General features: G+C 41.3%; 9 protein-coding genes across 18 annotated transcripts in view; 5 read left to right on the top strand and 4 right to left on the bottom strand.

Annotated features, from left to right (window-relative positions):
- Window positions 1–8,785, top strand: part of brwd1 (bromodomain and WD repeat domain containing 1) — a 33,158-nt gene extending 24,373 nt beyond the window's left edge. For both annotated transcript variants that reach the window (XM_061681102.1, XM_061681101.1), the window contains exons 28-44: window positions 6–88; window positions 300–411; window positions 488–549; window positions 847–1,002; window positions 1,192–1,312; window positions 1,412–1,537; window positions 1,669–1,735; window positions 2,114–2,164; window positions 2,322–2,447; window positions 2,543–2,695; window positions 2,822–2,979; window positions 3,489–3,661; window positions 3,915–4,034; window positions 4,140–4,331; window positions 4,403–4,711; window positions 6,100–6,231; window positions 6,302–8,785. In XM_061681102.1, the coding sequence (XP_061537086.1) occupies window positions 6–88; window positions 300–411; window positions 488–549; window positions 847–1,002; window positions 1,192–1,312; window positions 1,412–1,537; window positions 1,669–1,735; window positions 2,114–2,164; window positions 2,322–2,447; window positions 2,543–2,695; window positions 2,822–2,979; window positions 3,489–3,661; window positions 3,915–4,034; window positions 4,140–4,331; window positions 4,403–4,711; window positions 6,100–6,231; window positions 6,302–7,773 (3,613 nt within the window). In that variant the 3' untranslated portion in view covers window positions 7,774–8,785. The remainder of the gene's footprint in view (window positions 1–5; window positions 89–299; window positions 412–487; window positions 550–846; window positions 1,003–1,191; window positions 1,313–1,411; window positions 1,538–1,668; window positions 1,736–2,113; window positions 2,165–2,321; window positions 2,448–2,542; window positions 2,696–2,821; window positions 2,980–3,488; window positions 3,662–3,914; window positions 4,035–4,139; window positions 4,332–4,402; window positions 4,712–6,099; window positions 6,232–6,301) is intronic.
- Window positions 8,786–10,732: 1,947 nt separating this feature from the next.
- LOC133404737 (mitochondrial intermediate peptidase-like) lies at window positions 10,733–44,161 on the top strand. Its single transcript, XM_061680931.1, has 19 exons — window positions 10,733–11,126; window positions 11,970–12,140; window positions 13,597–13,685; window positions 13,768–13,854; window positions 14,343–14,406; window positions 14,504–14,686; window positions 17,090–17,246; window positions 17,472–17,520; window positions 17,985–18,045; window positions 18,130–18,182; window positions 23,453–23,606; window positions 23,683–23,760; window positions 24,469–24,676; window positions 25,008–25,117; window positions 25,226–25,300; window positions 25,557–25,673; window positions 32,827–32,948; window positions 33,023–33,096; window positions 43,541–44,161. Exons 1-19 carry the CDS (start codon window positions 10,980–10,982, stop codon window positions 43,639–43,641), a joined length of 2,100 nt encoding a protein of 699 aa, XP_061536915.1. The 5' UTR covers window positions 10,733–10,979; the 3' UTR covers window positions 43,642–44,161.
- A 3,329-nt stretch (window positions 44,162–47,490) lies between these two features.
- On the bottom strand, window positions 47,491–71,249 carry LOC133404736 (tumor necrosis factor receptor superfamily member 19-like). 3 transcript variants are annotated; one of them, XM_061680929.1, is made up of 11 exons: window positions 71,085–71,249; window positions 69,927–69,996; window positions 68,820–68,913; window positions 68,379–68,480; window positions 59,107–59,285; window positions 58,839–58,924; window positions 52,876–53,040; window positions 52,187–52,315; window positions 50,771–50,861; window positions 49,195–49,363; window positions 47,491–47,995 (listed from the first exon to the last, which is right to left on the bottom strand). In XM_061680929.1, the coding sequence occupies exons 3-11, from the start codon at window positions 68,883–68,885 to the stop codon at window positions 47,912–47,914; spliced, it is 1,071 nt and encodes a 356-aa protein (XP_061536913.1). In that variant the 5' UTR covers window positions 68,886–68,913; window positions 69,927–69,996; window positions 71,085–71,249; the 3' UTR covers window positions 47,491–47,911. The 3 variants fall into 3 exon arrangements, with proteins under 3 accessions (XP_061536913.1, XP_061536912.1, XP_061536914.1); XM_061680928.1 differs by lacking the exon at window positions 69,927–69,996; XM_061680930.1 differs by lacking the exon at window positions 69,927–69,996 and having other exon boundaries at window positions 47,906–47,995; window positions 49,200–49,363.
- A 2,406-nt stretch (window positions 71,250–73,655) lies between these two features.
- sacs (sacsin molecular chaperone) lies at window positions 73,656–103,199 on the top strand. 5 transcript variants are annotated; one of them, XM_061680991.1, is made up of 12 exons: window positions 73,905–74,012; window positions 74,986–75,229; window positions 75,463–75,575; window positions 78,533–78,683; window positions 81,979–82,069; window positions 82,157–82,242; window positions 82,329–82,440; window positions 85,585–85,731; window positions 85,940–87,416; window positions 89,474–89,565; window positions 89,728–89,754; window positions 90,067–103,199. In XM_061680991.1, the coding sequence occupies exons 3-12, from the start codon at window positions 75,553–75,555 to the stop codon at window positions 101,616–101,618; spliced, it is 13,758 nt and encodes a 4,585-aa protein (XP_061536975.1). In that variant the 5' UTR covers window positions 73,905–74,012; window positions 74,986–75,229; window positions 75,463–75,552; the 3' UTR covers window positions 101,619–103,199. The 5 variants fall into 5 exon arrangements, with proteins under 5 accessions (XP_061536976.1, XP_061536975.1, XP_061536977.1 ...); XM_061680992.1 differs by lacking the exons at window positions 73,905–74,012; window positions 74,986–75,229 and adding an exon at window positions 73,656–73,829; XM_061680993.1 differs by lacking the exon at window positions 74,986–75,229.
- sgcg (sarcoglycan, gamma) lies at window positions 102,859–119,487 on the bottom strand. 2 transcript variants are annotated; one of them, XM_061680996.1, is made up of 8 exons: window positions 119,309–119,487; window positions 114,338–114,539; window positions 112,331–112,435; window positions 108,572–108,662; window positions 108,075–108,194; window positions 105,183–105,255; window positions 104,956–105,079; window positions 102,859–104,088 (listed from the first exon to the last, which is right to left on the bottom strand). In XM_061680996.1, exons 2-8 carry the CDS (start codon window positions 114,530–114,532, stop codon window positions 103,921–103,923), a joined length of 876 nt encoding a protein of 291 aa, XP_061536980.1. In that variant the 5' UTR covers window positions 114,533–114,539; window positions 119,309–119,487; the 3' UTR covers window positions 102,859–103,920. The 2 variants fall into 2 exon arrangements, with proteins under 2 accessions (XP_061536980.1, XP_061536982.1); XM_061680998.1 differs by lacking the exon at window positions 119,309–119,487 and adding an exon at window positions 119,127–119,252.
- A 3,791-nt stretch (window positions 119,488–123,278) lies between these two features.
- On the bottom strand, window positions 123,279–126,098 carry rps25 (ribosomal protein S25). Its single transcript, XM_061681806.1, has 5 exons — window positions 126,059–126,098; window positions 125,379–125,468; window positions 125,116–125,299; window positions 123,422–123,523; window positions 123,279–123,343 (listed from the first exon to the last, which is right to left on the bottom strand). The coding sequence occupies exons 1-4, from the start codon at window positions 126,059–126,061 to the stop codon at window positions 123,426–123,428; spliced, it is 375 nt and encodes a 124-aa protein (XP_061537790.1). The 5' UTR covers window positions 126,062–126,098; the 3' UTR covers window positions 123,279–123,343; window positions 123,422–123,425.
- Window positions 126,099–126,343: 245 nt separating this feature from the next.
- trappc4 (trafficking protein particle complex subunit 4) lies at window positions 126,344–128,234 on the top strand. Of its 2 annotated transcripts, none has more exons than XM_061682492.1 (5): window positions 126,344–126,535; window positions 126,861–127,035; window positions 127,110–127,213; window positions 127,304–127,430; window positions 128,024–128,234. In XM_061682492.1, the coding sequence occupies exons 1-5, from the start codon at window positions 126,361–126,363 to the stop codon at window positions 128,100–128,102; spliced, it is 660 nt and encodes a 219-aa protein (XP_061538476.1). In that variant the 5' UTR covers window positions 126,344–126,360; the 3' UTR covers window positions 128,103–128,234. The 2 variants fall into 2 exon arrangements, with proteins under 2 accessions (XP_061538476.1, XP_061538477.1); XM_061682493.1 differs by having other exon boundaries at window positions 127,671–128,115.
- A 71-nt stretch (window positions 128,235–128,305) lies between these two features.
- On the bottom strand, window positions 128,306–135,344 carry slc37a4a (solute carrier family 37 member 4a). The gene is made up of 8 exons (XM_061682490.1): window positions 134,263–135,344; window positions 133,919–134,151; window positions 132,797–133,040; window positions 131,508–131,666; window positions 131,302–131,387; window positions 129,990–130,103; window positions 129,767–129,905; window positions 128,306–128,975 (listed from the first exon to the last, which is right to left on the bottom strand). Exons 1-8 carry the CDS (start codon window positions 134,408–134,410, stop codon window positions 128,809–128,811), a joined length of 1,290 nt encoding a protein of 429 aa, XP_061538474.1. The 5' UTR covers window positions 134,411–135,344; the 3' UTR covers window positions 128,306–128,808.
- A 268-nt stretch (window positions 135,345–135,612) lies between these two features.
- Window positions 135,613–141,731, top strand: cfap45 (cilia and flagella associated protein 45). The gene is given in 12 exon segments (XM_061682082.1): window positions 135,613–135,711; window positions 136,237–136,338; window positions 136,376–136,503; window positions 138,631–138,775; window positions 138,856–139,026; window positions 139,688–139,866; window positions 139,941–140,070; window positions 140,134–140,280; window positions 140,728–140,841; window positions 141,050–141,243; window positions 141,312–141,536; window positions 141,608–141,731. Coding segments are annotated over 12 exon segments (1,599 nt in total). The 5' UTR covers window positions 135,613–135,708; the 3' UTR covers window positions 141,669–141,731.
- Window positions 141,732–142,598: the final 867 nt, after the last annotated feature.

Raw genomic sequence — 142,598 nt, 5'->3', positions numbered from 1 at the left:
TATAGATATCATGATATGCCTGATGTAATAGATTTCCTGGTGCTAAGGCAAAGTTATGATGAGGCACTCCGTAGAAACTGGCAACCAGGTGAGTTGGGTCAACATGTTGCGTCAAGATAGAACTATTGCATGAAACCACACAGAGGACTTGCATGGCAGCACATTCATGCTATTCTCTTGTTATTCCCTGCAAACTGATAAGGATAGTTATGGGTGGCATACTTATGTTTCTCGAGGTCATTTTAAATATCAGCTTTGCTTGGCCATGTACACATGATCCTTTTCTGCTGTTTTTGCAGGTGATCGGTTTCGCTCAGTGATAGACGATGCTTGGTGGTTTGGCATCATTGTTTGTCAGGAGCCGTACCAGCCAGAATACCCTGACAGTCTCTTCCAGTGCTTTAAAGTCAGGTGGGTGATACACAAAACAGAATGAGTTGCCTGGTTAATTAACTTGATAGATACGATTTTTTTTCTGTTTCGTTAGATGGGACAATGGTGAAAATGAAAAGCTGAGTCCTTGGGATATGGAACCAATTCCCGATGATGGTAATGTTAGGCCATACATCCAGGGTGGCAGTTTCAGCTTTGGCTGTGAAATGACAAAGATAAAATAAATATTGGAGCTGTAATTTACTAACAATTATGATTATAGAGTAATGATTATGTTCTGCAATTGAACAGTTTGCAGAATTAGTTTGATCCTATTACATAATATACTACAATAACTGTCCTGCGGTAATGCTTTTGACATAATTTTAAAAATATGGAAATTCAGACAAATTGTTCTGGAAGTTAATTTCTATAGGTTGGCAGCTCTGCATTCAGTGTCTCTCTGCTTTGCAGCTGTGCTTCCAGAGATGGAAGGAGGCAGCATCCCTGTTACGGCAGAGGAGATGAACGAGCTGATGTACAAGCCTCTGAAGGGAGAGTGGGGGGACAGGAGCCGGGACCAAGAGTGTGAGCGAATCGTCGCTGGCATTGGCCAGCTTATCACTGTTGGTGTGTACATGATACACTTAAATAATTTCCGTCGTCTGCATCATGATTACCTTCTCAGTTGCGCAACATAACTCCGTTGAGAGAGAGAGAGATATTTTCAATCCAGTTAAATGCTATATGACTCTCAAAATATACTATTTCTCCATTGATTAAAAATCATCAAACTAATGCTCCGTTCTCACGTCTCAGAGATTGCTGCTCCTTTCTCTGGCCCTGTAGACCTGATCCAATATCCCACATACTGTACTGTGATTGCTTACCCTACTGATCTGGACACCATAAGATTTCGACTCATGAACAAATTCTACAGGTTAGTCCTCATACAATATGTAATTTTTGGAATTATTTCCATTCAACTCAGTTCAGACTTGTTTTAATGACTGTATGATACTCCTCTGTTGGTCCACAGGCGCCTCTCAGCATTAATTTGGGATATCAGATACATTGCACACAACGCCCGCACTTTCAACGAGCCAAGGAGCAAGATTGCTCATTCTGCAAAAATCATTACCAATGTCCTCCAGAAATTTGTCAAGTAGGATTATGACTTTCCTTTTATTGTTAAATTTTTTTTATTCTCTGACTATGGACAATTTGCAAATTAAAAGTGGCTTCTGACAAAGGATCATTTGCAAATTGAAAGTGGCTTTTTCCTCCTTTCTGCAGTGATCCAAGCTGCACAGACATCATGGAGATTTATAGTGTTATTGAAGAAATGGATGAGGATGATGAGGTACATAAAATACTACCTTTGACTGTTATACATGTCTGCCAGTTTCCAGGAATATTACTGTCATGTATCCTTTAATTATCTTGAAATATATAATATACAAATATGTGTACAGAATCATAATTTTAATGATTAGACTCGTATGTGGTAGAATATTTTTTTTTTTTCGTTTTTAATGTAAATTGTACCATAGCTAGACTTTCATTGATTTGTACTAATTTTTACAACATTGAATACATTTGAAAGAAAAATAAAAGGTTTGTGTGTAGGTTGAAATCCCATTTGTATCGTTGGCCCCCATAAATGAAATTATTTTGTAGTACAGTAAAGAAAAGCTGTTGGGGTTCACTCTTATGTTGAGAACTATTTTTTCCCCCACAGGAAGCAGATACAGAGGCACCAGGAACTTCCTCTGGACACAGGCTGCGTCAGGTAAACATCATTACTAGAGTCATCACTTGAAACAGTTTAATAGTTATTTTACTCTTTAGGAATATAAATGTGGATAGCGGGAAATATGGGAAGTCTGTGGTGAGAACTTCTGTTAATGACGGGAAAATGTTCTTCTCTCCTTCTCCGCTATTTACAGCGCTCTGTGGAGGTTCTGCCTGACAGAGATGCTTGGAAAGAGCAGTGCAAAAATCTGCTCAACTACATATTTGAGTGTGAGGACTCTGAGCCATTCAGACAGCCCGTGGATCCTGAGAACTATCCTGTGAGTAAATACTGCATCATAATGCTAAAATCGAAATACTGCAGAAGTTTCTTAGGTTCTGGTTTAATTCTAAACTGATTTCTTAATATCGCCAGGACTACCATGACATCATTGACACACCTATGGACTTTGGCACTGTGAAAAGGACCTTAGGGGAAGAACGCTATGAAAATCCTATAGAGCTTTGCAAAGACACGCGGTTAATATTTGCAAATGCTAAAGCCTACACACCCAATAAACGTTCTAAGGTAGGAAGGATGTTGTTGAAACTAGGATTATTAGAATCTAGTTGAAGTGATGTGAATAAGGTTTCCATGTGAGCTTTAAATTTTCTTTTTTAGGATGCTTGCCAGACTCATCATTTTTTCTTCTAGATTTACAGCATGACCTTGCGACTCTCTGCCTTCTTTGAAGAGCAAATCCGAACAATCACATCAGATTACAAAACAGCAGTGAAGAGCAGTGCCAGGCTCCGTCGTAGCCAACGGTTCAAAAAGAAAACACAGCACGATCCGTCCAGCACCACAACAAGGTGTGCTTGTTTTCCAGTTTTGTGTCGATCATGTGTAGTGGTGTGTCAAAACAATGAAATGGCATTCATGTATGAATAGCACCGCTTTGTTTGAAAAGAAGTACCCAAGTGACTCAGCTAATGCGCACACTTGGGGGGGAGTTTACACTCGCTGGACACTTCATGATATCCTATACAAGCACTATATCAAACAACTACTGTTACAAAGAGCTGTTTTTTTTTTTTTAAATCTGTTTTAGTTTTTAATGGTCTAGAACTGAATTACACATTTTGAGGGAATTAGTTGAGGTTAAAATGCTGAGAGAGACCTCTGTATGATGCAGCAATATAACTGTTATATTAATACCTCTCTTACAGCATCACTCAGAACTAAGCAGCATCTTTGCAAAGGCAGAATTTAGATAACAGCTCCATCTAAAAATGGTCCTGGGAGAGATTATGCAATTAATGCTTAAATATTTTATTTATGAATCAATGTCTGATGACAAGTTGTCTCTTACCTTCTTCAGTCAAAAGAGGGATTCTGTCAAAACTCAGGGAAAAGTGAAGTCCATTTCCTGGACCAAATCTACCTCAGCCATAACCTCACTTCCTGAGCGGGCCAGGAGGACTCGAAGAAGCAGCACCTGTCACAGCTCCTCAGAAGATGACTCTGCTTCCAAAGATGCTTCATCAACAGCAGGTGCCAAAGAAATGTTGTTTCCTCATATTGTAGATTGCTAAGCACATTAGTTGCTTCACTGTTTTGCAATGTTTAGATATTCAGATGGTTCCAAATCCCCCTTGCCCCCCCCCCCCTACTAATTAACCATTGGAGTCATCTCAGAGCTAAGAAGTGTGAAGTTTTAAACTCGCAATAGTTTACATTTTTTAGGGTTCGAGTGTGTGTCATACTGTCATTGTAAGGATTTGTTTTCCTTTTTTTTTTCCGACAGAGTCTGACAGTGAAGTCAGCGAGTCAGAGGAGGAGAAGCGTCCAGGTTCCTCCAAACATCATCAAGGAAAACAGAAGTCTCGAGTTACAAGAGGCAGCTCGTCCATGCAGCGTAAAAAAGGTCAGTTATGCCAAATTTTTCTCTTGTTGTGGAATCAGGGAAATTTATTTATTCAACAAGTTAGTACTTAATGCTTTGCACATGAATGGAAATATTGTTTGCTAGTTGCTGAGAGTGACAGTGATGAGAAGGAGGTTGAAGAAGAGGACGAAGAGCCATTTGACAGTGAAGGTGAAGGGCAAGAGAATGGAGAAATATCTTCCCATTCTTCAGGTCGTTGCTATCACAGTAGGGCAGCAAAGAGCAGGAGCACACGAGTGACCAGAAATCCTGCTGCAACGGATAGAAAAAAGACAGGTAAGGTTTATCCATCCTTTTATGATGCACCAAGCATTATGGTTGTCCATTATTGTGTATTGTGTATGCAGAGGGAAGAGCGGAGATAAACGGTCTCTCCAGCCGGTCCTCTCGCAGGGAGAGACGTCACCTCCAGGACTCTGACAGAGCTTCTTCCCAGGGTTCTGATGGAAAAGAGGACGACGAAATAACTATCCGCAGATCACTCAAGAGGAAAACAGCAAGGGCAGCTGTCAACAAGATAAAACTCCTTGAAGCATCAAATGAGGATTATGAAGAGGAGGAAGAGGAGGAGGAAGAGCCGATAAGAAGCCGGCTGCGTAACATTTCCCGCACCACAGTGCTAAAGAGCAGCTCTGATTCGGACGGAGAACAGCAGGGTGGGAAGCTATCTTTTTTTTATGTGCTGACAGCCCTTACAGGCATTGTTGTAGGCTCATTAAGTCACGTTCCTACAAAAGCAGTTATAGATCAGTAGGGGCCGATTGATGGATTTCTTTTTTTTTTAGGCCGATTCAGATATTTGGCAGAAATAAAATCTGATTAACTGTTCAATTAATTATAATAAATAATAATAATAATAAATACATGATGAATAGAAATAACTTATTTCTGGGTCCCCTAACGCACTTGACGAACAGGCAGAACATTTTACTGTTCAACAATACTTTGTCTGTTAGAATTTGTTTAACTTTATCACAGAGAGGAATTTTCAAGTCCAAAAACGTGCAAAAAAGCATTAACTGGTGACTTTATCTTTAGATTCAGGCCATAGATGTATGCTGGCTGTGAGCAACACACACTAATGTCTGACACTGTTACTCCATAACAACACACACAATAAGTTGCTGTTACAACCTGTGTCACATTATAGTATTTTCTTACAAAAGAATAAGAGTGACATGGTATGATGGTGGCCCAAGACGGACAATAATGTTAATCCTTTTAACTTTTTGGGCCCGCACTCTATAAACCCCCTTCCCTTTGTGTTCATATTGTTCCTCTTTAAATGTGCTAACACGCTGCTAATGCAGTGATGAACAGTCATTCTTTCTACTCTCAAATATTTTTTTCATTTATGTTATTCCTGCAGTTACTGACTGGCTTTTAAGCTGGTTGCTAATACTTTGGAAGGTTGGTATCACTACACCGATGGTACTGTTAACATAAACAGACAGCGAGTAAACGATAAGGTAGCACAACTTAAGTAATGCAATGGAAATGAAAAGTGTGGCCCATGCAATGAAACATGCGACGTCATGACACATGGCAAAGAGAGTTAAACTGAAATGGTAGATGTTGATTTTATAGTTTTTTTCACAACGTTGTTAGAAACTTACCTGTTGGAAAGATCCCCTCAGCCCAGTCCTGTAATGTTGCCTGAAATTTACTCCTTGATTAAATGGAATCAGAGCTCCATGTAGTAGACAAACGGCACATGGCCATCATTTTTCTCGACTCAGACACTGAACAGCGTTTACTGTTTTATTCGAAATAAAAAATAAATTGGTGTTAATTTTACAAAATTCTGGCCTACGTTGATTATTTTGAAAATTGGCCAACGAATCAAATGTGTGGGTCCTACAGATCAGTTCATCTCACCTGGGCACTGTTTTAATCTCTCAACCTTTCATTACAATCTTCTTGTTCAGTGATTGGCCGCTCAACGACTGTAGCATAGTACAAATTTTGCTGTACCACTTTGGTGAAAATATTGCTTGACAAAGCTTATTAATGCCAAATTTTAAATCTGATTCTTTTGCTATAGCGTCTGCAAATACAAAGGAATTGTCTGAAGAATCCCAGGATGATGAAAATGGCAATGGCAGCAGCTCTTCAAGCTTCTCTCCTAATAAACAGAACGGACATCCAAGAATGTCAACCAACACAAAGGGCAAAGGTGTGGTGTTTGATCTTCATATTTGAAAATCTAGAAATCATGTTTAATCAAATCACTCCTTCCCCTGCAGGAGCTTTGACTTGTGTGAACGGGCATGGCCCAAAAGATAAGTCTGACAGTAGCTCTGAGCAGGAGGAGGAAGCTGCAGATGTGAGTTCTGAAGATGTGGAGGAGGAAGATGATGATCAGGCAGCTGTGCGTCAGAAGCCTAGTAGAAACTCAGCCCGAAAGAGTAGGATTACCAGTGAGGAAGAGGCAGCAAAGGGGGTGGAAGAGCACACTAAACGAAGGACCACCCGACGCAAAGTTCCTATAAACTCAGATGATGACTATCCCCAGCGACAGCCACACCAAAATGGAAGAATTAAGGAGGAATCTCCCTTGAATGACTCTCAAAAGAGTAAAGTGTCTATGTCTAAAAGCCAAGATCAACAAAAACCTGCCTCAGTTCATAAACCAGATGCCAGTGATTCCAAGGTGCTCAGTCATACCCCGAAGAAATACTACAAAAAAAGATTGAAAAAAAATGAACATGGTGAAGCTGAAAGCAGTCACTCCAGTGATAACTTAGAGAGCAAGGACAGGAAGCCTGCAAGAAACAACAGCAAATCAAAACGACCTCGGAATGGCACTTCTGCTTCTGAGAGTTCTGAGCAGGAATTTAAACCCAAGAAGTCGAGGAGGAAACATCCCACTGGCTCATCGGACGAAGAGTCGGATGATTCGGACAATGCGTCCAACAAGCGGCTTAACCTCAGAGTGTTGCCTAAAAAGAAATACATAAGCGATAGTTCAGCTTCTGAGGAAGACTCTGCAAGCCAGAGCAACTTGAGAAATGGAAACAAATCGGGTTCAGTCCCGAGCGAGGACCGCTTTAATAAGAGCGTGTCGAAGAAAACCTCTCGGAATGGAAGCAGGATACAAACGTCTTCCAAGAGAAAACGAATTTACACCTCAGGATCTGAAGAAGAGAAACAGACGGTGGCCAAGAACAACAAGAATGGCAAGCGTCCCAAACTGGAATCTAAACAAGACAAGGAAGAGGATGCCTTTTCCCAGTCGAATTCCAGTGAGGAGGAAGATTATGTCGGCCACTCACGGAGAGGGAAAAACAAGAAGCGTCCTAAATTTGAATCAAAACAAAACAAGGACGAGGATGCCTTTTCCCAGTCAAATTCCAGTGAGGAGGAAGATCGTGTCGGCCATTCACGGAGAGGGAAGAACGAGAGGCAGCCCAAACACAGAACGCGGAAAGAAAGCTGCAGCACTAATCACATTTCAGACTCTGAAAGCGAGCAGTTCTCCACAGCCTGCGAAAACTCTTCTGCCAGCTCAGGTTCCCACAGCAGTCCAAAGAGGAGGAGTCCAAGACGGGCCAGGCATGGTAAAAGGACTGCCGGTCGCCAGTTAAGGCAGCGCCGACCACAAGTTGTCTCGGAGGAAGAAGACAGTGACGAGTCGTACAGCAAACCACAGAAAAAGAGCCGCGTGAACACCCGCAACCGGGGAAAGCGGACTGTCCTTTATCACGACAGTGAGTGAAGGCTGAAGAGGGATGACAACTGGAGACTGTAAAGACAATGTTATGGTAGCAGCACTGGTTTCCTCAAAAAATGCTGTGAAATTTATTTCAGGGATATTTATATTTTCTATGAAAAACACATTTATAGATGTAATAGAAATTCAAGCATTTGACTTGCTGGTCTTCACGAGGATACAGATCAAAACGCCATCTGCCAATACTGCTTGTTGTGATTGTGGCCAGCAGAGTAACATTGTGAGGAATCTTGGGTGCTATCTAATATACCTCTGTTAAATCTAAGCATATTGCTGGCTTGCACTAAGAAACACTGTAAGGAGGTATTTCATACACTAGTTTTGCATTAGAAACTCAGGGGTCAACTAAGTTTACTGTAGTCTCAGACATGCCGTTGTTGTTCTATTTTTTATTTTTATTTTATTTTTTTGAGCTATCAAATGGACAAGAAACAATTCCAGGTGGGCAAATGTCTAAGCACATGCAACTGAGGCAAAACCAATTCACATTGTCACTTAAGACTACAGCACTCCTTTGTAAATCCATAATACACATAATTGTTTTGACTATGAGTTATGAGCCAAATGAATGAAATGTTTCTGCATTCAGTTTTTTCCTTTAGATTTGTGTTGTACTCGTAAATAGGTGTTGTGATGGAGAATGAATGAATTGGCCATTAGTCAGTAGCATGTTTATTTAAAAAATATTTTTACATTTTGCTTTGAGCTTTGTCTTGCCGTATGTCACAAATTGGTACCTTTTTTGCCAAGTGCAAGCAACCAGCTGTACTTACTGCAAAATACTGTGATTTCTCATATTGGGAAGACATTTAATTGTCCTGTGTTATTTTCAGTGTTAAATTCTTTTTCAGCGTTGACTAAAACATGGTTTAGTTTGGCTTATGCGGGATTCCCTGAATGCAGTTGCTTTGACATTTTGTTCAGTGATTTTTGTACTACACCCTCAATAAACAGATTTCAATGGGAAATCAAATAACACAATGTGGTTTTGGGAGGCAAGCAGACTTATTCTCAGTAATGAAGATGTCAAGCTGTTAACGGGGTACTATACACTTATAGTTGCAAATGCGGAAACTGTTCCCACTCATCAAACGCCATAGGACGGTCATTATTTTTATTTAGCCTTTATCCAGGTAAGGCAATTGACAACATATTCTAATTTGCAACGCCGACCTGGCAGCTGAGCAGACAATAGTAAATCAAAATAAAACCAAATATAAATTAATGGACAACAAACTACTGTGCTATAGCGACATAATACAGCAGATGAAGTCTTAGCACATTGTGAATAAATGTTTTTAAGACTGGTGCAGCAATACAGCAGATGAAGTCTTAGCACGTTGTGAATAAATGTTTTTAAGACTGGTGCAGCGATCAAGTACAGTATCCTATGCAAACTTAAAATTACGTGTGCTATAGCGACATAATACAGCAGATGAAGTCTTAGCACATTGTGAATAAATGTTTTTAAGACTGGTGCAGCGATCAAGTACAGTATCCTATGCAAACTTAAAATTACGTTTGCATGTGTCAGAAGGAAACATGCGTGTCTTGTGGTAAAATTGAAAGCTAAAATGCCTAAATGATGGTGATGTTACGGTTGTGCCGAGTCTTCGAGGCGTGTGCCGCGTAATGGAGAGGGCGTGTCCGCATTTTGAGGAGGAGCCGGAAGTTATGACGTCTGAAGCCTCCCTGCCCGGCTGTACCAGGTGACCGATTAGGGAAGTGCTTCAGTTTGCCACGAGATTTGACAGTAACGTAACAGCACGCCCCGTTCAAAATGTGTATGTGTGTAGTCGTGTAGTTTTTTAATAGTGTTGCGGTCAGCTCAGCATTTGGACAAAAATTGTGTAGTTTGTGTAGGCTACTAGTTTGGATATAGCTTGGGCAGTAGATGGCGGCAGCGTCACCAGGATATAACCCGGCATCCTAGTGTAATAGCCCAGCCGTTGGTGCACTCAGACTCACAACTATGTTGGTCACCTGAGTTCGAACCGCAAACAACACCGTGCCGTATAAGTAACTGTTATTTAGGCTGATCAATTACATTTGTTTATTAAAAACGGCATTTCCCACAATTTCTTCTTTTATTCGAAGGGAATGTATTTCTTGTCTTCCAAGAAAGTAAGATAAAATAAAACCTCACTCAGAGAGGAAAAATTACTGTACACCAATTGATATAATTTCCCTCTTGAATGAATCACTTGGAAAAAAAGAAAAGATAAACTGTTATTTCTAAATAAGCACTTTCAAAATCCTCTTAAGCCCATGCCATTTTCCCAAAGTGACAGAAAAACATTATGCGACCTGCCATACCAGTGTTGAGGAACATTTAAAGCACACAGAATACGTTCAAAAATAATATATTTCACACATTATGTTGGGAAATTACTTGCACAAACATTGTTTTGTAATACGTAATTCACGAGAGCCAAAAAGACGCAAGAATGCAACGCAGAACATACTGTATGTGGTAAAAAATACAGCTGCCTGTGATTATGCTTATGGCCAGCAGGTGGTTTTGTGCGCAATGAAGCATCAAGAAATGAACCATTACTCGAAGCAATGGCTGAAGTGTTACAATGCTTCTTTGTCGCCATCACTACTAAATACAAAAGTTACCAATTATCCAATTAATTTACTACAAATTCAAATTGATACATCTAATAGTTGGATACATTTTGACAACTTTGTCTCGACCCCAAGTGTTCCTCTTGAAGCGTCGCATATGAATGACGACACCACGTTTTGGTTGACGCACTTTCGTCGCAATTTGGTTCTTGCATTAAATATATATAATTTCGTTACCTGGATGGAACATTAAAGGTCACAACACGTCAAGAGGCATGTATGACTCCTCTCAATATTTGTAAATGATAATATATCTATATTATGAATTTAATGAAAGTGCGCGTTTTAACACATTTGTATGGCGTCAAGTGAGCAGCATGTCATTGTGTTTATTGATATGTCCGCCGGTAATATCGCATGTGACAGTCTGCCCTTTCTGCTGATAATTATAAAATTTTAGGTTATATCGATTCTTATTAGGCATATTGTTAACGTCACACGACTTCGCTGAATTCGCCTGACTTTTTCAGCTGAAGCTAGGGCTAGCATGTCCTTTGTTGGTCTCAGTCTGCACAAGAAGAAGCATCAGTAACGGCAGTTCAACAACAGGGCAGACGACTATGTCGGCCAGTAAAAGTTTGCTTTATTGTGTGAAGCACCGAGGTCTGTGGACGTATTTTCGCAAGAATGTCACAACATGGTCACCTGTTGGGGCAGCATTCAATGTCAAACCGCAGAAGAGACTGGAAATGTTTGAGAAAAATGTGGTGAGGTTTGTTTGGAATTTTATTATTATTATTATTACTGTTTCACGATAGGGAAAGCCATAATATGTATTCAAATGTGTGTACATGTTCAGGTTCTGAATGTAAATCAAGTAAGTAGTAAGTGCGTCACATCGTCAAAACACAATCATACACACTGTAAAAAAAATAGAATCGGAACATTTTACAGTTAAAAAGAAAAAACGAATTAAATTAAAAAAATAAAAATCATCTTTCTTACGGAAATGCATTTCTAAACAAACGTTTGTTGAACTGCTTTTTAAAAATGACCACTGAAGAGAGCCTTTAGCTCAAAAGCAAGTGCATTTCAAAATTTAGGTGCAACGGACTGAAGGGCTATTTCACTTAGTTTTGTATCTCTTGTGAGAGACATTAAGTAAAAGACAGCAGACCACAGTAACCCAACAAGAGAATAAAATGACACCAAAACCACCAGGTAAGGAGGAGCCTGACTATTGAGGACTCTGTAAGTGACTACAAAAAAAAAGGTCTGAATCAGGCAGCCGGTGCAAAGACTCGAGCTCGGTAGTGTTTTGGCTGAGCGTATGGGATCCAAACAAAAGCCTAGCATTCAGAAGTTGCTAATAAAGTTGTGTTGTGACAGGTAAAGATAAGATTGCAATAGTCTAGATGTGAGGAGACAAAGGCATAAATGATCTTTTATAATTCAGAATAAGATAGCATGGAAGTACAGCACTGTGAGTTTAGAAATATTTCTGGGGAAAAAACAGGAATGGGTTTGCTGTTTTACTATGTTCATCAATGATCATGTTGAAAGATTTGAAATACAGTGTGACTAATTATGGTTTTAATGTGTGATTGTAGGGTTTGTTTGGTGTAACAGAGCTGAGTTCTCCTGCTGGATTCCAGGTGGCCACAAAGACAGCTCTAAAGAACACACAGCTGCTGGTTGAAAAAGCATGTTCTTCTCCAGGGTTCGAGACTGTCACAGCTTTTGACCAACTCTCTGATGGTCTTTGTAAAGTGGCAGACCTGGTAAGTACAGCACCAAGTGCCATCTAGGTAGGGCTGGACGATATGTCCTTAAATTGAACGAAAATCAGATTTTAATCAATTTTTTTTTCTTTTCCCCTCATTCGCTTTTAGAAAAAGCAGATGACAATGATATTATTTTAAAGAGGTTGTCATTCCCTGCTTTATTTCTATTTTATTAATATACACTCACACACTGGCGGCACGGTGGACGACTGGTTAGAGCGGCAGCCTCACAGTTCTGAGGACTGGGGTTCAATCCCTGGCCCCGCCTGTTTGGAGTTTGCATGTTCTCCCCGTGCCTGTGTGGGTTTTCTCCGGGCACTCTGGTTTCCTCCCACATCCCAAAAACATGCATTAATTGGAGACTCTAAATTGCCCGTAGGTGTGAATGTGCGTGTGAATGGTTGTTTTTTTTGTATGTGCCCTGCGATTGGCTGGCAACCAGTTCAGGGTGTACCCCGCCTCCTGCCCGATGACAGCTGGGATGATAGGCGCCAGCACGCCCGCGACCCCAGTGAGGAGAAGCGGTTCAGAAAATGGATGGATGGATACACTCTCTCTCTCTCTCTCTCTCTCTCTCTCTCTCTCTCTCTCTCTCTCTCTCTCTCTCTCTCTCTCTCTCTCTCTCTCTCTCTCTCTCTCTCTCTCTCTCTCTCTCTCTCTCACACACACACACACACACACACAGAGAAAACTGCGCAATAAACTCACATTAATTACCCTAGCATTTTAGCACTTATAACTGTCATACTTGTGTGAAAAGAAGTTAACCTCTATAATAAAAATAAAACTACTCATCCTTTGATGATACGTGATGAACACAGTATTATGGAGTGGGAGGGTTAAAGCCTGTCAAGTGTAAGTTCAACACCGTATAGTAAAAACTGCATTCAATAAATGACACAATAAATAAAACTCACCATGAACTCGGAACTAATATACAGAGGGGTTTACTTCTTATTGTAGTGAGTTGAGTCTTTTTACGTTTATACTTTAAATTGATTGACAGCTATGTGCATCCCATTGTTCTTTTATTATCAGTCTGCTACCACTATGTCAAAGAAACTTCCATTTGTGATTCGATGGCTATCGTCCCACTGTTTGTGGTTGCGATCCCTTTTACATTAATGTGGTGGCATCACACACACAAAAAACAATGCAAAACATGCTTAATCAGTTATATACTCACGGTTGTCATGGAGTCTTACATGATGTTATGGATGATGCCAGTTGAAGCTCTGGATTTTTGTGAAACGTCATAGGTGTATTCACAAAAACAAAAGTGGTTGCATTCCAAATTGTATGACTACTAGAGGTTCTATTGTCCTAAAACAACTTCAGAGAGAGGTTCATTCAGTCCATTTAGTTTTCATGTCAAGCTTCAGAATCCCATTGTATACATTATTCAGTATACATTATCATTTTATGTGAGGCGAATCTGTCCCTCCATTTCCAGGCGGATTTTGTCAAAGTGGCACATCCTGATCCAGCGTACCGTGAGGCCGCAGAGAAGACGTGTATTGAGATCGGCACAGTCGTGGAGAAGTAAAAGAGTTGAACACAAACTCATTCCATCAGTATTTGTCAGTAAGCTGACTATGAAATCATGCTGGCTTCTATGTTGCAGTTTGAACACCAATGTGGAGCTATGTAAAAGTTTGAAGAATTTCCTGGACAGGCCTGACCTTGTGGCTCAGCTGGACCCAGATACAAGGTGCACCCTCCCAATGTCTATTAACTCATTTGCCCCTTGAAGTTGCACAATTCAGAATTGGAAAAATAAAACGTATGCATCTCAAGTCACACTAAACTTTAAGTTCAGTGAGTATCAAAGTGTTAACTCTGGTCTTGTTTTGCCTTTTCTTTGGCTTTTTGCAGCACTTTTTCCTAAAAAGACCAGCCACATCCAAGGGTATTTAACATTTGTATGGCAAAGAATGTTTAAATTTTTCTTAAAACATTTGACAACAGTTAAAAAAGTTTTATGATGGTGATAATTTGTCCTTGGAACAGATCTTCATTATTTCTTATGGGGAAAACAGCTTATTGTGTTCAGCCTGAGAGGATTTACTGTACTAAGAATGCTCTCATTATGATTGATTATGCAACCCTATGCATTTGTTCTCCATTGTTAGGATGTGCTTTTGGTGCATGTCCTAATTTAATTCACATATGTAATAATGAAACTTCCTGTCTTTTCAGAAGAGTTGCAGAGTTATTCATGTTTGACTTTGAAATCAGCGGGATTCATCTGGATGAGAAACTGGTGAGAGACTTGTTGCATGTGGAGAAATCATCCCCTCTGTCACTAGACAGACATGACGGAATTTACAGACATTCGTCTTTGTTTTCCCATTTTACAGAGGAAAGAGGCAGTTGCTCTCCATGTGAAGCTCTTGGATTTAAACAGCAAATTCCTGGTTGGCTCTCACATGCCGAACAGAATCGCCAGGTCTGCCATTCCCGAACATCTCCACTTGCACTTTGCCAGCACAGGAAGTTTTGTGGAAGTTGGAGGATTACATGCAGACTCACCGGATGATTTGGTATGTCCCCATAACTAGGACATTACTCTCATTGCTCCGCAGGTGGCGCCTTTGCATCATAGGTGTATCAATAAGTGCCCTTAAGTGCCTGTGGGAATGCATATCATGCATGTTTTTTCATTAAATTTTTCTTTTTCACAATGGATATATATTGTTGATACTAAACACAAAATACTTTTGAGTTAAACGTCTCCAGAAAGATTCTCGCAAAATCATACAGCATTGAAATTTATATTCTCTACAAGATTAATTTTAAATTGCTCGCTGTGAAAGATTGTGTTCTGCCTTCAAGGCACTATGCAGACACAATAAAAATACTATGCCATTAATCTGTCATATTCGCGTGCGCTAACATGAAATACCTAATCCTCTTGGGGATAGTCTTTTTTTTTAACTGCCTTTGATTATTATTTTTCATGTAATTCACACATCCACAGACATGTTCTAATGCACGGATCTTGTCTGATGTGCGTCTTGCGTCCCAGACGGACAAAAATGATCAGGGACACAAAAAGCATGATGAATCTGCGTCAACTGACGCACAATATTGCTTACATAGGTATGTGTGCAAGGCACGAATTATGCTGTCTCACATCGCATTTTGCGCATCAAAAAACATTGAAAAGCAAAATTGCAAATCAGGTTTACTGCGGAAGAAGGCAGTTGGCGTATGTGACACAACGCGCTTACGTTACCGATGCGTGGACGTGGAATGAAGCATTTTGATTGAAGCGCGGGAAGATAGCGGCTGCAAAATTTGACGGCAAATTGAAAAGAGAGAGAGAAAAAGGACATGGCAAAAGTGTGGTAGCATTTCATAGTGGAATGCAAAGTGAGCACCCGTTGTAACACGGACCTTTCTCTCCGCCGAGTATGACGCCACATCGCAGAACCTGAGAGAGAGAGGTGAAGTTAACATAGCACAAATCAGTGAGTTTAGCGCTAGACTTCTTTACTAACATAACGTTAGCACTGCGGGCCGCGGGGTGTCTTTTAATTATGAGTACCGTCGGTTGTGTGGCTTTTTAAAAAAATTTATGACCAGGACAGTATAACGCAACCATAATGGTACACACAGTGTGCTTTTTGCTCAGTATAGTCACTGTGTGACATATGGCCAATCTGATGATCTGTAAGTGGCAAAATTTTGAGTCAAGTAGGTGAAAAACGTGGCAAATTTGGCCAGAGAGGAAAAAGAGTAAAATGGATCATTATGTACCCAAACAGAGGAGGGTTTTGGTGAAGAGAGATGAAAGAAATATTTTTCTCTTGAGATTTCTTCATTTTCGTTTGAACAAATGAACATTTCCAAAACTTGTAGTAGTGCAAAGAATATTTCTTTTTTGTAGTTAGCTTGGCTAACCTCATAAATGCACAGCCATGAACCTAATGTCACAAAATGCTAAAATGCTAGCTGTTGAAGTGAAGATGGACAAAGGCTGTTAATGCTTTAAAAAAGCCTTTTATTCACAATGTGAATTTAAGAAGTAAAAACTGTTGGTTATATAAAATAGGAAACCAATTATTCGTACATTATTAAGTGAAATGTCTTATTTTCTCTTTTGTATTCAGAATTGCCTTTTAAAAATATAGTTTATCCAAATAATCGATTGTTTGATAGAATTTTTAGTAGGATACTCGAGTTCTAAAATATTGTACTGGAATAAAAATCTGCAATATAGGGGGACCGTGAAGGAAGAACTGCGATTGATCGGAGGATTTCTCTATCTGTTTTCATGACATGTGCATCCCGGGACTCACATAGTCTCAAGTGTAAAATGATATATGCTAATGGTTCCACTGCACATCATGCGCTAAGAGATAGAGAGTGAACAGCAGATGTTCTCAAATTATCTTCCAAAATGGGCCTCAGACCTGTGGCTCCCTTGTTCTCAAACCCAATCTTTATATGAAGTATGGAAAAATAGTTAAGATAGAAAATAAAATAAGACAATATATTAGTGTGGGGACATCGAGTCCGAGTGGACCATGTTCCACGCCTCCATTGCTGAGGCGGCCGACCGGAGCTGTGGCCGTAAGGTGTGAGTAAGCTTACCAATTTAACAATGCAGATAAGAACTGTGGAACGTTGAGTAGCGCTAAAGTTTTACAATGGAGGTTTAAACCAGAATATTTGGGGGAAAATAGTACAGTACAGTATAGTACAGTACGAGCCAGCGTAATGCATTGTCCAAGACCTCAGTGTACTACCTCACAAGAACTGTGTGATTAGTTTTTATTATGGGTTTTTGTGTCTTTTGGGGGTTAATGATTCCAAATGAAGGATCTGTGATAACAGTTTAATATAAATGGGGCTTAATTCCTTTTTAGGGTATTGAAAAAGTTATTTGTGTGTCCAGACTTATCTTAATAATGAATCCTGTCAATATTGAATACTTGCAGGTACGAGAAATCGCCTACAGAATTTACTTGTATCCAAATGCAGATCTGATGGAGTGTTTGGAGGAACTCCTGAGATGCAGACATAAGCTGGCCACACTGGTGGGATATGAGTCCTACGGCCACAGAGCCTTGAAGGGAACGATGGCAACAACACCAGGTTGAGTCATATCCCAGTATTATTACAAGGAGATATGATCACGAGTTAATGCCTGCTGGAAGAGCCTGACGTTTTTTAATGTAGAGAGTATGGGAAAAGCCTTACAGTAAAGTGTCATTCTTTGTAACTATCTGCACACGTACAAGCTTCACTAGTATTTTTGGTTTTGGTTATGATGATTGTGTGGTCATATTTGTGTGCTGCATTTATTTTTGCATATTGCAGAATCGGTGATGAGGTTTCTTCAGCTCTTAACAGACAAGTTGTCAGACAGGTACAGAAAACTATAGAAACATTGTATGAGTTGTGTCCCTCTGTTGAGAAATGCTCAACAGACACTTAATTAGAACACACAAATCAAACAAGAGAAAACATTATTTAAACAGTTTTTCAAATGATAATAATGTGCCATTTACATTGAGGCTATCAAAGACACATTCAACAAAAATATGTTATAGAAACAGCTCTCAGTAACTGCAGTCTACATCACTGCAAACCACAACTAGACTATAAAATTAATGTTTTTTTTGTCAGTTACTAAAGCTACAGATGTACATTATTGAGGCTGGTGAGTGTAAGTTTCCCAGCCCATTTATAGTCATCTGTTAGTTATGCGTTTGCCAACTTTGATCCAATTGTATCCTGTGTTCTCCATCCATCCATCCATTTTCTTCCACTTATCCGAGGTCTGTATTCTAATGGCCTTTAATTTGGGGTATTTTCTTCCCAATGTCACAGAACAGCAAAAGACTTTAAGATGATGAGCGACATGAAGAAAAAACTCAACCCTCGGAATTCTGTGGGTGACATTCTGTTTCCATCACTGCTCTATTTCATGTTAAAATACTTGTCATCTACAAGAACTCACGTTGTTTTGATACAGGAGCTCATGCCATGGGATCACCCCTTCCTCAGCGGAGTCTTGCGTGCTGAAAGGTTAGGAAACAAATCGTCATGTAAATTGTAACTCCCACTCAATTTTCTCAAGCTAATTGATATGATGAGAGTTTTCTATGTCTCTGCTTGGATGCCATTCTATTGTACTGTACAACCCCAATTCCAATGAAGTTGGGACGTTGTGTTAAACATAAATAAAAACAGAATACAATAATTTGCAAATCATGTTCACCTAGATTTAATTGAATACACTACAAAGACAAAATATTTAATGTTCAAACTGATAAACTTTATTATTTTTAGCAAATAATCATTAATTTAGAAGTTTATGGCTGCAACACGTTCCAAAAAAGCTGGGACAGGGTCATGTTTACCACTGTGTTACATCACCTTTTCTTTTAACAACATTCAATAAACGTTTGGGAACCGAGGACACTAATTGTTGAAGCTTTATAGGTGGAATTCTTTCCCATTCTTGCTTGATGTACAGCTTCAGCTGTTCAACAGTCCGGGGTCTGCGTTGTCGTATTTTACGCTTCATAATGCGCCACACATTTTCAATGGGAGTCAGGTCTGGACTGCCGGCAGGCCAGTCTAGTACCCACGTTCTTTTACTATGAAGCCACGCTGTTGTAACACGTGCAGAATGTGGTTTGGCATTGTCATGATGAAATAAGCAGGGACGTCCATGAAAAAGACGTTGCTTGGATGGCAGCATATGTTTCTCCAAAACCTGTTTGTAGCTTTCAGCATTAATGGTGCCTTCACAGATGTGTAAGTTACCCATGCCATTGGCACTAACACAGCCCCATAACAGCCCAGATGCTGGCTTTTGAACTTTGCGTCCATAACAGCCCAGATGGTTCTTTTCCTCTTTGGCCCGGAGGACACGACGTCCACAATTTCCAAAAACAATTTGAAATGTGGACTCGTCAGACCACAGAACACTTTTCCACTTCGCATCAGTACATCTTGGATGAGCTCGGGCCAAGAGAAGCCGGTGGCGTTTCTGGGCGTTGTTGATGAATGGCTTTTGCTTTGTATAGTAGAGTTTTAAGTTGCACTGAGGGATGTAGCGCCAAACTGTATTTACTGACATTGGATTTCTGAAGTGTTCCTGAGCCCATGTGGTGATATCCTTTTCACATTGTTGGTTTTTGATGCAGTGCCGCCTGAGGGATCGAAGGTCACGGGGATTCAATGTTGGTTTGCGCCCTTGCCGCTTGTATGCAGTGATTTCTCCAGATTCTCTGAAGCTTTTGATGATATTATGGACCGTTGATGATGAAATCCCTAAATTCCTTGCAGTTGTACGTTGAGGAACATTGTCCTTAAACTGTTTGACTATTTTCTCATGCACTTGTTCACAAAGAGGTGAACCTCGCCCCATCTTTGCTTGTGAATGACTGAGCAATTCAGGGAAGCTCCTTTTATACCCAATCATGGCACCCACCTGTTCCCAATTAGCCTGTTCACCTGTGGGATGTTCCAAACAGGTGTTTGATGAGCATTCCTCAACTTTCTCAGTCTTTTTTTGCCACCTATCCCAGCTTTTTTGGAACGTGTTGCAGCCATAAAATTCTAAGTTAATGATTATTTTCTAAAACAATTAAGCTTATCAGTTTGAAGATTAAATATCTTGTCTTTGTAGAGTATTCAATTAAATATAGGTTGAACATGATTTGCAAATAATTGTATTCTGTTTTTATTTGTTTAACTCAACGTCCCAAATTCATTGGTATTGGGGTTGTAGAATAAGTCAGTATAATGTTAATTTGATCCAGATTTAGCTGCAAATACATTGTTGCAAGTAAAGTTTACTGTCTTAGTGTAAAATACTATTCTTTTTATTTATGGCCTAAGTATTAGGGTTGGGCATCGTTTGAATTTGAGCAATTCAGGTCCCAATTCCAGTTCCTTATTTCAATTCCAGTTCCCAACGATTCTTGATTCCGATTCTTTTGGCCGATTGAAAAGGTTTGCATGGTTTAAATAAAGGGTGTCCAAATTATGAACATCCATTTTCTTAGCAGCCGGCAGCATAGACTAAAATGAACATTTGACTCGGGGTTCTTTATAACCAGTATCACTAGCAAACCTATCAACTAAAAGGCAATGTGTGTGGAACTAACCCAATTGACTTAATATTCATTAATTAATGTTTCAGCTAAAAGTTAGATATAGCATTAAAATTATTTGGGACTGTTTTATCACGTCAAATGGTTTATATGTGCAAGTTTTAACTTGAATTCCTGTTTTAAGCTTGTAGCCTTTTATTTTGAAGGGTACACACCGGAACTCAGCATTTTGGCACGAAAAGTAACTCCTCGCGGCACCACTGATTTTTTTATTCATGGATGGAACCAAATGCTATAAAACGTTGATTCTTTTCCTTACCCACTGATGAGGCACAAGGTTAGTGTTTGTGATACTGTGAGACGTTTGTGAATTTTGTCCCAAATCATTGTGATGTAAAGTTGCCCCGGTAAAGTTTTAGCTAAATCTTAGGCTTTTTTTTTCTGTCATCGGCTCTTACCTTGGTTTGAAGACTAAAATAAATGCTAAAAAACATCAGTGCAAAAGTCCAACCAACCGTTTACCTTGTTAGCTGTCTCAATGTTGGCATAGAAGTATTTTATTGTTTCACTCACCCAATTGACTGAGAGTTGACTTCACTGAAGCTCCGCGCGATGTAGGCTGAGGCTTGGAGCCCGTCAGACACTACAGATCGTGAAAGCCTCCTTTGCACAATATGATCTTATTCCAAGTGTTACACTGAGGCGACTGGTCATTAATTTTAACAAAGTTAAGACACACTTTTGTTCGCCGCTACCACCGTTGGGCACAAGCACAAACCTGTCTTCATGTGCATTCTTCTTCGTTGGTTTTTGCCACTTCTTCGGGCTCGGCAGACTAGGCATCGAAACTGGGAACCGAAATTTTGAAATTTGAACGATTCCGGGAGAACCGGAACGTTAGTCCTAGTTCCAATCGGTTCTCGATGCCCAACCCTCCTAAGTATGTAGTAATAGTGGAAGCAACGAAGGGAAGCGTGCCAAAATACACTGGACCTTATAAAGTACAGTGAAATGTATTGGGCCCCCTTCTCAAATTGTTATATTTTTGCATAGTTTCCCAATTTAATGTTTAAGATCATCAAACAATGTAAATATCTGACAAATATAACCCAAGTGAACTTAAAATGCTGTTTTTTTTAAATGATTTCATTTATTAAGGAAATTAAAAACTATTAAAAGTTACCTGTCCCTGTGTGAAAAAGTAATTACCCTTCTTGTTAAATCATGAATTTATTGTGGGTAATCACAATCTTTGGTTAATTTTCACTGATCACAACCAAGCCTGATTACCTCCAGACCTGTTCAATCAAGATAACACTTAAACAGAATCTGTGCCAACAAAGTCAAGTCTAAAAAATCTGGAACAAAATGACACGAGTGGAGAAATAAAGTAATTGACATGTATCAGTCTGGAAAGGGTTACAAAACCCATTTCTAAAGCTTTAGGATTCCAGCGAACCACAGGGAGAGACATTATCCTCACATGGAGAAAACATGGAACAGTGGTGATCCTTCCCAGTAGTGGCCAGCCTACAAAGATTACCCCAAGAGAACAGCAATTACTCATCCAGGAGGCCACAAAGGAACTCAGGACAACTTCTAAAGAACTGCTAAGTTCTTTAGAAGTTCTCAGTTAAGGTCTGTGTTCATTAAAGAAGTTCTCAGTTAAGGTCTCAGTTAAGGTCTGTGTAAAAAGTTCTCAGTTAAGGTCTGTGTTCATTATACAACAATAAGGAAGAGAGAGAAAAATGCCATCCATAGCCGAGTTCCAAGGCCAAAACCATTGCTGAAGAACATAATTTTTTTTTGCGCAAAAGTAAAACATTTTAATGATTCCCAGGACTTTTTGAAGAATATTATATGGACTGAGAAGATGATAGTTGAGCTTTTTTGAAGGTGTGTATCTCGTTACATCTAGCGTAAATGTAGCACAGCCTTTCAGAAAAAGAACGTCATACCAGTAGTCAAACATGGTGGTGGTAGTGTGATGGTCTTGGGCTGCTTCGTCCTTCAGGACCTTGACAACTTGCTGTGATTGATAGAACCATGAATTCTGCTCTTTAACAGAAAATCCTCAAGGTGAATGTTCTGCGATGTGAGAGAGATGTGAAAGATTCACTGTCAGTTGTAGAAAACGCTGCTTGCTGCTGAGGATGGCCCAACCAGTTAGGTTTAGTGGGCCATTACTTTTTCACACAGGGCCAGGTAACTTTGAATTGGTTTTTTTTTTCTTAATAAATGAAATCACCATTTAAAAACAGAATTTTTAAGTTCACTTGGGTTATATTTGTCTGATATTTACATTTGTTTGATGATTGTAAATGTTAAAGTGGGGAAACTATGCAAAAATATAAGAATTTGAGAAGGGGGCCATTACTTTTTGACGGCACTTTATTTCTCACAAACTGGGAATAAAATGTTTTTCCTTGAATTCTCCCAAGTACATGAGTTCAGGTTATTTCTTTTCAAATAATTGTTATATCATAGTTAGGCCTGAAAAGCAGCATCATTCAGTTTGGATCCAGCCCTGGTCATTTTTGTAGTTTTAGAGCTGTTCTCCATCCTTTTATGTACAATCCTCTGTTGTTAATGACTTATCGTTTTTCTCCAGCACTCATCAGCAATATCACATTGAGAGAGAGTCTTGATAAAATTATTGCAGAAATTGTTGATCCTTTATGTGCACTTTGGATGGAAGTTAACAGGAAGTTGTTTGTGTCTTCTCAGTGCCATTATTTAATGGGGGAGAAATCTGGTCATCCCCTGTACATGGTTTTGGACCATGCTGTTTAGAAGGAAAAGTCTTAAAAATCTAGGTTCAGTTAAACTGGAAATATTTCCCCAGAGTTTACTTTTATTTTCCACCACACAGAAGCTTTTGTTACTACTTATTTCATTCGATCAGTGATGTTTTGAAGATGACAATTTTCAAGAACACACACAAAAACAAAATCTGTTCATAGATTAATTTATCTATTGTGCTTTCTTGGGAACGTGAATTTTGCATAATGGCTCATAGACAAACACGCTTTCCACTTCATTAACTACAGCAATGCAGGAAGAGCTGTATTTAAAAAAGTTAATAAAATGTAGTTTCAACTGGCTCTGAAAGAGAGCTGCTTATTTATGAAAGTATTTTCTTATATGGTTAAGTGGATAAAGTCCTACCTCACCAAGACTAACATCTTAGGTTGGTGTCTTACTTCTCTTGTGTTTTTGGTCATGGTTCAGGTACAACACCGAACCCAGCCTGTACAGTCCCTACTTTTCTCTGGGCAACTGCATGGAGGGTTTGAACATCCTCTTCTCTCAGCTCTACGGTGTCTCCCTCATGTCTGAACACCCCAGTGCTGGAGAGGTGTGGAGCGACGATGTGCGCAAATTGGTATGCTGTTGGCCGCGTATTAATGACGTGTGCCTGATGTGTTAATGAACCGCAAGTTTGATGGTTTCATTTCCAGGCTGTGGTTCATGAAACAGAGGGATTACTTGGCTATATCTACTGTGACTTCTTCCAGCGGCAAGACAAACCTCATCAGGTGAGCATACACACACTCACAGTCTTTTTGTTTCTTCCTCTTCTCGTACTGTCATTAGCTCCATCACTATGGAACCCTTCCCCCCACCTCAGAATTCAATTGGTAGAGTCCTGTCTGAAAAATCCTAACGGCTAACGTCTTTTATGGCAAGTTGCTAACTAACAAATGGACATGCAATTTTATTTTTGTTCGAGGAATTTATTTTCACTATTTGTGGAGTCATGATTGTTCCCCCAACCCCACCCCACCAATCCCAGAATCCAAAAAAGTGGTGCAATTCCATTATTTTGCCCTGTCCATTGTTAAGATGATTTGGTGATTTGCTTCTTGAGCGTTGAGTGGAGTTCACTGGATGACAGAATAACAGAGATCAGAGGTCTTTAGTTTGTGGCCATTCAGTTTCATCCGGTGTCTTGTTCTTGACAGAGCACATACTGCGGATTACAGTACTCATAATTGCTGCTTGTTACAATGTGGTCTGACAAATGAACAAATTAAAACACGTTTTGCACTCTACTGAGTGCTGAGCTCTACTGAGTGCTAATCTAGGTTTTTTTTTTCTTTTTTTTTCTTTTTTTTAATTTGGAGTTGTCACATTATATTGGACTCTACAAACGGGGGATATTTACATTTTTGAGGGTTGTGGGTTATGGAAAAAATAAACAAAACGAGAAGCATGGTTGCCCTCATTCTTCATCCTCCACACAGGACTGTCACTTCACCATCCGGGGTGGTCGCTGGTGCCATGAAACAGGTCAGTACCAGCTGCCCGTCGTCGTGCTGATGTTGAGCCTGCCTCACCCCACAAGAAGTGCCCCCACCCTGCTCTCTCCCGGCATGATGGAGAATCTCTTCCACGAGATGGGCCACGCCATGCATTCAATGCTAGGACGCACTCGTTACCAGCACGTTACAGGTTTGCAGCCGCAGCATTAGAAACACGGGCATAATCGAGTAAGATCCAAAAGCTGTAGGAAAGATTCTTTGTTTAAAAAGTTTTGACTAACACAAAGAGGTATTATTTAAAGAGTATGTTTATTGTGATTGTAGTTTGCAGTGTACTACCTTTTATAGAGTGTTTCTAATATTCATCTCTGACTGCAGCAATCAAAACTGGTCATTGATGTCTTAGTAAAGGCACAATTTTAGATACAGCTCTGCTCTTGTACTACTACGTAATGAATGATGTGTTCAAACACTTTTTGGAGCTTTCTTGGTTACCCCCCCTTCTTTTTTCTATCCTCAAGGAACTAGATGTGCAACAGATTTCGCAGAAGTGCCCTCCATCCTCATGGAGTACTTTGCCGCAGACTATCGGGTCGTCAGCCAGTTTGCACGTCATTATGATACTGGACAGGTACACTTCGAATGTGTGCACAAAATGCAAGCGCTCAAAAGTGTTAAAAAAATATGTATGGACACATGCGTTCAATATATGATGAACTACGTTTCAATGTCTTGTCAGCCTCTTCCTGAGAGTATGGTGACTCGTCTCTTTGAGTCCAAGAAGGTGTGCGGTGCTGCAGACATCCAACTGCAGGTACCGCCAAACACACAAACCAACTATTAAATGTGAACCTATACTGTGGTTATTGTATTCAGTCAGTCAAAGCCACCTTACAAGCTGGTAGTGAACATCTTTTTAACATCTTTCTTTGGCTCCAACTGTAACATAGTGTATTTTGGGTTTGTAACAGACAAACATTCTTCTGTATTTCATAATGGTCCAATATTTTGTTTCTGGTTTTTATGTTAAGCATGTTCAAGCAGTGATGGTATCGATTGTCCCTGGGCAGATTTTCTATGCTGCACTGGACCAGATTTACCATGGAAAACCCCAAAATCACTCGACCACTGAAATCCTGAAGGAGATGCAACAGAAATTCTACGGCTTGCCTTACATTCCCAATACGGTACATTTTCATTTGTTATTGTGCTATTTGGTGCTAATTATTTCAAGTGCCGTAATCAGTTATTCAAGTTATTCACTCTATACGGAACGTCACGGGACGAAACCTGATAAACAGGTTAGCTGGCTTCCTGTGAATGCTACGCTAACGAGCATGACTAAGGTTTGTTGACATGATTCATTGAAGACGAACTTGCTGAAATTTAGTTTTCTTTATGGCTGGTGTCCTCGGGCAAAAGTTAAATACATCATTTAATTATACAAATATGATATGACATGGGTGGAACGGTGAGCGACTGGTTAGCACATCTGCCTCACAGTTCTGAGGACCAGGGTTCAAAACTGGCCTCTCCTGTGTCAAGTTTGCATGTTCTCCCCATGCCTCTGGTTTCCTCCCACATCTCAAAAACATGCATGGTAGGTTAATTGAAGACTCTAAATTGCCCATAGGTGTGAATGTGAGTGCGAATGGTTGTTTGTTTATATGTTCCCTGCAATTGGCTGGCGACCAGTTCATGGTGTACCCCGCCTCTCGCCCAGAGTCAGCTGGTATAGGCTCCAGCACGCCAGCGACCCTAGTGAGGATAAGCGGTACGGAAAATCGATGGATGAATGATATGACATATGTAAATGAACGAAACCTAAACATTGAATATTGTCATCTTTGGTGGCTCTGTGGTTCCATCCATCCATTTTCCATACTGCTTATCCTTCTGTGTTAAAAATGACATTGTAGACATTTAAATTTCCTACGGGTGCCACTCACGGTCCCCTTCGCCATTCACCCCAGCCGAGATCACGTGCTTCAACCTGTTTTACCGAATGCGGAAGTAGGTTGCGCATACTATATTATCTCTTAGTTCAACCTGAATCTTAATTGTTCATCTTACCCAGATGTTCTCAACAATTCTGTGGAAAAGCTGCTCAAAAAGACTTCCTAAATGGCCAGGTGTCCCAATACATTTGTCAAAATTGTGTATTTGCGCTGCAGTGTAGTTCAACAAGCAGTACTCGGGAGTCATGCCTCTCTTTGGTGTCTTCTTATTCAGTCTCAGCGCAATTTAAAAGATTAAAGCCATTTTTTGAAGCCCTGGTAAAACCACATAGCAGGTCTTCTTTAAATGGGGAAATATTTGAAACTGTTCTTCCAGTTCTTTTAATGAAAAAAGCTCAGCATTTCCCTCCACATTTGAAGCTGTGGGCAAGGGGAACGCGCCAGGAGGGCGAAGGGAATTGAAAATAAAGTCAGTGAATGGCCTTCTTTTAGCATTTGCTCTGGGCTATAATTATGTGCATCATGAAAAGAGATTACAGTGCTGTTGTATCTTTGCCTGTATTTCAGTGTCTGGTCAGTATTTTTTCACCCATTCTTCAGCTCGTGCCTCGCTTTTTTTTTCCAGCTGCTTCTCCACATAGTTTAAAAAAAAAAAAAATTAATAGTAATGTATTTCCCTCTTTTCAAATTGCATTGTAAGCTCTAGCAGACATTCACCTCAGCCAACAGCAGCGCTCTGTAATTGCGATGCCTCACTTTCAAGGATGGGGATCAGTATAATCCTAAAAGTAAATTTAAAATGACTGTGCCTCCAATAAGATGGAAATGTATAGATGGTGGACAGTGGTGTAAAAAAGAGCCTTAATGTTCCTTTTGCTCAGCACTGGTTTTCATCTTGGGACTCTGCCATGCAGGCCATTTTTGCCCAGTCTCTTTCTTATCGTTGAGTCATGAACACTGACCTTAACTGAGGCAAGTGAGGCTTGCAGTTCTTTGGATGTTGTTGTGGGGTCTTTTGTGACCTCTTGGATGAGTTGTTGCTGTGCTCTTGGGGTAAGTTTGGTTGGAGTTCTGTCAGTCAGTTCAGTCGATAGATACTGCTGGCGGCAAGAGAAATGACCACTCCATGCAGGCCTCTCACCAAAGCAGCTTAGCCAAAGCTCAAAGCAGACAAGTGAGACAACTTTGTGGCCAAAAAGAGTATCCATAGTCCGCTGTACATTAAAAAGTCTCTCTTTAGTTTTGAATCTTATTTAAACCTCTATACTTTGCATACAAGAGGAAAACAAAATGTGAGCATTAGCATTAGCATGCTCCGTCGCTAATTGCGATTAGCATTTTTCTTTACTGCACAAAACATTCCACTGAGTACAACAAAAAAAATACATCAACTATTCACTTTCAATCGGGTTACAAATACAGTGGAAGTATTCAGACCCCCTTAAATTTTCACTTTGTTATATTTATTAAAGATTTATTAAAAAAGAAAAAATGAAATTTCTTTTTTAATAGAAATGCAAAAATGTCAACAATTCAGGTTTTTTTTGTCAATATGGGGTGCTATGTGTACATTAATGTGGAAAAAATCAACTTAAATGATTTTAGCAAATGGCTACAATATAACAAAGAGTGAAAAAATTAAGGGCGTCTGAATACTTTCCATACCCACTGTAGTTCAAAACGAACCAGTAGACTCTGCATCCACTTGTTATATTTTTATGAGAATTGCTTCATCTGTGTTAGCTTGCTTCCCTGCTTTGAGCGACACTGCAAAATGGACAATCGTTGGACTAGCCTTTCGAGAAAGTTCCAAGTTAAACTACGCCCACCACTACCTAACTGGACATTAAAGGTGTGTCATCCAATGAAATTAAAGAAAGCAATATATGCACAATTTAGGCAATGACAAAGGAAAAATAAACTGCACCATCATTGTACATTATACAAACTTCCTAAAAACAAATAAACAGTCATCATAAAACAACAAAACAAAGTGGTGGAAATAATTCTGGCTAATTCTGGCTTTTTTAACCATGTGTACTTCATGTGTTTTATGAAATTGCATTGTCCCCTTTCAAAAATAAACTGATAAACTGAATTGACATGAAAACGTTTGGCTTCATCAGAATTAACAGTTAATGTCAATGCATTAGACATACTATTTAATTATTATCTTGAAATAAACTAAGTTTTATCACTTTCAGCTACAGTTTACTCATAAATAAACTTTGTGTTTATTTGGGTCAAGAATACTTTTTGAGCTATTTCTTACCTTCCAGAATTCAGGAAAATAAAGACAAGTAGTACTCTAGCTGCCACCATAAAAAGTGCTCTTAAAAAGCTCTATATTATAGGGGGTCACCAACGTGGTGCCCGCGGGCACCAGATAGCCCCCAAGAACCCCATGAGTAGTCAGCGGACCTGTTCTAAATATAGCTTACCAGTGATAAGACATTTAGGATTTTCTAGGAACGTTGAAGAACTAATTATATGAAAATGTAAACACTGGCAAAGTGTTGCATATTCATTTTTATCTGTCTTCTAATTATTGTGAGACATCATTAACATGATCAGTGTCTTCATATAAATGAATATTATTATTATTAGTAGTAGTAGTAGTATCCAAGAAGTAGCTTTCAGCGTCCAAAAAGTTGGTGACCCCACCTCTTATAACAATGAACAGCAACATAACAGTTCCCCTGTTAAACAGCAATAGCATAATCTATCTGGTGCGTCCAAAAAAATTTAAATAAATAAACAATCCAGGAGCATGAAATGCCAAAAAAAAACAGGTTCAGGTAAACTTAGATCCCAAGTGATGCTCAAGCACCTACCCTTTTTCCCTGGATGAAGAAAGTGCCCTTTTGACTTTGACCATTTTTTCTTCATTCATCAATATTTAAAAAAAAAAAATAGAAATTATCCTCAGTGTCATCAATTGTACCTGCTTTGTTATGATATTGATACTTGTTTGTTTTAGTTTTTTTGTATACGCTTCTTCTGACTAATACCTCTGAACAATAAGACCCCTGTGATGCTAATCGACTACTTTGTACCTACTCAGTCAATGCAGGACACAGCCGACATGGCCCCCAGTCACAACGCACCCTGTAAAACTAATATACTATTTAAAAAAATCTGAATTATGTCAGTACATGCACATGGATCTGAATATTTCTTTGAAAAACTTAATAAAATACAGGTAATACTTAATTTTTTTATCATGGATAGCGCTGCAGGCCAACTTAAATACATTAAAATAATTGCCTTGTTTGGCTATTGTTTTGGAGCTGTCCCTCGTAGCTCGTTGGCAGTCTGCTGCCATAATGCATAGTACTAACACTGCAGGCTTGCTTAACTTCAACAGGAGACTGGCCTGACTCCACTATATAGTGCCAACATTTACAGTTGCCACCAACAACGCCATCCCAAAATCAGGTTCAATCGCTAATTAAAGACTTGTTTTGTTTGCCTCTGCCGCCGTTGGGCGCGGGCGCGTCTTCTTGCGCGCTCTTCTTCGTTGGTTCTCGCAAGTTCTTCGTTGGTTCTCGCCGCTTCTTCTTCTTTGGGGTGGGCGGGCTGGAGGCCGGGGTTTTTAGGTTTGGTCGGCTCCGGTGTGGCCGGGGCGTCTGTCCCGGTTGCGGTCGATTCTCGATGCCCAGCCCTACTCATGACAGGTGCTTAGCTATGACCGTTTTTAATTTTATTTAATACAATTTTATTTATTTTATTTTTTTTGTGTGGTGGCTGGCTCCTGCGCAGGGCCCTGTTGGTGTCTGGGGTCCCCATGCAGTCCTGGGGGCTGGCGGTGGTGGGCTCGCTGGGTGGGTGGTTGGGGCGTGAGGGTCAGTGGTCCGGTGCCCTTGCCCCTCCCCGTTGGGACTGGTCGGGGCACTTCGATCGGGCTTGGGACCTCTCTGGGTCCTGGGTTGTCGGTGGCGTCCCCTCGGTTGGGTCTCCTGGTAGATGGGCTCGCTGACTCCTATCCTATACATACGTATCCTCAGTCAAGTAAACAGAGTGGCTAATGGGTTACAGGGAGATATGGATTCTAAACATTCTGACTAGCGTATGCATAGTTTACAGAGTGGCGCTAGCAGTTCCTGGCTGTGTGAGAAGAGGGAAGATCACCTGTGAGTAATACGGACCACATGGTCAACTCTTCAGCTAAGGATAATGTTTGGATTTAAACTGCAGCAGGCAAGAGTTTATGATAATTTGTGATTCCTTGCTTGAATGCAAGAGGAACACATATTTGCTGGACGCACACAGTTAAATATACATTATCATTGTACGAGGTGCTCTTGAAAAGAAACGGGAAATGTCATGCATGACTGAAGAGAGGAAAAAGTTACTGTGACCCTCCTGCTGTGCTGCACAAGTCAATTTTGACGTAAAGCACAGGTGTCAAACTCAAAGCCTGGAGGCCAGTTCCGGCCCACCACATTATTTCATGTTGCCCAGGTAAGCAAATCTTGTGCGTCTACTTAATGTTCTTCTGGACCAAAATTTTTAATTGTTCTTACTTTTAATAACGTATTTAAAAAAATTTAAGTTAGGAATGTCTGGACTATGTTCAACTGTACAAAACCAAGCTGTACAAAAACTGGGACAACTTTTTGGCAAAAATTTTTTTGAAAACCCAATGCTACAAAAACTACGGCATACCAAAACCAAGGTTCCACTGTATATGTAATGATATGATGAGGCGATTATACATTTATATGGTTCCACAGTCATAACGGCCCTCTGAGAGAAATCATAACTACAATGTGGCCTGTGACAAAAATTAGTTTGACACCCCCGACCTAAAGAGACTGAAGGGAAAAAAATAACAAAGCTAAGATGACAGTTTATGGTATTTTGTCAGTTCGGTTCGGAACTGGCCACAGGCTACAAATGAGAAAACTATGGTATCCTCTCAGTGATATTTTTATTCAGGTGCATTCATTCATGGGCTGGACACAGATATATTTATATATAGGTGTGAATGTGAGTGCGAATGGTTGTTTGTTTATATATGCCCTGCGATTGGTTGGCGACCAGTTCAGGGTGTACCCCGGCTCTTTCCCGAAGATAGCTGGGATAGGCTCTACCACGCCCCCTACCCTAGTGAGGATGAGCTGTACAGAAAATGGATGGATGGATGGATACATATATTAATATGCCATGCTGGTATGCACATTTTTACTCACACTTACTTTTACTTTGCCCTAATAAAAGGTACATTGGGAAACAACAAAAACTTGCTTGCATTAAACTCATCAGTTGGATTCAGAATGTTCATTTAGAAGAGCTCCCTGATTCTATTTCACTTTTAAATTTTGTGATTATGATTCACTTTAAAATCTTGTGATGACTTATTTGACAGTCCAGAATGTAGTCTGCCTGACAGCTATAATAGTCTCCACTACAACCACTGATGTGATCGTCAACAGGATAAGCGCTTTATGGAAGTTTCAGATTTCTAGCCACCATCACCTGAGGCACTGTTCTGTTTTTGCTGACAGAGCAACCGTGTCAAATTCTGCTTTTCTCTTGGTTTTCTGAGCTGTTCTCTCTCGAGTTATTTCTATTTGCCAAGATGAGACTGTTGCATTGCTTGGACCTGCTTCGTCTTTAGTTTCAGTTTCACACACTTTTACCATGATAACCTAAAACCGTTGCTTTGTTTAATCTGCTGTCTTTTAAAAGAATGATCCCTCCCACAGACATCTTTATTGAATTAGGGTTGTTAATTTATTTGTATCACAACATAAATTCAACAGATCTGTCTTATACTTCGACCTATTATGTTTAGGTAGTCATGATCATGTTATTTTTTGTCCCTTAGCAATATAGAATAGAAGCAGTCCAGATGTTTGTCATGGACAGGTTTAATACATGTTTAGTCTTTTGTGAATCAAGTCTTTGAAATACTGTAGGTCTATAAATTATTATTAGTGGGAGGTCTAAAGGCTCCCCCCCCCCCCCCCCGAACTATCAAAGCTGTTGTCTTTCCCAACTTCCTGAATTCCCCAGTAGTCCATATTAGTCGAGCTCATAAAAGAACATCTTCAAGGTGATAGAGAATGCCCCCGGGCAACTGCACACAGAAAAGATGAGACAAAACTGACTACTGTTTTGGAATTTTTATGCTTTGTGCTTTGAAACAGGAGTTGCCTGCTTGTGTATTGATGTTTTGCCATAGAGGTTCATTGTAGGAAAGGTGATATATAATGACAGCAATACAGTCGAAACAGCTCTAAAAGATGAAAACAATGTCTCCACTTTGGCTCTATCTCAGGTGGAGTGATTGTTGTCTTTTCAGTAGTGCTTCTCACACATTTGCTTTACATCTCATGAAAATGTCCGTTAAATTAGATGTTATGTCTGTTCATAGGCATGGCAACTGAGATTTAGCCATCTCATCGGTTATGGGGCCAAATACTATTCTTACCTCATGTCCCGAGCTGTGGCCTCCATGGTGTGGAAGAAGTGTTTTATTCAGGATCCTTTAAACAGGTGAGATGACAGGTTTTGCATCAAAAGGCCATTTTAGCGATAAAGCCTTATCACCTCTCTCGTGTGTCTGCCAGGGACATGGGTGAGCGTTACCGTCGAGAGATGCTAGCCCATGGAGGAGCCAAGGAGCCCATGTTAATGGTGGAAGGTAACACACACTCAGGCTATGTTAAACCAGGGTGACCACCTTACCAATGTAATTGAATGAACATGGCTACTCAGAGTTCCATCTTTGAAGAAGTTAATCTAAAGACACCTGTAGCTTTCACAATCCTTCAAGTATTTCAGAACTGACGACACAATAGACTTCAGGCATCCACCCACCTTTACTCCTCTTGATTTTGGTGGTTGATCGACTTAAAAAAAAAAAAAAAAAAACAGTTGCTTGCCTTGCTATTGAATTATCACTGCAAAGCCAGCGACGAGGTGATGTATTGATCGTTTTTGTTGGTTGGTAAAATCATACAAAGTCCATTTCAGAAACAATAAGGCTATCTTCCGAGTTATACACTTTTTAGATTTTTTTTATTCCCCTAACACACCATTTTTACTAGCAATTTTTACTAGCATTTTTACTAGCAAAAATGCCACAGATTACGTAAAACGGCCAGGACAAGCCTCTGTTGTGTACAGGAGAACATGCTAACTGGACAGTGTTTCACTGTCCAGTTAGCACTGTTATCCTCATTGAGAGAAGAAACAGTCTGCTATCCAACAGACAGACAAACGTATTTAACTTGAATCATGAAAAATATGGCAGTTAAATGAAATTATTTAGATGGAAGATTCTGTGGATCTTAACGCCCCCAATTGATTGCAATGTGTTTGTCATTAGTCGCACAACTGTTAAGCATTCTTTTGAGACATTTACAGATGCTGCGGGTATGTTTTGGCACACTGCACCCTGTATTTAACAGTTCAACTTACCTTGCAAGCTTAGTTTACAGGAGTGTTGTCAGTTCCCAATTGACGATGATAAATGCCATGTAAATAATGCTGAGTCACTACTCTCTGTGACAACATCCTGCTAATCACAGTTTGTTAATCAAGGGCTTCTGAGTTGAGAATTCCGCCCGATTCATTTAAATGATTTATTCATTCATTCATTTTCCGTACCGCTTATCCTCACTAGGGTCGCGGGCCTGCTGGAGCCTATCCTAGCTATCTTCGGGCGAGAGGTGGGGTACACCCTGAACTGGACGCCAGCCAATTGCAGGGCACATATAAGCAAACAACCATTCGCACTCACATTTACACCTACGGGAAATTTAGAGTCTTCAATTAACCTACCATGCATGTTTTGGGGATATGGGAGGAAACGGAGTACCCGGAGAAAACCCACGCAGGCACGGGGAGAACATGCAAACTCCACACAGGCAACGCCGGATTTGAACCCAGGTCCTCAGAACTGTGAGGCAGATGTGCTAAACAGTCGTCCACAGTGCCTAAACGATTTATAATTAATAAAATAACTTCTCTTGGTGTTTCTAAACGCTTACAACAACTTTAAAATTACATCACATTTCCTCGACTCCCATTATTTTCTTTGCCATGAAGTCATGTCTCCTACGAACCCAAATAAAAAACAGACGCCTTGCATTTTAAATAAACTGAAAGATATACTTACGACACAAATAGTCAAGCACTAATGTTACTGTATACGAGTTACAACTTTTACAAGCTTTAATATTAATTTCTCACGGGGTTATTTTTACCCAGTATTTCTATATTAATATCAAACCCATGAACTTGAATTAAAATGTTATGTATTTTCTTTTCACTGTGATAGTTTACACTTTCACGAGAGCTTTAGAACACACTTGCTTAAATTGCATATGCTCGTGTTAGTTGGTTGTTTGAATTGGAGTTGATTGACCAACATTTTTAGGTGTAGTTTAACTTGTTCGCTGTCTCAATGCTGGCATAAGACGTATTTTATTTATTTTTTACTTAGGCGTTACACGATCTGGATTTTTGGGACCGAGTTTAAAAAAACGATAACCGATCACCGATCGATGGAGCAATGTGTCTATTTAAATGACTTGTCAATTTACTGTATATACTTTTGTACTTTATACCGAGTATCTTCAAAAGTATTATCTATTCAAGTCATGTATTCTATCTAATCAAGTCAGGGCAAACCAACATTACAGAAATAATGGATGCTAATTTACTGTAACTAAATTACTTTGTTGTAATTAGATTACTTCACGCACACCAAAACTTTAAAGCATGATTCGACAGAACGCTGGCATGTTTACATACAACCGTTAGTGCTAGCACTAGCTTGTGTGGTGGATTTTTTCGCCTGTGGTTCCGAGTCGGAGGTCTCCCGGTAGTACTCCGACGTCCGTCGGTCATGGGATGAATGAAGACTTCGAGACATTTGGCGTTTGGGCTAATTCGATTTATTGAACAAGCCTTAGTGTCATAACAACTGCTTACATTGCCAGAACGACGAAAAAGCCCCCGAAAACCCCTGGATCTCAGTTTATCAAGGTTTAATTCTCTGGGTGTGGAATTAGCCCCTCCTTGGGGGCACCCGGAAGGATGGTGCTCTTCATGACCATATTTGGAATCCCCCTCGCCTGCTGGTGCCAATTCATCTGGTCAATCCCCCTCCACTGGGCCCTTCGCTGCGATAATGAAAAACAGTCCTCTTTGAAGATCTGGCCCCGGTTGTAAACCCCAGACAGGTTTCTGTCAGGGGGGGGAGGCAGGACACCCCAATATACATATAACTGGTTAAAGGATGTCCTTTGATGTAGAGGTACAAAGAAAAGATAGTTGGTGTGAATACAGGTCTCCAACCATTTGTCCTGTGCAAAGGAACTCTGATTGTGTTACTATTAAAATAAACTATAAACTAAACTATTAAAACACTTGCTAGGCTACATAACATTTTGTTGCCTGGTTGCGAGCCGTATCATATTAGAAGTATGTGAACATACCTCAAGCAATCCTTGAATTAAAGTCCTCTCCTGACCACTGGTGACCACCAGCGCACGTTATCCCCCATTTTGTTCTTATAATACACACGGCGCGATCCATTATTGTTGTTGTCGGCATGGTAACGAGTTATCCGGTCACGTTTGAGTTGACAAGATAAACCCCAATGATCGTAAAAGACGGGATGCAGTGGAATCGGAATACAAGATTTCTTTGCAGTAATCTGACACAGTGTAATCGTGAGAGACCAAATTTGTCTCTGTCTTTGTTAGTCTGATCCACGCATTACGTGTTGTAATGCAAATTATCGGCCGATACCGATCAGATCGGTGTAAAGTCTAGTTTTACTTCGGTGATTCTGACTTCGGTGCGGTGCCAACCCTCGGAGCTGGAGCATGCACGTCACAGACAGGCACACCATTGTTTCCAAACCATGCAATGATCATGTTAATCGTGCAATTTCTTTTGCACAATATAATCTTATTGCAAGTGTTCCACTGGGTTGATTTGTCATTTATTTTATTTATATATGCATTTAAGCCACGCTTTCGATCGCCGTTGCCACAGCATTTCATGCGTGTTGTTCTTCGGTGGTTTCCAACGAGTTCTTATTCGGGTCGACAGACTCGGCATGGAAAATAGGAACCAAAATTTTTCAAATATGAATGAATCTGGAATAACCGGGATGTAAAACCAGGTTCCAATTGATTCTTGATGCCCAATCTTAGTCACATTATAGTGTTTTCCAACAAAGTAAAACTGCTGAAGACAGGCGTTAATGTTAATCTTTTTTAGGGGGACATGCGCTGAAAAAAGATAAACAAAAAAAACTCTTCCAATCGCTCCTATTTAAATGCGCCTTAAAATGCAACTAACGGAGTGTTGAACAGTTCTTCACTGTGAAAATAACTTGTGCACTTATGTTAGTTATGGTAAAACAGACATTGAGTAACTTAAGCTTGGTTCGTAAAATTGGAGACTTGTTGGGCCATTGGTATTTTCACAAGGTCGTTATAACATAAACTTATAAACTGTGGAATCCACAGCCTGGCCCACTCCTGTTACTGAGGATTGAATGATGTGACGTCGCAGCTCCAAGTAGTTGCCATCATTCTGCACTACTCAGACACCATTCAGCATGTACTGGTACGGTTTTATGGATTGGACTAAGAATAAAATGGACATCCAAGAATGTCATCATCTTTGTCTCATGTTGTAATGTGGCAATGTATATTTAAAAATAAACAAATTGGGTTGACAAAAATCTGCAAAAATCCAGCTAATTATGATTATTTTAAAAAGGGCTAAAATTGGCCGACAGACTAATCGGTTGGTCCCGAGTTTTAAGGGCTGGCGGACAGTGTTCAGGAAGTTGAGTAGCATCTTCCCCACAACCACCCTCAATTTCCAAACTTTGTTCTGCTGTATGATTTAAGTCTTCAACCCTGTAATAATGAGTAGGCTTTACACGATCAGGATTTTTGGAGCCAATCAGCAAGTTTTAAAAAAAAAAAAAAAAAAAAAAAGATCACCGATCTGATCACAAGATGGAGCAAAGTGTTTATTTACGTGACTTATTCATTTATTGTATATACTTGTGTACTGTATACTGTATCCATCCATCTGTACAGTTTATCCTCACAAGGGTGTGCTGGAGCCGTCCCAGCTCAAATTATTCTCTAGCATTTTAGACAAAAGTTAAAACACCAATGACCTCTAGAGGGCATTCAAGGATTGGCCACTGACATAAATTTAGTTCCAATCAACATTACATCACAGAAATAATGGGTGCTAACTTTCTGTAATTAAATTATTTTATTGCAATTAAATCACTTTAATAAATACTGTGAATGACATGCTTACTCTAACTTTCTCACTGTCCCAGCTATATGGACGGGTGTTGTCCAGACTTTGAGTCCGTTTGACCCCCCATGCTGCGTTGCTTGAACTCGGCATACTCCTTGTGTACATTCTTCAAGTGCTCAATCAAATTTGTTTTGTTGCAGCATTTAGATGACATTCCCCACGACGTACTTCAGTTGTGCACAGACTGCAAATAACTTACGTGTTGTTTGTCTGAGACACGGCAAAATAGTCCCACACCGACGACATGTTTTTTTCACCAACAAGATTGAAAAAACTTTATTAGCCGTCCGAGAGTTACAGTACTGCGCAACAAGACACCTATCTTTTGGATTCATACGTGACAAAGACGCGGAGTTAAATGTCTTGTGCGGGGCCGATCGATGACGTCATTGATCGGATCGGCGACTTATGACATGAAAGCCGATCAGCATAAAATGCTAATTATCGTCCGATACCAATAACGCCGATCAGATCGGCGTAAAGTCTAATAATAAGTACCCTATATGCAAAAAAAGGTCAACAAACAACTTTTCATATGGCCCGCAAGAATAAATATTTTTTATTCACGTGCCTTGTTTGTGTACAACGAGCCATCACCAACTACTGGCCAGGCAAGCATATTATAGCACTTTTAGTTGCTAATTCATGTCAGTGTGAATGGCTTATTCCCTATATTTTCTGGCTGTGGCGTGTCAGGACAAGACTCTCCAATGGAGAAGGTGACTTGGTAGTTAAGAGCAGGAAAATCAGCAGACAGGGAGTGTTACTCTAAAGATCTTTCCCGAGGGGCACCTCCTCCCTCTTCCAACAAGGATCCTGCAGGGAAGGCTTATCAATGTCTTATTAAAGCCTGAGGTTGTTTTTTCTTAGGTAATTCAATGTCTGCAGTGAGACATTGGTAGCATCGATTCATTCATTTCTCTTTTATTCTGCCCAATCCCCAATTCAATCCCCAGCCCCACCTGTGTGGAGTTTGCATGTTCTCCCGTGCCTGCGTGGGTTTACTCCGGGCACTCAGGTTTCCTCCCACATCCCAAAAACATGCATGGTAGGTTAATTGACGACTCTAAATTACCCGTAGGTGTGAATCTGATTAGGAATGGTTGTTTGTTTGTATGTTCCCTGCGATTGGCTGGCAAGCAGTTCAGGGTGTACCCCGCCTCCTGCCCGATGATAGCTGGGATAGGCTCCAGCACGCCCGCGACCCTAGTGAGGATAAGCGGCTCAGAAAATGGATGGATGGATGGATGTTTCAAACAGTTATGAGCAGAGAGCTCAAATGGTGACTTGAAGCAGCCAGAAATGTCGGGAAGTGCTACATTGAACTCTGTTCTGCTGCTACAGTACATAGAACTACAGAGACATTGCTCAAGTTACTGCATGCTGAGGTTTGCACTCGTTTTTAAATGTAAAAAAGCATGCTCTTTCCAAGTTGTAAGCCCCTAAATGCCTCCAATTAAGTTATGAAAGAGCAGGAACACTGCCTAGCCCAGAGGACTGGGGTCCATACCCCGCTTCAGCGAAGCATAGAAATTGGTGGACATTAGTAAGCGGGTGAAATAGGAAGCCATGTTTATTTGTAGGAAGGCAGTAAGCAATTGCTTGGCTTCCTAGACTGTGACTCTCAACATTATTACCTCTACCAAACGCAAAGGCAGGAGGTCTATGATGGTGTTTTCATCACAGTTGATTGCTTTGTTTGTTGGATTATTAGCTGCAAAAACTACACAACCAATTCACATGAAACTTTGTGGAAGGATAGCACAGCTTCCTCCCTTATGTTAAAAAAATATATACAATCCTATTATTTTGTATCATCCTTCATGATGTGTTCTGACAACACAATCTAACATTTTTCATGCCCTTTAGTTGAATAGTTTTTTTGTTGTTTTTGATTGAAATGACTCGACATTTTTTTTTTAAAATCTGATTTTCCTTAATATAAATTATGATAGTATGGTGCCTTGAATATCTGTTGCCTCATTCTTATCAGAATGCATGCTGCCAATTGCAGAAAAGTGGTCAGAGCCACAAAAACGTTTTTATTGCTTCACACTCCCCCCCCCACACACACACTTTTGCCTTTGTGGAGGTCTGCACTCAATTTAAGAATGGGTAAATTTACCATACATTACTACCCACAGTTACATGCATGTTTATTGAAGAATGAAGCTCCTCATAAAGTTTCCTCCAAGTGTCCAAACTGTTTCTTGGCAGTATCTCAGATATTTCAAAGCAATATTCAAGTGGCTGTTCAGCTTTTTGGTCCCCAGAGTGCTCATTATGTTGGGCTCAGAGCTGTTAGGCGCTCATCACTAGACTTGATACCCATCTTCCACCACCCTTTTAAGTAAATAAACAACCCATCCTGTGTGTGTGCTCTTAAAACTGAAATGGTGCGTCGTCATTTAAAACATCCTCTGGTCACTGATGCTTCGCCATTTAAAACATCTTCTGGTCACAATGAGCAGGCGCCAACTCGGTTCTTCTTTAGCTTTGCTCAGCAGTGAGCGGAATTTTGAGATTAACACCTCTGTGTGTGTGCATCCGTAGGGTTGGGGAAGGTTATGTGTGGTCCATTTTTAATTGAAGGCTCCATATTGCTCAACTATTCTCTTACATTGAGCTGATTGTTCTTGTTTTGTCTCCTCTCTTACACACGCCCTCGTTTTCCCCCAACAATCCAATCAGATCCTCCTGAGTGTTGTTATGGCTCCAACGTTATCTTGGCAGTCTCCTACAAATTCTCCCAGGGAGCTGGGCTGAGAGGTTTTGTTCCCAGGAGCGTTTTTTTTTTGTACATCTCCCCAGTACAAGAGTTTAGATCAAAAGTCCAGGTCAGGTTCCACTAGAGAACAGGCCTTACCATGGTTGTCCAAAGAAGTTGAGTACAAGTTCTCAATATCATATTTACAGGTTGTCTTAAGAAAAGAGACGTATGAGTGCTGCCAGCATTGCTCCAGAGGTTGAAGGGGTGGTGGTCAGGCTGTCAGTGCTCAGACCATGCACTGCATACTGCATCAAATTGGTCTGTACAGCTGTCTTCCCAGAAGGAAGCCTCTTCTTAAGATATGATGCACAAGAAATCCTGCAAACAGTTTGCTGAAGAGAAGCCGACAAATCACATGGATTATCAGAACCATGTTCTGTGGTCTGATGAGACAACTATTTGGTTCAGATTGTGTCAAGAACAGCAAGTTGTGCAAAACGTACTGAGACAAACAGTTGAACATGTACTTTATAATGTTTAGTCAAATTAAGAGTATTGTGCATTTAAGGTTCATCCTGAAATCTCACCTGAAAGCCAAATATCCCTAACTTTATGGGAGTAGTACACGTTGCCCTGCGATATGCAGGTGACCAGTCCAGGGTGTGGCACTACAGAAAATAGGCAGATGGAATACACCCACTGAAATAACAGTCATTGTGTTGGATCTGTTGGGTCTTTATTTTCAAAGGTCATTGGCGCCAATTGATATGGAGAAACCTAATTTTTGTTGGAATTGTGCGGTCACAGAGTGTCAGGGACCTTGACGTTCTGTATCATCTTGTAGCCACAGGACAGGGTGGGGCGGCAGCTCGGTAAGAGGAGACCACTGTCTCTCACGACTGAGCCTCATACCCAGTCTCAGCTTCTGTGATACACTCCTGTGCATCTGTGTGTGTGCGCTGGGGTATGTGTTTGTGTGTTTTCTTACTCGGTGAACCTTTTTGCATCACCAGTCATGCGTGCCAGTACAGATGTGTGACCCATGCAGGAAACCCAGTCAGGGAGGTGGTGCGGTTAGCGCGTGTATTTACATTGGCAGGTCCACAGGGCAAAATGAAGCGACTTCAAAGCGAGCATCCTACTGAAGTGCAAAGCCAGCAAACGGGAGGGAGTCTTCCACGCATGAGCTCATTTACAAATGTACAAAACACACACCACACTCGTGTTTACTCAACAGTATAATAACAGTCAACTGTCTCATGAGAGTCACGTGTGTGAGTTCACCTGTTTTTTTCAGACTTTTTGTTTGGGAAGAAAGCACATTTTAATAGGAACGCAACCTTTTTATGAAACTCTTTTTCTCCGTGATGACTTTTGAGAAGAAGCCAAACGCACGCACACGCCCTGAAGCCTGTGTGTGTTATAACATTGAAGAATGAGAAGAAAATACTTCAACTATCATAGAATATGTCTATTTATAATAATTAGAAAAACACTGTGGGACAACACTAAAAAGGACATGTTAAAATGTAAAGTAGTCAGTGTACAGCTTGTATAGCAGTGTAAATCTTGTGTCCCAATAATGCCATTAATGTCTAAATGGCTGGCAATAAAATTGAGGACACTCTATGCGAAAATGTCCCAAAATGTCAATATTTTATGTGGCTACTTTATATCATGCATGCATCCAAATCATTCGCCTTTCAGCCATCCAAACAGATGAAATTTCTGAATATTACTCCGCGGCGGACTAATATGCGCGTGCATCGGGCCGAGGTTCCGCCTGTGTGCTCGGGACCTGCTTTGTTTGGATAAGTCACAGGAGTAAACGAGACCAGAAAAAAACACTTCCGCCGCGTCTGCTGTTAAGAAGCAACGGTACTTTTACTCCGTTACAATGATCTAAATGTTGTACTTTTATTTATCAATTATTGCTTTTTTATCAACTATTTCGTGCGCGAGACTACGATTTCCGCATTGGCCGCTGTTTGCGTCAATCCAATTTAAGCGCTCGTGACAAAGTTAGTCTAGTTCACCAATCAAACGACACAAGAAAGTCACGTGACCGCACACAAGCGTTTCCATTGGCCTTCCCAGGCATAGGTAAAACTAGATAAACCAGCCCGGTTGATTGTCGTGCCTAGGTGGTGGCCATGTTGGGAAGGTTGTCGTTAACAAGAAAGCACACTACTCGCGTTTACATATCGACGAACAAAAGCAACAGCTTTCATGTATTGTAGTATTTGTCTGGCACTGTTTGCCCAAACGTGGATATTTCAGCTCACTTATAACTTGAGAAAACACCGTGCAGTAAATTGCAGATGTTTTGCCTGTGCATACACACACACACGGTAATATCAGAATTTGCACATTCACATTTTATTTTGTAATTCTTTTTTGATTGATGTTCCTGCTGTGGTTTAAAAAATCAGAAGTTACTATTTACTGAGTACTTTGAGGAATTATTTCACTGTGTACTTTTTACTCTTACTAAAGTACTTTTTTGGAGGACTACTTTTTTACTTTAGTCACATTATTGTCAAATAACAGTACTCTTACTTGAGTACAATGTTTGGTAACTCTACCTACAATGATTTTAGTCAATTATTTTTCAGAATGAGAGTGCTTAAAGAGGAGGATGTTATTCATGTGGCACAGCTTGAATCAGGCATAACGTACAGGTGGAGATGGGCCTGGCTCAAATTGGAGCCGAGGACAGAAAAAAGCAAAGAAATTAGGCAAATTTAATTTTAATCTTAAATTTGTACATCAACAGCGGTGCAAATACGTTTTTCTGCGTGAATATTTATTTTGCCTTATTGTCTTCTTCAGTCTTCCAGATTGCTGAATTTATGTTCAAATTAAAAAAAATTCTCTGCGGGGCAACCCCGCCCTACAATTTATTTTATTTTATTTTTTCATTTGGTCACCTTTTTCATGCCTTTGGTGTTTGCGTGTCTGTTATATTTATGAAAAATATAATACAAAATAAATCAAATAATTGCATGTCCAATCTTGAAAACCTCATGTATTAATCTTTTTGAGTATGTGTTATCTTGCGTCACAGGTATGCTTCAAAGGCGGCCCACCATAGAGGACTTTGTGGAGGCGCTGGTGTCGGAGCTCCATCCAAACTTTGAGACGTTCATTATGGACTCTGAAAGCTGAAATGTGCTTTTTGGGGGGGCACAAGGACATTTGCTAGATGAATAAAATGTAGGTGTCCCACAATATGTGGGGATACATGCAAGGCCTTCTTACCTAATCTATAATTATTGTAAGAACTTTATATGATGATTACCTTTTTCATGTGTTTCATGGAATATCCATCCATTTTCTATAGCGCTAGTCCTCATTAGGGTCATGGGTGAACAGAAACCTAATCCACTGACTTGGGCAAGAGGCAATGTACACATGGGACTGATTGTCAGCCAATCGCAGGACACATATGGAAAAACAACCAGTCACACCTATCGACAATTTAGACCATTCAGTAAACCTAAGAAGCATGTTTTGGAATAAACGGGGAGAGCAAGCAAGCTCTACACATTATGGTATTAACCAAAAGAATATGTTCAATAACTTGGCATTTAAATCGCAGGATTATATTCTAAATGAGCAATTTTTTTAATTTATTTTTTTGGGTTATATCCACTTCAGGAACACTTGAATCAGTACTTTCTGCTTATACCAGAATCTCTTTTTTTTTTTTTTTTTTTTTTCCTCTCTCTCTTTACATAAATATCTGTATTTCTGCTTTAATACAGAGCTTATTAAAAATAGGAGTGGCAAAAGTACTCACACTCAGTACTCCATATGAAAAAATAATGCAGTTGAAATTCCCATGACCTGCATCCGTTTAGCAACCGTCCTGTGATATTGGCGCCCAATGCTAGGTCACGCTAAAGCCATATAGACAGTCAGATATGGGAGCCTGTGCTAGGCTTACAAGTAGTCCATATTAACACGTTCATACAGTCGTTAGCAGCTCGGGTTCTGCTGCAGCGACTTCCTGCAGCTGTTGACGCCCTGTCAGCACTAGTGTTAGCCTAGCACGGTTCCGGACCGTAGACGGGCATAAAGTGATTAATTACGGTGGCAGTCATCAGGCGGGCGGCTCTGATTACCAGTGGTGGGAAGTAATGAAGTAAAAATACTTTAAGTGTACTGCAGTAGATTTTTCTGTACTTGAGTATTTTTCTGAAGCCCTTTTTACTGTGGTTGGTTGGTTGATTGGTTTGATGTAATGGGCTCCAAGAGTGTAAGCCTAAAAAACAGGATCTTCTGACATTGAAACATTCTATGTTTATTCTTAAATGATCATCTGAAAATATAATTAGCTAAATTAACTTCATTTTTTTCAACATGTTTTTATAGCATAAAAGCCTGCGCCAACACTAGCTAGCTACCAAAACTAGTAGTGCATATAATTCCATCCATTCATTCATCCATTTTCTGGACTGCTTATCCTCACTAGGGTCGCGGGCGTGCTGGAGCCTATCCCAGCTAGCTCTGGGCGAGAGGCGGGGTAACCCTGAACAGGTCACCAGCCAATCACAGGGCACATATAAACAAACAACTCAAATTCACACCGACAAGCAATTTAGAGTCTTCAGTTAACCTACCATGCATGCTTTGGGGATGTGGGAGGCAACCGGAGTGCCCGGAGAAAACCCACGCAGGGACGGGGAGAACATCCAAACTCCACACAGGCGAGGCCGGATTTGAACCTGGGTCCTCAGAACTGTGAGGGGGATGTGCTTACCAGTCATCCAGCGTGCCATCTAGTCATTAATTTTCTGTACTGCTGGTCCTCATTAGAGTCGCGAGTGAGCTGGAGCCTCTCCCAGCAGACTGGGTGAGAGGTGGGATTCCCCTTGAACTGGTCACCAGCCAATCCCAGCGCGCATATCGACAAACAACCCTTCACACACACTCATTCACCCGTATGGACGATTCAGACTCTTCAATGAACCAAACATGCATGATTTTGCAGTGTGGGAGGAAACCTGGAGAAAACCCACGTAGGGACGGGGAGAACTACCCACGGGAAGGTCACAGTCCGCATTGAACTCCCCGACCTCAGAACTGTGAGGCAGATGTGTCAACCCATAAATATAAAGGCCAGATACGCCAGTGCTCTTATCTTTGTCGGCTAACCGACGTGGCAGCCATGTTGGGAGGTCGACATTCCCGTTAAAGGCAATGCATGGCTATTGAAATGATGTCGTACATTGCTCATTTTTAAACCTATTTTCATGAGGTTTACTTTTTTTCCCAGCACCAAGGTGTGTGCTATCAATACATATTTGAAAAAAGACCTCCAAATATTGTTACCTATGGAGGGTTACTATTCCCAATTCCCTTGTGATAATTGTACCGCGTCGTACACAACCGTATACAGCACAGTGTACCAGAATCCTGGGTCTTTTGGTTTTCTTCCACACAAATGTAATGCGCTGACGACTTTGACCCTCCTATCTTAGCATCACAGTAAGTAGGCACGCAGCTCAAAAGGGGCGTCATATCTAACTATTTATATCTATGTGCCAAGCACTCATCCACTGTGCCACCATTGTATATCATTGACAGTAGTAAAACGTTTTTAAAATATTACATTGTCTTCCATGAAATGCCCTTCTCCCTGACTTAGATAAGGCCAATTTTACGACATTTTCTGTTGACGTACGCATCAAGTGAGTGGTTACTTCCATTCCCTGTGTGCTACCCACTGGCCACGACGTTAGTTACACCTGCACATCCTAATGAGAGCCAATATAAAAAGCACTTCACACTATCAGATATATAAACCTGTTAATTGTTATACATGTAGTTAGTAGACTAAGGAAACTCAAATCGTTATTAATTAGAAACGGCTCCCATTACAAGTCGACAGAATTCTAAGCTACAATCAACACCAATCATTAGTTTTTCTTTCTTTATTTGCAGAGTAATGATACAGGGTGTATGTGAAGGGCAGCAAGGTGAACAAGTGTTTTGCAGGTCTGCCTCACAGTTCTGCTTTTCGGAGTTCGAATCTCTGCTCGAGTTTTCTCCAGGTACTCGGACTTCCTCCCACATTCCAAAAACATGCATGTTAGGTTCGTTGAAGACTAAATTGAATGAATGTTATCTCTATGTGCGCTGTAATTGACTGGCGACCAGTCTGGGGTGTACACCACCTCTAGCCCAAAGTCAGCTGTCATGCCCTTTTGCTCACCTGCAACCCTAATGAGGAGGCGAGAGCTACAGTTTCTTTGTATAAACTGGATAGGATTTGCCAAATTAGTTTATAGTCAACAGGATTAAAAAATATTTTGCTACTTGTTTTTTTTTTAAAACTGTGACCTAAGGCTGCACCCATGCTTAGTTGGTCATATTTATTGAATAATGGGTCTTAAATTTGATCAAAAGGTTCCTAAGGCCTTAAATTTGAGCCAAAAGGTCCTAAGTCTTAAATGTGTCTCCCTAAAACCTACATATACACTGCAATATAATAATTCACTACTGTTAGCTCTCAATAAATTAGAATATCATAGAAGACTTCAGTAGTTCAATTCAAAAAGTGAAACACTTAGACGTTTTCTACCAAGACAAATTTTCATATATATATATATATATATATATATCATTGCTTTCTTTTATCATTTTGATGATATAGCTTACAGCTATCAAAAAGAACAATACACATCAATAAATTGGAAAATTACATGAGAAACTATTAAAAGAATTTGTAATATAGAATTTAGGTAGTAATTGGCCTTCTCAAAAGTATTTTCCCGTGAGTTGAGTGCATCTTAGTTTCACTTTTTGAATTGAACAACTGAAATGAATCAACGTTTCTGCAATGTTAAAATGTATTGACATGAACCTGTAACTACAGTTACAGTGTCAATTAAAAACGACATTATTGTTATAAAGAGAGCTATTGAACTGGCTTAGATTGTGAAAGTGTACCTAATAAGTGAGGCTAAAATAATGAACATTTTTCTGTTCAAGAGGATAAGCGGTACGGAACAAGAAGAAGAAGAAGTGTTTTATTTACAAATATATAAAACAAGTACAGGGACCATCAACACATACAAATGCAGCATGTGAGATCAGTCATGGCGATGTTACAAAAATATGCAACTATTTACTATTGTACATTATCTACAATTCACTTGAACAAGCCTCTTGTGTGTTCTTAAGATTGCCTTCAATGTGCATTAATTTGCCTCTCCACACGTCACGACTTTATACGCAAACGTCAGATGTGATGTGTGGTCAAGTCAATCGTCCTGCGTGTTTGAACTTCATTCACTTTCATCTGCTGGACATGTGGCCACTTCACATCGTGGCTTTTCTTGGTACTTTGTTTGACCTCGGTGGTCAGCTGCGACTTGCGACCACACTGGAGAGTGCGTTAAATGGGAGCGAGGGGGAGGGAGTGGTGAGTTCAGGCGAGTCGTGTGAAAGGAGATCCGGACGCTGCTGTTGCTGGTGAGTCTAGGCTGCTGGAAGCAAAGCAATGTGTGTCATCCTGCAAGACGAAGATCAACACACACGCTGATTAGTAACACAGTTGAGCTCTGCCAGACACCGGACCACTTTCAAGTCAGCTCTTCTTTCTCGTACCAGCTGTTCTTCATGGGCGCGCGCACACACACACACACACACACACACACACACTGTCACTTCAGCCTTCTACCAACAGAACACTTTTTGCAGGGGCATCTTTTCAAGAAATACAGAGTTCATCTTCATTTACATCTTTCGTGCCCCCGCTATGTTGTTTAATTTTTTTTTAAGCAATTGCTTTGTTAAAATGTTTTTTCAGGCAAGTCTGAATTTACGCTTGTGCGCCTTCAGTGTGATACCACGTTTTGCCACAACATGCTCCTGGACAGCACTAAGGTCTACTGGAAGTCATGTAGTGAAATGGAAGAATCACAAGAAAAAGTACAAAAGTTCCCCAACTCAACTCCAGTGGGGTAATTTTCATTGTTCCCACAGAGCAAAGAGAAAATATATGCTGTTAGTATGCGTTGCTGCTCAGTGTGTGTTAAAGTAGCAGTTGTTTGAAGGTGTATAATTACATTTTGGCCTTTCAGTGGCCAGGAGGTGAATTGATTCAGAGGATTTGCTGAATCGATATTGAATCGCAGGGGGAAGAATTGCATGTGTTGATGAATCTATTTTTACCCACCCCGATAACATTGATGCTAATTTCGTTAGCATGTCTATGGCATTTCACATTATATGTTAGCATTGAGTTACCAGACAAAATTACATGGTTTGGATGAACATTTTAGTGTTTCCATTTTTTGTTATGTTTTGTTTTGTCAGTTTTACAGTAAACTTCAACTGGGGGTGACAAACGGGCACGCTTTGGCTCCTTTTGGAGAACTACGAGTGAGAGAACACTGTGCTTTGTGTGTCTTTACAATATGTTCAAAGCATGTGGGATGGGTAAAACTAAATTATATTCACCTATTGCATGTGGTTCTGGAACGTAGACCACGCCATAAACTGTGGTTTACTGTATTAAATTTATGTATGTTTTTTGTGTGGGGGCATCTTGAGCATGTTGGGCTCACGTACTTTTCCTGTCACTCAAGTCATTTAGCAGTTTGCTCTGAGGCAAGTCATTTAACACAGCATCGAAGACATCCAAAACACTCCAAATGCAATAATAAATAAATCATCCGAGAGAGCAGGATGCTTCAGATAAAATATCACCTCACCCTCCCTGGTCGACACCAGCTGCTCGCTTGGTTGTCTCTCGGGGGAATTTTCCCTCGGGCTGCGTCCGCCCTCGTCGTCTTCTAGATTCCGTAAACCCTCCGGGATAGCCTCTGTCGGCGCGGTCTCAGCATGCCCTGCCAGTCCTTCGTCCTGCTCCGGGTTTCTGGTGAGTGTGGAACAATCCGACTGAAATTATCAACGTGAATCTGCCAGGTTGCTGCAGCCCACTGTGCTTTCGCTTTGCAGCTTGGTTCTTGACTTCAGAACTTCCAAATAATGACAAGCTGAAGTGTAACATAAGTGAGGTCAGTGGCGCTGACATGAGTCCACCTCCATCTTCATAGCAACTTAAATTTTAGTGATGTACTGTACATACAATGCAGTCAGGAATGTATCTGTGTACTGTAACTAGTCTGACAAGCTTTGTGCATATTTAGCCCTGAAATAGGAAAAGAAACCGTATATGGTGATTTGAGTCAAAACCAACACCACTTGCCTCACTATATAACACAGTGGAACCATGTGATTTCTCTCAGCCAATTGGTGAAGGCAAATATCAGTACTGTATATTGAGTTTAACAATAATGAAAGAAAATTATACTGCTATTCCATTATTATTATTATAAAATATAATAAGGGCTGGGCATTTGACAGAATTTCCTTGATCGACTGGGAAAAATGGACTCGATTGTCGCAGCTTTTAAAAGTCATTCACTGCCATTCACGGCTACAGTATGTCAAATATGCATGTTAACTGGGAGGGCTGGCAATGAATGAGTATACATTTCTATTGAATTAAAACCGTTTTCAATCAAAGTAATTAAACCCAAGTGTTGTCAAACCTTTGTGCGTAAGGGCCACGTGATTTTTAAAACTTTTATTTTACTTTCAAAAATGGTCAGTGGGGCAGATTAAAGAGCGAAACAGGGCGTATGTGGCCCATGGGCCATACTCTGCCTACCCAACCCAACATAATTTTTAATAGAATGGGGGAAGTGCTGTCTGAATGTTCTGAACCCCCGTTTCCATGCCAGTGTTCGTACGACTTCTTGATAGAGGAAAGTAGTGATTCAATCAACATTGCAACAAAGGAACAATCAATTCCACATAATTGACAGACCTCTTAGTGATAAATTTATCATTGAGATTGTCCCTCAGTAATGATGATCAAAAGATGAACAAAATAATGTACACTATACCTTAAAGTGTACATTTCTAAGTACTTCACTGAGATCTCTGTAAAGAGTAAAGTGGCACACTTCAGTTAAGCTTGTTGTCAAACGCTGTAAAGGGTATGTTGTACTGTAATAACTCTTGTGGGATGGAGCAAGACAGTTGATTGAATGACATTGGTGTGAGTTCTTGCTTCTGTTTAGGAAGACAAAAAGCACAATAGGATTCCAAAGCTCTTTGTTTAATTCACTTCTGAGTCACACAGTTAAACACACAGTGGCCAGATCGGCTTTGCCACTTACAGACCGAACTCAAGTGTGCTGCTCGGTGCCTAAACTGGCTTCATGAGTCCTAGTAACTTCTATCAACGCTGTAGGCGTGTTTGTTACCTCCTCACCTGTCGTTGAGGCTGGTGTGAGAGCGAAAGTGTGCGTTGTCCAGACTGCAGCTCTCCTCGCAGCAAAGTGACGGGATCAGGTGGACCTGACCTGCCCACACACATACAACCAGACCACCATAAAGCATGAGCTCATGTAACACGTATTCAGGTCTGAAATACTGGCTGAATGCCGCATGATGTACTCTCCCCAAAAAAACGGGACATAAAAATGCTCACTCTTGAATAACCCTGACAGCACATTAGTGGTATTAATGCGCAAATATTTTTTAATGGAAAATCAGATAATTGATATTAACTAAGTTCTAAAGAACTACATAACATAAATTGGTTAATTATAGCCACTAAAAGTCTTAATGAGTAATAATTTATTGATCTATATATGATACTGTCACACATATATTAATATTAGTGACATAATAAATCCATCCATTTTCTAAAACACTTCTCATAAGGGTCGCAGGTGAGCTGGAGCATATACCAGCTGACTTTGGACGAGAGGCGAGGTAAGCAAGCAAAGCAAATTTATTTATATAGCGCATTTCATATACAAGGTAACTCAATGTGTGTGTTTCCCCTGTTCGACAGTTGTTCATAAAATTAAAATTAGCTGGTGTTGCCTCGTTTAAAATGGTATTACAGCTACTTTCTGTTAACCACGTTTCATTTAGTAACAAAAAGTCCAGATCATAGGTCGTAATGATGTCATTAATCAACATTGATTTATTACCCAGTCACCTGATATTGAAAAGAGCTAGTCTCGCAGAGATAACTGGAGACAATGGTTTTGATTCACATTTTATACAGGTATACCGTGGACTGGTCGTAGACAAACAACCATTCATACTCACGCTTACAGTATGAACGATTTAGTCTTCAATGAACCAAACATGCATGTTTTTGGAATGTTGGAGGAAGCCGGATGACCTGGAGAAAAGCCATGCAAGCACGGGGAGAAAATGCAAACTGCAGAGCTGACATTCAAACCTCAGAATTGTGAGGCAGACATGCAAACCACCGTACTGTATTTTGGGCTCAATATTGTATCACAATAATCTGACAAATATTTGACGAAAATGTTTCGGTGGCATTTTGAAGAATTTGAAATAGTCGATTTAAAGTTCAAGTGTCATTTATGAGGATAATAAGGCCTTTATTTTGGAAAGTAATTGAATGACTTCACTGTCCAACGATCCACCATCATTTTGTGATAATTGATGACTGACACTGTAGGTACCATGAAATTATGTGTTTAATGTGATTGCAGTTATGTTAAACTGCATTGCAACACTAAGATTAATTAAGGAAGAATTTGTAACAGAGCTCTTGTATTGGATTTTCAAATACTGCGTGCGCAGGTGTACCTATTGAAGTGGCCGGCGATAAAGATGCACGTGTGTTTACAATCCAGCCTACCGCATGTGTGTCCGGGGCCAAAGTGACACTGGCAGCAGGCTCCCTGGGGAAAGTCTTGGAGCCAGCGCGGGTCCAGGCAGGACAGCTCGGCCCCGCCGTACTGACAGCCCTCGGACTTCAGAGACGCCGCTGGTTAAACAAGTTGCAGGAATGACAATATTATGGCGCAGACGACATACAACTTAGAAAAGAACTGTTATAGCTACAAAGGGAGGCAAACTGAGACTGCGGTCTTTCTCCGCCATATTGCAGTTCATCGTTTGCGTCGCCGCTATATGGTGGATCTTTAGCAATGCCGTATGCTCTGTTTTTATGAGTTGCTGCTACATGTGTTATAGTAGTAATTTACAATTACTGTAACATTGACGCTAATTTCCATTTACCCATCTATGGCATTTCATATTACAGTGGGTAGGACGAAAAATCTGCGGATAAAAAAAATGCAATCGGACCACGATTGCATTTTTAAACCCCCAAAGTTATTGAATAAGCGAAGATAAAGTGGCCAAAAGTGTTTTCAGGGATTCAGTGTTTTAGCATTACGCTAGAAGACAAAATTATAAGGTTTGGTTGGGTATTTTGGTGTTTAAATATGCAATGTTTAAAGCGCCTTTGCGTAACTTTTTTGTTGAAAAACTCATTTTCACCCAAGCCAGAGTGTCGTTCCTCGAAGCGATGTTGCGACTCACCACTGGGCTTTTTTTCCAGCAGCTGCCTCTTGCAGTAGATGACACACAGGACCAGCAGGGCCAGCAGCACTGTAGCCAGAGCACTGCAGATGACTGCAGCCAGGGCCATGTCGCGAGGACTGCTCACCACCGAGGACAGAGGCACCAGGTTTACTCTCCCACTGCCTGTACACACACACACACACACAGTTTTCAGTCAGTGTGAATCACCTGTTCTCACATCCAATGTTACAATAGCAGGAAGGAACACCAGTTGGCATGCACGGTTTACTCAAGCTGTCCTCATAGCTCAACTAAAACACGAAACAACTTTTTAGGCGTCACTGGCACGCCAGTCCCATTGCATCAATAAACAGTGAGACATCGGTTGTGTGTTAGCACTATATTGCTATTGCTTCAATGGCAATGCAGATGTGATGTCACAGTTTGTTCTGCCTCAAGGACCCTCTAAACCAGTGTTTCTCAAATTAAAGTCCCCGGATTCCCGGGGGTCCGCAGCTTGGGGGTCCGCATGCCTACTCGTACATATGGGAAGCGGCGTAACAGTGAAACAAACATAATACTATCAACCAATTACTCCTCCCTACGTTGGCTTTGGGCTAAGGGACGATGATATGATAATGATGTATCGTCACGGAAATCTGACATTCCTGCATTGTCTTTTGTTTACTGCAGGAATAAGTCCTATTTTTTCGAGAATAATGGCGTCTTTTGCAGAATAAAGGCATAATGTGAGAATAAAGTAGTATTTTGTTTTAAATTAACATGTTAAAATATTGATTTCTTCCCGTGTTAAACTTGGACTTTACTATCAAAAATGTTAGGCAAGGCAAGTTTGTTTGTCGAGCACATCTCGCCAATAAGGAAAAAGTATTTTAGAGGAAAAATATAAAGAGTGGTAAAAACAGCAAATAAAACTCATGAGAGATGGAAAAAAAAAAAATTAGAAGTGCAAGTTCTCCCATGTAAGGGGTCCGTGGACCCCAAAAGTTTGAGAACCCTTGGTTTCGTCGATTTACGAAACCAAGGGTTTTTTTAAACTTGTATTTAAGAGTCCCTGACACTCCGGTCTCATTGCATCCACAGACAGCTTCAGAAATCATTAAGACAAGTCTGTGTGTGCTAGCAGTATATCGCGATTGTTTCAGTGCAGTTGAGATGTCACATTTGCACTGGCGCGAGGACCCTACATGCACACTTTCCCTTGATGGCCTCAGGAAAGCAGCTTGCGTGTTCCAACAAATAAAGAACACACAGTTCTCATCATCTTTTAAGACTGCGTAACACAACGATCGGCAGATGAACCGGCACTGATGTTTGGTAGGAATTGCCTTTTACTACTAATGATGTTGCTTTCATTCATCATGAGCGTTTTAAGACAGTTTAATGCTCCATTTGTCTACTGTTGAAGTTGTAAATTAAATTTCTATTCTAGATTTCTATTAATCAATGAGGTCATCTGTCACTTTTAGCAGTTCATAGGTTCACTTTGTGCTATTCGGTTTTAATACAGCAATGTAGTATACCGCATATGGACTTGATCACAAGTTCTGCAAATTGAAACTATAATATATTTAAGCCCAGGCTCATGTGGAGCTTAAGAATTGAACTGGATGTTGAAGTATTTTTGCTACAGCCATGTTACAACTTCTAGAGCTCACCTACAAATACTTGTCAAGTGCTTTATAAGTGCAATCCAACATTACACCGTCATGCTGCATGCACCACATAACGACGTAAGCTTTTTTTGTTTGACGAGTTAGCAGCTCACCTGAATGTGACATGCGCCTATGGCTCTAAATACTTGTCTCTGATCTTTATCAGTATGATAATTGAATTTTCTCTGTGAGCGGGTGGTTCCGAAAAAGGTTCTTACAATCAGAGAGGCTTCAGATGGAATAGAATGCCTGCGAAAATCTTCAATGAGCGCAGTGTTTGCTTTAGAGGCACATTAATCATAAAAAAGAGCTTGCACAAGCCAATGACTCTTTGTTATGCAATGTAAATAGTACTTCTTCCTTTGGCAGTTTGGTTATTCAGCCACATAGGGGATAAGGGTATCTTAACATTCCTCCTGAAAAGGTTAAAAACGAGATTCAGATCTCGATGAGACAGCGAACAAGTTAAACAAGACCTATTGCTTGTTATTCATCGATAGTGTTACCTTTCTGCAACTACACAACAGTATTATCGACATGACTAAAATTGTGGATGAATGTGTAACAAAGGAAAGCTCAGCTAACCTGTTCACACAAGAGCGTAATAAAAGAAAGACAGACTAAGCTGATCATGACAAAGTGTCATCCTATTATTATATTTATGGATCATTGATCTTTATTTGGCAAGTGTGTTTGATGTGGCAATTGTCCAGGTTCAATCCAATCCATCCGAGAGGAACATCATCTGCTCTCAGAACACAAAAGGAAGTTTGTTATCAGACGCCAAGCATCTGCAGGAAATAAACACTGGTCCATTGAAGACAGCTCACCTGCTGATTGTATCGCCACATAAACCAGCCTTCTAAACCTCAGTCTTTCTCATGGACTCCCCGCCTCCAGTCTGGAGCTTTGATTTGTGCCTTTGCAAACACTTTAAAGAGAAGTGAGCGAGTTTGACCCTGAACTCGAAAAGGCGATCGCACATCGCTCACTTTACGAGGGAGCATTCCTCACACTAACTCATTCTGACTTGGTTAACATGGTCGTAAAGTCAAGTCTGGAATGTTAGAAAGATTTTAGCAGTTTAGAAATATGCTAATATTGACAACAAGCCATTACGCTTACCGACCACAACTGAGTTCAGAATAGTCACAAAGATTTATCAATCACCTCAAAAGTAAGATTAAAAATGCAACTAATTGACTGTTAATTTTTCCTGCAATCATGCAGAACTATGCATTATTATTACTAAAAATAAATGGTCAACATTTTGATACAGCTCGTGTGGAGCTCATGAGATTGTGCAGCGGTACCTAGTATTGTGATGAGGGCATATGTTCATGAGCATGTTATCCAATTTTTGGAAGTATAGCGCAACCTCGATAAAACGGACCCCGATATAACGTATATCGGATAAAACGCGCCGTCGGACTCAACAATGTGTCCAAAAATAGTTTCCATTTGTCACTTTACATGACATTGACAAAGTCTGTTAGTTCCAGAATTGGCTGCGCAATGGAGGAAGAGAATGGGATTGACGTATTTACGGGTCCTAAATATACAAAAAATAAATAAATCCAATTCCAAATGACGTGCCTAAGTGGTGGCCATGTTGAATGTGGGGCATTGATGTCACGGCCATGTCATGATGGTTATATCTATTGTGCTGTAGACCGCAGAGAAAGAGAGAGAGCGAGAGCGAGAGCAAGTGCGAGAGAGCGGCTCATGAAAGCAACTCGGCTATGAGAGTACAGTACGTCAACAATGTTCCCATGACCAAGCATACCGACCGGTGTGGTAGGTTTGGATAAAATGTGAAACTTTCAAACATTTTCAAGCTTTTTTTAAATATTTACTTACAATAACTTTGTACAGTACTGGGCGTTTTAGGCCATGAAAAAAAAGTACAAAACAATTTGTACTGCACAGTAATATGGCCTCTTTCTATTGAGGTTCCACTGTAATATATGTAACTTCAATTGATAAACAGTGGATACGCTACGCGCTCAGTTAAAATAAATGCAGTCAACGTACTTGAGGAGGACGTTTTCTTTTATGAGTTGCTTTGATCACATTTTTTTTATATTTTAGTAGTGGATTGGATGTGGGATGGAACAATTTGTAACATCCAATTTAAAAAAAAATAATAAATAAATAAAAAAAGGCTAAAAATATCTTTGTGTTGTTATAGCTTGTTGCATGAACTGATGAAGTCTGTTCGGATGAGAGGCGAAACGTCTTCTAAGACAAACAGAACAGTCCAGTTGTGATCGATTCAATGCCCTGAGAATGAAATGACCTGGATGAATGAGAATATTCACAGGCAGGTGTTATAGCTTGTGCGGCACCACTAAATAATGATGGACCACTAACATGTTAATGACTTTGGTAAATGATGGCTCTGTTTTGAAGCGTTTTAAGTGGCAGTAAGGAACGTTTCCTTGCCTTCCCAGCATGTGTGTGTGTGTGTGTGCGCGCACATGTGTGCATGCGATTTAAGGAAGGTTTTAAGTAAGTCAACATGATTGAGTTTGTTGATGCACTATCAAGGTTGCGGACCTGAGCTCGAGGTTAGTTTGCGCAAACAGAAGCTGCAGCCCTCCTGATTTCTTTTGTTTTATTGTATTTCATTAAATAGCTGGGACATCCTCTTTAAAATACATTAGCTGTTAGATGCCATATTTATGACTACAACAGAAGCTATAACTCCCATTGCACTGTTGCATAAATCCAACAACAATCCAAGCAGGTCTGACAAGAACAATGTGTATCTCGACAGGCATTTATGTATCTGTCTGCATGCGTGTGTGTGTGTTTGTATGGTTTGCTCTGCTCTACCGTGACAGTAAAAAGTTCAGCAGATGAAACCCATTAGACACTTAAGAGTCCATAAAACAAATCTTTTTTTGACTAAAAAAAGGTCACTGGGGGAAAGAGAGGAGAAAGAAAGGAGGGCTGCTTTACGATTTACAGTCCACGCCAGAGGCTTGACAGCCTCCCCTGCACAGCTGCAATGCTGCCACGGGCCAGTGAGACCTATTAGAATAATCTAGCCTTTCAGTTTTCACCACTTTCTCGAGATAACACTGGATGGAGACATGAAACATTTGGAAAAGCTCCGCTGAGAATCCCTGTCGGAGCTAACTGCCAGCTATGTTCTCACACAATGACTGTTTTGTTTCGCAGGCCTCCTCCAGTATCACAATTGGACGCTGCATAGCTAGACCATCAGGCCCACAGAGGGGGGACAAGCCAACATCAATACTGTCCACAACAACATGGGGGGAAAAAAAAAAAAAAAAAAAAAAAAGTTCGATAACATTTTCCCTACTGGTGTCTTGAAAACAGAAAGAATACATTTTGGGAGAGTTGTGCGATATCATCCCAGAGCTGTCTGCATTTATTTAACACATAGGTGCTAAACCTGGCCAGGACTTTGAAGCAAAGGCTTGCCAAAACCCTCCTCGGAAACAGCGGCCATCTTCTCCACAAACAGGAAGTCACACTCAATTACTAAAGGTTTGAGTTCACTCGCCTCTTTGTTTTATGTGGAAACCTGAAATCATTAACTAGCCCTAATGGCTGGAGGAGAGAAGATAATTGAATCTGAGGCCGAGTGGAAAGTTAGCCTTGCTTGACCCCTTGCCTCCTTTTTGTGTGGCCGACATGCACAAATGAACAGACTCTTGGGAGTACCAACGTAAATGAGCACAGGAATTACAGTCAAGGCAAATTCCTCTGAAGTCATACTACTGTATTTTGAGGTCAACCAAACATTTAAGAAATAACGTGATATATATAACCTTAAAGTGAGAATCAGAAGGATGAACTGAAGTGAACTGATGAATGACTAAAATGACATTAAGTCAGCATCATTCATAACATAAGAGGTGTAACAGGATGAGTAACTTGTTTATTTCAAGTTTTCAATTTATTTATACAACTGCATGACAGTTACGATAAGGAATGTCAAAAAGCATTAAGCCAATTTGTGCATCATAAACGGGGGGCTACTTTTAATTTCATTTACTTTGGCCTTACTATCCAGCAGTTAACCTATTTTTACGTTTGTATGACAAACTTCAATGAAAACACTGCTTCTACAGTTCAAGATTTTCTAATGACCCTGGAACGAATGCATTTAATTGCACTGAATAATTGCTTTGAAATTAGAACAAAAATGGAGGCTGACCAGTTTCCAGTCAGCACGTATGTTTGACTTTGGATGTTGCACTGTATCCATGAGAACATGACACAATATCCCGGTGATGACAAGCAAAGTGTGGGGCAAGGTAATGTGCTTACATTGAGGCTCGTACTGAGGCGGAGGGTCTCCACAGGGTATACACTCCATGTCTTGGAAGCCACTTAGTTTTGTCTTCCTGTAATACCTGCAGAGAACACAATCAAAATCGTTATCAAAATGTGGTTAAATGTCAGGTGTCAGAATCTTTATGATTTCTGATCACATCAAATCATTTTTCAAGATTTGTGTCTGACAAAAATGTTCTTCTTTTCGTGTTATGATGCGATTTTACGCAGCAGTGTGACAATGGTATGTTTGTGCTCTCACCCAGGCAGGCACTCTCCACACACAGCATTGCTGGTAGTAGAACAGTTGCTCTTCTGGAAGCGGTTGATGAGTCCACAGTCGAGACAAGGCTTACACTTCTGGAGAATGCGGTCTTCCTTGAAGCGACTGGTCCTGCAGGGTACACACCGGGCATCTTCTCCATAACCAAAGCCACATTCCTAAAGGGATTAAAGGAAGAAACACACCGGGTAAGTGGTGGGGTTAGTGTAACTGGTGAGAAGAAGGCTTGAATGTAGACTACCAGGCATGTGGAATTAAAGAATGATCTTGGCTCGTGGGCTCAGAAGAGAACCGTGGACTGCCTCTTTGGATAGTCCATTTTACACCACCAATAATCTCCCTGACTCTCTCAAACTGAATGAGCAGCCTTCCACTGGAAGACCCAGACAGGCTATACATTTGAATAATAAAGGCTGTGAGGAACTCCCGCTGTTGTATTATGGCACCTTCATTACTTTGTGTGACTCGTCCTTCAGGCACACACGCACTGGGTGTCCTGTTGATTGAGAGGCCAGCCAGCAAAGGAAACACTTCAAGAAGGGCACATGGATTATGGAGAAAATTATAGTGTATGCACGTTTTTGTGTGCAACTATTTACAGTGCACCTCAAATGCACAGCTTCCCTCTCCTGTGAGATTGATCTGATTATGCTCAAGCATCTTTTGAGACGTGTTCACTTGAACACAGCCAGATGCTGAGATACGTTGTGGACGAAGCAGGGAGGAGATAAGTGGTTGAGATGCAGGGTAGCACAATGGCTAGGATAGTATCTTTAACTCCAGACACATATTTTGTTTTTAACTGCAGACACATTTTGTTTTTGTCAACTTTGTAGAATTCAGCTGCAACAGTCAATGGTAAGGTAAACAAAATAAGACAGCAGGTCTTACTCCAACAACGTAGTATTTCCCTGAACGCCAAGCGATACTGTCAGGAAGCAAAAAAAAAAAAATGAACGGATGAATATAATTCTGCTTAATACATTAAGATTCCCTAGTACAGTGAAAATATGCCTTCTAGTCGGGGAGGTCACATCGCTACTTTATTGGTTTGATCCACCTAACATCATCTAATAAAAAAACAAAAACTAACAAACAGCTATTTCAGACCTGATGAAGTGCTTTGGGTTGAGATGATCACAATAAAATAATCCTTTAATGCTGCCCTGAGGGGAAATTCAAGTGTGCAAAGCAACACAGAGCACAATGCAGATTTAAAAAAAAAAAAAAAAACAGTAAAGAAAATATAAATAAATAAAAACGTTATATCGGCCTTCAAGAATTTTAAAACGAAATTATAGAAAATAAAGCGCCATGTTTTATATATATATATAAATTAAATATTTAACAAGCATTGAGTCTCTATATACGAGTCTATTGGTTGAGGTTGGTGTTGAGGGGGTGTCGTAACTAGCTGTGGCCCACATTCCTGTTTCCAAGTCTGATGGCAAGCGGACACAAAGGAGAACCTGAAGCGCTCACTTCTGCTTCTGGGTAGAATGATGTGCTTGCCCAATAACAATATCAATAATTGCTCACTGGTACCAAACAGGAGTCACATTTTCTTGGCAATTTACATGTGAACCGATGTGATGGGACAGCTAACTGATTGGGGCTTGAGTGATATCATACACTGCCCTCCTTTTGTCCAGTGTTGTAATGTCGAGCTTTGACAACACACAGGGAAGGAGGCGCTCATATATCATTAAAGTGAAGGTCAGCTTCAAACAGCTCGTCCCTTCTCTCCTCGCCCGTGTCCCATTTCACTGCCCGGGCATGCAGTCGTGCCGGAATGTGGGCACAAGAGTGTGGTATGGCAGTTGGGGAAGGAGGCTGGCGAGAAATGAAAAGAGATTTTCGAGGCAAAGATGTGACACACTGATGGCACCGCAGAGGAGGAGGAATTCAGTCCTCTGAAGGCAAACGCATGCAAGCCTGATACTAAACCCTTGGTTCGAGCCTGGCCTGAGGTGCACCAGCTTAGGATGGACTATTGCAGCTGTTGTTATGAGCGTTCCATTTAAGGCCCCGCTGTCCATCAGGGGAAAGAGCGAGACGGAAGTAAGGGTGAGAAAAAGAGGGTGACTGATGAGTGATTACAGACAGAAAAGACAAAATAAGGATGACGTGTCTGGGTACAGCTGCTAGAAAAAGTGTCTCGGTACAGGCAGGGGATACAAAGATCTGCCACAGCACTGATCTAGGGTAAGAAAGGTCTTCATTAGTGGGTTTCACTTCCACATGAAGTTTCAAGACTTGGCAGTGGCACAAGCTCTGGCTATGGGGCACAGAACGGCAGTTAGGGGGCTTATGTCACATACGGTTGATACAAACAGTCCCCGGTGCACAAAAACAAAGAGAAAATGGAGCCAACTTCTGCTTCTCTGATCCCGGCAGAGCTGAACATCACAAGGAGTGATCAGTGTCCTCTTTACCACAGCTAACAAAGCCCAGCAAAAGCGATACCCTGTACTGCAACTAGCAGATATGACACTACACTCGATGATGCAAGTGGTCCAAAACAATGCATGGTTAGAAAACATCCTACACTCTTTGGACAGGTATAAGAACTGAAGCTGGACGTGAGATGGCCTGGCTTTTAGTTTACATTCAAAAATGTTTGATGGAGTTGAGGTCAGGGTGCTCATGTTTTCTCATACCAAACTCATCCAAGCATTCCTTTAAGGGCCTTGCTTGGCGCACCAGGGCATCGGCAGCTGGAACAGAAAATGGTCCCCAGCAGGGTTTTGGGCTAATATAATTGTGTCGATTCTGTCATGAACGGAACAGAGGATAGGACCCAAAAATGCACGACTCCAAAACATATGGACAGTTTCCAAAAAGAGAGGTTTAATAGACGGGCAGAGGTCGGTACACAGGCAGGCAATCCAAGAAAGGCAACAGTATCCAAAAACATGAGGCAAGGTCGATAATCGGAACAGGGTCTAGTCTTACTGTGAGTCTGTGACGTGGAAACAAGGAATGCTGGAACGCGACGACAAGGTACAACGAACTGGCAATGAGACACAAGGTTAAATACAATAGGTAATTAGGGTGAAAGAGGCACAAGTGGTGAAGATGCTCACAGGAGCAGGTGTGTGTGAAACAGGGGGGAAGACAAAACCCGGAACACACACACACACACACACACACACGACAGAGATTCTTCCACATACTCCTTCATGGCCTTGTGTTCCGGCCCTGAAAGAGAGAACAACCTCCCTCGTGGGGGTGTGGTTCCAGGCAGCAAGTCAACAGCACAGTCATAAGGTCTGTGGGGTGGAAGGGATTTGGCCTTGGACTTGGAAAAAACGTCTTTAATATCCTGGTAACAGGTGGGCACTTGAGATAAATCAGGATCCCCAGATGCGGTCTGTGGATTGTCCTTATTAACATAGCCCTGAACATCACATGGCGGCTTGAAACAGTTCCGGGCGCAATTGCTGCCCCATGACATAACCTGCCCAGAGGGCCAGTCAATGTGGGGGTTATGTAATTTCAACCATGGGTTCCCTAAGATAAGGTCATGATTCATGGCGTCAAAAACATGAAAACTAATGCGTTCCGAGTGAGAATCAGGAAATGTCAATGTGAGTGTTTGGGTGCGGTGAGTGATCTTGCCCATAAAACTGCCATCTGCAGCATAGGTGTTGCGGTGACGTTTTATTTCAAAGGTTCTAAGGTGCATACGTCTAACGAGGATGGAGTTGAGTAAGTTTGCGTCAGAACCAGAGTCAATTAATACAGATGTATGAATTTCTTGATCAGGAGAGCATCGTGTCACTTTAGGAAGAACCCGTGTAGGGTCTTCCTTAATGAAATTCAGACTCACCTCTCCTGTGCCCTTGCTACCGGCACCGGCAACTTTGACGTGACAGTTGCTCACGGAATGACCCAACTGACCGCAGTAGAAGCACCGCCCTTCCCTCAGGCGGCGTTGACGTTCCTCAGGGGAGAGACGGAACCTGCCCAGTTGCATCGGTTCATCCGTGGGGACGCTAGCCAGTGGGTTGAGACCGGAACCAGGGGATCTGCCTTGGTTTGGCTGGTCACCGAGGCTCGTCCTCCAAGTGCGCGGTGACGCAGCTCTCCGCCGATCTCCATCCACCTCGTGATCCAAAAGCCTCGTCGATTTTTACGGCGAGAGCGATGAGAGTGTCCAAGTCGGTCGGCAGGTCTAGCGGGACTAAATGATCCTTGACGGCGGGGGATAGTCCTTGAAAAAAGGCATCGAGTAGCGCCCGATTATTCCAATGACTCTCAGCTGCTAGAATGCGAAACTCAATCGCGTAATCTGACACCCTGCGCTTGCCTTGTTGTAAGGTGACAAGGGAGCGAGCTGCCTCACGAACAGGAGTGGAAATTGAAAAATTTGCTCCAGTCTTTACCAAAAAAGCCCATGAATGACACGCGGCGGAATTGCGGCTCCATTCAGCAGTAGCCCACGCCTCCGCACGACCAGTCAGGTGGGAAATGACGAAAGCGATTTTTGCCCGCTCGGTGGGGAAGGCAGCTGCTGCAGCTCAAAGTGGAGTTCGCACTACGTGATGAACGGCTTAATGTTCCCAGAATTTCCAGAGAACCTCTCCGGTCGAGAGAGCTGTGGGCAGACAGCAGCGGAGGTGGCAGGTGGCTGCATGGTGACTGCTTCACATGGAAATACCGTGGCGGTATTGGGTGTGGTGCCAACTGGTTCCTTCTCTTGAATAATTTTCATAAGAAGTTCAAACTGCGAGGCCACCTGTCTCATCATATTATCCTGATGCCTTGACAGTCCCTCTAGATGAAGGTGGAGGGCAGCAATCTGCTCATCCTGCTTCGAGAGGCGTTGACCCTGCGCTTGAAGGGCTTTGCGCACCGGGCCTGAGTCTGCTGGGTCCATGTTATGGCCAGTTCGTTCTGTCATGAACGGAACAGAGGATAGGACCCAAAAATGCACGACTCCAAAACAAATGGACAGTTTCCAAAAAGAGAGGTTTAATAGACGGGCGTAGGTCGGTACACAGGCAGACAATCCAAGAAAGGCAACAGTATCCAAAAACATGAGGCAAAGAGGCAAGGTCGATAATCGGAACAGGGTCTCGTCTTACTGTGAGTCTGTGACGTGGAAACAACGAATGCTGGAACACGACGACAAGGTACAACGAACTGGCAATGAGAGGGAATGAGACACGGGGTTAAATACAATAGGTAATTAGGGTGAACGAGGCACACGTGGTGAAGATGCTCACAGGAGCAAGTGTGTGTGAAACAGGGGGGAAGACAAAACCCGGAACACACACAGACGACAGATACTAGCACGGCTTTGCCTTACCATGACGTCCAGGCCCGGAGCTGTTTTGAGCCTCGAATCACAATTGTACATTCGAAGTGCCCCCTGTTAAAGCATTGATTGTATTGTCACTCATGGTAGCAACACATCAACCCCAAGAAGCTAAATTACACTTGTCTTCAGTTAGTGTGCAGATCTGTGCATGGCTTGCTTACCCACACATTTTCGGGTAACAGGCAACTCACAAAATAAATACTTTTTCACTAAATTCATATGTAATGAGTCGGCAGGCAATCCAGAGACTAAACTCTTTGTATACAAGCAATGACGCACACCATAATACGTACTCTTTAAAATTCAGGGGTCTATTCCAACTCTGATCGATTAATTGATTCACGAAGAGATGAGTCTCAATACGGTTAACCACATGGGGTTCTTGTTTGGTCAAGGTCGCCAATACTAACAGCAGTACAGAGGAGGGAGAACGGACTGAAGCATGTTCACACAGAGATATTTCTGAGATTAGCTAGGGATCACAAGGGGGAGATCAGTCATCTGATCCGGTAATGAAGCAATTGTGAACATAATGTTAGTTACAGCTGAACCATTTCTCCCCGAGATTATTAAAGCTTTTATATGGCCATTTACAGTTGTGATGCTTCTGTTGCTAAATAATTGGATCTTTCACCGAAAAGTCCTGTATTGAAAGGATAGTGAGGATAAGCGGTATGGAAAATGGAGGGATGGATGAAATGTTAGAAGCTTGCTACATACTACAACATTTGACACATTAAAGTAATGTGTCTGCCTATCTGGAAACAGGCCGTTTTCCAGCCTGCACTAGAAGGAAATTCATTTCCCTCTCCTTCACGCTTGACAAATCTAAAAATAAAAGAAGAAACAATTCCTTAAACAACATGAACAAGGGAATGAAATATGGTTGAGACAAAAAGCTTGTAATGGATGTTGCCTCTCTGTGGGTGGTTCTTTTTGCTGCAGTTAGTGTGAAGGGGCTAATTGATGTTTGCCAGCCTCAGCCCGGCTACCAGAGGCAAACATCCATTGCTAACTGGGGCACATTCCTTTGGGATCTCTATAGCAGCTGCACAGAGGGAATCCAAAAGTCTGCTTCCCTCCTAAACAGTCACGTCTGAATATGGACAGATTGTCTTGGTTACAGAGCTTAAACTCGAGGTTGTTCCTTGGGAAACATTCTCTGGGGGCTGGGCTGGGGTCTCTGCTGCGTGCTGCCATCCTGTCACCTTCACAGAAAGAATGAGGCAGCCAATTATTAACCAGGACCCCAGGGTGCTAGCAGCATTCATGCCCGTTGGAGCCGGCAGGGACACACAAAGGCTACTGAAGACTATCACAAAGCACAGTCCGTGCACACTGACATTAAAGTCAGCTGGGCTTAAACGCATATGTGCAACACATGTCAAGAGTTTATTTTCACCAGCTCTTAATGTTGAGGTGCAGCATACAGTATGTCAAAGGCAGTTTGCTGAGTGGAGTTCAGGTTATTTTGTTTTATGTTGTACATTCTGCTATAGTTTTTGTCTTACGATCCAGGTTCTTGATATGTGGGGCCCAATTAATACATGTATACTATATACAATTTACTGTGTATTTCAAGCCACATTATGTGTACAATATAATAAGAGCAAGAGATGTAGCAAAATAGATAGATAGAAGATTATTATGACTTGTTTAGATTTTTATATTACTTAAACAATACATGCTATTGATGGACTGACTTGACTGCACATGCATATGAAGATTACAGTGTGTGCCTGGGAGGTGGGTCTCTTAACAATAACGCTCCTAAACAGAGCTGACTGCCTCTCAGTGTCTGCCTCTCAGTTCTGAGGACCGGGGTTCAATCTACGGCCCCGCCTGTGTGGAGTTTGCATGTTCTCCCCGTGCATGCGTGGGTTTTCTCCGGGCACTCCGGTTTCCTCCCACATCCCAAAAACATGCATAGTAGGTTAATTGACAACTTTAAATTGCCCGTAGGTGTGAATGTGAGTGCAAATGGTTGTTTGTTCCTATGTGCCCTGCGATTGGCTGGCAACCAGTTCAGGGTGTACCCCGCCTCCTGCCCGATGACAGCTGGGATAGGCTCCAGCACGCCCGCGAACCTAGCGAGGAGAAGCGGCTCAGAAAATGGATGGATGGATGGATGGATGTTAATAAATGATGTTGACTTATTTTTACTTGGACCATATTATACTGCGCATTATTTCCCGCGTCCCGTGTGTATTTCCTGTTCAACAGTCTTCATCATATTCTTTTAGAAATCACTGGTATATTTCTGTAGTGACATCACTAAAAAAGCCAAAGAAAACAAATAGGACACTCAACACTGAGCTAAAATCTCACAAGGTTTCCACGTTCTCCTACTTGTATGACTTTAGAAGCATCTGACTTGGAGATTCCAGTGTTGTGGTCTATATGTGCTACCTAAATTTAAAACATGTTGAGGTTTTTGCAAAGGGTGGACATATCAATTAATAAGCGAATAGTTGATCATTAAGAAATCGTGAAGCAACTAAGGTCAAATGAAGTGCAGTCCAGTAAACCACCGCTACTTGCAGGGCAAAGACACCAAGCTCTGCCATGAACAGCGAAAAGGAAAACGAGAGTAATTGACTATGAGCTCAAAACACTTTAATATTGTTTCAAACTCATCTTATTACCCTTAAAAAGGGTTGACACATGAGTTGATTTCGGGAAAAAAGCACCAGTGCGCTTGTATTTTGCCTACGAAACCCATAAAAATACGACCGTAATTGTCAAGCAGTTAAGTTGACAGCCAAGATGCATCACATCAACATACTTCCTTGACACCAATTGCAACTTTCCTATAAGCCAGGGCTTTAGCACCATCTTGTGGCATCTTAAGGTCTTTCAGAAAGACTGCCAAAAATTTGAACAGGCTCGTTTTTCAGCCAATAGCGGAGGAAAAACGTGAATATATGAATTTGGTGAATTTGTGGGTAGCAAACGGTGTGCAGCTGGGGGTTCGCTGTACTTCTACTGCAACCACCAGAAGCATTGTTGATTCAGCTTCAACCAGATTGCAATCTAAAGAAGGAAAACTCCTCCTGCTGACACTATGATTCTGATCAACAAAACACTGGGTCTAAAAAGGATGTCTGAACATTTAGAGATTCTCCCTTGCCAATAAAAATCCATCCATCCATCCATCCATCACTCCATCCATTTTCTGTACCGCTTTATTCTCACTAGGGTCACGGGCGTTGCGGAGCCTATCCCAGCTATCTTCAGGCGAGAGGCCGAAGATTCATTAACTGATTGTTCATTTCCCCATCATCAAACTATGAAATCCCTCGTTTCTACTGTGTAGTCTTTTTTTTTTCTTCAATCATGACTGTTGGTAATAATTTACTCAGCTTTCCATCACTGTCGATACACTGGGACAAGTAGAGGAATAGATGCTGCCAGAAAGGAAAGCCTCGACTCACCAACCTTAACTGACACTACAGAGGCCTGTTCATACAAAGCACTCAAATAAATACACGAACAGACTACAGTGGTGGAAAAAAATAAAAAATAATCCATGACCAACTCCAAAAGCGGTAAGCTTAGCTAAGCTTCAAATAGTGGAGACAATGAGTTGGAGAGGGTGCCACTGGGAAAGGGGGAAACAATGGATGCCATTCAGCTGTAGAAGGTCAAAAGTATGGGTGTGACTGAATAAAGACAGGTCGTGTTGGACTAAAGCTAATAACGGCTTGCCTGTTCGCTGCATGAATGAGAGGAAGTCATTAATAATGTTGTTTGCCTGGATAAGATGGACTTTTCGAAACATTCTTTGCACGAACTCAACAGTTTCCCTTGCTTTCAACATGGCTACTAATTTGACCAACAGTTATTTTGCAGTTTAGTGGAAGTTGTTTAAACACATCTTTTTGAGAGAGAAAACACACACACACAAGAGGATTTCTTTCCCAACCTTTGATAGCTCCTGTCCTGCATCGCACTGCTTGCAGGGTTTACAATTCCCAAACTGGTCCTTGTACTCCTGCTCTTTGCATTCCCTGCTCTCCTCTTCAGCCTTTGCAGGAATCAGAGAGAGACATGGTTGGTGGAGGATGGTTAGGAAATTCCTGCATTTCACCACTTTTATCATTAGTGGACAAGGGATAAAATTGTGTATCATAATTTTAAGACTTTAAGGGTTCTTGGTGCTCTGAAAAACAAGTTTGGTATGAGAAGACTTCCAGGGTGCTACTCTATTGTTTTAGTGAACTAAATCAGCCAAGCAATGGACCCAATAGGGTCATGCAGCCAAGTCATTAAAATCTACAACCACAATACAATACAATTTTACATCATGATACAAAAAAGCCTAGTGAGCGCACATCTACTCAAAATGAGAAAAACACTCACTTACCAGAGTTGAATATAAGAGCTGTACAGTAATTACAAGCGAGATGGAGTTTTGAATCATCCGGACCATTGTGCTGAGCTACTTTTGTAGCTAACAGCTGAAAAACAAAGTAAATACCATTGTTCAATTCTCATGGGTAGGAACATTTTTCCTTTCAGGAGCCATTTCAGTTTTTAGAAAGTCCTCTGAGGGCCTTACATAATATATTTATGAAAAATACAATGCAACGATTGAACAAATGTTTATTTATATATATTATGAGTAGGGTTGGGCATCGTTTGAATTTGAGCAATTCCGGTTCAGATTCCGGTTCCTTAGTTCGATTCCGGTTCCAAACGATTCTCGATTCCGATTCTTTTAGGGGGCTGGGTCAAAAAAGTTTGCGTGGTTTATATAAAGTGTGTCCAAATTATGAATATCCCTTTTCTTAGCAGCCCGCAGCATAGACTAAAATGAACATTTGACTCGAGGTTCCCAAAGCAATGTGTGTGGAACTAACCTAATTGACTTAATATTCATTAATTAATGTTTCAGCTTAAAGTTAAATATAGCATTGTTAAAATAGTTAATTGAACTGTTTTAACTATTTGATTTTATTGTTTCACTCACCCAGTTGACTGAGAGTTGACTTCACTGACAGCATTGTTAAAATAGTTACTACTACTAGCTACTATATAGCTACCCCTGTATTCTGTTTCATGTGCAAGTTTTAACTTTACTTCTTGTTTTAAGCTTGTAGCCTTTTATTTTGAAGGGAACTCAGCATTTTGGCACGAAAAGTAACTTCACACGGCACCGGGGATTTTTTTTATTTTTTTATTAATGGATGGAACCAAATGCTATAAAATGTTGATGCCTTTCCTTACCCACTGATTAGGCACAAGGTTAGTGTTTGTGATACTGTGAGACGTGAGATGTGAATTTTGTCCCAATTCATTGTGATGTAAAGTTGCTACGTTGCGCTAGTTTGTTTTTTTCCTGTCATCGGCTCTTACGTTGGTTTGAAGACTAAAATAAATTATAAAAACCATCAGTGCAAAAGTGCAAGCAACCGTTTACCTTGTTAGCTGTCTCAGTGTTGGCATAGACATATTTTATTGTTTCACTCACCCAATTGACTGAGAGTTGACTTGACTGAAGCTCGGCGCGGTGTAGGCTGAGGCTCGGAGCGCGTCAGACGCTGCACATCGGGGGAAAACTCCTTAGCACAATATAATCTTATTCCAAGTGGTGCACTGAGGCGACTGTTCATTAATTCTAACAAAGTTAAGACACACTTTTGTTCGCCGCCGGTGCCCTTGGGCACAAGCACGTCATCGTGCCCATTCTTCTTCATTGGTTTACGCCGCTTCTTCGTTGCTTTTCGCCACTTCTTCTTCGCGGCTGGAGGACTAGGCATCGAAGACGGGAAGCGAAATTTTTAAATTTGAACGGTTCAGAGAGAACCGGAACGTTAGTCCCGGTTCCAATCGGTTTTCGATTGTCAATGCCCAACCCTAATTGTGAGTATTGGTAGGTCAGTTCCAAAGCATTTATTTGTTTTAAAAATTGCATGGCGGACCGGGTTGAGTGCTCTCATGGGCTATGTATGTCCCACTCGCCGTAGGTTCCCCACCCTTGCTTTAAATATGTGATGTACCCATATCTAATGTAATGCCTTGACATTGTTTTATTGAAGAAAAATCCGAAGATAGTTAATACAGCTTATTTTTTGCTCATGTGTTTTTAAAAAATGCCTTGTGAGATTTTATTACATTTATCTGAGCATGTAACGCTGAATTTAAGTGTGAGAATACAGAACAAATCTGAAAGACACTTTTGAAGAGGCTATAAGAAGCCCACCAATAAAGCGTGCATAGGCAAAGCAACATTAGGTCTCTTTCACTGCAGTCCTGGCATCTGAAAAATTCCATATTTTGCCCTCCAATTCCCATTACAGACATTAGTAGACTGATTGATTAGTAATGGACGGCTGCAACCTTAACAAGTCAAAAATAAAGTGTCACAAACACTCAGTAGCCCCTTAAATAGTTCAGACTTAACTTCAGCACAGAATCACTAGAATAGCATCACAAAGTACTTAAAAGTCAACTTTTTATTAATTGCTATGCTGCTGTTGTATCAAAAAAAAAAAAGGCTAGTTTAGTTGAGTGTTTTTTTTTTTTTGTTTTTTTCTCCAGTTAGCGCTCGTGTGTTGACATGATTGCTTGCCGCCTCCACAAACTGTGATTAACGCGAGGCAAGAAAAGACTCATTTGAACGTCTTACCTGTTAGCTACGAGCTAGTGGGTCCAAATTAAAGTCTCACCCAGGCCGGGAAGAGGGGTCTTGTTCTGGTCTCGCTCGCTGGTCCACTCAGCACGTCGAGCGGGGCAAGACTGGAGAGCTCAGTCAGTCTCCCGTGCGCCACATGAAAGCAGCAGCGAGGACAAACTCAGCGCCCACATGAAAGGCGGAGCCGAGTGGGCGTCCTCGTCAGCGACGCATTCTGATCTGAGATCAGCACAAACACCCAGCAGACATCGGAATAACAGCTTCAAGTCCCCCTTCCCCCCCCCCCCCCCCCCCCAAAAAAAGTAGGCCTAGTGACGCCACTGGTGCTGCTGCATAGGAATACTTTTTAAACCCTGAGTTTGAAACATTCACATGTACATTATCCCCTATAGCAAAGCAAAGCAAAACGCAATACTAAGTTTCAGAGCCCTCTAAGGCATGCTGAACTGAGGTCTCGAGATGTGGTTTTGTCTTTTAAGTAACATTGACGAAACGTTGCCAATTACATCGAAACGTTGACAATTACATCAAAACGTCATTTTGATGTAATTGTGCGCATCGTGGGTTTTCTCGCACCCCACACTCTTAAAAAAATAATAATAATAATAATAAATAAATGCATGTCAGGTTCATGTAAATAAATTGTCCATTAATTTGAATTTGCCTGGGATAGGCTCCAGCTCCATAATCCGTGAGGACAAATGCTGCAGAAAATGGTTTACTTGTGTAGACAGTCTTCCACCACTGAAACCAGTAGATAGTTCCGGTACGGCCCACACTTGCAAGGGGATTTTTAGAGGATTATGTTGAATGTTCAATAAAAGCCAGGTGCAGGGCCTCACTCTACCTGGCAACGGCCACCACATAAATCCAACAACAAAGAACAGTGACTGTGTTCCAGTCCTTCATTATTTGCATGTTCCGGATTTATGTTGTGATGATAGTTGCTATGCCAATTTGAGAATATGCAACACAGTGGAAACGGGAAAGTATTTAAATCGTGATTAGAGGCTACTGTAAAAGTGGTGGTGGTGGAAAAACATCTTTCTGACATCTGACTCGCTCGATGGGCTGCAGATGTTACAAAGTCAAGAAGCTTCTTTTTTTGGTTGCTGCTTAACTACAGTATGACGACAAGTATCGTTTTATAGAAATGAACAGGTCTAGCCTGCATTTCAGTGTGCATTTCAACACAGGCTTTGTTAGAATGACAGAATATATTATATTAAAGACAAATGCCCAAAAAATATAGGATCATCAAAGACTTTAAGAAGATAAGAGTGTAAAAAAAATACATCCAATAATGTATGTGCGTGTGTGCGTGTGTGTGTGTGTGTGTGTGTGTGTGTGTGTGTGAAGTGAGGGACAAAGGTTCAGCACAACTGCTGCAGAGCAAGTAACCAATTACCACACATGTCCGGACATGTCCGTTCCAGCAAATCTCGCCATTATTTGTGCTCATGTCATAACGCATTGCCTAACCTGCCATTAATTGGAACTCTCAAATCATTATTTGATTGATCGTGTGAGGAACGCAATAAATCTGTTATATTAAAAGTGGATGTTAGTAAAAGAATATTTGAACTACAAACCACCTCCCCCCCACCCAAAGAAGAGGTGTGGGGGGGGGGGGGGGGATGTGTTTTAATGTTTTATGTACAATTAGTAAGTGGACACTTCATTCAGTACACCAGCATGATCTGTTACGAACAATCCATCCATCCAGCATCCTTTGACTTTGGGTGAGAGGCAGGTGACTTGCACAGCCCGGATTGGTTGTCAGTCAATTACAGGGCACACACAATCAACCATTCAACACAAACCTTTACAAATATGAGGCAGATGTGCTATTAGTTTATTATTTTTCCCCCACAGTGCATTTCATTTAACTAACTAAAGGGATAAATAATATTTCAATTATTATAATGGTACTTTGCAGTCGCTGCAGGCTATTTTAGTGCAGGGCTGCAAACAACAGTCATAATAAACACAATGTTATATCGTTATCCCTCTGACATGTTTATCAAAACGTAGCGTTTTTACTTTTGTAAGAGCAGAACTTCGTCAACTGTTGAGACGAGTTCTCATTAGTTTCAGTCGGTGCACATAATGTGGCTGGTGAGTTTGAAATAGAACGTCAGGAGATGCAAACACTGGTGTTTCGTCTCCATCTGCCGGAAAATTGTAGTTATTGCTGATATCTCACTGAATCGATGTTTTCCGTTTTGTTTTGTTTTCTATATGTTTGGCCAGCTTACCATTACCGTTTACTGTTCACGTGTACTATTTTGGCCGAGGTAATGTTTTTTTTTTTTTTTGGGGAGGTCCTATTTTTCTCATATTAAAATAAATACATCAAGTGGATTGCTTTCAATCCCATTCAGCTGCTTTAGTTTTTATTATCCATATCCATATCTTCCTGCATTTGCTCCCAGCCCTTCCAATACACAGTCACGTGATCGTGTACACTACACATATTATGACAGTGCTGAGTTCATCTCTTGTGCTCTGCAGGTTCCCGTCCCTTTAAGAAGCTTGTGCTTCTCACAAATGACTGCAGCGTCAATGTGCTAACCACGCATATCACGGCTCTTGGATATTTATGGTGAAGTCCGATTTGGTGAACCAACCCGAGTTCATGTCGGATGGGATGACATTCATGTGATCGTTCTGTAATGCATTTTGCTTCCATATGCACTGCAGCAGAGGACAGTGCAGAGAAGCTGCAGACTTCTTCGTGTGAGTGTCACTTCACCCCCCCCCCCTCTCTCGCTCTCGCTCTCTCTCTCTCTCTCTTCAATGCGGCAGATGTAATGTAATGCACGCTCCTCGATGAGATGACAGACCACTATGAAATTTGATTTATATCGCAGGATACGATTATGAGTTTTTGTCAAACGGAGCCAAAATCGTTATTATCTGGTAAGTGGAGTGATTACTATTATTTTTTTTAGGGTAACTGCAAACTGGATTTGGTTAAGATATTATGGTGATAGATATATTTGAGGTTTCATGGCGGCCCTTGCCATTTAAGCGATGATGTCACTTTCTGTATACTGCTGGAATTATCGTAGTTGTTGACTGATTTGATGATTTCACCGTGTCAATCTGTGTAACGAGTGTTTCTTTCCAAAGTTGACCTGCGTATCATGCAGCGCGTTTCAGCCATGTCATGACTTCAAATCCCACAATTCAGCAGTAGGAGAGATACTTTCTGGTCAGTTTTTGTTAATAGTGGAATCTATAGGCTCGAAGATTTTTTAAAATTAATTATTTTTTTTTTTTTTGGTGAACTTCATTTCAACAGTTACAATTTGGCAGATTGAAAGAAGCAAAAGTCCGGGAAAACATAACATTTCCAAATAAAATAACGATTTACATATATCTAATATATATATATATATATATATATATATATATAAATCAGAACATATGCTTGTTTTCAACGGTTTGCTTTAGAATTTAAATGACTTCAATGTTGAAATAAAACTGTACTCCCGGAAAAGTCGGCGACTTGAATAGAACTAGCAGTGAACGCTCTCGGCTTCGTGACACTCTTTGTTCAATAGGTTAGCCAGCAAAACCCATTTTGTCAAGCGAATGGAGTTGACGATACTAAAGAGGGTTTAAAACAAATCTAGACTAGTAGACGCATATGAGCACCAGGAAATGCATCCTATTTATTTTGCGAATTGCCCTAGTTACACAACTGCACATGCGCACAGCATCACCCATTGTTGGTTTCACTGACCTACAAAAAAGTGAGACCAGAAAAAGCGCTCGCGCTAAACTAACAATGTGTCGTGTGCGAAGAATAAATGTTCTTGATGTTGATTATATCCACATTATACAAAAAAAGGGAATTTCGTTTGTTTTTGTTTTGTTTTCTTCCCAGTTGTCCGGACGAGGCGGAAGCCGTTGGGCGCGAACCATCTCACTTCATGTGCACTCCCGAGTGGGCTAATTCATTTTTATTCTTAGAACATTGCCTTTGATGGAGTCGCTATTGTGATAGCAGGAAAACACTATGTCAATCGCTATTGTCGCTGTTGCGGCAACCAGGCTTTCCTGGAATACGTCCTGACGGAAAACGGACAACTATTTCAGGGGACCATTGTAGGCGCGCACTGGCCAGACAAGTGAGTGCTAATCAGATAGCCGGATCACGCTGCGTCCAACATCACCATTAAAACTCGGTGGTGCACGGTGCATAAGAACACCTTTTAGCTCTGTCATTATTACAAACTGCTTCCCTATATCTTGTTTTGTTGCACACTATTCCTAAGTCAGCATGTTATAGAGATGTAAGGTACATGTAAACATACGAGACAGGTGTTTTCATGGAAGTAACGGCTTTGTTGTTGTGCCGCAGCCCGGATGGAGTATTCCTACGCGGAGACGAGAACATAGTCCCTTGAAAGCGCCCCGCTGCTTGGACAAACATAGCGGCAACAGCAGCGAGATGGCCACCTGTCCGCACCTGTGGTAAGTTCAGATCCAAAGAAATGATGCGTGAGGAAATATGCAAATAATATAGTCGCAGCATGTTGAGCGCGGTGTTAAACCTCTTATGGGAAAGTCAATGCTGTTCCTGTTCATTTCTGGATACTAAGGAGTTAGGCCAAGTGAATGTGAGCCTTTGGACTCACTACTTTGAACGCGTTAGCATTTTTGTCCAATTAGGTCCAGTGGAGTTTCTTATGGCTTTTCAGACGATCCTGTGACTTCAGACTGACCCACCAACGCAAGGCACCACCACCCAGCTGCTTGGGTCCCATACAGTGCTGAATAAGCAGATATTTTGATGTTTGTCCTCTTCAAGTCATGGCAAAGATTCTCTTTCTTTCATAGAAATAAATATGACAAAATCACTGAGGTTACCACTGCGTAATGCATATACAGTTACAGTATATTATTAGGTTATACAGTGGAGAACCGCTATTCCCGAGGAATAGGGACCGGCCCCAACCGCGAAGAGCAAAAATCTGTAAATAATTGACACCTGTTATAATTGCATTCCAAATGTGTAATTTTTAACCCCCTAAAATTCTTGAATTAGTTGGGATATACCATCAGTAATCATTTTTTTGCGGTTGCCCCCCACACCCTAAAAAAGAAAAAAAAAATTGAAAAACAATCTGCGAATAGGTGCCCAACTGCAAATAAGCGGTGGTCCACTGTATTCATATGTTTGCGTTTAACTATCATTAATGTTGTCAATGTGTGTTTAAATTACAGATGCGACATAGACATCTCACAAACTTTTGTACACCGTTTTGCCTCTATTGCTTCAAGACATGGTTAATGAACAATCAGTTCTGTACAAGTGACCTAATTCTTTATGTTCAGTGATTTGATTATTATGCCCATCCCTAATATAAAGAAATCTGTATACAAAGATGATTTTGATCCACATTCTAGAGCAGAAATACTCATAAAAATGACATCCAAATGCACTGACAACACAGGAGATCTGCTGGTAAAACACAAGCGCCATTATAATTACGACTGCAATAATAAGTTAGAGTTACAGAATTGCCTTTCATGTGACATCTTGTCTGCCCCTTGGGAAGGTAGAATGAGTCAGTCATGTTATTTCCTTCATAAAACCTTAAGCTGGATACAAACGCCTAAAGGCAATAGATCGTCAACAGATGAATCTGGTCAGCTGCTTGTTCTCATGTTACGTCCAAACCTTATACCATTTAATCAATGCTGACTCGAAGCAAGATGCTTCCTTCCAATAAGAGACCACATTTGATCTTTTGCTTTTGTCACTGAATTTATTTTGTATAAGGTTTAATTGTACAAACACTCAATGTAATAGAGCCCAAGCAAAGCATACTGTCGTATAAAGAATAAACTTGCCTTGGCAAGAAAATGAATAATTATTTGGTCTCTGCATAGATTAAGTCTTAGATCACAAACGATTTTAGATCTAGAATAGCAAATATTATGAATAATAAATGTTAGAAAATATTTGTGCGTATGCTGGCTGTGATATAGACTGACAAAACAATCTTTGTCAACATCCATCCATCCATTTTCTGACACGTGTTGATAAACTATAATTTTTACAATACAACTATTAAGTATTTATTTGACTAAAAAAACTCTAAACCAGGGATGGGCGACTTTAATGATGGAGGGGGCTACAATTTTTTGTCACCGCTACCATGGGGCCACATAGGACAGCGCACTTCTTAACCAGATGTATGACAAAAATGGGATTTTAAATATCTTGCAAATATGTGCATATGTCTGTTTTTTCTATTGAACCAATGTAATTACAGTGTCTTAAACGTCCTATATTTTACCAAAGCAACTTTTTCTAGTATTTGAGATGTTATGATGGCTCTATGGTGCCTCAGTAAACGTGCGAAATAGGAATTAAAATTGTCCATGCATTTCCGAGTGACAGACGTTTTTCTGCTGAGAGGCCTGAAATCAGGTCATTGAAATTTCTTGAGCTTACCTGCGTCACAAGCAAAGATCTCCGCCTACCTCTGCACCACCGAGCCAGTGCTGTCAACATAACAAACACGTGTGCTCTCACAAGTGGGTCTTCTACACGGAGGCAACCAATCAGAGGAAAGGGGGCGGCTTAGCCAAATATGGACAAAGCGGATACAAAACTGGGTCAAACAGAAGTAGCTTTCAGAGGGGCCTTTTCTGGAGATGAGTCTGACAAACCGAGATCCATCCATCCATCTATCCATTTTTTACCGCTTATCCGACCGAGGTCGGGTCGCGGGGGCAGTAGTTTTAGCAGGGACGCCCAGACTTCCTGCTCCCCAGCCACTTCATCCAGCTCTTCCGGGGGGCATTCCTAGGCCAGCCAAGAGACATAGTCTCTCCAGCCTGTCCTGGGTCGTTCCCGGGGTCTCCTCCCGGTGGGACGTGCCCGAAACACCTCATCCAAATGAGATGCCCCAGCCACCTCATCTGGCTCCTCTCAAACCGAGATGTTTTTTTAAATGAAATTGACGCTTTTATACTGTCCTTGTTCGAGAGTCGCTCGAGTACCATTTCATTGAATGGTGCTTAAAACTGATCAGGTATAGTAGAGCAAACATGTTTATGATTCCCCCCAAATTTTTTTTGGGGGCGTGGGGAGTTAACTGAGCGGCCACTCAGAGTGTGGGCGCAGGTCACATGCGGCGTACAGGCCGCCAGTTGACTATCCCTGCTCTAAATGTCTAATACAGTACTTTGTACTTTTAGGACGCTTCTAATATTCATGTACTGTTTCCTCATATATAAACAATATTAGATAACATTTTACAGTAGATGACATTTTGTTTCATGTTGCACCACATTATACTAGTTGCGAATGTACCTTTGACTGACAATGGCAATAAACGATTCTGATCCTGATTCTGACGATTGCTGAATATTCCGCTTAAACATTTCTCTGTTTTTCATATATACTTTGTTTTAAGGTTGCCGCGGGTGAATGTGCGTCATGACTACTTTGGCCTGAGGTCCTACCAGGTCTCTCCTTTGACATCGCTTGGTCATGTGAAGCAGTTAATCTATGAAGACACAAACCTGCCTGTCAGAGAGCAGCGACTCATTCACAATGGCAAAGTGGTACGTTATACATCTATGTAGCTACTACCTTCAAACATGCATGAAAAGTGCGAGGCGCGAGGTTAAGGTTTTATCGGCATTAGTTAAGGGTGGGAGCACACCGAGCGACGTGCCTGACCACGATAGTGCCTGACCATCGGCAACTAGTTTTGCTGTGATTCGAAATTTGGATCGCATATAAACGCTGTGGCAACATCGCAAATGTAAGATGTGTAATGGAACCTAGGGTTGCACAATTATGGCCAAAATAATAATCACGATTATTTTGATCAATATTGTAATCATGATTATTATGCGTGATTATTCCTTGTTAGAGAAAAACATTTATTTTTATTGCACTACTTTTCAACAAACAATATGTAATATATAATATGTTACAGTGCAAAATCAGTTTTTAAATAAGAATAAATGATAGATGATAATAATAAAAAAAATAAATGTACCCCAAAAAATTCTATTTTACCAAGTGCTAAGTGAATAAATATGCTTTTACAAAGTGCAATCACGAATTGCAACTTAATGGACGCAAATACAGTTAATGCGTAAAACGCAATAACATTAGGCTGTAAGCACCAACTTTTCATTTGAAAATCCTCTCCGTCAATATAGTGAATTTTCAAGTCTCCGTTGTTCTGCTTGACCATTGGTCACTCGTGCACGGTCACAAACTGCAAAGAACTGGACAATTGTGATTTCTCTTTCTATTTATTTCTGTCATGTTTTGTTTTGTTTTGATTTTTGTTTTGTTTTTGTAGTCAGGCCAGCCGAAAAGTTGAAGGCAGCCGCTGCAATGATTGTTAAGTGTTTTACCGTGACACGCCGCCTATCCGCCAACGTGCTGAGAGGGCCAACTTCAAAATAAAAGCTCCATATATTAATACTTTGGACATCAATTCCATTTCAAGCTTTTTATTTTGAAGTTGGTCATAGAGTACGTTGCCAGCCTTTAATAAAGCCTTAACCATACGTTCGCCCCCTGGTCGCTGATTGACTGGGTTGCGGCCATTGCTACAAATGAAGCACTTTTCATATGCAGCAGTGCCCCCATTTTAAATGTAAAAAATCACAGACGATCAGGCTCATTTAATCATGGCAGCCAAAGTTGCAATCAAAATGTGATTAATTGTGCACCTTTTGTGAGTTTTTGTTGTTGTCAGTGCAAGGTCCCTATTTATTTTGAACTATAGTTTTTGTTTTTTTGCTACTAACTTGTGATGAAAATGTTTTTAGTTCATCACTAGTTAGTAGGAGGCGGCACGGTGGCCGACTGGTTAGAGCGTCAGCCTCACAGTTCTGAGGACCCGGCCGGGTTCAATCCCCGGCCTCGACTGTGTGGAGTTTGCATGTTCTCCCTGTGCCTGCGTGGGTTTTCTCCCGGGACTCCGGTGTCCTCCCACATCCCAAAAACATGCATAAATTGGAGGCTCTAAATTGCCCGTAGGTGTGACTGTGAGTGCGAATGGTTGTTTGTTTGTATGTGCCCTGCGATTGGCTGGCAACCAGTTCAGGGTGTACCCCGCCTCCTGCCCGATGACAGCTGGGATAGGCTCCAGCACGCCCGCGACCCTAGTGAGGAGAAGCGGCTCAGAAAATGGATGGATGGATAGTTAGTAGGAGGAAGGATGCCAATATCCTTGCATGCAAATCAGTCGCCTTTTGGCTAAATTCACGGTTTTTAACTCAAAATAGGCCATAAATCGTGTAGATCCGATGAGAAATTTGTTGATTTTGCCTTATTGTACTCTCCAGAGTCTTCCAGATTGTTTAATTTATGTTAAAATCAAAAAAATTATCTGCGTGGGCCCGGGGGATCCTCCTAGACCTCCCCTACAATGTTTTTTTTTTGTCACCTTTTTCATGCCTTTGGTGTTTGCATGTCTGAATATAACGCCCTCTTTTTCTCCCATTTGGTATGCTTAGTTTACGGTTCTTTGTTTTTTCCTCTTGGAAAACATCATATGACCAGTTCATTTTGAGTGCTGCCCTGTGGTTTTGTCACATTGTACTGTAAGACTACACCCATAACAAATGGAGAACTGAACTCTTTCTGTGATTGAAGATAAACGCCAGCAGCAGAAAACATCCCAGTTTCAATGTTCTACTCTCTAACTACAGGACAAATTCTGAGATACTCATTTACACCATTGACTGTGAAGAAATACTCAAGTAAAGTCTATGCCATTTGTCAGTAGTGTACAACAAAAGAATTGCTTTTAAAAATGTGTTTCATTATCATTATTTTAAGGACATATATCTGTGGTTGGTTTTGGTTGTCTAGGTGTGTTAGTGAACATGACTGGGAGATGACCTTGCGTTTGGAGGCTAAGTTGAGTGAAAGCACCAGGTGGTGGCCAATGCTCTACAGCTCCCCTGATCTCATATGCAAAAATTAGCTGCAGACCACTCCTACATACTACTAATACTACACACCACAAGGTCATGAACCTGCACTTCACACTGGAATTTTACACTCACTAACCACATCATTAGATACACCCTGGCCTCAGTATATTGCAGTGCCACTGAAATATGAGTAGAACTTACTAGATATTCCTAACGTATTACTTAGCATTTATTGCATATTGTTAAATTACGAGCTTTTTGATTGTGGTAATTCAAACGGTCCATTATTATGTGACGCCTGAATTTGTAAAAGGCCTCTTATATTAGACCCAAATGTATTGTACAAGTGGGGTGTGTGGTGTGTCGTATTATTATTCTAACTGTGTGTGTGCATCCATAAAAGTCAGATCAGTGTGTTGGTGATTTATTTTTTTACTGGCAGAAATAAGAAGATACTGTAAGTACACCCAGTGCCATGCCATTATGCAGTCTAAATACAAATTGATTACGCTGTCAGTTATTCCATTCTTCTGGGGAAGTGTGTAGGGTGATTGATGACTGTACTGTGGTCATGATAAGGATGATGACTGAGAGGGACAGCACAGTTGGCCAGTCTCTTAATGTATAAGAACGCCTGAGCACAGTGGCTCACACGTTCACCTTGGAAAGCCCATAATAGCGTCATCATTTCATGGTGCATTATTTCTAATAAGGTGGTTATTACATCTCATTAAGATGATCTCTTCTGGCTTTCATGAGTAGTTTGATGAGAGGATTTGGTTATAAAACAGTAAATGGCAGTGGTAATGTGTTCTGTTTATCATGATTCTGTTTTAATCAAGTGCCTTTCTATTTAATGTTTTACTGGTTGAAACACGTCACTAATTGGGTTTTTTCTTTTTTTATTACTTGTCATTGATCTAAAACCTGTGTGGACCTCTGTTCTTCATAGCCAGATGATAGCATGCCGATTGGTGTCTTGGTGCCCACAGGAAGCCCTGAGGTATCTATCACACTGGAGGGACGAGGCCTCAGAGGTGGCGGTAAGGATAAAACTGCCTACGTGGTTTTGGAACTCCTTGACTTGCTGTAGTGAATGGTGACGTTTACAGCAGCGTATCTTTTGACAGGGAGATTCGGGCAGACTACACCGCCACTGGTTGAATTTCTCAAAGATATTCTGAGGAGGTACCCTGAAGGTGGACAGATTCTGAAAGTAAGTGGCGTAACCAGTTACATTAAAACCATAAGGAAAACCCACTTTTTGAAAATAATGCAACACCTCTATGCCATACTTTAAAGGAGCTGATTCAAAATGCTGAGGATGCTGGAGCCACCGAAGTCAAGTTCATGTACGATGAAACGGAGTATGGGGTGGAGTCGCTGTGGTCACCTGACATGGCTGAGCATCAAGGTTTGTTCTTAGCACTCAGACGGGCCTGGTAATCACTGAGACTGTGCTTTGTAAGACATGTTGTAACCCTTGTGTGTTTTCTGCTGTTAAGTATCATTGAGCATCTGGAGTAATTAATTAATTCACAATTAAGTTCTAGATGCCCAGTAAAGTACAATACAATACGATCCAATATAATACAATACAATCCGCTCCAGGACCTTGTTCTGCATTTGTTCAGCTTACAAAACATTGTCTGGACTTTACCAGCTTCTACATTCTTGCTATGATCACTTTTAATATATGTGAGTCTACTATGTAATAATAACTTATGGTGTGTATACTACTACTTATTCTCGTCTCAGGTTCTTCTTTTTGTTCTTTTTGGTGAGTTCAAACCCAAAATTTACATTCAGGTCCATAAATATTGGGACATTAATGTTTGGCTCTAAGCAGCACAGCAATAGATATGAAATGAAACAAACAAGATGTGCTTTAACTGCAGACTTTCAGCTTTAATTTGAGGGTAATTAGATTCAAATCACGTGATCGGTATAGGAATTACAACGGTTTCTACTATATGTGCCTCCCACTTTTTAAGGGACCAAAAGTAATGGGACAAATTTACAAACATAGATCAAACTGTCACTTTCTGCTACTTGGTTGCAAATCCTTTGTAGTCAATTACATCCTGAAATCTGGAACACATAAACATCACCACTTCATCCCTGATGACACTCTGCCAGGCCTTTATTGCAATTGTCTCCAGTTCCTGTTTGTTTGGGGCATTTTCCCTTCAGTTTTGTTTTCAACAAGTGAAATGCATGCTCAATCCGAATCAGGTCAGGTGATTGACTTGGTCATTACATAACATTCCTCTTCTTCGCCTTAAAAAAAACAAACTCTTTCACACTATGATTCGAGTCATTGTTCATCTGCACTGTGAAGCGCCGTACCCTATTCGTATTCCGTATTCGTTCCCTGGTGAAGAAAAACCCCTTCATAACAGTTGGCCAGCTCAAGAACTCCCTCCAGGAGGTAGCTGTATGTCTGTCGAAAACAACAATCAAGAGAAGACTTCACTGGAGTGAATGCAGAGGGTTCACTACAAGGTGTAAACCATTTGTGAGCTGCAAAAACAGGAAGGCAAAATTTGAAAAAAAAAAACATAAAACATACCACCTCATGAAGCATGTTGGTGGTCGTGTCATGGCGTGGGCACGTATGGCTGCCAATGAAACTGGTTCTCTTGTATTTATTGAGGATGTGAGGATGAATTATGAAATATTTCGGGCCATATTATCTGGTCATATTTAGCCAAATGCTTCTGAACTCCCTTACGGCACTTCCGAGTGCAGATTGAAAATGACCCAAAGTATACTGCGAAAGCAATCAAATAAGTTTTTTTTATGGCAAAGAAGTGGAATGTTATGCCCTAACCAAGTCAATCACCTCATCTGAATCCCATTGAGCATGAATCTCACTGGCTGAGAGAAAAACTGAATGGAAGATGCCCTAAGAACAAGCAAGAACTGAAGACAGTTGCAGTAGAGGCCTGGCAGAGCATCACCAGGGATGAATTTAAGCGTCTGGTGATGTCTATGCGTTCCACACTTCAAGCTGTAATTGACTGCAAAGGATTTTCCACCAAGTGTTATAAAGTGAAAGTTTGATTTATAATTGTTAATGGAGTCTATGCACGCAACACACGTGTTTGGGGAACAGGGCCACGCTAACTTCCGGTGGCCAGGCAAACATAATGACAAGTTGGAGAACGCGTTGACACTTAAAAGCGAGTTGATGCTGAACCTCGCTGCAGTGTTGGCTGAAGGAGCGATCCCCTCGTTTTAAAAAAATTCTAAAATTTATGAAATGTCAACCTCGAAAAGTACAAGCACTGACCTATTGCATACACAGAAGAACCTCGATATAACGGACCCCAATATAATGGATATCGGATAAAACCGACCGTCGAGACTGAACGATGTGTCCAAAGATAGTTTCCATTTGTCACTTAGACTGCTGTTGACAATGTCTGTTAGTTCCAGAATTTCGCTTTTTTTTTTTACTGGTGCTGAGGTGCAGTACAGACAGAGAATGGGACAAAAGTATTTCCAGGTCACAGATATACACTATGACTAGATGCAACCATCAGACATGCCTCCTGTGCTTATGTGGTGGCCATGTTGAATGTGGCACATTTCCAGGCTAAGATGATGATGGTTCTATCTATTGTCTATTGGACAATAGATATAACTGCATAGAACACTGCGCAGAGAGAGAACGGCATGATGACGGTGTTAACTCTAAGAGGAATATGAAACACAAGTATCTGGAGTCTGGTACTTGCTATTTTTGGTACAGTAACAGTTTTTTTCTTGTTAAGCTGTTGGTCTGTGACACCGGATTTGGAACTAGGAAGCACACTAATTCCTCACAGCTCATGAAAACGACTGGCATATGAGTACTGTACGTCAGCAATGTCACCATGACCAAGAAACCCAGTGTGGTAAGTTTGGGTTAAACTTTTTAAAATTTTTCAAGGTATTTAGTTACAGTAGCTTTGTACTGTACTGGGCGTTTTAGACCACGAAAAAAAGTACAAAAAATGAATTTTGTACAATACGGTAAAATGGGCGCATATGGCCACAATAAAAAAAAAAGTGCCTCAATGTATCGGATAATTGGCTGTAACGGACGACCCCCGTCCCAATTAGTCCGTTATATCGAGGTTCTACTGTACCTAGTAAACAACACCAGGTTATCACACTTTTAAAGAATGAGATTATTTTTCCACCAGATGGCTTCCCACTCGCTAAACGGATACCGGAACTCATACCCAAGCTAACCTTTCCACTGGAAATGGTTCGTGTTGCTCTGCATATGGTCCATTTGTCCCATTACTTTTAGTCCCTTAAAAAGTGGGAGGCATATATACAAACTGTTGCAATTCCTATACCGTTCACCTGATTTAGATGTAAATACCCTAAAAAATTAAAGGTGCAAGTCTGCAGTTAAAGCACATCTTATTCATTTCAAATCCATTGTGATGGCATTAAGTCACACTTTTCCCCAGAACAAATTTGTCAGTTTTCATAAATTTACAGTTTGAGCGGTATTCATTCCACTGTATTATCTTAATCCAGTACCATCATGGATTTCCAGGTACAGCATTGTATGTCTACAATGATGCTGTGTTCACTGCGGAGGACTGGAACGGGATTCAGGAGATAGCCAGAAGCAGGAAGAGAGATGATCCGCTGAAAGTTGGACGATTTGGGATTGGATTCAACTCTGTCTACCATATTTCAGGTTGTTGTCTTGAAAAAAAGAAACATCATTACCTACCTCTATCTTGTTCTTGCATAGTGACTACTCCTGAGTAGTAAATGGATGCAGGCAGAAACCCTGTACCCCCAATCTTTTTATCATTTAAAATACGTATTTCCAAGATACTCAACAGTTGCTTGTGATATGTATCCCTGCAATATATTAATATCATATCCCTCTGTTTGTTTAGATGTCCCCAGTATATTCAGTGGAGAACAGATTGCAATGCTGGATCCTCACCAGACCCTGTTTGGAGTGAACGACTCGGGACAGTGTTGGAACTTGAAGACGGACGTTAAGGAGATCACTGAATTGTCGGATCAATTTGCCCCATATATCGGAATACTTGGAAGCTGTGAGAAAACCTTCAAGGATGGCTGCTTCCCTGGTACACTGTTCCGCTTCCCACTCCGGATGAAACCCTCCCATCTCAGCAGCAACCTTTACAACAAAGAAAAGGTTTTGGAACTCTTTGAGTCATTCAAATCTGACGCAGACACAGTGTTGCTCTTCCTGAAGTGCGTTCAGAAGATCTCTTTGCATGTTCGTGAATCCGATGGCACGGAGCGTATGTTGTTTCAAGTTACAGCTCGAGAAAAGACTGATGATAAACTTGAAAGAACAAACTCGTTGATGACTCTGGCCGAGGCAGTTGACAGCTACAGCAACCATGTTCCTAGCTCCACAATCACCTGTGTCACTTACCAGGTCAGCATAGAGACTCAGGATAAAACCAAGAAAGAATCTCTGAGGATGAAGTGGCTTGTGTGTAATGGAGTTGGTGGTAGAGGAATGTGTGCTGAGTTGGACTCTCTTGCAGATGACTTAAAGTTCATGCCTACCATTGGCATCGCCCTACCTCTAACATTGATCGACAGAGAAGATCAAGGGGCCACCTCTGGTTTCTCAGGACGAGCATTTTGCTTCCTTCCCCTCCCCCCAGGTGAGGAGGGTGAGACAGGGCTTCCCGTACACGTCAGTGGGTTCTTTGGCCTCACAGATAACCGGAGGAGTATCAAGTGGCGGGATGTGGACCAGTGGAGGGATCCAGCTGCCTTATGGAATGAGCTACTTATAATCACTGTCATCCCTCAGGCTTATTTAATTCTCATCACTGAGGCTATCAAAAGGGTACAGACCAAAATGGACCAAGACTTTCCATTAACCCCTAGAAGAACTTATGCGGCCTGGCCAGACCCAAACCAGGTCAAATCCAGGTGGAAACCTATTCTACAGCCCCTGTTTCATGACCTCCTACAGCACCATGTCTTCTATTCCCTCAGTGAAAGCTGGGTCAGCTTGGACCAAGCTGTGTTCTCAGAGCTCGACATAGACAAAGACATTTCACAGACACTCATTAACTACCTCCAAAGCTCAGGGATGCAGGTAGCGCTGGTGCCTACAGCAGTGGACTCAGTCTTGGTGGCCTACGCCACGGAAGTGAGAAAGATTACACCAACCTTGCTACGGCAGGTTGTCAGGAAGTCCAAACACAAAGGGTCCTTAGAGGACAAGCTGCTGCTACTAGAGTTTGTGCTTAGTGATGCCAATTACAGTGACCTAATAGGACTGGAGCTCCTGCCTCTCCAAGATGGAACATTTGCCACATTTTCATCCTCTGTCACTGAAAAGGATTCTGTTTACATAACATCTGCCGAGTACCCCAGGTAACGATTTAGTGAAACTGTGCTTTTTAGCAATTACTATAACAGTACTGTATCAACTCAGTAGTAATGTACAGTGATAACTTGACTTACAAGTGCCCCAAGTTTTTTTTTTTTTGAGTTACAAGCGGTTGCATGGTCTTTTTTTTTGGCAGCTAAAATTGCTCTCTTCTTTCACCAGAAAAAGTTTATTTCTAGCCTTTTCCATTTTTTCAGCAGTAGAACATTGGTTGGTTTCACCAAAATAATGGTTTCTGATTAAAAAGTTGAGGAAACAAGCTTTTTCTCAATCAATCAATCAATCAATCAATCAATCAATCAATCAATCAGTCAGTCAGTCAGTCAGTCAGTCCAATGCTGTTTATATAGCTCTTTTCATACATAAAAAATGCAACCCAAAATGCTTCCCAGAGATTAAAACAGACAATTAAAATAGCAGGAAACATACAAAAACCCATCCCTCCCCATCCCCACATATAAATGCATAAGCACCCATATGAACACACACACACAAGCACAGCACCTATTGACTAATAGTATAGACATGGCAAGGCACTGAGGATCCCGGACGAGGAAAGACAAACTGTGGGAGCCATCCACACCGAGAGGTGCCACAGCCCGCAGCCACAGAGGATGCCACAACAGAGACCACTACGACCGGGTTAGACTATATGGGGACTCTACACATTGTGCTACACCCCTGATGATGGCACAAGACCGTTGAGACATTTAACTCATTTGCTGTCAGCCCTCCCAGTTAACATGGATATTTGACTTCTAAAGACATCAAAGGCAGTGAATGACAACCTTAAAATCGATACTGAAACACTTGGGGAGCCAATGCAGTGATCTCAAAAACCAGTGTAATGTGCTCCTGCCCTCTGGTCTTCATCAGCACACGAGCAGCTGAGTTCTGAAGTAGTTGTAGAGTGGAAATGTTCTTTTTGGGAAGACCAGAGCAGAGCATTGCAATAATCTAGACAACGGGAGATAAAAGCATGCATCAGCACCTCTGTGTTAGCCTGAGAGAGAAATGGGCGGACTCTGTCTTAAGATGGTAAAAAAACAATCTTAGTGACATTCTTACATGCCCAGATTCTTAACACATTGTGAGGGTTTATAATCTTGTAGTTTTGGTAAAAAAAAATTCTCTCTTGCCTTCAGGACAGATAACTAAAACTTCCGTGTGAAAAGAAACGTCAAGCAGAACATTGACTTTGTGACGCCTTACCTCACTATAAAACAACAAAAACAACACAGAGAAAGGGTTAATGATAATTTAATTCCAGATATATAACACGTCATGAGCAATGCTAACTTAGGGCATGGCTCGACTTTTTTTTATGTGGCATTCCTCATTCCCTCCATGGACTGTTTCATTTCTCACGATCGCGACACATGTCTTTATGTCTCACTGTCAATTGACTGTCTGTTGTCGTACTAGAGCAGCTCCAATTACCGGAGACAAATTCCTTGTGTGTTTTTTGGACATACTTGGCAAGTAAAGATGATTCTGATTCTGATTTGTCTCCCTCAAATTCGACATGACAAGCTGAGATTCTCCCCCTTCAATTCAAAAGCTGTGCTGATGTCAAATCCAAAGCAATGCAATGCTCCTATCTACTTGCGTCTGTTCGTCCTTACAGTTATGTAGAAGCTTGACTTTTACAGGCAAGCTGGGCAAGACCCTCTTGCATGCCTGCCTGTTGAAAAACATACTTGACAAATATATTCGTCGGTGGCAGTAAACAGTTGGATGACAGATGGCAAATATAAAAAGCCTAGCAGTGAATGAGTTAAAAACATAATTCTTTTGTGTTTTTCGAGGGGCTGGAACGGACTATTGGTATTTTAATTCATTTCAATTGGGAAATGGTTTTATATTTTAATTTGTAAATTGAGTTGCGAGTTTGGTCACGGTACGAAGTAAGCTTGTAAGTCAAGGTACAACTGTAAATGATTCACCTCCATCAGCTCTTAAAATATGGTAGGCTTAATGTTTAAAACACAAGCAATATTTTGTTGTGAATTACTCATAGTAATATTTGCTTTGTCATCAGGTGTCTATACCCAGGGCTTGAGGGTCGGTTCATTCTGGAAAGTATTAAACCTTCAGTAGAGGAGAGACTAAAGGAAGCAGCTAAAAGCAGAGGTAATGTAATATGTGGTTCATTTTATTCATATAAATCTTCCGTTAGTGCTTTTTTCCCAACGCTATGACACGAAAGGCTGTTTTATTTATTATTCATACAAATAAAATATAGTAGACACGAGTATATAAGTAATTTCACACTTCCAAAATTTGTCACTACAGTTCAGCGGTATCTTTGGGGGTGCTCAGGTACGTAGGTATTTCATGTGTCAAACATTGACATTACATTACTTTACTACTAACACAAACTAATGCATGGTTTGAAATGAGCTCTAACTGAACTTTGAGATCTCAACAGAGAATAAAACCAGGTCCTGTGCTAAAATTCTGTAGTCAATGAGTATACATAATTTTCATCCTGAGAAAACACAAACACATTTCTGCATTTTGGTTGATGAATTATTGAAATTAATAAGTGGTTAGTTTGGAATGTGTCAAAGTATGGCTATTTTAGATTTCGTAAAAATGTTAACGATGTTTTTCCCTTTGTAATTTGTACAGGAAGACCCTGTACTCAGCTGCAAATGTTGAACCCTGACCGCTCAGCACGACTCATCAAGGAAATCCTATCAACAACTTGGCCAAACAGAGACTTCATTACACAATGGGAACCTGGAAACCAAGAACTGAAGCATCCAACAATTTCTTGGCTAAAGATGATTTGGAAGCATCTCTACATACATTTTGACGATGACCTAAGTACTTTTGATGATATGCCTTTGATTCCGTCTGTGCCACTGGAGGAATGCATGGAAAAAGTTCAACTTGTACGCCTCAAATGTCCATCACCCATCATTCTCATTGATGAGAATGAAGCACAGCTCTCTGAATGCCTTCTTGAAGTTATGGGAAAGCTTGGTGCTGTGGTAATGAAAAAGCAGGATTCATGTTTGCAGCATCCCCAGCTCAAAAATTACATCAATCCCTGCTCTCCTGGAATGTTGCTGCGAATTATGGATAGATTGTCAATGCAGCGTTTAGTTAGCCAAGTCTCATATTTCTCTGTCCAAGAAAGGATTACTCTGAGAAGGTTTCTAGCTGGATTGTCTGATGTCACAGAAAAGGAAAAGCACACCTTGCTTGAGCTTTCCATCTTTGAGAGAATTGGGACCTGTGCTGAAGGTGCATCAGCTTTTACATCACTGAGAGGTGCCAGAGCATTGCATCACAGAGCAAAGTACCCACCAGATGTAAAATTATCTCTGTGCCTGGTGGACACCCGTGATGAGGAGTCCATTCGCCTCATCAAGAAACTCAAAGTAGCACAGTTGAAAACAACTGAGTGTTTGAAAATGATCATCCATGATATTCAGAGTGGATTCTACACACCAGACGAGATAAACAAAATCATGCTTTGGGCACTTAAACATTTGGCCTTTCTGAAGAATGAAAATTCATCTGTTATTGGATGGCTTTCTGCTCTTAAATTTATTGAACTGCCTTGTGGAAAGCTAGTGATAGCCTCAGAACTTTTTGATCCAGATCTGGAGATCCTGCAGAATTTGTTTTACAAAGAAGAGGAAACAAGGTTTCCCACAAGTACATTTACCTCATCCCCTGATATTCTTCATTCCCTACGACAGTTGGGGCTACGAAATGAAGTACAACTCAGTGAAAAAGATGTTCTTCAAGTGGCAAAGAAGATAGCGGATTTACAAAGTCATCAGGATCCTGAGTGGGAATTCATAATCAAGAAGGCAAAAACACTTCTGCAGATTCTCAACAAACAAACAAAACTGGTGAAATCCACAGATACTCAGGCATCTTTGTCAAAACTCAACTGGGTACCTGTCTGCAAAGAAAGGCCTCCTACCTACCCAAAATCCCTTGCTTGGGTTGGAGATACTCTCAGTCTCAGCTCTCTGTCTGAGATGTGTAACATATCTCATGCTGTGCTTGTGGGATCTTCAGTTGCCCTGGTTGAACACACATCAGCTGGTATGAAGAAAGCACTGAAACTAACTGTAGAGCCGCAGGTGGATCAGGTCTTGCAGCACCTAAAAGCAGTGAATGACTGGCATAAATCTCAAGCCTTCACAACAGAGGATTGGTATCAGTTCCAGCAGATCCTTTTTGAGATATATGGCTTCATGCAAGCTCATCTTGAGGGGGCCAGAGAAGCAATGATGTCATTGCCTTTTGATTGGGTGTGGACAGGTAAGACATTCTCATCTCCTGGCCAAACTGTGTTAAAACCTCTGCCTAATTTAGACCTACAGCCATATCTGTACTCACTTCCAAAAACAATGAGAAAGTTTCACAAGCTTTTCAAGTTTTGTGGTTCACTCGAAGAGGTTTGCCCAAACCATGTGCTCAAAGTAATAACCACCATCCAGAAAATAAGTGAAGGTGAAATTACCCAGGAGGAAAGCAAACATGATATTCTGCTTTTGATCAACATCCTGAGGTGGCTCTATAACAATCAAATACATGTTGAAACTCACATGCATGTTCCTATTCTTTGTTACAAGGATCCAAGCAAATTAGCAATGAGGCCCATTCATGACTGTACTTATTGTGACATCAAAGTAGACGATTTGAATGACCTACTTGATGATACGTCAGAGCCCATTATATTGGTCCATGACGACATCCCCATGAAAACTGCGGAGTGGCTAAAAGTGCCTTGTTTGAGCACAAGGCTGATAAACCCTGAGAATCTTGGTTTTGAACAATCAGGCCAACGCGAACCTCTCACAGTTCGAATAAAGAACATCCTGGAGGAATATCCATCCGTAGCAGACATTTTTAAAGAGCTTCTTCAGAATGCAGATGATGCAAGTGCAACAGAGTGTAGTTTTCTTATTGACATGAGAAAAAACACAGACATTCGAGATAATCTCCTTGACCCGGGCATGATGGTGTGCCATGGACCATCCTTGTGGTCTTTCAACAACTCGGTCTTCACAGATACAGACTTCCTGAACATTACTAGGTTAGGTGGATCAGTGAAGAGATGTGAGGCAGACAAAGTTGGCAAGTTTGGCTTGGGCTTCAACTCAGTTTATCACATCAGTGACATCCCCATTATAATGAGCAGAGAGTTCATGATCATCTTCGATCCAAATATCAATCACATTAGCAAACACATCAGAGACAAGTCTAATCCAGGGATCAAAATCAACTGGAGCAAACAACAGAGACGATTAAGAAAATTCCCGAATCAGTTCAAACCTTTTATTAATGTCTTCAATTGCCAACTTCCTCTTGCCCAGGATTTACCATACAAATACAATGGAACACTATTCAGGCTCCCATTCAGAACCGAGCAGGAGGCCTCAGTGAGTGAAATTAGTAGTTTGTACTACAACACCACAGATATCTACTCCCTTGTTGATGAATTCAGTTTATGTGGCCATCGGTTCATTCTGTTCACCCAGCATGTTGGTTGCATGGTCCTAAAATACCTGAAATATGAAGACTCAAATCCAGCTGGAGCTCAAGATGTTGTCACCATTAACAAAAGTGTTTGGTCATCCAAAGCCTCATATGGACCCCTGAGTATCCTGAAATCTGCAGCTAAGGTAATGAAGAAGGTAGCAAGCACTAATAAAGTGCCCTCTGATATTCCCAAATCTGGCTGCATCATTCGTGTTATACTGGAAGAGTTCCATAATGTCTTCAAACGTATTGTTGATCTTCACTCCCCACTGTTCAGAGGCTCAGAGGAAGATCCAAACCAGTACTTTGAATTGGCTGCTAAAGGGATTCAGACAAGAAGGTTAACAGATGAAATGCCCCAGAAGGCAGTTGAGGTCACCAACTGGCTCATTTGCTCATGTATGGATGGAACTGAGGCAATCAAATTTTCACTCAGTGATAGTGGAAAAAGGCTTGGACTTGTGCCTTGCGGGGGAGTGGCTGTTTTACTTACAGAAGAGGATAACAGGAAATGGACTGTTAGGTCAAATGCCACCCCAATTGGAGAGGTCTTCTGCTACTTACCTCTCAGAATAAAAACGGGCCTACCAGTCCACATTAATGGCTGCTTTGCTGTGACTTCCAACCGCAAAGAGATCTGGAAGACGGACACAAAAGGAAGGTGGAATTCTATCTTCATGAGGCATGTCATTGTTCAGGCCTATTTAGCAGCACTCACAATGCTTCGTCTGATGGCTGAAAATGGAGAACTGCTTGACTACAGCTATTACGCGACATGGCCTGATCCAAGTCAGGTACATGATGACTTCACTTTAGTCAGTCAAGGGGTCTACCAAGAAATAGCAAAAGGAGGTGATGGAGAGCAGGCAAAGTTTTTTTCTGATGGCACAACATGGGTGTCAATCAAACATGTCAGATTTCTGGATGATTCCTTACTCTGTAAACCAGACATCGGTCCTGCTGCTTTCAAGATTTTCTTGAAATATCTAAAAAAAAGTAGCTCACAAATCCTTTGTGCTGTTGAACTTCCTGATTGGGTGAAGGAGGGATTTGAGGACGCTGGATGTAAAAGAACATTGATGGAAAACACCCTGACAGAGAAGGAATTCTTTGCAGATGTCTTTTTACCGCACATCGAGGAAATTGAAAAAGAGCTTCGAAATCCCTTAATGCAGTATGTCTTGAATTATAAAATGGAAGAATTTGCACCTATTCTCAGGGTAACTCCTTGTATCCCCTGCTCTGGTCCCAACAAGGAATTAGTTTTACCCTCCCGACTCATTCACCCAGAAGGAAGAGTGGCCAAACTGTACAACACTGATGATGGAAGATTTCCTGCGGGAACTACTAAAGACTACCTAAACCCAGTATGCTTAGTCAAACTTCTGCAGTTGGGCATGGTGAAGGATGATCTGTCTTGGAACGATTTGATTGAACGGGCTGAATCAGTTGCTGCTTTGAATGAAAGTGATCATGCAGCTGCATGCTTTCGCAGCAGTGTACTGCTCAGCCTCATCGATGAGAAACTGAAGATGAGAGACTCAGGATCAGCTGAGCTGCTAGAAAAGCTACGGGACATCAAGTTCCTCCCGTTTCTAACCAGACCTGCAGGGTTCTCACTACCATGGCACGGTAATAGCTTTTCCCCAACAACAATGTTCTCTGCAAGAGAGATCTTCACAACTGAGCATCAGGACGTTGTATGTCTGATGAAGACAGTGTTGAATGAGAACTCCCCATCTTTCAAAGGTTGTGGTGCAATGTCATTAGCTGTGAAAGACTGCCTTGGTCTAATAAAGAAACCCTCAGTTGAACTAGTGATCAGTCAACTCAAGAAACTATCTCAGGCATTTGATGGTGTAACTCTATATCAGGAAAACATAACAAATGCCTGTTACAAGTATCTGTATGAGGAAATGCTTCAGTGCCAGAAAGCAAAAGAGAAAATAACCGTGGAACTGAAAACGTTTAGCTCTATTTTGGTGGAGAACACCTATGTGAATCCCTCCAAAGTTGCATTCCACCTGAATTTTGATGCAGCCCCACACCTTTACCAGCTACCTAATAAGTACCGGAACAGCTGTCGTGAGCTCTTTGAAAATGTTAGCGTACAGCCCAGCTTCACAGTTGATGACTTTTCCTCAGTACTTGAAATTATGAAGCAAGAATGTGGGCGAAGGCCTCTAACTGAAGAAAACTTCCAGCTGTGCCGCAGAATTATTAGCGAGGGAATATGGAGCTTGATACGAGATAAAAATCAAGAATTCTGCCAAACAAATTATGGTGCAATTCTTTTACCAGACTTTAATCTGACACTCCAGCCTTCAAAATCTCTGTGCTACAATGACTGTCCTTGGATCAAGGTCAGAGATTGCTCTGTGAAGTACTGCCATGGAGATATTCCAAGAGAGGTTGCTGTGAAACTAGGAGCAGTCCCCAAACGTCACAAAGCCTTGGAACGGTATGCGTCAAATGTCTGTTTCAATGCGCCTGGAAGTGAGTTTGGCCAAAAGGAAAAGCTTACAAGTAGAATCAAAAGCATCCTGGATGCTTATCCATCTGAGAAAGAAATGCTGAAAGAGCTGCTTCAAAATGCAGATGATGCCAAAGCTACTGAAATCTACTTTGTCTTTGATCCCAGAACACACCCCACAGAGAGAATATTTGACGATAAATGGATTCCGATGCAAGGCCCTGCACTTTGTGTGTACAACAATCAGCCTTTCACTGAAGATGATATCAGAGGAATACAAAACCTCGGAAGAGGAACAAAAGAGGCAAATCCAGGAAAAACTGGCCAGTATGGCATAGGATTTAACTCTGTCTATCACTTCACTGATTGTCCCTCATTCATCTCAAACAATGACATTCTATGCATATTTGATCCACATGCTCATTATGCACCTGGGGCAACATCTGTGAGTCCTGGAAGAATGTTCAGAGACTTGGACTCTGAGTTCAGATCTCAGTTTTCTGATGTCCTTAATCTGTATTTAGGAGCTCATTTTAAATTAGAACGCAGCACAATGTTCAGATTCCCCATCCGTTCTACAGCTATGGCAAAGATATCAGAGATCAGCTCCATCCCAGCGTCAGACCGAATGGTGCAAAACCTCCTGGAAAAGCTAAAAAATGATGGAGCGGAGCTTCTAATGTTCCTGAACCACATGGAGAAAATATCCATCTGTGAAGTTAATGATGCAACTGGAGAACTGAAAGTACTCTACTCTGTAATAGCTAAAATAACAGATAGTGATCGCTTAAAACGCAAACAGTTCCATGCCTCTGTCATTGACAGTGTGACCAAAAAGAAGCAGCTCACTGCTATTCCAGTCCAACAGATAACCTACACAATGGACATAGAGGACACAGAAGGTAATTTGACCACATGGATGATCTGCAATCGTTCTGGCTTCCCAAACATTGAACTTGTCTCAAAAAGTGTGATATCGGCTCACAAGAATGAGGACATAACACTGTTTCCTCGTGGAGGAGTGGCTGCATGTGTTAGCCACAACTACAAAAAAACCCACAGAGCTTTCTGCTTTCTGCCACTTTCTCTCGAAACTGGCCTCCCCTTTCATGTCAACGGGCATTTTGCCCTGGACTCTGCCCGAAGAAACCTGTGGAGAGATGACAATGGAGTTGGGGTGAGGAGTGACTGGAATAATAACTTGATGGTGTCGCTGATAGCACCTGCTTGTGTGGAACTGCTGATTCAGATCAAACGACGATGCTTTCCAGGTCCTGATCCAACTATAACTGTGCTACAAGGAACGCCCCTTCACGTTGCAAAAGATATTTTGAAAAAGTTTTTGTTTTTCTTCCCAGTTAACAGAATTGACATCCAGCCGGATTGGTACTGCCTGGTCAAAGCTGTATACAGCTGTATTCATATGGACATGAAGCGCCTTCTGCCCGTAGTCAGAGCGCCACAAATGGACAGCTCTGATATGCACTCTGTCATATACATCTCATGGGCGAACACGTCAACTGCTACCAAGGGTCAAGCCTTCTTTGACAATCTGCTCCAAGATGAACTTCAGACCCTGAAAAACACAGAGTACAATATAACCTCCAGAAAGTCTGTGGCTGAAAATGTTTACAGGCTGAAAACCTTGCTTCTTGATGTAGGTTTTAACCTGGTTCACAGTTGTGATGAGACTGCGAACCTCTACTTATGTTTGGAAGATGCAGGGATAGCAGTGAGTTATATCACACCGACAGAAGTCCGCAATTTTCTTCACACTTTCTCATCCCCAGATACCTCCTGTCATGTTGGAAAGCTTCCTTGTCGCCTTCAACAATCAAACTACAAACATATTCATAATTTGAAGCTTGTTGTTGACTACTGCTTCAAAGATATTGAATCGGATGAAACCATAATTGAAGGTCTACCTCTGTTACTTACAATGGACAATATTCTTCAAGCCTTTGATTCCAAGAGACAGAAATTTCTAACATCTCACCATGAGCTCATTCCGTCCAGAAAAGAGATGTTCATGAATACAATGTATCTCAAATACAGCAGCGTCTTGTTGATGCTGGGGCTAGCAAAGACATTTGACATCAGCAGCTTTGGTGACCTTCTGGGATCTGTTGTTCCTAGAGAGTATCGAACAAAGATTCCTGTTAGGTGGAGAGAAACATTTGGAAGTGAATCCTGGCTAAAGAGCGTGTGGAACTTCATTAGTGAGAATACTGCTGTCAAAGAGGAGCAACAGGATATCAAACCAGGTTTTGACACAGTACTTGACATTCTGAAAGACTGGGCGTTGGTACCTGGTATCAAATTCATGGCAAGAGAAAAGCTAGTTGTTCCTGATTATGACATGCTTTTACCCCTGAGTTTAATGAGCATAGCCATATTTCCACATGGCCAAAATGACAAAATATTCTACACCCTAATGAAAGCAGGGTGCATTCAGCTTGCTGTGAACAAAATCTGTCTCAAAGAAAATCCAATCCTGCCTTTTCTGTCACAACATACAGCAAACATTGAAAAGCCATCAAGTGTTCTGAAAGCTCTTGAGTACATGATTCAGACGTCTACATTCAAGGCAGGAAGCCTGACTGATAAGGACTTTGAGGCGATTCTCTTGTATTTCACCTGTAACCTAGTGAATCTCACACAACACGACACACAGAGTCTAAAACTACTCCCATGCTTTAAATCCATAAGTGGAAGATACATCAGCATTTCAAATTATGGGTCCATTTATGTGCTCTCGAAAAACCTCCCTACTGCAGACATAGAGAAGTGGGCCCACACAGCCACTTTCGCATTTCTTGCCGATAGCCCACAGTTGAGAGAGCTGTACACTTTCCTTGGCTGCATGCCAATTGATGACATACAAATCTATCTATATCATCTCCTGCCAAAGTTTGAAAGTCTTACCTACAATGCCAAAGCTGAACACATTGTCTATTTAAAGGATAGACTATTGTCAATGGAAGAGTCATGTGAGATGAGGGATCTTCTGTTTGAGAAATTGGAAGGGCTGGCATTCATTTATGACTACTCAAACAGACTCAGGGCAGCCAAGTTTTTCTTTGACGAAACAGTGAAGGTGTTTGAAGTTATGCTGCCTGCAAAGTCGTTTATACCAAATGATTTCTTCAGGAAAGTTGAGCAAGTCTCAAAACCCAAGAACGGAACATTGCCGCTCACCTCATGGATAACCTTCCTGAGGAAAATTGGTTTGAAGCATGAAGTGTCCCAGCAGCAAATACTTCAGTTTGCAAAAGAGGTCAGCATCAAATCACAAACAGAGAGCTGGACCAAAGACAAAGTGCAAAACATCATTGACGTTCTCCTGAATCATATTTTCAAAGAAAGGGTGGACTTGTTTCAAGGTACTTTTCTAAAAGAGCTCTCACTAATTCCATTCCTCTGTCCTGAGAGAGCCCCCAAAGAATTGCTCAAGGTTCATTCACAATACCAAGAGATGAGTGGAACACTTCCTCTCATTCGTTTCAGTGGGTCTCAAGTCAATCCCAAATTCAAGCAAACAGACGTAATCCACTTACTCTGGACATCTTGCCCAATTTTGCCCGAAAAAGCTACCCCTTCAAGCATAAAGGAGCAGGAGGAAAGCACACTAACTGGGCAAGAGCAACTTGATGATGTCCTAGCCATATTAGGTGTCAACTTGGACCCGCAATTGGAAAAAGTCATTTGTAACTGCAAGAATGTCTGCAACATATCCAATCCAGATGATGAAATGATAAAAACAAGGAACAAGGTTTTGAGGTCCACATATGAGTTTTTAAACGCAGATAAAAGAGATTTTCGGTATCAGCTTCGTGGAGTGGCTTTTGTCATGGTGGAGGATGGGTGTAAGTTGCTGAAACCCGAAGAAGTTGTGATTAATTTGGACAATGAATCTGACTTTAAGCCATACTTGTACAAATTACCACTGGATCTAGGCACCTTCCATCAACTGTTTAAACTTCTAGGCACAGAGGATGTTGTGTCAACCAAACAATATGTTGAGGTGCTATGTCGGATCTACAGAAGTTCCGAAGGGAAGCAGCTTGACCCTAATGAAATGAGAACGGTGAAAAGGGCTGTGTCCGGATTGTTTAAGGCTCTTCATAATGAGCCCGTTGAAATGCGAAAAGATCTGGAAAGTATCAGAGATTTGATCTTTTATCTGCCTAGTCATGACGGAAGATTAGCCAAATCCAATACTTTGGTCTATGATGACGCCCCGCTCTACAAGAGTAGAATTCAGGGTAACATTGGCGTTCAGATGCTTGTGGACCTGAGCCAGTGCTATCTAGGCAAGGACCACACTTTCCATACAAAGTTAATCATGCTGCTTCCTCAGAATCTAAGGCCAAAACTACTAAGCAGCATACTTGAAGAGCAACTGGATGAAGATTCCCCCAAAGTGTGCCAGTTCGGAGCTCTGTGTTCACTTCAAGGTCGCCTTCAGTTGTTGCTCTCTTCTGAGCAGTTCATTACAGGACTGATCCGAATAATGAAGCACGAGAATGACAATGCATACCTTGTGAATGAGGAAAAAGCGATACGGCTTTGCAAAGCACTTTGCGAAGGACTGAAAGTATCTTGCTTTCAGAAACTCCAGACAACCTTAAGAGTAAAAGGATGTAGCTCCATCCCACAAAGCCGCAGTGAAACCCTTGCTTTCCTCAAGAGGTATGGCACCGCTGTCATTCACCTCTACATCCAGCATTCAGACAGCAAAGACATAAATTTTCTCTTAGCTCTGGCCATGACACTGAAGTCTGCTACAGACAATTTGATCTCGGACACCTCTTATCTAATTGCCATGTTGGGCTGCAATGACATCTACAGAATCACAGAGAAGCTGGACAACCTTGGTGTCAAGTATGACTCCACAGAGCCTTCCAAACTTGAGCTACCCCTCCCTGGAACACCGATACCTCCTGAGATACATCACACACTCCTCATGGACCCAATGAATGTGTTCTACCCTGGGGAATATGTGGGTTATCTTGTTGACTCTGAAGGAGGAGATATATATGGGTCCTATCATCCCACCTACACATATGCAATCATAGTTCAGGAAGTGGAACGAGAAGGGGAGGAAAGTGCAACTTTCCTGGGAAAATGTTTCCAGATTGACATTGGTTACAGCGAGTACAAAATAGTGAGTTCCCTTGACTTGTACAAATTTTCAAGACAAGATGAAAGTAGCAATGTGCGAGAAAGCAGTACTCCCTCAACCCCTACGAGTCCAGACAGTCGCACCTCAGTCCGGCAAATGGCCCATCCTCTTTTTGCTAGCAGAGACAATCAGAGACCTCCCACTCAAAAACAGTCCCCCCAAAAAATCAAGCTTAATGCTCTGCCAGAGATCCTGAAAGAAGTCACTTCAGTAGTGGAGCAAGCTTGGAAACTTGCCGAAACAGAGAGAAAGAAAATACTGCGCCGATTGTATCTCAAGTGGCACCCGGACAAAAATGCGGAGAATCTGGACATTGCGACAGAAGTCTTTAAGCATTTACAGAATGAGATCAACAGAATGGAAAAGCAGTTTTTAGCTGACCAGCACAATACAGACAGAGCATCCAGGAGACCTTTCTCAACATCCTCCGCTCGCTTCCAGTCAGAAAAATCCTCCTTCCAAAGGTTTTATTCGTCATGGAACCAGGAAGCAACAAGTCACAAGTCAGAGAGGCAACAGTCCAGGGCAGAATACACAAGCCATGCAGGTTCTTCACACACCCACCGCTTTTTCGTGCCACCGACTTTTAAGACGGTCGGAAACCCTGTGGAGGCTCGCAGGTGGTTGAGACAAGCCCGAGCCAACTACTCTGCGGCTCGTAACGACCTCCACAAAAACGCCAACGAGTGGGTCTGCTTTAAATGCTACCTGGCCACAAAGCTCGCCCTCATTGCCGCAGACTACGCAGTCCGAGGAAAGTCTGACAAGGACGTAAAGCCAACGGCCCTGGCACAAAGGGTGGAGGAGTACAACTCTCACTTGTCGGGACTCGCCAGTGATGTTCAGATTCTGGAAGGCTACGGCGTAGACAGTCTGAGAACTCGCTACCCTGATCTCCTGCCCTTTCCACAGATCCCCAATGACAGATTCACGTCTGAAGTAGCGATGAGAGTGATGGAGTGTACCGCGAGGATTATCATAAAGCTTGAAAATTTTGTCCAGCAAAAAATTTAAAATTGTTATTACAATGTGCACTGATGACCATTGGATGTGTGCAATATGGAGGTATCTTACTGGCAGTTTATGGTTACCTATGCATTTGTGACTGAGTGTGAATACATGTACGGATCAGGCTGCCACAATGCATATTTGTTGTAAAAAAATCTGCATTTACTGTACATATGATTGCCTCAGCAATATGTTTTGTTTACCAAAGTTCCTGATGTTTAGTTTTCTTAAATGCTGCTTTTATTTATATTATTTACTAAATTATATTTCTATTTTATTGCCACAGAAACAGGAATGTAAAAGATCTACTCAAACTGGGGGGGAAACAGGTTATCTCTAAGTATTAAATATTGTTATGCAATGTCTGTTATGTTTATTTTTGTATTATTCATGTTCATTTTGTATCATTTATGCAGAAATTGTGCATTTTATGCAACCATAGTCTTTTATTGTTTATGGATGAAGCACCTTTTTATATATTTATGGTCTTGCACTTGTCTCATCATCTTGGAACAATTCACTGTGAAATTAATTTATCTTTTTTGTCTTTTGTTGGTTATATTTCATTTTGCTGCAGCAATGTCAAATACAGAAATGTTGCATCAAAATTTTCTGACTATGAAACATCTGCATGCTTAAATGAACTTACAGATGCTTATACAGACATATAATATTTATATTTAAAAAAAGAAAGAATTGGTTTCATGGTAGATTTCTTCATTGATTGGCAGTGAGATGTCATGGTTTTGCTTTCTGATACTGAGACATGTATTTGGTGTCCTCTTCCGCTGGAGTTACAAAATAATCTTTATTGACCGAAAAGCACTACGACTAGTAATAGTAAGTAGAGTTCCAACATCTGTACCATTTCTGTAATAGAAATGTCCACTAGAGAGCGGCAGAGAGCAGCAACAATGGAGAAATGAAGCTCACTTTTCATGGCGGTATTTGGTCATACTTTTGATGTTGAAAACCAATAACAGAAGTTTTAATATGCATTTTATAATATACATATGCTACATTGGCAGAAACCTGATACTAAAAGCTAAACCTTCATTCATTTGTCTTTAATTTTCTAATTTTCCAAGACACAAAAAAGGAACAGCACATTTATTGGACGTCCCATATCAATAAATACACATTCCACACTTTTACCAAAATATTCCAGAATTAACTGCAACTGGATCACAAAGTGTGAGGGGGAACGCGTGATGGTCATATTGTTAATGTCACCCCCCCCCCCCCCCCTCAAAAAAAAAAAAAAAAAAACCAACTATGGTTGCTTACAGCAAATAACTTTATTGTCTTTTTGTTTTGGGGGGCGGGGGGGGTCTACTTTTAAAAAAAATTAAATCCAAAGTTGGACAATAAACATGTTTGGTTTTTGCTTGACACAATTTCAACTAGATGTAAAGATCAAAATAGCCACCCTGTAATTCAGTTGAAATATAACAAGTTTGTTACTTCGCATTTGCGACAGTGATATTATATTTATAAAGCCAATGGCAACATTAGGTACACCTGCATCTCTAATAAGATCCAAAATGTCAGTCTTTACAAAGATAACAATGCTCAGTGTCAGGGAGCTATTAATTTAATAAGTATATTATTGCCGTTGTAGTTCGCAGAGACGTACAACTGTGCTACGGTGAGCTTTTGTTTTGACCCACTCGTCTTGATAAATAAGGTAAATATTAGTTCTCCACTGCTCCAAAGTACAAACAATTATAATAATGTCAATTTAACCGAACTGTGAATCAAAGCTGTGTACTATATCATTTTTAAAGGCATGCCTTTTAATACAACTCTCGTATTGGCCCTTCTGCGGACGTGCGTAATGAAGCTGTTGCATCGTTTCTCATTTTTCACAATCAAGTAAACATGCTAAATACCAAAACAAAACACAAAGCTTGGAGCCACAAAACGCAAGAAATTACATTAATCACAACTAATCTGATTCATTCATATTTTTTTCCCTGCCATCACTCCAAGCCCTTGACATGTGCCACTTTGTATATATTGCACCAGAAGATTATATTGCATAGGATGTAAGCTGTAAAGCAGCTCCTTATTGCCCAGCCATAAAACTGTGTCTGTGTGTGTGTGTGTGTGTGTATGTGTGTGTTTGTGCGTGCGTGCGTGTGTTTATTTAAATATACTATGTCCTCCAGCAAGCACAACTCCCCCTGCTGGTGGGGGTTTTAGCACTGTGATCCACACAAGTTTAGTGTTAATATAAAACAAACAAACAAAAAACAAATAAAAAACATTTGTGCTTGTACAAATGTTTGCAGGAAGGAACCACATTTTAGCACTCCTGGTTGTCACTGCAAGTGGAGGTGACGCCAGCCTTGGACAGAAAAAGCTTGCCACTGGGACACACGCACACTTCAAAGAGACCCTCGGCATTCCCGGAAACTCCTCCTTGGCTCTGGGGCAGATTGGCCATGCGCACCGTTTCAGCATCCAGCACCAACTGGACAGCAGAGAAGGACCATCAATAGGAACATTTATGTTTCCAGTGAGGGCCTAACAAGTAAAGGGTCTCTAAGGGAAGTGGAATCGTATTCACAGATTTTTGGGGAACCTATCCTCTGTGATTCACTGAAAAACTCACCTATTCACTGTCTTTTGTGCTCAATCCAAGCCCTGTCTAATGTAAAGGTATTGTTTTGGCGCCATCTTGTGGCTACTAAAAACTAGTAAGGTCAAGTGGTGTTTCTGGAGTTGTTTCCGTCGTGGCTTATGGGGCGCTTATGATTGAACCTTATTAACTCTGTCTAGCAACAAGTGACTAAGCTAGGGAAAAGAATTGGAGTAATTCAATCCATCAGTATTTCTCGATGAAAATGCACCTCAGTGCTTAAGTTGAGAAACAAAGATTTTTGGTATTTCCTGTGCAATTTATAACCGTGCCATTGAAACAGAAATGTTTTGCACTTTAGTAATACCGTGTACTGTACTTTTCTTGGTATGTAGTAAGTGGCTGGGGCTATTTTATATTTAATGCAGAGCTCAGTTGAGAAAGTATCACGTATAAATTAGCTTTTTAATTTCCTTCATGTTTGTCTGATTTGCTCTTGCTGTCTGATGTCTTTCCAGGGCCACATTTCTACCCGTCCCTATTTTGTCATTCAAACTGCATAAAGGGCGTGGCCGGGACATGACATTTTTTACTGAACCAGTTGTGATTGAGCCTTATGAATTCTGCCAAGCAAAAAGGGACCACACCCGTTTTCTTGGTATGGAGCCCCCTTATGTAAATATTTTGAAAAAACACCACTGTTTCTTCCCTACAACCCTACATGTTGACATCCTATTGAGAGACGAGCGCGTCTCTTACCAGTCCCACGCTGGACTGCAGGATAACGTCCATGTTGGAGGCCGCTTCGATGTTTCCAGCCAAGGCTTTTAAATGAACTCCCTTTGGAGCGTCCATAGTGAGTGAACGAGTTGGAGATTCCAACCTGAGGATGAAAAGAAAACATTCCATTATCTTGGAAGAGCAGGGTCCATCAGTCATGTTGGGATTGGTTGGCGGACTGACAACGACGCGGCTAGAGTGCTCACCTCAGGTCTTTGAAGAGCTCCGACTTGAGGAGGGGAACCTCCACTGAATGTTGGAACAGAGCTCCTTCAGGACCTGAGAGGGAATACATAAACACAGATGACACTGGTTTTCACACTTTGTGTATATTTAATACATACCAGCAATCAGTTTTTGATTTTGTTTTCCATCCATCCATCCATCCATTTTCTGAGCCGCTTCTCCTCACTCGGGTCGCGGGCATGCTGGAGCCTATCCCAGCTGTCATCGGGCAGCTGGGATAGCTGAACTGGTTGCCAGCCAATCGCAGTGGTTTTGTTTTGTTTTGTTTTGTTTTAGGAATACACATGCACACAAACATATATTTTCCCATCCATCCATCCTCTATCCTCACAAGCGTCACGGAGGCCATGCCAGCCACCGTCAATCGCAGGGCACATATAAATAAACAACCATTCGCGCACACATTCACACATAAGGGCAATTTAGAGTCTTCAATCAACCTACCATGCATGTTTTTGGGATGTGGGAGGAAACCGGAGTGCCCAGAGAAAACCCACGGAGGCATTTTCAATAAATTATCCAGCCATCTATTTTCTACACTGTTTCTACTCATTTGGGTCACAGGTGAGCTGAAGCCTATCCCAGCTGTCTTTGGGGAAAAGGCGGAGTACACTCTTGCCTGGTCGCCAGCCAATCGCATGGCACTTGACATACACGCAAACAAACATTCACACCTCAATTTAGAGTCTTCAATGAACCTAACATGTTTTTAGAATGTGGGAGGAAGCCAAAGTACCTGGAGAAAACCCACACAAGCACGGGGAAAACATGCAAACGTCACACAGGAAGGTGTGAATCAAACCCTGAACCTCAGAACTGTGTGGTAGACGTGCGTGCTAACCACTTGGGCGCCATGCTGCCTTTAATAAAATTAGTATAATAAAATAATTTTAAAAAATGTCTGACATTCTGTTTGTGCTTGTTCTTTATCCAGGGGCAAGTTGTTTTTCATTTCAATGTGACTGGACCATGACATTTTTATTGGGCCAGTCATGAACCGTGAGCCTTATGAATTCCACCTCGTAACAATTGCCGTGCTGGGTTTCCAGGTTGGTGCCCCAGTGGCGTAGGGTGGTGACCTCATATTTGAAAGGATTGCTTAAAAGTTGAAACAAGTGTCTTGACAGTTTCCCCCTCTTCCCCAACAAGTTTAAGAGTCTGTCATGGAGGTAGTTAGCTATGAGGTCTCCTGTGGAACCAAGACTCTCATTATGTCCCATTTAAAGGGAATGAGAGGAGCCGCTTTGATTGGCGGCGAATGAAGTCGGCTGTAAACACGCCCACAGTGGCACGGCCCGTCCGCTCTCGGAGAAAATGATCAACACCGGTCGAACTTGGTGCAGAGTTGCCCCTCTCGCCTCGTATTTACGCCGGTCACAAAAATGCCAAAACTTAATGGTAGTGGTCTGGCTCCATAGTCTTCAAGGTCCAAACTCCAGCATGCGTGCGTTTGCGAATAGATAAAGTGATGCGCAAAGCCACAAAGCACAACAACTCTGACTTGTTTTGACTGTTCGTCTGCGTTGCCAAAAATATGCAATAACTATGGTGGCCAGTAAGGGTTATAAAAAAAGTAAAAATAAAAAAAGGCTCAGTACTGGACAAGTGGAAGAACTTTGGCAGCGACAGTGCTAATGGGACGCAAATATTTTACTTGCCCAAGTTGCTGTCATATTTTCACGTCATCAAATGCACATCTGGACCTATGGACAAAAATTCCCACACACAACATTACTTTCGGTAGATGTAGCAGTCAGGTGTCCCGATATTTTGCAGCACTGTATTATTCAAAGTGAGCTGCCTTGTCAGGCCTGCAGCCTTGTGGGAAGAGGAGGGGAGCTGACCTCCACTCACTTTAACTCAAGTGAACGAGCAGATGCGAGCCGGAGACAAATGAAGGGCGACAGCAGAGAGTCAATGAAAGCATCACAATGCCGAGCCAAATGCGTTTCCTCGGGGTGCACGAGCTTTATTTGGACTGCGTGCAGTAAAGTGACCCCGGGCGTAATGTAGCTAGCGGCTGACACTCCCCTCAACATTAATCAGCCAACACAGTGTGAGGTCACTGACGCGCAGCAATACACACGGTTGGAGTGAAGAAGAGAACAACACTGCATGGGAGATGGGGACGATAATGACATGATAATGTGCTGTGATGTGTGCTTTATCTTTACAGAATGGAGATAAGAAAAGCACTCACTTATTTTGATGCACAAATAGAGATTTCACGGGACACACACACACGCACACACACACGCGCACACACACAGCTATGTGGCACGAAGGAGACCTTCAATCTCAATCACCCTTTTTATTTCTAGTCACTTCATTTTTACTTTTTAAAGTTTCTATATGGTGTAATTATTTGTTTTTATTACTTATTTCATTGTTTTATATTTTTTATTCAGAAGGCATTTTAAAATAAAAATAATAATAACAATTGAAATAAATATAATTTTGAAGCGTTTTTCAACTTGAGCAATTCCATTGTTTTTTTGTGTGATGGAGAATTTGTCTGCCCTTTTAAATGAAAGTTTATTTATATGATGATGGGATTATTCTTGTATATTATTGTTGTATTTTGAATGGTTTATTTTAAAAAATTGAATAATGTTATAACTATAAAAACGATACTCACAAAGCTTTTTTTCAACCTGAGCTATGCTATCTTGTCGTTTTCTGCCTTGTGAGCCAACATTTGTCTGCCCTTTTCTACTGTACTCCAGTGTATACATTTGATTTCATTTTTTATTTTAATTAATATATATAATTTAATTTGCAACAGTTGCTTTCTTGAATGTTTAAATGTAATTTATTATTATTGTTATTATAATTTTTTTTTTTGTACCTACCTGTGATGCGCAGTTTGTCTGGTCCAATCACAGCCTGTTTGTCATCTGCAGAGAACAGCATGTTGTTGTTGGAGGAGCTGATGAGCATGTTTGGAGTGTGTCCTTGAGCCTGTTTTGGACCTGCAATGACATTTATGACCATTTAAAGTCATTGCATAAGTGTATCTATATAGATACAGAAAACACAAGAGTTAATATTTGATCATTGGGCCATAGTGTCATCCAGACATTGAAATACTAAATACAGTATAAATTCAACATTTATAGAGATCCCAGTCTTTTGTGTATTGGTCAGACAAACGAACAGATACAGCAATGTCTAATGCGTGCCACTTTTTAATATGACTGTTATTTGTTGTGATCACTGACAAAGTGCTCAATAGAAGAATGACTGACTTTGCGCCTGCTCTCATACGTGAATGGGTGAGTATTGTAACTTTATTAGATCAAGTTGGGTTGAGTTAATTTTGGGTGTGCCTTCTCACGCAGCTTCTTACCCACAGACATCCTCCCTGTGACGTCACCATTTTCATCGCGGGCATTGAGGTAAACTTTTTCCGTATCCGAGTGTACAAGTAGTGGAGAGTCCTGGAATGAAAGAAAGTTTGCATCATAACGATGACAGAAAAACATATTCTGTAAACCTGCAAAACAAACCATACAAAGCAGTGATTCTCAAAGTGTGGTACAAATACCACAAGTCGTACGAGGGCTGTCACTGATAGTACACAAAAGAATCACTGACTTAAATGTTCAAACTAGGCCTAATACTATAGTGGCTTGAACTATTTTCTTAATTCAGCATAGTACATTTCTTAAATAAAGTTCAGGTGTATTTAACTTTTTGTTTTCAAACATTTATTTAGGTACAGTTTTTATGTAACTTCTATGTAACTCACATTTGAATTAAATCATTCATCGTTTAAGTACAGCTTCTTAATTTGATTAGTGCTAACTCAACATGAGGTGTCCTGGCTGGTCCACCCGTATTATAGACCACTGAAGTAGGGGTTGCCATGGCAATGACATAAATGCTATTCTCCTTATTACAAGCCAAATGAAGCTGTGAGTATACCTGGATATAAGGTCCGTCTGTATTACACATTGTTGCTCTACTTCACTCGTTATGGTAGTAACGCCATTGGTAGACTGTAGACTGAATTACCTCAAGTATGGCAGTGGTTTTTGTTGTGCACTTTGTTTGGCGCCGACTGTATACTGTATGTTTATGTACTGTACTGTTTATGATTAAAGGTTTTCGACAAAACAATCAGGTTCTAATCATAAGGTCAATTTAATTGTGTTTTGAATGACATTGAATATATATATATATATATATATATATATATATATATATATATATATATATAGTGGGTACAGAAAGTATTCAGACCCCCTTAAATTTTGCACTCTGTATTATATTGCAGCCATTTGCTAAAATCATTTAAGTTCCTCCACCCCCCCCCCCCCCGCCCCCCCACAATAATGTACACACAGCACCCCATATTGACCAAAAAAAACAGAATTCTTGAAATTTTTGCATATTTATTAAAAAAGAAAAACTGAAATATCATACAGCCATAAGTATTCAGACCCATTGCTCAGTATTTAGTAGAAGCACCCTTTTGAGCTAATACAGCCGTGAGTCTTTCTGGGAATGATTCAACAAGTTTTTCACACCTGGATTTGGGGATACTCTGCCATTCCTCCTCGCAGATCCTCTCCAGTTCTGTCAGGTTGGATGGTGAACGTTGGTGGACAGCCTTTTGCAGGTCTCTCCAGAGATGCTCAATTGGGTTTAAGTCAGGGCTCTGGCTGGGCCATTCAAGAACAGTCACGGAGTTGTTCTGGAGCCACTCCTTCGTTATTTTAGCTGTGTGCTTAGGGTCATTGTCTTGTTGGAAGATGAACCTTCGGCCCAGTCTGAGGTTCTGAGCACTCTGGAGAAGGTTTTCGTCCAGGATATCCCATGTACTTGGCCGCATTAATCTTTTCTTCGATTGCAACCAGTCTCCCTGTCCCTGCAGCTGAAAAACACCCCCACTGCATGATGCTGCCACCACCATGCTTCACTTTGGGACTGTATTGGACAGGTGATGAGCAGTGTCTGGTTTTCTATACAGTGATCTTTGGGTTCTTCTTTACCTCTCTCACCAAGCTTCTTCTCCCCCAATTGCTCAGTTTGGCCGGACAGCCAGCTCTCGGAAGGGTTCTGATCGTCCCAAACGTCTTCCATTTCAGGATTATGGAGGCCACTGTGCTCTTAGGAACCTTAAGTGCAGCAGAAATGTTTTTGTAACCTTGGCCAGATCTGTGCCTTGCCACAATTCTGTCTCTGAGCTCTTCAGGCAGTTCCCTTGGCCGCATGGTTCTCATTTGCTCTGACATGCACTGCGAGCTGTAAGGACTTATATAGACAGGTGTGTTGCTTTCCTAATCAAGTCCAATCAGTATAATCAAACACAGCTGGACTCCAATGAAGGTGTAGAACCATCTCAAGGATGATCAGAAGAAATGGACAGCACCCGAGTTAAATATATGAGTGTCACAGCAAAGGGTCTGAATACTTATGGCTGTGTTCAGTTTTTCTTTTTTACTAAATCTGCAAAAAATTCAACAATTGCATTTTTTCCTGTCAATATGGCGTGCTGTGTGAACATTAACGAGAAAAAAATGAACTTAAATTATTTTAGCAAATGGCTGCAATATAACAAAGAGTTCAAACTTTAAGGGGGTCTGAATACTTTCTTTACCCACTGTGTGTATGTGTATGTGTGTGTGTATATATATATATATATATATATATATATATATATATATATATATATATATAAAGGCCATAACATCATGGAAATTGGAGAACAAGTTATGATTTTGGGTCAGCTTGGTGGGAGAGAGTGGTTAGCATGCCCGCCTCACAGTCACGTGGATTCCCTGGTTGTGTCTGAAATTGTTCACTCACTCACTACTCCCCACGTAGGCTTGCACTATATAGTGACCTCATTCATAACAGCGATCGGACACTACACAGCGTTCTGCTAATGACATCACAGCTGCCGCACGATAACAAATTAGGCTGTTGTGGTGGGTTTACAAAAATACAAATTAAAAAAATGAAAAAGGTTGCTGCATTATTAAAACGTGCTGTTATTGTACATTGCTATAAAAATGCCAACAATCAAAGCTTTGTTGAAGTTGCTTACATTTTTACGAAAAATTAACTCCATCCATCTGCGACAAATCTCATCCCGCCATTCTTGTACCTCTTCTCTGAAGACGCAATGCATGATGGTATGTCACGACTCGGTCAGTACGTTTTGAGTGCACTATATAGGGCGCTAAATTTGATCCCTAAGCATTCGGACACCACTACAAAATATAGTGCACTATAGAGTAATTAGTGAGTGAGTGATTTTGGACAGCACCTGTGTGGAGTTTGCATGTTCTCCCCTTGCTTGGGCTTCCTGCCACATTCCAAAAACATGTAAGTTAGGTTCTTTGAAGAGTCTGAATTGGCCTTAGGTTTGAATGTGTGCGCGACACACATTCAGTGTGATTGGTTGTTTGTCTATATGTGTCTTTTGATTGGCTGGAGGGTTTACCATCTAAAGTCAAAAGAAAAGAGCTACAGAAAATAAATGGATGGACACCATTGTGTGACGAACCAAGTATGGTTCGTCACACACGAACCAAGTATGGTTCGTCACACATTAAATTTGATTAGGAGACAAATGAAACAGTAACTTGTGTTCTGTGTCACAAAGGGTATCAGACGCAGACGGAGACTGATATTCTTCTGTATAAAATGCTAAAGCAGGCAGCATTTAAAAGTGAAGGGACTCACTGAATCCAAATGTCAAACACAGAACAAATGTCTTGATAATGAGGGCTATAATGCTGCAAAAATGTTGCCATGAACACGAAAACCTGTAACATGTAAACAACTGCAGCAAAGTGTTCCCTTGTGCTGCTCGTAGGCGGGCCGTAAACCACGTTCCCACCGCAAACATCCTTGAGGTTCATCGGAAGCTCACTGCAGGAGCACGTGCGCGGCGGGAGACTTCGGGAGACTGGTCCCCATCCAAACTGCCTCGGAGCGCTCGGAAAAGACAGTTTTCCAGAGAGCAAGGACGCACACATTCCAACAATCAGGCAGCGGGGTGGGGGGTTGGTTCAACACAAGAGGGAATAATGACAACTTTGCTGGATGGCCTAATTGCCAGGGAGGGAAAAGAGAGCAGAGAAAGTTCACATACTTCCCTGGAGTGGATCTCCTCAGCGTAGAGGGGCAACAGGAACTCGGATTCGCCCGCCTCCAGCTTCACGCCATCGGAGTGGACTTGCAGGAGGCCCATTCCCTCCTAAGGTCGCACACGACACAGAATCAGCTCACACGAAGAGTACGCGTCAGCTCAGCGGCATTTGCATGCAATGCTGCATCTGATCCAGCAGGTGACAATGCCATGAAAAGAAGTAGGTTATTTGCTCTCATATTGTCATAATCATTTAATTGCAATTGTGTGCAGTATTCCCCGCATATTCACCATTTCCAGCACACAAAGGAACATATTTGTCAAATTTAATGGGAGAAGCTATCCTCCGTTACTTGCTGAAAACTCATTTATTTGCTTTTTTTTGTGCTCAGGCCAAAGGCCGGTTTTGTTCAAAAGTATTGCTTTGGTGCAATCTGGTGGAATCTTGGTATCAAGGAACTATGTTGAAATGAGGGTAGGAGCTTCATTTAGACAGGCCATGCCCAGTCTAATAACAAAAAATCTATAGAATACATACTGTACAGTATGTATATATTCATTTAGAAAAGAAAACAACTAAATGGGAGCTACAGATATACCTGGAGGTGGAAATGGCCCTGAGGGCGGATGAGATTTGCGCGGAATTCCTAAAGGCTCTGGATGTTGTGGGGCTGTCCTGATTGGCACGCCTCTGCAACATCGCGTGGACATCGGTGACAGTGCCTCTGGATTGGCAGACTGGGGTGGTGGTCCCCCTTTTCAAAAAGGGGGACCGGAGGGTATGTTCCAACCACAGCGGGATCATACTTCTCAGCTTCCTTGGTAAGGTCTATTCAGGGGTGCTGGAGAGGAGGGTCCGTCGGGAAGTCGAGATTCAGGAGGAGCCGTGTGGTTTTAGTCCTGTTACGTGGAACAGTGGACCAGCTCTACACCCTTGGCAGGGTCCCCGAGGGTGCATGGGAGTTCGCCCAACCAGTCTGTGTTTTGTGGATTTGGAGAATGTGTTTGACCGTGTCCCTCGGGAAATCCTGTGGTGAGTACTTCGGGAGTATAGGGTACCGAACCCCCTGATACGTGTTGTACGACAGGTGTCAGAGTTTGGTCCGCATTGCCAGGACTAAGTCGGAACTCTGGTGAGAGTTGGACTCCACCAAGGCTACCCTTTGTCACAGCTTCTTTTCATAATGTTTATGGAAAGAATTTCTAGGCACAGCCGAGGCGTAGACGGGGTCCGGTTTGGTGCCCTAAGTATTGCATCTCTGGTTTTTGCAGATGATGTGATTCTGTTGGCTTCATCAAGCCGTGAGCTCCAACTCTCACTGGAGCGGTTCGCAGCCGAGTGTGAAGCGGCTGGGATGAGAATCAGCACCTCCAAATCTGAGACCATGGTCCTCAGTCGGAAAAGGGTGGCATGCCCTCTCCAGGTCGGGGATGAGATCCTGCCCCAAGTGGAGGAGTTCAAGTATCTCGGGGTCTTGTTCACGAGTAAGGGACGAATGGAACGGGAGATCACCAGACGGATCGGTGCAGCGTCTGCAGTGATGCAGACGCTGCATCGGTCTGTTGTGATGAAGAAGGCGCTAAACCGAAAGGCGAAGCTCTCAAGTCTGGGCTTCCCGGCTAAAGCTACTGCCCCTGCGACCCGACCTCGGATAAGTGGAAGAAAATGGATGGCTGGATATACATATACATATATATATATATATATATATATATATATATATATATATGAAGCATCAATTACATGTGCATATATGTATATACATTAGTGTAATTTATTTTGTTTTGGCTTCAAAAACACTTTTAGTACAGGATGTAAAAGTTTTGTAATGAATCACTATGCATTTTCAATGTAATACATACAGAGCCATTTGAAGAGAAATTGAAAGTGAAAGAAAAACAAATACTTGCTAGTTTCTTGTGGTTTTCCTAAGCTGCAATTTATACAGTATATTTCATGTAGAACACCAGCGACAAAACACATTAGGCCAAAAAATTAGTGACACGCACCGAGTTGAACCACATGACCCTGAAGATCCAGATGGTGAGGGCCAGGTTGACCACCAGGATGATGATGAGCAGCAGGACAAACAGGTAGAGACAGCGCTTCCGCCAGCCATAGATGCCAACCTTGTATATGTGCTCGGGCACAGGTCCGGGCACGCTGCTGCCCTCTGTGCTGGTCTCGTACTGCTCACCTACCATCTGCTATCTGCTGACCACAACAACATTATCGGGATACACGGTTGAACAAGATAACAACAGGAGAGGAAAAACTGTATTGTATTCATGTTATATACTGTAGATCCTCAAGCACATTTACATTGCACTTGAAAATGACTTCATTGGGCAAATGTGCTCAACAGTAGTTCACTGTAACGCATAGTAAAAGTCGTACTATTGTGAGCGAAAAGTCAGAATAAAGAAAAAAGTCATATTTCCGATAAAAGAAAAATCGACATATATATATTATGTTAAAACATAATGAAAATGGATACATATAAGATAATAGAAACATATTATTGTGAGAATAAAGGTAAAAAACAAATACTTGGAAAATTATACCATACAAAAATAAACATACTTGTAAGAGGAGAAAGTCAGAATAAAGAGAGAGAATCTATCCTGCAAAATAAGAATAAATGCACAATAGGGGGGGGAAATCAAAATTCTGAATTGGATTTTATTGGATTTCATTAGATTGTGCATAACTGTAGGTAATACAGGCTTGAAATCGAAAGCCACCTTGCTAAATACAAATAGATATCAGTAAACATACATTTCTTGAGAGACAAAGAAAGCTGTTGACCATTCTGAATTGCATTCACGTGCTCGGACACACCCAGTGCAGATCTGACTCATGGTGCCGACGGAAAGCTTGACAGCTTTTCCAGCAGTTTAACACTAAAATGGAAAGTCGAACTTGGTTGATTAGAGAGCAGAGGCGGGCTCCTGAGCAGCATATAAAGCAAAGTGCACACAGCAGCAGCGACAAGCTGCTGCGAAGGCAGATGGAGGTCCAGATGCGTCAACGCAGCCTGGCCTCCCGTCAGCACACTGTCAGCATTGCGCACTGTGACAAGAAGCGGCCTCAGAGACACGTTTACCACCGACTCAAAACAGATTGGAGCCAAGGACTGCGCCAAAGGAAATATGTTATTTTGTCACCATTGCTCTGCATTAGGAAGCACAAGAAGACTGTACAGCGGAGACATTGGCAATACAATGTCTTCCGTGAATAAGATGATGGCGCACCCATAAACTAAAACAAAGACTACAAGAGCTCATTTGCCCGGGAAAAAAAAAATCCATTTGGAGAATGAAGTCATAATAGCATGAGAATGATGTAAAATATTTTTCCATATTACAATCAATCATGCAATATGACAAGATATTACAATCAAACAAAAATACATGATTCAAATCATACTGTTTTCGGAGAAAAGAGCATATCATATTATTTTTTAAAAAGCACAATAGAGCCCAAATTGCGGGGAAAAGGTTGTCATAGAACAATTAAATATAATTATATTACGGAATGAAGATTATGCAAAAAAACAAAAACAAACAAGGTAGTAAATGCAAATGAGGGTAAATGGATGATTTTAGGGAATATAGTCATATTTTTGTCATATCTCACAAGTGGGTTGTCTACACGGAGGCAACCAATCAGAAGAAAGGGAGCGGTCTTAGCCAAATATGGACAAAGGAGATACAAAACTGGGTCAAACAGAAGTAGCTGTCAGAGGGACCTTTTCTGGACACTTGTATGACAAAGCCAAGTGAAATTGACACTTTTATATTAAGTCCATGTTAAAGAGTCAATCTATGGCGGTCTAAACAGCCCAAATATGGTTAAGTTATTATATTGTTTTTTATTTCTTTAATGATATCACGATGATACGGCCTGAATGCTGATACCCGATGTTGTGTCCAGCGAGTGCATCTTCTTCATTGGTAGCTTCAAAGTGGAAAACAAAATAGAGACGTAATTGTGCTCCAGGTTAATGGCGCGGCTTATATCTATCGAGCAAGCGTAGATCAGGTCCACGTCAACACATTGATCACTTCTAATGGAGTCGTTCATTTCGATCTTAAGGAAGGCGACCCAATGACTTGAAATGAACACATTACTTGTGCTAAAGCGTCACCCAGCTCCTGTGACGCGCACACACGCACACACGCTGAACATTTCCTTAGCAACCAAACAAAAACAGACCCCAAGCTGTCCCGGCTGCCAGGAATGCGGAAATTGTGGCACACCAGCTGACATTTTTCAGGGAAAATCATTTCCCTTAAGTGTATGCTTTTATTTTGAAGCCTGCCAGTCACGGAGGTGTGGTCAGATAGTCTGTGGCACTGAATCCCTCTTGTACCCTCCATTATCCGCTAACCTCTATTGGTACACAAAAGAATCAATGAACTAAATGTTCATGTTTTAATTACACTACAGTACATTGTTAAGTACACTTCAGTTGTATTTAAGTACATTTCCATTTAATCTTTGAAAAATGTTTGTTATCAAACATTGATCTAGGTACAATTTGTATTGAACTTTTATGTGGAATACCTTTTAATTGAATCATTACTTAAATACTGCATAATGTTCCAGTGTCTTAAAATATTAAGTATATTTTTTAGGAATAAAACCGCATTGTTTTTTTGATGAACACTTGTGCCAACTACACTACTGTATTTTAATGTTAGTCATTATGGTGGTACTAGGAGAGCTTAGTATTTTTTGATGTGGTACTTGGTGTAAAAGGTTGGAGAACCACTGGTCTAAGGAAACACAAAAACTGAAAGGCAAGTTTACTCTGTCTACTCTCTGTCTGACTTTAATTTTTGTAATTTTGTCCGGTAACTGTATTCTTGTAATATTACAGTATAATTTCATCACGTCACAACATTATTGTCTGGTAACTTTAGGATTCATTCTCACAACTTTATTCTTGGAAGGTTAGGATGTTAACCTTGTAACCTTACTTTTTTCTGTTAAAAAAACGACTGCAAATTTTTATGACTTTCTCCAAGTAAAATGTCGACTTTATTGTCATAACTTCATGACCTTTTCAAGTAATATTACTTTTTGTTGTAACTTTCTGCACATAAAATCACAACTTTATTCAAGTCACCTTTGGATTTTTTTCACATTCTTTTTTAAGTAACTTAAGTTTAATGTAAGATTAGGACATTGATCTCATACAATTCAGACTTTTCTTCTAATAGCGCAACTCTGACCTGGGCAACATTGCAACTTTAGTTGAATTACCTTACTTTTTTCTCGAAAATGTTAAAGTCATTCGTAACATCACGTGACTATTTTTCTCATAACATTAAATGTTTATTCTACTTTAATTTCTACTTCTAATTTACTACTTTCTTCACATAACATTAGTACTTGTTTTGGACAACTTTACAACTTTTCCCCAAGTAACTTCATGTCTTCTAGTAACAACTTTATTTTCATTTCCGCATAACTTTGACTTTATTCTTGTTACATTGCTACTTTTTCTTGCGTAATTCCATGATTTTGAACACTTTTTCAAGTAAGTTTATTACTTTGTTCATGTAGCTTGAGCTCATAAATGTGCAACTTTTTTCTTCAACTAGTATGACTTTACCTCGTAGTTCTGAGGACCCGTGATCAATCCCCGGCCCCGCCTGTGTGGAGTTTGCATGTTCTCCCCGTGCCTGTGTGGGTTTTCTCCGGGTACTCCGCTTTCCTCCCACATCCCAAAAACACGCATGCTAGGTTAACTGAAAATTCTAAATTGCCCGTAGGTTTGAATGTGAATGGTTTTTTGTTTGTATGTGCCCTGCGATTGGCTGGCAAGCAGTTCAGGGTGTACCCCGCCTCCCGCCCGAAGATAGCTGGGATAGGCTCCAGCAGCCCGTGACCTCTGTGAGGATAAGCGGTAAAGAAAATGGATGGATGGACAACTTTTTGATTTTACAACATAATATTGCAACTTCCTTCATTAGCCTTATAACTTCCATCCCTCCATTTTCCAAATAGGCAAATAAAGATGATTCGGATTCTGATTTTGATTTTTCGTACCGCTTATCCTCACTAGAGTCGCGGGCGTGCTGGAGCCTATCCCAGCTAACTCTAGGCGAGACTCGAGGTACACCCTGAACTGGTCGCCAGCCAATCACAGGGCACACATACACAAACAGCCATTCGCACTCACATTCACACCAACGGGCAATTTAGAATCTTCAATTAACCTACAATGCCAACCATCTTACAACTTTTTCTCAACGTAATTCTTTGCTGCTTTCAACTTTATTTTCATAACATTACAACTTTATTCACGTAATGCTACAACTATATTCTTGCAGTACTCGGACTGTTTATAGTAAAATGATGACCTTTTCCTCATAGTATCACAATGTCACGTAACGTTAGGACTTTTTTTCTTGTAACTTTACAACTTTTTCTCATATTTTTAAAATGTTTCCTCCTATTGTTGTTTCCTCCATGTTAAGCAACCTTAAATTAAAATCAGAAAACAGCAAAACCTCAACCCAACCGCATGACTGAAGAATATGTATTCCTTAAATCGGAACCAAAACTGAATGGAAAAAGTCCTGAAAGGATTTAGTAAAAAATATGCACTCAAGAAGTGGACTTCCCGTCTTACACACTAATGGCTCACCTTCTATAAATAGAGGACTCTGTACTGTATTGTAAGTACATTTTAGAAAAGGCACCACAGGACACACAGACATTCATACACACTACAATGGTTTGGCTCATGAGCATATTAAACAATCAAATCAAAAGATAACTCACTCTGACATGTTGTTTAAGTTATTTTTGTGTTGCTCCCCTTTTATGGCAACACTGTTAACTTGTGTGCCATCAGAACTCAGCGTGAGGCGTGGAGGTGTCAAAAAAAGAGGTCAAATGTCACACGAGAGACTCGCTGACACACAAGAGTTTGGAAAGGGAGAACAACGAGAGAAGCTACTTACCGCGGTCGTGGCGAGGCTCGCTCGCCTTCTTTTCTACGTAACGGGAGCTCGGCGAGCAGCAGCAGGAGCAGCGGTCGAGCTCCTCGCACACGTCTGACAGCCGCTCAACAGCTGCGTCTCATAAATCCACTTATGCGCCGCGCCTGACACCAGACGGCGCTCCCGCTGCCCCGCGGGCCTACAGTACTTTGCCTCTCACTCTGCTATGCACTGGAACATTTATTTGAGCGAGGGGGAGAGAAAGAGAGAGAGAGGGAATGAGGGAGGTGGTCAGTGCACATTGATGAGCCAAAATGGTTTTCACTGTTGTTCTTTAAATCGGCAGACCCCAACCTTTTTACCACCACGGCCCATGCGCACTCACCAAGCCCTGTTTAATATAAAAGTAGTGCTTTGCCTCCATCTTGTAGCATCTAAAACAGGGGTCACCAACATGGTGCCCGCCAACAACAGGCCCTGTTGTCGGCGGGCCTGGTTTGAAGTATGTCACCAGTGATGGGGCATTGTGATTTCCTAGGAATGTGGAAGTGATCATTTGAAAATGTTAACACTTGAAGAGATTCAGTGAAATAAAGTGTTGCATGTTGATATTGTTTGTTTAAATCACTGGTGATGATTATTGTGAGAGATTATTAATTTGATCATTGTCGTCACAGAGCTGAATATAATTAATTAACGGCACGAATATCAAATACAATTAAAGGTCATTTGTTGTTTAATTTTAAGTTTTTATTTTTAATTCTTATTCTTGTATTATTATGTTTTTTATTTGTTGTTTCAGAAGTGTGTATCAAACTGGTATCCATCCATTTTCTTTCGCTTAGCCGAGGTCGGGTCGCGGCGGCAGTAGCTTTAGCAAGGAAGCCCGGACTTCCCGCTCCACAGCCACTTCCTCCAGGTCTTCCGAGGGGATCCCGAGGTGTTCCCGGGCAAGCCGAGAGACGTAGTCTCTCCAGCGTATCCTGGGTCTCCTCCCCGTGGGACGTGCCCGGAACACCCCACCTCTCACCGTGGGCCACTCCAGACTGCAAAAAAGTCCAACCCCTCTCAAGAGGACTGGTACCAGAGCCCAAGCCGTGTGTGGAGGCGAGCCCGACTATATCTAGTCGGAACTTGTCAACCTCACACACCGGCTCGGCCTCCTTCCCTGCGAGGCGTGAAGCCCCAGACAACTTAGCTCCTAGGATCATTGGGACACAAACCCCTCTACCACGATAAGGTGACGGCCCAAGGTTGGGCAAACTGGTATCCCTATGAACTAATCAGTAACCAAGAAGTAGCTCTCAATTTTAAAAAAATGTTGGTGACCCCTGACCTAACGTATATCACAAAGGTGAGTACAAATCTATGTAAATGTTTGATTATAACTTTTAATTGGACAACGCTGAAGAAATGACAATTTGCTACAATGTAAATTAGTCAGTGTACAGCTTGTTGAATCGTGTAAATTTACTGTCCCCTCAAAATAACCCAACATACAGACATTAATGTCTTAATCATTGGTAACAAAAGTGAGTACACCCTGAGTGAAAAAATGTCAAAATTTGGCCCAATTAGTAATCTCCCTGGTGTCATGTGACTCATTAGTGTTACAAAGTCTCAAGCGTGAATGTGGAACAGGTGTGTTACATTTGGTGTTAAGGCTTTAAAGACCTCATGGCAAAGAACTCTGAGGCTCTGAAAAAAAATATGCTCTCCTTTAAGATAGCCCTGGCTATAAGAAGATTGCCAACACCCTGAAAGTGAGCTGCAGCACGGTGGCCAAGACTATACATTGGGCTAACAGGACAGATTCCACTCAGAACAAGACTCGTACTCACTTTTGTGAGGTAATGGTACTGTGACATTGTATTGTACAAAAACAATAATAATAATAATAAACCAGTTCTTACTGTACCTGTATGTGCTGTAGTATTTGTGTGTTGGATGGGAGCATTTTATATGGGGCGTGGCCTAGTGAGTGACATCAGGAGCTGGCGCTTAGTTGAGGTTGAGCATATGGGCATGAGTTGGAGGCCTACAGCAGTTCCTTGCGAGGGTTCTCATTTTGTATTTTTGTGTTTGACTGTTTGTTCCGTTCAATAAACTTCAGAAATTGCCTCGGTGAATTTGGCTGTCCTTGCCCACATGTGAGGGCATTAGACTGGCTTAATCTTGTAAATTGGAGCCCTCGTAAAATAATTTAAAAAATGCAACTTACCTTTTTGCCGAATGTAGTTGTTGTAACTAGTGGGAGCCCTGCGCTTGGTTCTCTTCAACGAGCCGGTCCCATCTTGGGGTAATGGGAGACAATGACACATGTAGTGTAGGATATTGGAAATTGAAGTAAGGTACTCTGTGCTTATTTGGCATCTTTTTAAGGCTTCTATGCTTCATTTGACTTTAAATAATTGATTCCAGTTGTGGGAAGGAACAAAGTAGAGACACTTTTAGATTTTTCAGGCATGTTCTTCACTTGAGTATTTATTTTTCTGATGATTTTTTTACTTTGACTTCCTGCATTTGAAAACACATCTGTACTTTCTACTCCTTCCATTCTAACGTCAACTTTACTTTTTTCAGTATAGAAATTACTCATGAAAGTTTTAGTTGATGAGGTTAGTGTTGGCTTTTCAAGAAATCATTTGACCTTAAAAATCATCATGACTACATTGGCATTTAATAAGGAAAAAAAAAATTCTGCTGTTGCTATGGCAACCTCATACTCTACATATTGGCATACAAGCCAGGACACCACTCGAGGTATGAACCCTTGTTCCTTTTTATATAGTGATGGTCCTCATTAGGGTCAGAGTGAGCTGGAGCCTATCCCAGCCTACACCCTTGACAGCAGAGGTTTTGTGCTTGTACAAAAACAGCAGGCCTGTTTAGCACATTTGATTGTTAAAATGAGTCATGTAGCAGTCAATATCACCAAACCTCCATGTTAGGACGTTGGCTGAGCAACAGCAGCTGGAGGTCACACCATGCTGACAGACTCCATCACAGTCACTCATGCCTCCAGCAGCCATCTGACAGAAAACGTGTTCATTTGGTGATACTGCTTATCAATATCTTATAGCGACTTCACTGCCTGTGGCTTTAAAAGGATAAATGCGACACATAAATGATGAATTTCTAAAGAGGCACCCAGTTAGAAATGATCTACCTTGAACTGAAAAAAAGACCACCGGATGTCCCGCTGTTCCGTGTGCTGGATGGCATCTCAGTACAGACTGGGTGTTGCACAAGACACTTTTAACACATCTTTAATGAACATTTTAACATGCAAAAGTGTAAGTTGCTTTGGAAACTTAACTTTCAGTGCCTGAAATAAGAAATCAAACAAAACGCAGGGAAAGCCTTCAGATCAAATTTTGAATCCTTAATATGGAGCTTGTCTTTTAAGTGTAATTAAGGTACAGCTCAATGAATTTGAATATGGTCGAAAGGTTCATTTATTTCAGTCTGGAGATTCTTTCAACACTTGGCAAAAATACTTTTCAGAGGGCAAATTCCTGCTTAATTTCTACATTAAAAACCATTTACATTGTTTCTTGATTGTTTGTTACATGATATTCTAGTTCCTGGTGATTTTGGGGTTTTCATTTGCTATAAGCTATAATCAAAATTATACATCATTTAAAAAAAATCGTGAATAAAATTGTGTTACTTTATGTAGTGCATCTTCGTAAAGGTTTAAGTTTTTTAATTGAACTACCAAATTAAACTGCTTTTGACACTATGCTAATTTATTTATGTACCAGTACATCAGAATGTTAGCTGGCTACATAGTGTTTTTCTATAGTAGGATACCATCATATTGTAAGAACAATTTATGGCACACCAAGTTGCCCTGAGTGGGAAGGTCAGAATGTTACATTGGGACATGACAGGCAGACAAGCATTATTCCACTCTTACATATATTTGGTTGCATTATTATGAGTGTAGAGGATGAATTTTATCTATTGCAAACAAAGCAGTCCAGGATTTGTCTTTCCATTTTATTCACCTTCCATTACAAAGAGCACATCAAAGGAAACAAACAGGAGAACCTGAAAAAGAGAAAGACGACAGGTGAGCGGAGGCTTCTTGTGAAGCAAACCTGGGCATCCATTTTAAATAGTTGTTACCTAATTATGCTTTCTCTGCTGCTGCTGCCTCCTCATCTCCACCCTTGGTGTTACGTGTGTAGATGAGCTGGGCTCTGTGCTTGGACACCAGCTTGATCATGCCTGCAACAACACAGCGCACACATTTCAAGTTATTGAGTTCCATTTGGATGTATAGTGTATGTGGAGCATGCAAGCAGCAATGTCCGTTGGGTGATGTCAACTGTCACCCACAACTATCCCAACGGTAGCAGATGGGAGTGCAAAATGCCTCCAGCAAAGTAGCACACATGCATATTTATATTTTAGTAGGACGATAAAATGCTGTGGTACAAGCTTGATGTTCCATTACAATATTGTGGAAAACGAGCGCATGATCATGACCTCGAATCCAATTTTTCGTTTTAATGATTTCTCGATAAAAAGGCACGGTAACAACCTAATTGCACCAAAACTGTTTTCAGCACTCGGGGGACACACACACACACACACACACAAACTTAATTTTGGGGTGGACTTGGGTGACCTGGATCCCCTACCGTTTAATGTGGTAAGACATTTTGCCTCTAAGGACGTCCTACTGTGGAACAGTCCAAGTCGAAAGCTCATAAATGCAAAGTTCCTTCACAATTTGGGGGTGGGGGGTATCATTTTTCAGTCAGCATCATAGAATTAACTTCATTTTTAGCTTTTTTCATAGGCAACACTGAACAGCAGCAAGGGAAGAACTTTAAAATATATACCCACTGAAAGTAGAAAAGGTGGCTTTGTCCTGCGTTTCTGTGCTGTTCCAGTCCACTTTTTGTAAACAAAGGACTTGCCTTTGAACGGTGTCACGCATTTAAATCCAACCCTTTGTGACATTTGACAAAAACCAAGCAGAGTGAAGACCGAACTTGCTATTCCCTCTTTACACTACCTGGTTAGCCACTGACTGGGAGTCAATTATAGGTATATCGTTAATTATGGTTACGGTTTTGATATATTACACTTGTTGTTTTAATTTTATTTTCCAAAATGTCTACTCATTCTTGTATGACAATGTTCATTAAAAAACTGTCTATGGCACGTGTTGAGCTCAAGGCTGGGGCCCAGATCCGCCCCGCGACATTATTTTTGTTGCCCTCAAAAGCAAATCCAGTGTGCCCACTTCATGTTTCTTGCTAAATTGATTTGTTTTCATTTTGGTAGAAAATGTGTACAATAACTGCTAATTTGTTTCACTCTTTACAGATGACAAGCATTAAAAAAAAAATTCCCCACCAAATCTTGTCACATTAAGGTTGTTAATATTTCCTGACCTAAAATCCAATTTGTAAAAATATATAATATATATATATATATATATATATATATTATATATATTTTAAATGTGGCTACATTACATAATACGAAGAGGTAATTATATATTTATGCATTTCACAGTCAAAATGGCTCTTTGAGAGGATACTGATTACGATGTCCCATGATGAAAATGAGTTTGACACCCCTGGTATGGTGAAACTTTGCACACCAAAACAAATTAAACTTAAAATTAAACGTATGCATTTTTTTTTAAAGTCTTAACAAATTGGAGGAGGTTGGGCAGAATCACTTACTTGATGGTGGTCACAATACAAGGTACCACATTATTTTATTTTAGTTGAGCATCATGTAGGCTCGTTTCTCCCTTTATGCTTTACAGTTGAGACTAAACATTTAGGTGGGAGGCTGACCTTTAGAGAGCAGTTCCTGCAGGGCATTCCTGGCCAGGGAGCCCCGGATCTTCAGCCTTTCAGACACAACAGCGGGCGTGATAAGCTTGTAGTTAGGAACTTCTTTGTACAACTTTTCGTAGGTGGCCTTGTCGAAGAGGATCAGGTTGTTGAGCTTATCCCTCACTTTTCCCTTGGACCACTTCTGCTCACAGACAACAAAACATTATGAAGTGCTGCCAGGAAAAACACTGAAACATAACTTCAGTACAAGGAGGTCATACCTTCTTCTTGGCTTTGCCTCCAGACTTGTTGACTGGGTCCTTGTCCTTCTTGGACTTCCCAGTATCCTTTTTCTTGTCTGTCTTGGGAGGCTGAAAAGTGGAGATGGTCGGTTAAAACTTCCATTGAACTCCATGTTAAATAGTTGAAATCAAGAGATGTGTCAAATACGTTTAACAGTTTCAACTAAGCCTAGGTAGTCGTGCAAAAATATGTTCCATTTAGTTATGAGAAACCACCTAAAATACAACCAATTGTGAGTACGAGAAATCAAACCTCTAGCCGCTGCTAAGGCAGACTTGGGCACATCACCGGCCTGTCGAGGCCTTGTTAGTCTCGCCAAGAGCATTAATACTTTTGAAAGATACTGTTAGCAACATTCGAACATACCTATCAAGTAATATGGCAACTTAATATGGGGAGTACTACAACTACGACAGTCATTGTTTGGGGCTATTAGAAGGTTTCCTCGCTCACAAGGCGTGTGGAAGCGTGGCGGAATTAGCACATATGCTCACCACCGTCTACTAGTCTTGTTTGGTCGTTTGCGACCATTTTACTCTAATGAAATTAAGCACACTTGCTTCACTGTATATTCCGACTGTTTATACGTCAATGGGAGTCGTTAAACCAGTGAATTCGTTCACGTTGACTCGTTTAACCTGTCGCTCGCCGTACTCACCATGTTTCCTCGTCAAGATGTCGGAGCGAAAGGAAGTGGGCCCGTGCAAAAACCCATTGGACTACCCGTATATGCGAAAGTGGAGGATTATGGGAATTGAAGTTCACTTTGTTTCCATACTGTTTTCGAATTAAAGTGCGGATAACAACTACTTTTCAGCACACGAACCACACTGTTGCGTTTTCTATTAATTACTAGACTAAAATCAACGACGGTGGAAAAAATAAAATGAAAAAAAATTATTATTTGGGCGTGTTATCGTCACGTGACCGCGGCTGTCAAATGCCGAAGAAGTCGCAAAGATGGTGATCTTCAGTGTGTATGTAGTCAACAAGGCTGGGGGGTTAATTTACCAGTATGACAACTATGTGCCGAGAGCGGATGCCGAAAAGACGTTTAGTTACCCTTTAGATTTGGTGCTCAAGCATCACGACGAGAAGGTGGTCGTGTCGTTTGGGCAGAGGGACGGAATCAAAGGTAATGCCGCAGACATTAGCACTAACTAGCATCCATGTTAGCTCATAGAGGTGTTAGCGAATAGAAATATAGTTCAGTGTACTATAGTAAGTCCACAATGTGGGGTTGGATATTGTAGTCTGACTTCCAGAATTAGGAATGTGCTACTATTAGAATTCACTGAACAATGTGACTGGAGTAAAAGTACAGTGGTCGTGATTGGTGCATCATATGTGCTAATAATAATTATGGCAAAACTCAAAATTATGACAGCCAGAAAAAAAACCTTGCTGATTTGACAAAATAGCTGTTTAGTAGGTGTTCTTCCATTTGTTTTTCCTCCCAGTGGGTCATGCAGTTCTGTCCATCAATGGGATTGATGTGATGGGAAAGAGTACAGCAGATGGGAAGGACATTCTGGAATATTTGAAAGATCCCGCCAATTATCCAGTGTCGATTCGATTCGGACGCGCCCGCCTCAGCTCTAATGAGAAACTGATGCTGGCATCCATGTTCCATTCGTAAGTCACGCTCATTCTTTCTGGCAACGTTTATAATTGTCTCTCACTTGTGCATGTCCTTTTGTTTTCCCCAGGTTGTTCGCTATCGGATCACAGCTGTCTCCCGAGGTTGGAAGTTCAGGGATAGAAATGCTGGAAACGGACGTGTTCAAACTCCACTGTTTTCAGACTCTTACAGGTGGCGCATGATGCTGTTGTTCTACCAGATAAAATAAAAAAGCCTGCCAGATTACCAAATGTGTAAAACTAAACTTAAGTTTTCTTCCAGGAATAAAATTCATAGTGCTGGCAGACCCGCGACAAGCCGGCATTGATGCTCTTCTCAGGAAAATATATGAGATCTATGCAGATTTTGCTCTAAAGAATCCATTCTACTCTCTGGAGATGCCTATCAGGTACACATTTAAAGGTCTCACATTTTGGCTATTTAGACCACCATAGAGTGACTCTCTAACATGGACTTTATTTAAAAGTGTCAATTTCATAAAAAAAAAAAAAAACACCTTGGTTTTGTCATACTTGTGTCCAGAAAAGGCCGCTTTGACAGCTATTTCTGTTTGACCCAATGTTGTATCCGCATTGTCCATATTTTGCTAAGACCTCCCCTTCTCGTCTGATTGGTTGCTTCCATGTAGAAGACCCAGTTGTGAGAGCACACGTGTTTATGTTGACAGCGCTGGCTCAGGAACGGAGAGGTAGGCGGAGGTCTTCGCCAGTGAAGGAGTCAAGCTCGAGAAATTTGAATAACCTAATTTCACAGCTCTTGGCTGAAAAACATCCAGAACTCATGAATGCGTGGGCGATTTTAATTCATATTTCACATGTTTACTGAGGCACCATAGAGACACTATTACATCCCAAATACTAGAAAAAAGTTGGTCGGTCAAAATACAGGACCTTTAACATTCTGCTCCAAGAGAACCTTGGATATTTTATTTTACATGTCATCTGTGGTCAAGTTTGTGATGTTTGAATTTTGTATTTCTAGGTGTGAGCTTTTTGATCAGAACTTAAAGAGTGCACTGGAGATTGCAGAAAAGGCTGGTAACTTTGGATCTGGATCGTAAATAAGAAAATAACTCAACAACAGTTGGTTTATAAATTGTGGTTGTTTGCTGTGTTCCATTGAGGATGCAATGACTAAACTGTACATACATCTTGTTTTGTAAATACTATTAAACTAATATTATTTCAAGTGTCACTCTTGTTTGCCCCCTCCTTATATGTTAAAATGTAGTTAGATTGTGTACAAGGTAGCTCATAAGAACACTGAAAATGACCAGTATTATTTATTCAAGTCTTGCTTTTTTTATTTAAAAAAAAAAATAACAAAAGGTTGAATATTAAGAGTTGGTTCTGTTGTCATTATAATAAGGAGCTGCTTGAGACATTTCTCTAGTGGAACCTCCAAAGTTGAAGATCCCAAAAGTTAAATGTAAGCAAAATGTTAAGTAAACATTGGCTGTTCAGTTTATGAAGGTTTTATGACAGCAACAGTTTGAGAAAATAATATTTAGAAATGAGAACAATTTGGAAACCAACTAGTACCAAGGAACTGAGTGTGTTTGACTTTGGGCGTTTCACTGCATTTCATTTTGTTGCCTTGTTAAATTATTGATGTGGTGTTTAGTTTTAGGAAAAAAGCATGTCCTAACTAATTTGAGCTTCATTTTACATGCTGAAACTAATGTGACGAGCATAAAAATATGTTTAAAAAATAGGATATTACATTGAAGGCTTCACATTTATCTTCGCGTGGGAAATTACGACACTTCAGTCGGACTTTTTGGACACGTGGCCCATCTTTGTGCGGATGTTACGCAGCAGGAAGAAGCAGACAGCAGATATGCCGCAGACAATCTCTGCAACCCAGAAGGCCATTTCCCAGCCGTGATGTTTGGCGATGGTGCTGAATGGAAGCCCGGAGAGGAAGCCGCCAACTAAGGAAGACATTTTTTTTTCTTATCTTTCCCTTTAAGTAAAAATATTCAGGTTCACTTGAAGAGAATTAACAAATTTAGAATGTACTATAGTGTGCAAAAGTCTTGGTGCACCATTAGATTTGTTGTTCTAGCAGTGTCATAGTAGTCATATATAATGAAGGCCAAGTCGAGTACAAACCCTCCACTAAGGCTAGACTACTATTGAAAGTGTTTGACCTTTGTATTTGGTGCTACGAGGCTACTTCCTGGTTAATCGAGGATGAAGACCAGACACCCTGCAAAAATTGCCTGTCTAAATATAAGAAATATATATACTGTATGTGAGAGGATTCAGACTAGAAAGACGTGAAATTATCTTCCAGGGCAGTAAGAGAATTACACTTGGCAAGATTTCCTGAAATAAAAAAAGGGCACTTTCACTTTCTTAGAAATCCTTTGTAGCAGTGCAGAGGGTGCCAATCTGATTCTGGGTTTTGGATGGTTCCAATGGTACCATATTAATTCACCATATTAATATTAAAACTACCCTTATCCAAATAACCATGAAAATGGATGGAAATACAATTGGTTTTTGATATGTACTTGGTTGTTCCTTCACGGATCATTCATCTAGTAAGTTCAGTGAATGTTGCGTTTGTATTTATTTGTGCAAACCTGCTGTGTGCAATTAGTTAAGGGTTTACAAGTCATACTGACTGTTGTAAAGAAAGGTCATTATAAAAAGAAAGCTAATGGTGACCCAGACTTTTGCACAGTACTCTATGTAAATATAATAGTGATATACTTACTGTTAGCCATGAGGGCCACAATAGCATGCGACGTCCCACAGTAGCTGGATGGAGCACTCTCATTGGCTATAACACCAAACAAGGCTATTGGCCCATAGGAGGAGAAACCGAAAGCAGCACCCAAACAGAGTATCCATACCTATAAGTGCACAAAGCAGACATTAATTCCAATGAATTCTGCTCTTAATCTCACACAAAACCTTTATGTTGTGTCATGAATTACCTTCGGGCTCTCTGGAGTGACTGTGACTCTAAACAAATACATGGACACGAACATTCCTGCCATCATAAGGATCAGGACAAAGTGACGAGGATTGCCATAGATATTCATACCTTGCTGTACAGAGAAAAGAGATATGATTGAGAAGGTGAGTTCCCTGTATAAACAGCAGTTATCAGGGATGGGGCAGGTGTGGAAAGAAAGTAGTGGCACTGCCTACACTCATACAGGTGTAGGACCATGGGCATAGTCCAAATCAGCAGAAACGTCTGGAATATCTGAGCGATATGGATTATTTTTCCTATCAGCAACATAATTATCCATCTATTAATTTTCTATAGTGCTTGTCCTCATTAGGGTTGAGGGTAAACCGGACCCTATCCCAGTTGACTTCGGGTGGGAGTGAGGTACAACCTGAACTGGTCACCAGTCAATCGAAGAGCACATATAGACATGCATCTGAATATTCTCATTCATCCAGGTCATTTCATTCTCTGGGCATTGTATCGATTGCAAATCAATTGATTCAATGCCCTGAGCACACATAGACAACAGTCATTTGCAGTACACTCGCACCAATGGACAACTTAAACTCAGTCTTCAATGAACCCAGCATGCATGGTGTTAGAATGTGTGAGGAAGCCAGAGTAGCGGGAGAAAACCAAAGCAAACACAGGGAGAACATGTAAACTCCACACAGGAAGGGCCTGCCCAAAATTCTAATCCAGAACCACAACCATTGAGGCAGACGTGCTAACCACTACAGCACTGGACTGCCACAACATACAGTAATTAATTTCAGTAAAGTGAATTTTAATCCTACCTGTGCTTGCGTGCGTTTTCTCCCGGGTACTCTTACTTCCTCCCACATTCCAAAAACATGCATGGTAGGCTCATTGAACATTGCAAAGTGTCCATAGTTGTGAGAGTGTCAATGGTTTGTGTATGTGTGTTCTGAGATTGAATGGTGACCAGTCTTTGGTGTATCCGGCTCTTGCCCAAAGTCAGTTAGGATAAGCTCCGGCTCACCCATGACCCTAATAAAGACAAACGCTATAGAAAATGGATTGATGAATCCATTTTAATCTACTGCAAAACAATCAAACCTTTGGACTAATTTAAACGGAAAATTAAATATATTTTGTTTCATACAGTACTGTTAAAGTAAACTGGCACAGGAAGAGGATTTAAGGTCTTAGGACAATCAATTTGACAATAATTGAACCTGTGTGTACACTTTCGTGTACTGAATTTGTGCTAAACAAAAACAGACAGAGGAGTCTCAAACAGGTGTGAGTCGGGATTGTATACTCACTTTGGCCACAGCTTTGTCAGAGAGGTAACCTGCTGCCAGGCTGCCCAACAGACCTCCCAACTCCAGGGCGCTCATGTATGAGCTACCTATGAAGAAAACAGCAGTGAATCAAAACACATTAACAGTGAACATACAGCACTGTAAAATTTGCTCTTCAATGCTATAATGACCATGTCAAAATGTCAATTAGTGTCAATATTGCTTACCCATCAGCGTTGACTGTCCCTTGTCTTGAATGAGAAACAGCTGTCCCCAGTCAGTGCAGGCTGTCTTCACCCCAAACACCACCAGATAAGACACGGAGAGGAGCCACAGGTAAGGAGAGAGCAGGAACTCGGACAGGGTGCTCTCATCACTAGAAGACCCTAAAGGAGACAAAGGGTGGAAGAGAAAATTACATGTAAAAGGTGGAGGTAAATAAGGCAAGCAAGATATAATAATACACAACACTTGTAATGAGATTTATATCTCATATTGTTGCTCCACATGAGGGGCATGTGAGAGGGATGCAGGGTACAAAGTCCACAGAATGATCGAACTTTAGTCACAAGAGGCACATCCAGTGCAAAAACAGTCCATATAATGCAGTAGTGAAGAAAGTGAGGGCTCTACAGTTGAGTTCAAGCAACATTTCCAGGAAAGTTGCCCAAAACTTTAGTTTTGACGACTGTCAAGATGTCATGCAAGACTTAAGATCAATGAACATATAAAGGATTCATTTCACAATGGTGTTGATTTTTCTTGAACCTTTTGTGTTTCTGCAATATCATCGCAGAAAAGGTATGTGATGGCAAAGAGGAGAAGGGTGACAATGACGATAGAATCGAAAATTGAACGGATTACCTTGTCGCAGTAGCAAAGCGAGAAAAGAAGTGCATTCCGCTAAGTACAGGGTGTGCAAAAAGTCATTATACACTTCCTTTTTTTTCTGTTTCTTTTTTTCTGTGTGTCCATTGGATTTGACAATTTAGGCATTGTAATTTTTGTAAGCATATATCATTCCCTTGCCGGTGGCTGGCCCATTGAGATTGAAGCTGCGTTCCAAAACTGCTCCCTGGAAAGACGTTTTTCTGTCCGAGAATGCAGTTCAGCGCCAGTTTGAAAAGCTTTATGGTTGTATGGCAAGTTTCTCAGAGCAGGATTTTTTTCTTGACAAACCACACAGTGGAAGGCCTACTACTACCACCACTGATTAAAACACCAACTCTTAGTGCAGGCGGCCGTGCAAAGCCAGGGAAAGAGAATCCGGAGGACTACACTACAATTCAACATAAAAAAACACTTGATTCAGCAGATACTTTGGCGAATGACAAACCTTAACCCATAACGATTTCAGGTAGTTTAAAGGCTTCAAGTGGAAGATTATGATGCTCAATGAGCCTGATCAGTTATTTTTCCATCACATCGTTCCTATGAGAACTGTTTCCAAATCCAAACAAATTGTTCGAGGTTTCCACAGTGTGTGATACAAGTGTCTCAGAGTAGGTATACTCACCTCCTTTGCTCTTCTTGGCTGCCACTTCTACATTAGGTAGCCCCACATCCTTGGGTTCATTCTTGATGACCAACAGGCAGACAAAGGAGAGCACCACGCAGATCATTCCGGACATGGACAGGATGGTCCTCCAGCTGTAACTGTGGGCCAGCACTGTGGCGATAATAGGGCCCAAGCTGCCAGCCAGGTTCATGCTGCATGACAGGATTGCCCACCATGTTCCGAACTGAGAGGGCTCGAACCACTGGGAGAAAACATAAACAGATATCACTCCTGTGATGGTGCCTTTTCACACTGCCTGCTGAAGTCGATATTTTTCTGCCTCTTCCCATGTCGCTGTAGCGTGTTGCTAGGTCAGCAGGGCATAAAAATGAGGCCAACTGCTGTTCTGAAAATAACCTCTGTTCATGTTTTGAGAAGACAGATTTCTTTGTATTCCTTTTTCCACTTACAACAGCTGCCATACTCTAGGGAAATAGCTTGCTTCTGGGGTTTAGATTGACTTTATCTACTTATTTAAACAACTTGCAAAATAATTATTGCACAAATATCAAATTCATTTAATGCTTCAGAGATTACCTACACTCAAAAAAGCCACAACACAATTAACTGCCCAATTTAATGAGAACTGATAGAAGAGCAGCATACACACCAAAGAAAATCTTTAATGCTGTAAAAAAGGAATTAATTTAATTCAATTCACATTTTCTGATCACTAATTTAATGGCAGATGTTTATATTTATGTGACCAAAATAAATACAAGGAAAAAAACTACTAATATTGTGTCGGGTGCTTGCAGTGCTGTGTAGCAGTGTACTGCATCAGAGCTGTTTCTAATGTTCCCCTTTCTTGTAATCTGAATAGGGCAACCAAAACATAAGAAACACTTCCTCAATATGATGCACTGCAAATTACAGCTACTATAATAGTCGACACTGCTTAGACCATAAAAATTGAGCATCACTATTATCTTTAAGAACTATTTACTACTGGACCTCATTAGATTGTGCACGTGTACCTAATATTGCGATCGGTGAGTGCAAAAGATGGAAATATAAAAGGACAACAATCAGATTCAATGATGTGGCAGTAATGTATGTGCAGTACACGTGTGTGGCTACCTTGCGCAGCACCCTTCCACAGGGAGGCCAGCCGAGACCCTGACCCAAGCCGTTGAGGAACCACAGGGCAGAGAAGACGGCCACAGTGGACGACCAGGAAAAGACCACATTGATGCCTCCCACCGCGAACAAGCCAATGGAGAAGAGCCACCGAGCACTGATCTGGTCGGACAACACTCCGCTGATGAACTTACTGATAGCGTAGGCCAAAGACTGACTGCTTGTTATCATGCCTGAGCGCAGAAAACACACAAACAACACAAGGTTGTGATAAGTGAACATAACATGAGAGCCATGGTTCAAAATATAGGAATACATTTAAAATGCTACGTGAGCGAGCATACCCAGATCATCCTTGTCCAGCTTAATTTCCTGCATCAGCGAAGGCATCACAAAAGAAAACGTTTTTCTGTTAAAGTAGTAAAGTGTGTAGCCAACAAACATGGCTAAAAATATAGTGCCTCGATAGTATCCATAATTTGCTCTACCCATGACTGCAAATTTTTAAATTATATATATATATCTGAGAGGAGAATTCAAAGAGGAGATCAGCAGACTGTGCTGCCGGTGAACTTTGCTTCAGGATCCACAGTGTAGCCACAGCAGCAGCTGCTGCTTACAACTAAGGACTCTTTGTAATCTGTACAAGTTAATGGTCAACTCCCAAACACCAGAAATGATTTAATCTGGCCTCTTGGATGGGTATCACGTATATTGTTTGTAATGAGAGCATAATCCTGAAAGAAGATTGGCACTATTTAACAAAAATATCCTAATTTAACAATGACCTTGATGGGTGTTCTCTGTTGTTTGCTCAACTGGGGATGTTATGGAGCCATTGGACTAATGAAGTAAATCATTTACGGCCACTTAAAAAAAGTTATTTACAGTACTATAAGACGCATTTTAAAAAGCAAACTGCTAGGATGAACAGGATATTTTCCCCGGCTATTTTCATATTTACACCAATTTGAACAATATCTTTAGTGAAAGAATTACTGGATGGTTGCGATGACGTTTCCGCATCACCAGAGCCAATCAGCGTCGCTTATTTGTCGACACTCACTGAGGCGTGACTGCACCTGGGCTACTTTTACCCCTAAACGCACGAAATATAGTCGAGTAAACAATTTTTTTGGTAACATAACACATTTTAACGTAACTGCTACACTGAATAACACGCTGTTAGTAATTAATCGCCCGGTTACGTTTTCTAGCTTGCACTAGGTTACAGTATTACAACAACCAGACAATGCGGCCGTTCTTTTCCTTTTAAAGCAAATGATATTATATGTATGAATATCGCCATAACATAATGTTTTCATTTCTATCATTCAGTTTACTCATCCATCCGTTTCACTTTTGCTGTGAGAACCGCCTTCCTCAGCTCTTCTTCGTTTCCATATCGCGGAGGATATCGCTCCGGTACACTAGCGCCCTCTATGGTTTCTCTGTTGAAGCACGGCACGAGGCAGAAATACTGCTACGAAAAGGCGAGAATAAAAAGTAAAAACGATACATCACTTAACACTTTAAGTGTTTTTAGCCCAAATGTTATGTGTGTTTAATCTCTCTCTTGAAATCCGAAAATATCAAAATAAATCTCGCACGACAGGTACGTCCTTGCAATATAGTCATGTTTCTATGGCAACCGGACAACATTACCATTGAGGTTCTTTGTCGCACTAAACAGACAGCTTTCTGGGTAAATTGTTTTTAAAGCTATTTTTTGTCAGTTTTTTCATCACCAAAAATATTTTCTGTCCCAGCTGCATTTGGACGAAGAAGAAATGGTATGGTTTGTATTTTTCTTTCTTTTTTAAGTGTAGTTCGTTTTTACGGTACGTTTTGATTATTTCCCAATTGGCGCACAAAAATCCAAGTTGGGTGACTATAAATAAGCGTGAGATGTTACAAAAAGCATAGTTATTATATTGTTTTACAGTAAAGAATCATTAATGTAGTTTCTTGAAAAACAGCCAAGATGGTTTGTAAGTGGAAAGTGTATACTTTATTTTGTGATCATGTTGATCATGTTTTGGAATGTCGGTAATATATAAATAAATATATGTATATATGAATGGTAAAATTATTATTTATATTTCATAACATTAAATAAACAACACAAACAAAAATAGCAACAATAATAATAATAATGAATCAAGCAAATAATTAATTTACAGATTAGTGTAGTATGCTTGTCAATGAAACGAGGAACAGTTTTCTTATGGGAAAAAAAATAGGCAGTCAACTTCAAGTGTCATTTGTGTTAATAGAACAAGACCGTGATAATTATTGGAGAAATGTAAACTTTGTAGAGTGAGACCTCTTCCACGTCAACTTTGAGAAGACAACATCGATACCGCACACGAGCTCCCTCCTCTCAGGTGGAAGAAAGCCTGTTTGGAAGAAACACACAGGTGAGTGTGTCCTCTATTTAATGCATCTGTTAAGCAGCCAGATGAGTGTTTCTTTGTCGTTTAGAGATCATTACATTCACCCTCGAAGGTAAAGGATGCGCCAATTCAGAAGCAGACAGGCAAGACTATTCAAATTGTCACCAAAGATCTCATACGCAAACTCAGGTAAGCAATTATTATTATTTTTTTATCGTTATCCTTATACCCTCCTGGAAGCCGTCACCTTATTGTGATGGAGGGGTTTGTGTGTCCCAATGATCCGGGGAGCTAAGTTGTCTGGGGCTTCATGCCCCTGGTAGGGTCACCCGTGGCAAACAGGTCCTAGGTGAGGGCCCATACAAAGCACAGCTAAAAGACCCCTATGATCAAAAATATGAATGGATCTAGGTCTCCCTTGCACGGACGCAGGTCACCGGGGCCCCCCTCTGGAGACAGGCCCGGAGGTGGGGCTCGAAGGCGAGCGCCTGGTGGCCGGGCCTGCACCCATGGGGCCCGGCCGGGCACAGCCCGAAAGGGTAACGTGGGTACTCCTTCCCATGGGCTCACCACCTGTGGGAGGGGCCATAGGGGTCGGAGGCAGTGTGAGCTGGGCTGTTGCCGAAGGCAGGGACCTTGACGATCCGATCCCCGGCTACAGAAGCTGGCTCTAGGGATGTGGAATGTCAGCTCTCTAGCAGGGAAGGAGCCCGAGCTCGTGTGTGAGGTCGAGAAGTTCTGACTAGATATAGTCGGGCTCGCCTCCACACACGGCTTGGGGTTTGGTACCAGTCCTCTTGAGAGGGGTTGGACTCTCTTCGACTCTGGAGTTGCCCACGGTGAGAGGCGCGAGGTGTGGGTATACTTATTTCCCCCCGGCTCGGCGCCTGTACGTTGGGGTTCACTCCAGTTGACGAGAGGGTAGTTCATAACTTTTATGGACAGAATTTCAAGGTGCAGACGAGGCGTAGAGGGGGTCCGGTTTGGTGGCCTCAGTATTGCATCTCTGCTTTTTGCAAAGGATGTGGTTCTGTTGGCTTCATCAAGCCGTGATCTCCAACTCTCACTGGAGCGGTTCGCAGCGAGTGTGAAGCGGCTGGGATGAGAATCAGCACCTCCAAATCTGAGACCATGGTCCTCAGTCGGAAAAGTGTGGCGCGCCCTCTCCAGGTCGGGGATGAGATCCTGCCCCAAGTGGAGGAGTTCAAGTATCTTGGGGTCTTGTTCACGAGTGACGGAAGAATGGAACGGGAGATTGACAGGCGGATCGGTGCAGTGTCTGCAGTGATGCGGACTTTGTATCGGTCCGTTATGGTAAATAAGGAGCTAAGCCGAAAGGCGAAGCTCTCAATTTACCGGTCGATCTACGTTCCTACCTTCACCTCTGGTCACGAGCTGTGGGTCGCGGAGATCCCGGATACAAGCGGCTGAAATGAGTTTCCTCCGCAGGGTGTCCGGGCTCTCCCTTAGAGATAGGGTGAGAAGCTCGGTCATCCGGGAGGAGTTCAGAGTAGAACCGCTTCTCCTCCACATTGAGAGGAGCCGGATGAGGTGGCTTAGGCATCTGATTAGGATGCCTCCCGGACGCCTCCCTGGTGAGGTGTTTCGGGCATGTCCCACCAGGAGGAGACCCCGGGACGACCAAGGACATGCTGGAGAGACTACGTCTCTCGGCTGGCCTGGGAACGCCTTGGGATCCCACCCGAAGAGCTGGATGAAGTGGCTGGGGAGAGGGAAGTCTGGGCATCCCTGCTAAAGCTACTGCCCCCGTGACCCGACCTCAGATAAGTGGTAGAAATTGGATGGATGGATGGATGGATGTTATCCTGAGGCAGCATGATAGTCAAGTGGTTAGCCCAACTGCATCACAATTTTGAGATTCTGGGTTAAAATCTTGGCTCTGGCCTTCCCGTGTGGAGTTTGCGTGTTATCCCCATGCTTGCATAGGTTTTATCCAGGTAATCCAGCGCCCACATTCCAAAAACATGCATGTTAGGTTCATTGAAGACTAAATTGGCTCAAGATGTGAATGTGGGTAAGAATGTTTATGTGTCTATGTGCCCTGAGATTGTCTGGCGACTCGTCCAGTGGGTACGCTGCCTCTTGCCCAAAGTCAGCTGGGATAGGCTCAAGATCACCTGCAACCTAAGTGAGGTCAGGTGGTATAGAAAAGGGTTGGACGGTTATCACGTGTGTGTATGAGACTAGCTGATAGCTGAGCCTCTGGATTTTCCATTGGGGTCACTACTGACTATCTTACCGTGATTTTATCAGAAGGTATAACTAACAATATATTCCTCTGTGTTAAATGCCTAGGGTTCCATGCAGGGATCCCTCTGGACAGTCCATTATTCTACCATCGGCTGACTTTGAGCAGATCACTTCCAGGTCCAAGGTTCTCTCTCAGGAGGAGAGGGTAGCCTCGATGGAGGCACATAAGAATAGGAAAGAGGCTGAATTGGTAGCAAACATTCCAAAAACGTTTAATTCTTGACTTTACCTTGAACTGCATTTACAATTTCTGCACTTGATCCTGTGTAGCGGGCAGGCGAGGAAAGGAAGCGCCAGATGTTAGAGGCCGACATGTGCCGTCAGGAGAAGCAGGCTCTGAGTGAGGTGGAGCTGGAGGCTCACGAGCGAGTGCAGCATCTGCTGGTGCGAGCCAATGCCCTGAGAATGGAGCAGGAGGAGGACATTAGACAACTCAACAAGGTAGAAAATACTGCATTAGCATTCAAGGCGCCTGTTTGGAGGGGGCATTCATTTGTTCACGTGGACACTGTTGGTTAGCGTGATGGCAACTATTTGAGGAAATATGGCAATTTCCTGTGCGTATGGGGAACGTTGTCTGCGTTGATGTCCCTGTCCTTTTCTCTGATGTTTTGCAGCAAAACACTAAAACAAAAGCACAGTACATTACAAAAACAGTACAGTACATTTGTTAAGTCCCATACAGTTCAGTTGTATTTAATTTTAAGTGTAATACATTTGTATTAAATCTTTCAGAACTGTTTGTTTTCAAAAAAAATATTTAGGTAAATTTTTTAAATTTAACTTTTATGTGCAATCCATTTTAATTGATCAATTTTTTAAGTAGTTTTTTTTAGTTTCCTATGTTTAAGTTCAGTGTTACTGTTCGACTGTGCCTAATGTGGCTTAGGCTATAATAATATTAAATATACTTTTTAGAAATAAAACCTCTGCCTCGTTTGTGATGAGCACTTGGGCCTACTATGCTACTGTATTTTAATATTGGTCATGGTGGTGGTACTTTGAGAGCTAGGTATTTTTTGAGGTGGTACTTGATGTAAAAAGTTTGAGAACTACTCCCTTACAGTAATTGTCATGAACTCCCTGTCTGGGGACTCCTCAGGCGATTCTAGGTGCTCAGTGCCAAGCCACACGTGACGCCCAAATCCAGGAGAAGAAACAGATCCAGATGGAGATGCTGGAAGAGGAGAGGCGTCTGGATGCCATGATGGAAGCGGAGCGCCGCAGACGTCTGGACAGGGTAGAGCAGATTGATGAGCTGCGCAAGCAAGAGAGGATCAGGTGAACCCTCAGGCCCGAAAACACCACTTATCTTGTTCAAAAGTGTGTGTCAAAGTGTTGTGTGCGCTCTCCAGTGGGAAACAACAAATATTCGAGCAGATCCAGCAGCGTCAGGAGGAGAAGCTGGTGCAAGAGGAGCTGAAAGAGCAGGAGAAACATCAGACCAGAGAGAAGCAAGCCAGAATGAACCTGGAGGACCTCAGGGTACCATAAAACAAAATGGCCAGTGAAATATACAAGTGAGTTTGACTGGCTTTCTTGTTCCAGGCCCGGGAGAAGAAGAGGGATGAACAAAAGCATCTGCACCAGGAGGTCATGCGCATCAATGCTGAGACGCTGAGGGCACAGGAGCTGAGGAGAGAAGAGGAGAAGCTGGCAGACATGAGAGAAATGGAATACATCAAAAACAAACTGGTCTGACATCACCATCACGCTGCAGAAAATACTTATAGAATTGCGGATTTATTGATAAGGTTCTTACTTTGGGCAGCACAGTGACCTTGTGTCTGGCACGTCTGCCTCACAAGTTTGACATTTGGTTTACAATCTCAGCAGCAAACTCCGGTCTTCCTGTTTTTTTATTTTTCTGGGTACTCCAGCTTCCTCCCACATTCCAGAAATGTGCATGTTAGGTTAAATATTCTCTCTAAATTGTCCATAGGTGTGAATGTGATTGTGAATAGCTGTTTGTCTATATGTGCTTTGCAGTTAGCTGGTGTCCAGTCGCCTATTGTCTAAAGTCAGCTGGGATAGGCTACATCTCACCTGTGACGTAATGAGGACAAGTGCTATAGAAAATGGATGGATGGATCTTCTTAATTGCTTGTTGTCCATTACCTTTATCTTGCTTATCTCCCGCAGCAACGAGAGGCGGAGTATGAAGCGGAACAGAAGAGATTGAAGAGGGAGAAGGAGTTAGAGATTGCCCGACTGAGAGCTCAGCAGGAGAGAGCGAGAGACCACAAGGCTGATCAGGTCAGGAATGACAAATTTTGGGGGGATTTTCTATTGCATTTCAAAAGTGAATCATCAGTATTTTAAATCAGTGATCCTCAACTGCTGGGTTGGGGACAGACAGTCAACATTTACAAGAGGGTCTCGGTTTACAATGGTTCAGAAGGTCGCTTGATGAACTAGATGAGAACCGCTATGCATCTTAATTGTCTGTGGATGCATTTGAAAGGATGAGCTCCGTGCCAAGAGGAACCAAGAGATTGCGGACAGAGAATGGAGGAGGAAAGAAAAGGAGTTGGCTGCTAAGAAGGTTCAGGAGGAGGCCATGCTTCGAGCTGCTCGCCTAGACCAGGTTCAGCGTAAGGAGCAGCTCCTGTCCATGGAGGCCGGCCGGGAGAAGGCCGAGTTTGAGAGGGTTTTGAAGTGAGTGACGACAGTGACACCATGGTTTCTATTCATCCCTTGCTACCTTTTCTTTGTGGCACATATAGAGTTCAACAGGAGGCGAACGCCAGACAGAAGGAAGTGGACGAAAGGCAGCGTCAGAAAGCACTACGCCAAGCAGAGGCCATCAGGCAGCAGGTGAAGGACTTGGAGCAATTAAACGTTGCCAAGCGTAAGGAGACGTTGAAAGAAGCGGATAAACTGAGCGAGGAGGCGCGACAGCGACACAAGCGCATCAATGAACTCAAACAGAGGAAGCTGAAGGAGCTCAAGTAAGTACAGGTGGCACGTGGACTTTTCTCAAGGCGTTTGTGTTCATAGAATATTACTGTTCATGTCTCAGGGCAACAGGGCTCAGTGACAAATATTGCAGTGAAGTCGAAAGGAAGGCTTGGCTGCTTTGATTCACTCAGATTACATCCACACAGCATCAACAAGCAAGCACAATCTTCAATGTGATCCAGAAATAAACATATGGTAGCATTTCTGAGTTCATGGTGATTGGTACAGTCTAATTGTAGTGGTTCATTAATGGTTTCTTGTGTGCATAACTAAAACAATGCATGGTTGGAGAAGAACGTAATTTGTCTCAACTGGGATCTTCCAGTTGATTTATATTTGTAATATAAAAATTGTTCAACAAAACAGTCGGGGTCCAGTAATGTGACAGATTAATAAAAAAAAAAATAATCTGGAGCAGTCTGTTTTTTGATTAACTCATTTCATTTGCTTGTAATCTGACTTTCTGATTGGCACTGATGGCAGCATCCACTGTAGCCAATAGGGGTATCTTGACACAGAAATGTTTCTTTTGTTAAAAGATATGGGGGACCTAGAGAACATAAAACCCTAAAAATAAGTAAGGTATTTCCCAACTTTAGGTAACTGATTAAGTATTATAAACAGCAGTTAAATAAGGGAACAAACACACAGTAGTTAAGATCACATCCCCAACAATAACAATATATTCTAATTTCTAACACGGTTCACACAGTTGTATTTTGCAAATTAAACAAAAAATGTTAAGTTGAATTATCTTAATATTTTGTGTAATTGAATTGTGTGGAAGTTCTGTGGACCTGGGTTCAATCCCCGGCCCCGCATGTGTGGAGTTTGCATGTTCTCCCCGTGCCTGCGTGGGATTTCTCCGGGCACTCCAGTTTCCTCCCACATCCCAAAAACATGCATTAATTGGAGACTCTAAATTGTCCGTAGGTGTGACTGTGAGTGCGAATGGTTGTTTGTTTGTATGTGCCCTGCGATTGGCTGGCAACCAGTTCAGGGTGTACCCCGCCTCCTGCCCGATGACAGCTGAGATAGGCTCCAGCACGCCC

This window comes from Phycodurus eques, chromosome 7, assembly GCF_024500275.1.
Source record: "Phycodurus eques isolate BA_2022a chromosome 7, UOR_Pequ_1.1, whole genome shotgun sequence".
NCBI lineage: Eukaryota > Metazoa > Chordata > Actinopteri > Syngnathiformes > Syngnathidae > Phycodurus > Phycodurus eques.
This window is presented reverse-complemented; position numbering and strand designations above follow the sequence as displayed.

Coding starts and splice junctions, on each gene's coding strand:
- LOC133404736 (XM_061680929.1), bottom strand. CDS start 68,885: ATGGTCCGGATGATTCAAAACTCCATCTCGCTTGTAATTACTGTACAG. Junction 50,862..52,186: donor TGGCCCCGGACACACATGCG/GTAGGCTGGATT, acceptor GTGTGTGGGCAG/GTCAGGTCCACCTGATCCCG. Junction 49,364..50,770: donor CACACCAGCCTCAACGACAG/GTGAGGAGGTAA, acceptor CACACTCACCAG/AAACCCGGAGCAGGACGAAG.
- rps25 (XM_061681806.1), bottom strand. Junction 125,300..125,378: donor GAGGCAAAGCCAAGAAGAAG/GTATGACCTCCT, acceptor GTCTGTGAGCAG/AAGTGGTCCAAGGGAAAAGT. Junction 123,524..125,115: donor GCAGGAACTGCTCTCTAAAG/GTCAGCCTCCCA, acceptor GTGTTGTTGCAG/GCATGATCAAGCTGGTGTCC.
- LOC133404737 (XM_061680931.1), top strand. CDS start 10,980: ATGTCGGCCAGTAAAAGTTTGCTTTATTGTGTGAAGCACCGAGGTCTG. Junction 14,687..17,089: donor CAGACTCACCGGATGATTTG/GTATGTCCCCAT, acceptor GAATACTTGCAG/GTACGAGAAATCGCCTACAG. Junction 25,674..32,826: donor TGCCTTACATTCCCAATACG/GTACATTTTCAT, acceptor GTCTGTTCATAG/GCATGGCAACTGAGATTTAG.
- slc37a4a (XM_061682490.1), bottom strand. CDS start 134,410: ATGGGTAGAGCAAATTATGGATACTATCGAGGCACTATATTTTTAGCC. Junction 131,667..132,796: donor AGCCAAGAAGAGCAAAGGAG/GTGAGTATACCT, acceptor TGTCTCCTTTAG/GGTCTTCTAGTGATGAGAGC. Junction 128,976..129,766: donor TGTGGCCCTCATGGCTAACA/GTAAGTATATCA, acceptor TGTCTTCCTTAG/TTGGCGGCTTCCTCTCCGGG.
- trappc4 (XM_061682492.1), top strand. CDS start 126,361: ATGGTGATCTTCAGTGTGTATGTAGTCAACAAGGCTGGGGGGTTAATT. Junction 127,036..127,109: donor CTGGCATCCATGTTCCATTC/GTAAGTCACGCT, acceptor TGTTTTCCCCAG/GTTGTTCGCTATCGGATCAC. Junction 127,431..128,023: donor TCTCTGGAGATGCCTATCAG/GTACACATTTAA, acceptor TTGTATTTCTAG/GTGTGAGCTTTTTGATCAGA.
- sgcg (XM_061680996.1), bottom strand. CDS start 114,532: ATGGTAGGTGAGCAGTACGAGACCAGCACAGAGGGCAGCAGCGTGCCC. Junction 112,436..114,337: donor GGGTCATGTGGTTCAACTCG/GTGCGTGTCACT, acceptor GTGCGACCTTAG/GAGGGAATGGGCCTCCTGCA. Junction 108,195..108,571: donor CACAGGGAGGATGTCTGTGG/GTAAGAAGCTGC, acceptor ATGTCATTGCAG/GTCCAAAACAGGCTCAAGGA.
- sacs (XM_061680992.1), top strand. CDS start 75,553: ATGGCCACCTGTCCGCACCTGTG. Junction 75,576..78,532: donor GCCACCTGTCCGCACCTGTG/GTAAGTTCAGAT, acceptor CTTTGTTTTAAG/GTTGCCGCGGGTGAATGTGC. Junction 87,417..89,473: donor ACATCTGCCGAGTACCCCAG/GTAACGATTTAG, acceptor CTTTGTCATCAG/GTGTCTATACCCAGGGCTTG.